A 144,179-nucleotide genomic window follows, 5' to 3' on the forward strand; every position below is an offset into this window, starting at 1 on the left:
AGGATTTGTCCAAGGTCACACAGTTAGAATATGTCAGATATCATACCATCAATGATCTTTTCAATGGGGACAGAAGGTGACCTTCCCATTTTTAGTGACATTTTGAAATTTAATCATTGTAAAATGAAGTTGCTTCCAGTGTGGATTTCTTCTACATATATTTGGTTAGATTTAGACAATTTTCCTCATTTTATTTTCAAAGAATCAAAAGCTGGAAAGGAAATTAGAGATTACCTAATATATTTCCCTCATTCTACTGATAAAACTGAGTCTCCAAGTGATGACACTGTTCACCTGAAGTCACAAAGATGTCAAGTAGGATTGGGACTCAAAATCAACTCTTTTAGCAGCAATTGCTTTCAGCTCCTATACCACTTCCTTATATAGTTTGACAGAGAATGAGTTGATAGTGTCAGAATTCAGTGGTTTTATTATCATTTCTGTTTAGGCTATATTGGCATAGGCATTTTGACAGTTCTGATCTTTTCCAGGAAAGATCATGTATAAAACTCTCAGGTCAAGCTGCCTTAGCCAGAACTCACACTAAGCTCTCTTCAGGATTATTTTCCCTTCACCTGATCATTATTTTTTGTTTAATATAATGTTGACTATGAGTTATTAATCACAAAGAAACTGATGAGACAAAAGTGTTGTTTGCGGGGCAGCTAGGTGGCCCAGTGAATAGATCACCAGCCTTGGAGTCAAGAGGACCTGAGTTCAAATCCGATCACAGACATTTAATAAGCGGTGTGGCCTTGGGTAAACCACTTAACCCCATTTCCTTGCAAAAAAAAAGAGTTGTCTTTGATTCCCTATTAATGGTTTTAAAATAAGTAACCATATACTTACTTCTGGTTGGAATTTTTAAGTATTGTGTATTTGAAAAATTATTCATGCTCTGAATATAGATTGAAAATCTTCAGCATTGGTGTATTCTATTTACCTGCTGCTCAGAGAAAGATTAAACTATTTTTCCCTTAATTTAAAAATGCTACTTAAAAAAATTATTTCTAATACACTTAAAAACTAAATTGCTTATCATCATCATTACTGTTGTTAGCAATGCGATAAATTTTTAGGAAAAACAGATTGAGTTTGCTTTTAAAAGGGTTTTTTCTTCCATATGCAAGGTAAATGACTTTTTTTTATTGAATCTATTCCTTGCATTCCAACCAAATCACTAGGATATTGACATACACTTGAGAGGATAGTTTTAAAATGGCATATTATAACATGAAGCCTTCATGATTCTATTTATAACATTCATTGGGCAGATCATTGAATTTTTTAAAAAGGAATTTCTTTTAACTAAGGAGGACTAACTAAAATCCACATACTGCCCATTTATGGGACTTTATTTTGTATTTAATCTTTTAAAATCCTGGTTGGGTTTTTTGTTTGTTTATTTGTTTGTTTGTTTTTTAAGCCATTCTTCCTTGTTCAACTTGGATTCAAGATTAGCAGCAAGGCCATGAGCATTTGAAGAAGCAGGCCTGGCTGCATAAACAAAATAGTTAAACAAGGACCCTGGTTTGCACAACAGTAGGTTTCTTTCAATGAAGTAAAGCTTAATGTTATTAAACAATAATTAAGCACTTGAAGTGCAGTCTTTTACGCTTGCTAATCTTGGTGACTGTTTACATGCTACTGTTTGTTAAATGGCAAAGTTTATTGATTTGGCAAATTCAGTACCACATTGTATATTTCCATTCAGACTGTGTTCCTACATGTGGTTCAGCATTTTTAAATGTCAACTGCAAAGTATTATTGATCTGTAATTAAAAGTGTAGAGAAAAATTAGCATAGAAGAAGTTTATGGTCATTAGTACAACTACTGTTAGGCAATTACTTAGCTTGTTTTAACATTTATTTTCTTTCCTGGTATTGACATACTGTATGGTGCTGGCCAGAACATTTTATTTTGCTAAAAAGGAAAGTTTAAGATCAACACATGCTGATAACCTTAAATTCAGGGCAGGTATTTGCTTGTCAGTTTGTCTGTTCCTTAAGGAAAGGTCTCTATGTGTGCTCTGCATACTATGCAGGGAATTGGAGAAAAGGAGCATTAACATTTTAATGAAACCAAGTGACATTAATATATTCTTTTCCTGAATCAAATGAAATGTGTTTTTCTGCTTTTCCAACCAGGATGAAGAAAATAAAAATAAGATCTGGAAGAGAGATTTGGGGAGGAAGCTCATTATGTTTTCATTGTGTTGGAACTTTCACACTTTGAAAAGGGAACAGTCAAGCCACAGACACCTGTGAGATGGCCATCACTGTTTATTCAACAGAAGAAGGGTCAAAAGCAGGATCCAAAGAACACTGTATTTGAAATCAGAAGCCTGAGGCTTGACTGCTGACTCTCCATTGTATTACCTGTGTGGCCCTGGGCAAGTCATTTCATTTCTCTGATTCTGGATTCCCTCTTCTCTAATAACAAGTGGGTTAGATAAGATGATAATGTCCCTTCTAGTTCTAAATATCTATGTAAACTACTAAAGAATCAGATATCATTTGTAAGCACACCTTTTATGCAAAGATAAAGACAAAGACTTCTGAGTTGGAGAGGCAGAAAATGGATGTCATAGGAAAAAAAGATTTAAAAAAGAGAGAAGAGGAAGGAGGAAGAAGGATGAAGAGAATGGCAAATGCCTTCCCTGATAAAGGATCAAAGGATCCATAAATCAAGTATTTATTGAAGGTTTATTATATGGCAGGCAAAATTGCTAGATTTGGGGTAGCTATGAATAGAAGTATAAAGAGTCAAATAATCTCTATTCAAGATAAGCTTACATTCTAGCAGGAGAGATAATACATATATTTAAACATGTGTGTAGCACAAATATAACTAAACACATTTATAGCATGTGTTATATTAAGGTACATGCATGCATCAACAATATATTGATAGTTTATTCATATTACCATATACACCTATATGTTGATATGCATGTATGCATCCACAAACATTGACTATATTGACATACATGTATGTATTAGCATGTGCTCCAATGTGTATCTACACATGTGGACATTTGATATATATACATATACATAATACAAAAAAGTTAAATGTTCAGTAGTTTGGGAGGGCATTAGTTGTTGAGAGGATTAGGAAACAAGGACTTCATTCTGAAGGTGTGTTTGTGGTGCATCTAGAAGACAGAGACTCCATGAGGCAAGATTAAGATGGGATTGCATTTCTGGGAATCAGTGAAAAAATATGGAGATGGAAAAACAGAGTATCATGAATTAAAGGTTCAGAAAAGTTCTGTTGACTGGGAAATTATGTAAAAATATGTTAGAAAAAATAGGTTTCAAAAGAACTATACCTCCCCTACCCCCAACTAATCCTTTTGCAAGTGAAAGTGTGTGTGTATGTGTGTGTGCATGCATGGGTATATATGTGTGTTTGTGTGCTGTGTGTGTTTATGTGTCTGCATTTAGGATAGAAAACTTGAAGAGGCAGAGGGTGAAGGGAATTCTGTCTTTTGAAATGGGAAGATTGTGGAAGTAATCATGGATGAAAAAAAGCATGAAAAATAATTTGATGTATCTAACATAAGTTCAGTAATAACAAGTAATGCCAAAGTGACTTCATTTCCCCTTTTAATAGGGTTAGTAGATGGATGGACCAGGGGATGCCATAGGAATAGTGCACTAATTTTAGGAAGGTACTTAATAAAATTTCTTAATGATGGTCTTGTGGGCAAGATGGAGAGATGTGCTCTCAATGATCAGAAATATTCTAAATAGATTTGTAACCAGTTTAAAAACTGGAAGATTGCTAATTTATGTAGTAGAGTCAGCTTGGGAGAAAAGATCTTGAATGATCTGATGAAAGGCTCAGTACTTTATCCTGTCCTTTTCAACATTTTTATAAAGGACTCAAAAATATCAAAACCATGCTTATTAAATATTCTGATAGGAAAAAATATTGAGAAAGAGCTGGTAGTCAGAATCAATATTTTAAAGAATCTTAAAGACCTGGAAACATAGAATAAAATTAATAAAATGAAGTTTAATTAAATGGAGGATTATTGTAAAGACTTCCTTAAAAATCTTAATATTAAGGTAAAAAAATAACAACTGTCTAAATACAGGATGGAAAAAGGACTATCAGTGGAATACAAACTTAATGTGAAAGGAAAAAAAAAATTGTGTCTTGGCTACCACAATATAATCTTGAGCAACATTAACAGAAATTTAATGTTCTGTATATTGGTGTGACTATTTCTGAAGTCTTTAGTTATAAGCATATTATTTTTACTATAATAATCATAATTAAAAATCAGTATGTCAGAGTGGATAGAAGAGTAGTGGAGTCAACAAAACCCGAGGTTAAGGCTTGACTCTAATAAAGAGTGTCTTGTGTGAATATGAACAAGTCACTCCCCAGGAATTAACTCAGATTGTATACTGCAGATAGATTATCTACCTACTTCAATAGATAGAGCTTTCTATAGTGGGAGTTTCCATGCTCTGATTAAATCATAAGTTCAAATTTCCTCCACTTTTCCTGCCCAACAATAGCATCATCAATAAGAAGAATCTCTGGAGTTAAATAACTGAAAGAAATAGAATGTTTAGTCTGGAAAAGATACTTGGGGACATTTCAGCTGAATTCCAATACCAAGAAGTTATCAAAAAGAGAGTAGAAATTTGATTTATAGCATGTAGTAAAGAAGATAAAATTAAGACCATAGGTGAAAGTCATTCAGAAAAAGAAATTGATAAGTATTGGATGGGATATGGGAAAAGTGGGACACTGATGCACTATTAGTGGAGTTGTGAACTGATCCAAGCATTCTGGAATGCAATTTGGAACTATGCCCAAAGGGCTATGAAATATATGTATACCTTTTGATTCAGCAATACCACTACTAAGTCTATATCCCAAAAAGATCATAAAAGAGGGAAAGGATTCACATGCACAAATACATACATATATATATATAAAACAGCTCTTTTGTGATGGTAAAGAAGTGGAAATTGAGGAGATGCCCATCAAATGGCAAATGACTAAGCAGTGGGATGTAATATTATTTATTCTGTAAGAAATCAGGAGCTGGCAAATTTCACAAAAAACTGGAAAGACTTAGGTATTTGAGTGAAATGAGCAGAACCAGGAGAACATTGTACACAGTAGTAGCAACATTGTGGAATGATCAGTTTTGATAGATCTGGCTCTTCTCAGTAATGCACTGATTAAAGATAATTACAAAATACTTATGATGAAAAATACCATCCACATCCAGAGAAAAAACTGTGGAGTCTGAGTGTAGAACAAAGCATATTATTTTCACTTTTGAAAAATTGTTTTTTTTCTCATTTTTTCCCTTTTGTTCTGATTCTTCTTTCATGACATGAGTAATATGGAAATATATTTAACATGAATAACCTCTATCAGATTACTTGCTGTTTGGGGGAATGGGGAGGGAGGGAAAAGAGGGAAAAAAACATGGAACCTGAAATTTTATTTAAAAAATGTTAAAAATTATCTTTACATGTAAATTGGAAAAAACAAAAACAAGAAAAAAGAAATCATAGTAAGATTTTTGCTTAATATAAAGAAGACATTTTTAACAATTGTTGCTGAAAAAGGAAATAAGCTGTCTCATAAAATCCTCTATCCCTCGAAATATTCAAAAGGTTGTATGACCAGTCTCAGGAATGGTGTAGAAGAGATTCTTACCTTAAGGTCTCAGTCTAGATGAACTCTAAGCTCTTTTTCAGATCTAAGAGATGATGAGTATTATGTATATCAGAAATAACAGATTGATAAATAGATCAAATGTTATTTCTTGAATCTGCAACATGTTGAAGAAAATACTTGAGAATCATTTTCTAATAATGAAGATCAAATACAACCTTTAGGAGCATAGGTAGGAGTTGAGGGAGAAATATTCAGGACAACTATGACACAGTCAGCTATTATAATTTATAGATGATTTGATAGAATGATTGTTACTGAACAGGTAAAGTAATCAGGCAGCTTGATCTACCTAGGTAATGTTGTCAAGGTAGGCAGGTCTCCAGAGATAGGCACTGAAGCATCAAGGAACTAGGACCTTGAAAAGAAAGACTTCAGTTGTTGCAAAGGAGGTTGTAAGGAGGACTAGATCCAATACCACCCTGATGCTAAGAACTATTAAATTTGCAAAATGTGGGTAGAACTAGGGGACCAAAAATAAGGATGGTTGAAGGGACAAGAGTAAATAGAAAAATCTGGGAATACTAAAGCTGTAGAAATAATTGAAAATGAGTCACAAAAAGGGAAATGGAGAGACACCATGGTGAGAGTGATCATGCTGCAACTTATATAATGAGAAATTGAAAAGAAGAAGAGGCATTAATAATGTCATCAAGAAAATGAGAAAGAGTTAATGAATGATTGGTCATATGGACATGAAAGATGATCAGCCTGAAAGTAGATTTTTTATGATTTCAGAAGAAAGTGGAGAAGGTTTTGAGGTCATTGGGCTAGCTTCTTGTGTCAAACATGGAAGGACATATGTGAGACAATCTGACTAGGCAAGCATGGATGAGTTTTAATCTACATCACTGGTGGGGAAGGCGATCAGCATTCAAATGGCTTCATTTGAAAATGGGTAACCATTTTATCTCTAACAGGTATGTAATTTGGAGAATGAGTACCTAGAGAAGATAAAGAAGGGTTAGGATTAAGAATATATTTTTTAAAAGGGTTAGTTTTTTAGAAAGGAAAGAAACATCTTTTGAAACAAGATGGGAAGAGGAAAGACAGGTGCAATAAAATTGGAATGTGCTTAAGAAATATGGGGGAAAAAGAAAATACTCAGGCTAGATGTAGTGAAAGTTACTTGACTTTTACAGTTTCCTTTTCTTCCTTTCTTATAATTTCTGGTATATATAGTTTCTGAAGGTGAAAATTGTACTTCCTTATACTGAGACGAAGTCATAGTACAGGATGGATGAGTATTAGAGACTGATATGTTAGTACTGGATTGTTATCAGTTTACAGATTCATGCACAGGTATTAGGTTAGGATTTTAGAGGCTCTATCAGTGCATTTCAAATATAAATCTATAATAAACTTTGGCAAGAAAATCTAGAGTTTCATCAAGGTTAAAATAAAGGATTAAGAAAGTTAAAGGAAAAGGCAGTAAATGAAATCATTGCTTCTCAGGAAAACAGGAGGTACAGCCTTGGTATTCACAAACAGGTCCAATGCTGAATGCAGTAATGTCATTTAAAGAAATAATATGATTGAAATTAAAAATTCCTAAAGAATAATTGAAAGTACACTAATATATAAGGGCACCTGAGTATGTTTAATATATTGTTAAGTTACTTATCACAGAAGTTGTTTTGAAAAACACTAATTTTCATTTGGTCAGCTGACTTTATTGTAGATTATTATTATTATTATTTTATTGTTATTATTTATAATAGAAAATATATGAAACCAATGTAAGCAACATTATAGTAAAACAAATCCTTGACACTGAGACCTTTTAGTTCTATCTTAATTTCTTTTCATCTAGATATTCTGTAACAGATTTCTTCCAAATATTTTCTCTATTTTTGGAATCTAATAATCTTTATGTTTTAATTATTATTAGCATATAATATATATATGTACTAAGTGATTTTCCAACATTATTCATCCTTCTTCTCTGATATAGTCTATGGAATAGCTTAGCATTATTTTTCCTTTGGTAATAATTGTTTTGAGGGAAGAAGTTAAATCATTTATTGAATTTCTGAATCTTAGAAATACTAAAACTTTTAATGCATAGCTGACTACAAAATGCAATGAAATTTGCTTTTACATGGTATACTTATCCAAGTAGAGAGATAGCATGGTGTCATACAGCAATGTCAAAGTATGATCTGAGGACTCCTAGGTTCTCAAGACCTTTCATAGGTTCCAAGAGCTCAAAACTATTTTCATAATAATACTAAGAAGATTTGAGTTATAATGAATATCAGTAGAGAGAACTCATATAAATAAAAGCTCTGAGGGTGAATTCTCAATAGTTTTTAAGAGTAAAAAAGGTGGGGCAGTTAGGCAATGCAGTGAATAGATCACCAATCCAAGAGTCAGGAGAATCCGAGTTCAAATTTGAACTCAGACACTTAATAATTGTGTAGCTGTGTGACCTTGGGCAAGTCACTTAACCCCATTGCCTTGCAAAAACCAAAAAATCAAACAAAGTATAAAGGGTCCTGAGACTAAAGATTTTCAGAATGATTGGTATAATTGAGGTCACACAGCTATTTTTTTAATATGATCTTATAAAATTTAGACGATGAGATAAAAAAAAGAGGCAACAGTCTTTATAATAGTAATATGACTGACCAAGAAATTCAGATCTGCTTTGAGTCCAGCGTATAAATTCAGTTCCACCACCCCCCCATCTTGACTGGCCAATAGTGGAACTAAATTATCCCCTTCAGACCCACGTGAGGCCTGGAATACTCACTCTGACTTTGACTTCATCTCATCTTCTCAGTCTAACTCCAGATCCAAATGCCCAGGTCTCAGAAGAAAAATTTGTCTTAGAATTATAGCATATTGAAGATCATTTCTGAAGTAACTCCAGGAAAGCTAATGAGAATGAAACTTTTGTATTTGGTATGGAAGTCAGATTCATAATAGTTGCATTTTTAAGGTACCATGTTTTCAATTTTGATATGATTAGCATACTAATGAAAGCACAGGTCCAATCTCTATCTCTACACTTGTACAAATATGACTTATGGCAACAGTGTATAATTACAGGATTGTAAAAAGAGCTCAATAGATAATGGTAAATACTTTTTTTTTAGCAAATCTGGAGTTTCATTTGGAATGCAAATAAGTGGTATGTGTAATTCAATTGTTTGTGCTTTAGAGAGTTCTGTCTGAATGAAGTAAGGCTTTGGGGCAGAGAACAGAGCACTTCACCTTCTTTTTCAGAAGATATTGCTATGATATTACCAAAGGGAGAAGTGGAGGCTGTGAGAATGAAATTCTCTTTACTTTTAGTTGGTCAAGTAAATCACTAAGTCACTGCTATAAAAAGTAGGGAGAATTAATAACTTAGCAGTAAAATCATTAAAATACTTTACCCCTAATATGACAATGATTTACTTTTCTTTTTGCTATGGAAAACCTTGTCCAGTTCCAATTAAAGAAAACTGTCATCTGATTTTTCATCCACTTTAATTATGTCATATAAATCCAAAGGGCACCATGTAGAAAGACACCTTTCAGAGGATGATGAAAATGAAGCATACGAATCCACATCAAGGTGTCTGGATGGGAATTTCCTGCTTTTTCTTTGTTAGGAAGTATTTGCTATTTATTTTTTAATCTGTGTGTTATCAGATCTGTGCTTGATATTAATTCAGGAGAGCCCTTAATCCTTTCAAGATTGGTAATTGAGTCTAATTGAGTCCCTGGAAACTTTGATTGAAGGAAGAGGGGTGTCTGTTGGATAACTCTTTAAAATAAGAGGTCTTTCTTGATTTGCCAAGGTATTATTTTAATAATAGGATGGCTTTTTATATGCATATATATATGTATAACTTCCTAGAACATTTAAAAGTTATAACTGATTCCCTTGGCTAATTAGTTATCCTATAATGGAATTTTCTATATACTCAGTCTACAAAGTCATGAGAGTTTCAAGACAGAAAAAGTCTGATAACAAAATATATTGAACCTTATAACTTAGATGGTTATAGTGTTGAGGAATTGAGTCCAAGATGTGTCTCTTTACATAGACCTTTGATGTAGTTTAAATCAATTCCTTTGATTGCTGCAGTTATCAGAAATCATCTTGTGTTAGGCACAAAAAAAGATCTTTAAAGTTCCCAAACTCCTCTGCAAATTTCACTATGTGGGTCATGATGAAATGAAACTTGTTGGAAATGCCTGCTTATGATTATCATTGTTAAAAAGATGCAGTTCTTTACATATTTTATCAGATAAACTTAGATTTAAAAAAAAGATTGCTTACCTCTATATGACTAAAATCTGAAGAATAATTATTTCTTTAGACTGTATATATATTTTTATATTATATTATATTATTTATATATATATATATATATATATATATATATATATATATATAGAGAGAGAGAGAGAGAGAGAGAGAGAGAGAGAGAGAGAGAGAGGATAGCTTATACTGGGGGGATGGAGCAAAACTGGCCCATGACCATCTTAATGTAATAAGGGATTGGGATGGGGGATGAAAATAGACATGCTGCCATAAAATACTGAAGCTTTGAGGTAGACAGGTAGAATAGAAACATCAGTTCATCCACATTCCCTGTATATTGATTTCCCCCTGGCTTGAACTCACTGCATCTGCACATGGTTATGTCTTTTAATATAGAGCCTTAGATCTCAAAATTCCAGAGAAAACCAGATTTCCAGCCTGGATCTAAATATGGTTCCTATCTCTCTTTTCTCAAGAGAGAATTAGGTTTTTCATTTGTTTCTCAAGTCCTTTATCTACAAAGGAGGCAGATCTCAGGATAGCTTAAGACAAAAAGGGGAGAAGTTGAACTTAAGAATAGAACCTTACCAATTGGCTAATGAATGTCTTTCAAGAAAGTTAGTACAAGGAAGAGTGAAATAAATTGTTCAAGAGTTTTTTCCCCTGACTTTTAGAGAATAGAAACCAAAGAAACATCCTTGAGAATGGGGAGAGTGGTACCTTCCAAGTCAATACAGAATGATGGTTAGTGATGGGTGGGGTAGGACAGGTAAGGGATGCATACAGATCACTAGAAAACAAAACAGGGAAATGCCCTTCTGATTCAGAGGACCATGAACCAGGAGGCAGAATTAAACCATTAAGAACAATGACAGAGTAGAAGTATGGCCTATAACAAAAAGGAGGAGGAAGGAGGAGAGTTTCGGAGATTGAGACATTAGGATTCATATCCTGAACAGTCTCTGTAAAGTATTAGCTTAAGAATGTACAGAGTATTTTTTAACAAGGTAGTCACCATTTACTTATTTTCTCCCATCCTGGGACTCAATTTTTAAGTTAAAGGGTAGTTCAAAGGGGGTGCTATGGAAGAAAAAGAGATCCCTGGATGCATGACCCATAAATGATATCACCTTGAAGCTAATTTTTGACTAAACCATAAAGTTTAGAAACTAGTCCTTTGCAAAGGTATTCATTTAAGTTTTTTTTGAGATTTTTCTTTTTCAATTTCTTCTTAAAGAAAAGATAAAACTGACTAAATTAAATGGAAAAAATGAATCCCTCCCTCACTTCTACCACACACATACTCTGATCAAGACTAGTGAGTCTTTAGTGAGTAAAGTGCATGATCAGCAGTGTGCCTCTAGCTTGGGAATCTCAAAAAAAAGCTAGCAGACAGAAGTATTGTCCTGTCATCTGTGAATGTTGATTCTTTTTTACCTGATTTATTTGTCATAGAAGTCTATTCTCAAAGGAAAGATTTTGGGAAAACATATATATGTGTGTGTGTGTGTGTGTGTGTGTGTGTGTGTGTGTGTGTACCAAGTGGCAAATGACTGATAAGTCTTAATGTAATACCATCACTCCAAGTAGGTGCAGTGTCTGATATAACATTGCATCCCATAGTTAGTTCTTTCCCCACAGGAAGTGCACAAACTTATTTTCTCAATGAAGACATAAATGAATTTAACTACTGGACATGAAAGAATGAAACTTTAATTTTTAAATTTGCTTTGTCAGTCAAGCTAGGGAGAGGGTATTTTGAAAGGCAGGACTATCTATCCTAGTAATGTAGACAGTTGTTACTAGTTCCTGGTATGATCAAAGATGTCATGTTATTTTTCAAATTCTTTGCTCACAGAATTCTCATTTTCATACTTCCCAATTATAGTTTTTAACTTATTAACCACTTTCAATGATCTATGTTGTCAATTGGGAAAGAAAGAAAGAACAATTGACATAAAGGAAATATCTTCATCGTTGTTTTGATCTTCCAATTTCTATAAGGTTAAAGGGAAAATAAAGTGATGCAAAGAAATTGGAAAACTCAGAAATGGTAAAAAAAGCAAGAATCAATAGCATATACTCTCCAAAAGTTACCCCTTTTCCCTAGGTAAATATCATGGTATAATATTATTTACTAAGTGTGTTTCTCATTAGTGTGCCCTCTTATCTTATTACCTATATTATTGAAAAGTAAGCTGTACGTGTGCGTGCATTTTGTGTGTGTGTGTGTGTGTGTGTGTGTGTGTGTGTGTGTGTAAATTTAGGGAGAGACTTGAGCAGATGTTAGAACAATTAGTTCCCAGGAATCTTCTGCAAATACTTTTCTTGGATGTGAAGTCTACATATGTATTTTCTCTAAGGTGCTTGGGAGAGGGAAATCCCCCTTAAAACCTTTCATCATCTCAGACAACTTAATTGTGTTATCTCACTGTTGTGAACAAAAATGGAGAATAGACATAAAGCCATTGAAGAAATGTCTCCTTTTAGGAATTAGAAATGAGCTTTTGTCCTAGTGAAATTTAGGAGCTGCTGAGACTTTTATTTACTATAGTTACCAAAGCTTTTGATAGTTTAAATATGTTTATTTGTTTTTGCTTGTTTATTTGCTTTGATTATCATATGGTATAATCCATTCACATGTTTACTAATGACTGTCATATATTTTGTATATATGATACTGTATGTGATTCTGAGGCAACTATATGAAAATACCTAATAGTAAAGTTTTTATACATATTACCAAATATTGCATTGACAAATACATTCATGTTCTAAGACTAGAATTCATAAATTCTGTATGCCTTGTAAATAAAGGATATGTCAAGATTTTTTTCACCATTAATATACTGAATGACTTTCCAAGATGACTCAGATTCTACATTTAAATGTATCTCATGCATTCAGAAGCTCCAGTCATTTTGATGTACTCCTTGCATATTTATAAATTGTTCATGCTAAGCACCCAAAATGTTAACAAAAACGATCAAATGATTATTTAATAAATATTAATATTATATTATATATTTATAGTATTATATTATACTACTATAATTAAATGCTAAACTAATTACTATACTTGTACTATAAAATAAACATTGGAATAACAATCTATTTTGATGCTATAAATGGCTCAAGAAAATAATAAAAAAATTAATAAAATAATTTTTGGATCCCCTCCTCACCTACAGGCTCAATAATAAATTCTGTCCCAAGTTCCTTTCTCTCTTAATGTTGGCATGATCTTAGGAAATCAATGACAAAAGCACAGTGCATTCCAAAAGTCTTGGTGTAGTTTCAACTTCTTTAACCTACTAAAGTTTAAAACTGAACTTGGGTTTTGGGACAGCCTGTATATTTGTCACAAACTATGGCTTTTGGTTATTGAGGGATGTTCTGTTATTATTTCCCCTGCAAATGAAATGACAATAAATCAACCTAGGTCTTAGCCTGTGCCAAGAACATTTCAGTTCAGAAGAGTGTGATTTTCAGGAAGTTAAAGGGTTGTGGAAAAAAATGAAACCAGGTGGACCAAATGGAAATGGTTCCACAGTTTTATTGGAAAAGCTGCTGTAACATTTGATGTCTGAGTGAAAACTTGAGGCTTAAATGAAATGAATTATAAGTTCTGACCTAAGCAGGGGTTGAGGGGGCTGCCCTATGGACTTTAGACACTCTTCAGAGGTAATCATCTGGCCTCCAATTGTTCTCTGCCTTTAAAATAGTTGCATAAAATTATTATCAGTGGATGATTTAGCACCTGTGACACCACCTGTAGACTTTCTATCATTTGTTTTGGACAGTTCTCAACAACCATAATTATTCAATTTGTGATCAGAATAAAATAGAAAAATATATATATACAAGGGGAATATGACAATAAATTTCAATTTAGCATTTTAAAAAATATATACAGACACCAGGATGACTGTTGAGAAACAGCTATGCTAAGTAAAGTTTCTAGGTCATGAGGTTTCCATCCCTTATGTCTCTAACAAGATAAAGCATATATCTAAACAGAATGAAAATGTGGCCTAGACAATTTTGTAGGTTCATTTTTATCAAGGTAGAGATGATTTGAAAATTAAATTTTGGATACTGAAATTTGAGGAAACTTTTCCTTATCCTTTCTACTGAGCCTTCAATCAATCCACAATTAGCCAGAACCACTAGGGAGCCTCAATGCAACTCAGGGAATCATTTATTCATTCATTTAGAATGCCTTGCTTCTAATTTAATTAGCAAGAACATGATTGCCAACAGTCCTGATACACTCCACCTTTTCTGATTTGTATACTCCCTTCCTGCTGATTTCATTTTTGTAGTGATATAGAAAATTACTGCTCAGTACATGTGTTAAACACTTTTGTAAATCTCTTTGAACTATATCCTGTCACTTTAGTAAAACTCTTTCTGTGTGTGTGTGTGTGTGTGTGTGTGTGTGTGTGTGTGTGTGTGTCTATACAAGGAAAATATCATCAGAAGTACTTCCACTGTAATAGTAACCTTTCCATAGACTTTCCAACTTGTCTGGGTTTCCTTGAAGGTCGATTGGGTTTTCAACTCTGTTATCTGCTAGGTGTTTGATGGAGTGGTCCAGATAACAGAGGAGAGAGCAAAGGAAAAAGAATTTTTTGAAGATCAAAAGTGGCTGTTCATTTTGTTATCTGACCCTATCTGTTGTCATAGTAACAGGTTTCTTTTAACCTCTGCCATCAGATGATTTGTCTTTATCTGTTATGAATTCTACTTTGACTGAGTAGCTGTTGGTACAGCATAAAGTAAAGACAGTTTTTTTTTTCAGTCTCCAACAGCAGTGCTTTATGGAGAGGGGAAAGGGAAACCTAATTCCCATGTTAGAAAGGATTTAAATTACTTTTTCAATTTAAAATGTTATCTTAATTTAGCAAAAAATAAAACTAAAACACCTACACACAATCAGGTACACAGACTTCCTTTTTGCAGTTTATGAAATATAAGGCAATACTGTTTAGGAATGGAATGAAATAGCATTCTGTTTTCCTCATCATAATGGCAGTTTTAATCTTGGTTTATGGTAAATGAAGGAGATTATTATAATGTTGAGTTTTGAAATAATTTAAACTACCATTTGGGGTGGAATTTTTATAAAAGGGATATAACTTATCCTTACTTCTTTCCTTATTTTTGAATCCTCCCATTTTTTTTTAGATGCAAGCTGACCTGGAGGGTCACTTTGCAGTCAATGAAATGTGCACTCTTAGATTTAATTAGAGATAAATGAGGAATAATGGGGAATGACTTTTTTGTTAATTCCTTTTTGTAAACAAATCTTCCAGTAAAGTGAATTTCAGATGTTTGTGAAATCATCACTATAAGTGAGAAGGTACCAGAATCAAGCTAAATGAATTTTAGTTACAAGAGAGAGATGGCCTCAGAAATGGAGAGATAACCTTTCTTTTTCCCCTGAGAAATAGTGCAATGTGGGAAACCTTTACTTGAAGAAATTGAGATTAATGACATAGATATTGCCTTTGGCATCATCTTATGTCAATTGTAAGTCCACTGGGAAAAAGTCACACCAACTTCTATTTATTGAGACAAGACTGGGACCCCATTTTAGGGGCTTTCTGCTGTGTCATCTGGAGTAATTATAGTCCTATCTTACTGACAAATTAAAACCCTAAAGGCAGTCCTGAAGTCTGCATCAGCACCCTAGAGGTATATAAGGCCCACAGCACCAAAGGTGTCTTCAAATAAACTCTTTATACAAATCCATTGGTTTTCAGATAGGAGGAGGAGTTACCAATAGGAGAGAAACTGAATCTCAATACTCAAGTTCTCATTGTAGGGAAAGACCCCATGAGGGTCAGGACTAGAAAGACAGACCTGGGATACTACCCTGTGGACCCTAATACTCAAGGTTGCATCAGGGAAGGCCATCACTAGAGGTAAGACTAAGGCTTCTCTGAAGGAGTCCTTCCCTGAAATATAGCATATGAGGAAAGGTAGAATGAGGTAGGAGAGAAGTGTCTCATCTGATAACTTTCTATATTAACTAATTATTCTGGCTAATTAGAGAGATATTGTAACAAAGTAGATAGAAGCACCACCTTAGAGTGAGAAAGATGTGGTACATATAAGCTTTATGAACATGGGAAAATCACTAAACCTCTCATTGTCCTAACTCTCTAAAATGAAAAGTTATCGGCAATTTGAAGACCTTGTATCTTTGGAAGAAGTTTCCAAACTGGGAGTCTCCTAAAATCAAAAAATCACAGGATCAGAAAAGAAAAATTATTTTTACTAAATTCAGTTGTTCTATCTACTCTCACTGTTGTTATTTGTTCTTCATTCTTGAAGAAGACCGTGCCATCGAGGAGGTGATGCCATGACGTAAACATGAATCGACTTTGACTGAGGAAGGTTGTGTTAAATCACCAGGCTCACTTTCTTCTCTGGAGTTGTGTCTGGGTCAACTGAAAAGTACAAATACTATGAATGCTCTCAAAATTTCAGTCCCATAAGATAAAGCCCTTGATTAACCAACCCTACTTATGATTACATATGTAGCCTTTTATCCCACCCCACTCTAAGAAAGAAAAGTAATCTGGTCTGCATAGTAAATATTAAATTGTAAAGGTTTTGACCTTTGATACTGGAATTTTCATAGTAAAAACTTACAGAAAGAAATTTCTCAAACTTGAAGTCTGTGTATCATTATAATTTCTTGTAAAAATTGAAAATTAGGGGCAGCTAGGTGGTGCAGTGGATAGAGCACCAGCCCTGGAGTCAGGAGTACCTGAGTTCAAATCTGGCCTCAGGCATTTAATAATTGCCTAGTCCTGTGGCCTTGGGCAAGTCACTTGACCCCATTGCCTTGCAAAAAATCTAAAAAAAGTTGAAAATTAATTTTCTCATTCCTTTCTAGGTTACAACTGGGATTTCTCCCATGTCCTCGAAACATCTTCATCCTGGATGCTCACTCCAGTCATGAAATTCATAAATTGGAAGACCCCTCTGGAATTGGAAGGAATCCCCAGGATGACATTTAAGGAGAGTATCATGACCAGCCATTTCTTATTCCTCCCTAAACAGCATTCTCTATTTTTGCTATAAGGTTCCCTAGGGTCAAGTACCCATTCTCTTCAGTTTGGCTTCCTTTAATGTGTTGTCTTCTCTGAAGAGATTGTAAATTCCTTGAGGGCAGGGACTCTCTTCTGGGATTGATATCCCCAACCTTTAGCTCAATATCTGGAAAGTAGCTTAATATTTTCTTAATCTGACTGAATGATTTAGTTATCACATTTGGGAGTTGAGGGTGGTTAATGATATAATAAAATTTCTGTAAATTAGCTATTTATACTATCATTTGAGAGGTCACTGTGTACAATCCCTTCATTTTACAGGTGAGGAAATTAAGATCCCAAAAGAAGTGACTTGCTCAAATTCAAGGAGAGGGTTAGTTTCAAAACTTATCCTTCATATTAATTACCCTCCAGACTTTTACCTTCACTCCAAAGTGAAGTTTAAGAGTTTAAAGCAATTAATTGGTCAATCTTATCCTTAATTACTTTTCACTCTTCCTACTCTATAGTCTTTTAAGATTCTTTCCTCCTTTCTAGTTTCATAAAATAACATTTTTCCCTTCAAGATACATTTCATGTACTAACTCTTAAATGAAGCTTTTCCTGGTCCCCCAACTGCTCCTGCCCTCCCTAACTGCCTTTTATATAACTTCATTATATTTACTTGTATTTATTTTGTATGCATTTATATATGTACTTGCTGCTTGTCCTATTAAATTGTAAGCTACTTGTGAGTAGAAATTGTTTTATTATTTGTTTTTGTTTCCCTGTTAAATAACTGGATTGATGTTTAATTGATCATTTTACATTCAATTATCATTGTCTCTAAACTTAGCTCAGAATTCAACTGGCCTGTAATGAGTTAAGTTTAGAAATCCATTCTCTTGTTAATCACTGTTCTATTCTTGTGTCAAAGAAATCTATTACCCTTAAAGGAGGCAGGCAGATATTAGGGAATCTGATCTTGTATCTTTACACCACTATCCTTGTTTGGTTTTCACTCCAGAGAAGTCTAGTCCACTATCTCTCAACTTTTAGGTGGACTTAAACAATAAACATTGGCTTTCATGTTGAAATAAATTCATCAAAATAAATTTTCTTTTCAAATAAATTCAGCAAAAAAGGGGAGTCAGAAATAACAAAATGATTTTTATGATATTCTAAAGAAATTGCTAGGCTAAGAAAATGAAATGAATTGTTGAGTAATTATAATAATAAATCTTGAACCTAGTAAATTGTTGAAAAGATTCATCAACTCTTTTCCTTTCCTGCAGAAATAGAAGACTAGGGAAGCAGCTAAGTGGCACAGTAGATAGAGTATTGACCTTGGAGTCAGGACAACCTGAGTTCAAATATGACCTCAGACACTTAATAATTACCTCACTGTGTGACCTTGGGCAAGTCCACTTAACTCCATTGCTTTACAAAACTCAAAACCAAAATAAAGGAACAAAAGATTATGGGCTTAGAAAAGCATGTATCATATAGATAAATATGACATACACAAACCTATTTATAAACATGAACATATACGAATGCACAAAAAAATCATCCTGATCCATATTTGGCCACTGAACCTAGTTGATTCCAGAGGAAAAAGTGAGGCTAATGACTTTGCACAGCTCTCCCCCGCCCCCCTTAGTTATATCCAATTCACTTAAATATCATGTTGTCACAATCTATGTCATGGTCCTTTTCAAGAATGAAGTTCAAACAACAATATACACATCTACATTTACCTATATATATGTGTACCAAGTATTCCAAAAGTCTTCATGTAATTTAAAACTTTTGTAGCTTAAAACTGCACTAAGACTTTTGGAATACTATCTGTCTATCATTCTATCACTATCATCTATCTACAAATAAACATATGTATGTATATTTACTGTACACAGTAAACATACAGATATATACATATATTGCCTGATGTCATCAGTACCTTCATTTTGCTGACCTATTTTCCTCACTTCTTTTTCCACTTTAAATCTTTATACAAAGAATGCTTAATTGTATTAGAGAGGGGAGAAAAATTTATTTGAAATGAATGTGATTTTTAAAAGACCAATAAAAATGAGTTCCTACCTAGTAAAACAATTACTGGTTTTTCATTTTCTACCCCTAAGCCTTAACATAAACTTTACAAATGAAGCTTCAATAAGTTGCCAGATTTTATGTAGAAAATGCATGTGATAATTGGAGTTCTTAAGACTTCTGAAGTTATATGTTTTTACAATATTATTAAGGTAAATTGTTCTTGTTCTACTCATTTCACTATGCATGCATTCATATAATATCCCAGGTTTCTCTGAAACCATTTCCTTTGTGATTTCTCATGGCAAATAACATTCCATTATATTTATATACCCATACTTGTTCAATAATTTACCAATTGTTGGCTATTTCCTTAATTTCTAGTTCCTTTCTAACATAAAAAAGAATAGTTACAAATATTTTTATACATTTAGGCTTTTCTTTTGAAAAAAGAAAGAAAATTCATGTGCTATTAAACAAATGCCTGATATTTAGGGGAATGGGCATATTCTTTTATTTATTTTTAAATTGCTACTTGAATACTACTTTATTAATTGAAAAGCATTTTGCATACATTATCCTTATAAACAACCCTTTGAAGTAAATTGTCTAGATGTTATCTCAATTTCATAGATGAGAAAATAGTCTCAGTTGACTTATCCTTCTATCACACAACTAGAAGATATCAGAGACACCATTCGAACTGGAATCCCTTTTCATTTGAAGCTCTGAATATTTTTCCCTATAGAGCATTGTCTTTCTTAGTTTTAAATAAATATTTTATTTCATTTTTCTGGAAGATTATTTTCAAATGATTATAATAGACATTCTCACTTTTGAGGTAGATTGGAATCTCCCATCCACAAACTAGCTTGTTGATTTTTTGAACTTGTATTCTTTCTTTTAAGATTTTTTTATTTTTAATTGAATTTTATAATTTTCCCCCTAATCTCACTTCCCTCCCCCACCCCCCACAGAAGGCTGTCTGATAATCTTTACATTGTTTCCATGCTATACATTGGTCAAAATTGATTAGGTTGAGAGAAAAACCATATCTTAAAGGAAAAAAATAAAATATAAGATTACATAATAACTTTTTTTTAAAATTAAAGGTCTTTGGTCTTTGTTTAAACTCCACAATTCTTTCTTTGGATACAGATGGTATTCTCCATTGCAGACAACCTAAAAATGTCCCTGATTGTTGCACTGATGGAATGAGCAAGTTCATTAAGACTGATCATCACCCCTATGTTGCTGTTATGGTGTACAGTGTTCTTCCATTTCTGCTCATCTTGCGCAGCATCAGTGCACGCAAATCCTTCCAGGCTTCTCTGAATTCCCATCCCTCCTGGTTTCTAATAGAACAATAGTGTTCCATAACATACGCATATCACATTTTGTTCAGCCATTCCCCAATTGATGGACATTCACTCAGTTTCCAATTCTTTACCACCACAAAGGTGCTATGAAAATTTTTGTACTAGTGTTGTTTTTGCCCTTTTTTCACGATCTCTTCAGGGTATAGACTCAGGGTATGCACATTTTTTATTGCCCTTTGTACATCATTCCAAATTACTCTCCAGAAAGGTTGAATGAATTCACAGCTCCACCAATAATGGATTAGTATCCCAGATTTCCTATATCCCTTCCAACGTTGATCATTGTCCTTTCTAGTCATATTGGTCAGTCTGAGAGGTGTGAGGTGGTACCTCAGAAATGCTTTAATTTGCATTTCTCTAATAAGTAATGATTTAGAGCAATTTTTCATGACTATGGTTCACTCTGACTTCCTCATCTGTAAATTGCCTCTGCATATCCTTTGACCATTTGTCAATTGGGGAATGGTTTGTTTTTTATAAATTAGACTCAGCTCTCTATATATTTTAGAAATGAGACTTTTGTCAGAAATACTAGTTGTAAATATTGCTTCTCAATTGGCTACATTTCTTTTGGTCTTGGTTACAGTGGTTTTGTTTGTGCAAAAGCTTTTTAATTTAATGTAATCAAAATTATCTAATTTGTTTTTAATGATGTTCTCATTTCTTTCTTGGTCATAAACTGCTTCCCTTTCCAAAGATCTGACAGGTAAACTATTCCTTGATCTCCTAGTTTGCTTATAATATTGTCTTTTATGTCTAAATCCTGTACCCATTTTGATCTTATCTTGGTATAGGGTGTGAGATGTTGGTCTAATCCAAGTTTTTTCCATACTAACTTCCAATTTTCCCAACAGCTTTTAGCAAAGAGAGAGATTTTATCCCATAAACTGGACTCTTTGGGTTTATCAAACAGCAGATTACTATAATCATTTCCTGCTATCTCTTTTAGCTCAATGATTTTTACTGACTGGACTAGGTGAGTCCTTATAAAAGTAAAACAAAACAAAACAGGAAAATTAAACCAACTTTGGGTTTGATGATTATTTTGAACTGAGGATCAGAGTCCATCAAAACCTAAATGGTTTTGTGGACACAACTTGACTTTGATTCTGGGGTCTTGGATTATCTTTATTCAAGCTTTCTGGGAAGGCTAGTTTCTCAGTGTAAAGAAAATGATATACATATGAAAATTTCTTTATTATTTGTGTATAACATTTATTGTTAAATATATATATATACATAATTTAAATGAACTTACTAAAGATCTAGCACATTAAATGCTTTTTCAATAATGCTATTTAAATATTCTATATTTAAGCAAACTAAAAAGCTAGAGTGTTTTCCTTTATTCTGTGAATCAGTTGCTCTTCTGGGGTTAAAAATGTAAAAAGTAGAAACATACAATAATATATTCTGGCTTACCTAGACTTAGATCCAAGGCAAGCAAAAAGGAAGTATGTGCCTATGAAAAAAATAGAAATGGAAAAGGATTTTTTTATGAATTTCCAATGGATGAGAAAATTGGAAACCTTTGTTGTGCAGGTTTCTGAAAGGCGAAAGAAAGTTACTTTCTCAGTTAAATTATAATCAAACATGTTGAAGTAAGGATCCTGTAATATGAAATTTTTTGAACCCCCCCCAAAATGATTATCACAATAGCCCCTTCTTGAATATAAGCTCCATGAGGTCAGGGACTGTGAAACTTTATTACTATTATTATTCCCAGCACCTAACACATGGTAGGAACATAATCAATGCTTGCAGATTGATTACTGTTTGACTTGTGGGGTTTATATTTTCCTACCATTTTTGAAGGAACAAAAGTTTGTAATCCTACATAATAACTGCCCTCTGAGCTAGGATCTCTGCAGTAGGATTTAGTAAGATTTTAATAGGATTCATACATATACATATACATATACATATACATATACATATGCATATACATATGCATATACATATACGTGTGTTTATATTAATGTGTGTATGTATATATGTATGTGTGTTATATATACATATATACATAAATATATATTATATTCTCCAATAGTATATAAATACCCACATATTTACACAGTAGAGTTCTACTTTTTTGATATGTCATCTAGCTTTACCAGAATAGTTAGATTAATTCTAGAAAGTTCTCCATGGAGGGATTTGGTTTTTAATATTTGTATTTATCGTGTTCCTTTTTTTAATTCAAGTACTTTTTTTCTTTTCTGGAGAGAATTTTGAAGTAGCTTTCAAAGGCTCTTCTTGCTCAGCTTTGCCTCTATGGAGCAGGCAGGAGAGGGCCTGGTACTTTCAGATCTACAGACTTGGGAATCTACAGGCAGGTCAGGTCTCAGGAGAGAAGTTTGTCATATGGAAATGTTTAACGGTCCAGCTTATATTCTGTAGAGTCTGCCTTTTATCTTCTCAGGGTTTGAACATGATCCTTTCAAAGCTCGATAACCCATAAAAATCCTCACAGTGACTACTGCACTGCTCACTCCCTGATTCTTATAATCGCCGTCCATGAGGAATAAGTTACTCTGACTATATTGCTATTATAATTTGGGAAAGAAGTTTTTACATTTCAAGTACATTGACTTCCTATTACCATAAAATGACACATTTTTCACCATCATTGCTCTACCAGAAAAAAAGCAATCAAGGCTAGAATTTTTTTTTCCTTTCGTTTCTTGTTTATTTAATATATATACATATTTATATTGAAATATTTTGTATCACCTCTATTTTCTAGTGTATCCCTCCCCATACTTACTATCAAAGACTCTTCCCTTTTAAAGAACTAAGAATTTTACAAAAAGAGGAAAACAGTTTAGCAAAATGAATCAATATTTCAAAATTCTGCTGTTATATATGGTATTTGAACCACATTTTGGTAAAGATGCAAGGGGAGTGCCTTCTAATTGTCTCTTTTTTGGAGTCAAACTCGGACTTTACTATTTTGCAACATAACTTATTTTATCTTGTCTTATCCATTTACATTGTTTACAATGTAATTACATTGCTATAACTATTCATGTATGTTGTTTTCCTGGTTTTGATTACTTTCCTTTAGAGTTTATAGTAGTCTTCCCATACATCTCTGTATTTGTCATATTCATTATTTCTAACAGAATAATAATAATAATCCATTACATTTATGTACTACAACTTATTTAGCTATTCCCCAATTTTTAGACATTCCCCAATTTCTATTAGAAAAAAATTATGTAGATGCTTGGTAGTTGTATGATTGTGAGGTATCACTAAAGCAATTTTCATTACTAGATTATGTTCCCCACAATGATCATATTTTACTCCATTCCTTTATGATTATTAACTTTTGTCTATAATTAATTTCATATTGATGACTAAAATCTTAGAATTGAGATTAATTTCATATGAAGTTCATGTTAAAAAAAACACCTTGGTAGACACTTATTTAATAATATGGTTTAATAGAAATTAATATTCACCAATAGAAGTAAATATATATTTACAATAATTAAAACTCATTCATATAGCAAGTTAAGTAACAGGCATTGTAACAATTGTACAATACTGTGGGGACTACCATTTTACATCTATTACCACCTGTAGGGTAAGTCACTTAATCTCACTGGACCTTAGTATCTTCATCTATAAATAGATTGACTGGCTGGACTCTGAGGTCCTTTCCTTCTCCAGATCTTTAACTGTAACCCAAGCTGAGAGGACTGAAGTGATGTAGAGAAATTATTCCCACCACTGTAACAGGGAGTGAAGCTTCCTGACTCCCAGTATGTTTCTTCCCAGGTTCAACAGATCATTCAGTAGTCAACAAAGAACTGTTCTAAGATACTTCCAAAGGGTATGAAGTATTTAAAACAAATTTATTCCCTAAAAGATCAGGATCCCAGAGTTTCTACACAACTCCATTGGTTTCTTGGTGAGAAACCAAATGAGTTTACTTGGGAGCAGATCTCACAGAGTACAAAGCAAAATTACAAATCACTGTTAACTCCTTTTGATTTCAACCTTCAAGCCTGGTATATCTACCATGGCAACAGTAGGCCCCATCATTTTGGAGGGCATTTTCTCCTGTCTCTTTTCCTTTTCTTCCCACCCCCACATATTTCGCAGCAGATATTTTAAAAAATAAATGACATGTACAGAAATAGTCATATAAAACAATATGTGACAGATGATAAAGGAAAGTTTCAAATTGCTGTGAGTTAGAAGAGACTGAGATCACTTCGAATTGAGTCATGGAACCAGGTAGCAATGTAAATGATGTATTGAAGATTTTAATTACAACATATGGAGATCGGAAATGTTGTTGCTGTCAGTCAGTGTCTGACTCTTTGTGACCCTATTTGGGATTTTCTTGGCAAAGATACTGGAGTGGTTTGCCATTTCCTTCTCCAGTCCAGGAAACTAAGGCAAAGAGTGTTAAGTGACTTGTCCAGGGTCATACAGCTAGTAAGGTCTGAAACCAGATTTGAATCTAGCAAGAAGAATCTTCCTGATGTCAGTAATTCACGTATAGGGAGTCGTGCATGACCCAAGTTCTGAGATGGAAAAGTTCTAGAGTTGATAAACTAATATGTTGCCCATTTTTGTTGGACCACAGGACATATAAAGGATCTGTGAGGCTTTGAGTGAATGAAAGATTAAGCATGCATTTAGTCGTTATTATGTGTCAGAAAACATGCTAAACACTGGGAATACAAGAACATAAGTAAAACACCCCCCTATCCTCAGGAAGTTTACATTTATATGAGAAATAATATGTGTATACATACAAATGCATTAATATATACATACTATACATATATGTATGCACAAACATTGTACCCACACAAACAAATGGCTATGATATGTGATTTCATTGATATATAGGAACTTCCACATGAAGAAACTCTCTCTACAGTTCAGGTCTTCATCTTTTCTGCAATTTATAATCTTAGAGGATGTTTAGGATCCTAAGAAGCTAATTGACTTATTTGTGGTTATACAATTAGTATGTGTTAGAGATGAAACTTGAACCAGGTCTTTCTGAGACTCTAAAGCCAGGTTTTATCCACTGTATCACACACACACAAACAAACACACACACACACACCCACACACACACACAGTAAGCATAGGTCATGAGGGGAGGGGAGACCCATAGAAATATGATAATAAGATACCTGGGGCAAGTCAAATAAGGTGGTGTCAACAATCAGGAGAATTCAGCCCCAGGATAGAAGATGACAGGGGAGAAGGTAGATGATGGACCATGGTCAGTTTCAATTTTATTCTGCATTCAGTGGGGAGCAAGAAGTCTCCAGTGCTGATAATAGGAATACAGTCCAAAAGATTGTTGATGATGACCCTGCTTTGTACATGAAGATTAATCATGATTTGTAGATGCTATTGAGGAACCTTTGACAAGAAGTTAGGCATGGCATTTCTAAACACAGTGAGATCTTACAGCAACATAGAATGTTGAACACTGACACTATTCCAGTGGTAATCCATAGGAAGCTTTTGTCAGGGTCCTAAACTATATCTGATGTCCTTGAGTGCCAAGAATACAACTTTATTTGTATTGTACAAGCATAATTACCCGGTCAACCCAAAGAAAAATCTCATCTGCCATGTGAGAGACTGCATTTCTCTTTGTCTTTTTTTTTTGAGTATCCTGAGGCTATGGTCTTCAAAAGCCCTTGGCTTATGGAGTGAACTATGGCTTCCAGCAGATCTGCTCTCTTGAGCTGTCCCCTTGATCTTCTTTCCCTGTGTGGTTGCCTCAGACACTATTGAAGCAATGGCTTCTCCTTGGGAAGCTGTCGAAAGGGAAGAAAGTCTGGTGAATGCTTTGTAAAGATAATATAATAAATTCTCACAGATATTTGTAACAGGTTGTAGGCAATGTTTTTGGCATTTTTTTTTAAAAATAGCCCTTCAGAAAGAAATGTTTTCTTTACTTCAGTTGACTATTATTTACAAACTGTTGACATGTTAAATAACCCAAGGCATTATTACAGCAGAAGACAACCAAATGCTCCAAATCATTATTGATTAGAGAAATGTAAATTAAAATAACAATGAGGTCTCACCTTACGCCTATCAGATTGGCCAAGATGAGAAAAAAGGGAAAAATAATCAATGTTAGAGAGGTTGTGGGAGTATTAGGACATTGATGCATTTCTGATGGAGTTGTGAATGGAGCCAACCATTCTGGAGAACAATATGGAACTTTGCCCAAAGATCTCTAAAAATATTCATCCCCTTTCCAGCAATTCCAATTCTAGACCTATATCCAGAAAAAAAAATCATAAAATAAGGGGGGAAAGGCCTACATGTTCCAAAATATTCATAGCAGCTCTTTTTTTGTAGTGGCAAAGAATTGGAAATTGAGGGAATTACCATCAACTGGGAAATGGCTAAACAAGTTATAGTACATGAATAGTATGGAATATTATTGTTTTATAAGAAACCATAAATGGTCGAACTCTAGAGAAGTATGGAATGATTTACACAATCTGACACTGAGTGAAGGGAGCAGAACCAAGAGAACAATGTACACATTAACAACAACATTATGAGATGATCAATCCTGATAGAAGCAGCTCCTCTCAGCAGTTCAGAGAGCTAGACCAGCCATAGAAAATATTATCCCCATCCAGAGGAAGAAAAACAAAACAAAACAAAAAACCACCCTTCAGAATCTGGTGAACACTTTATAAAAAGTATCTTTTATGTATCTCTTTCCTTTAATCCAATTCCTCATATCGAAAATGATCAATCTGTAAACATGTTTATCAAAAATAAATATGTACAATGCTAATCTGACTGTTTGCCAGTGTGGGGTGGGGGTGGGAAGGGACAGTGGAAGGAAATTTTGCAACTTAAAAATATACATGTGCATATGGATGAAAAAAATTTTTTTTAAAAAAAAGAAGACAACCAAAGAATTTGTCCATTCTGCTCAAACCCAAAGAAAACTTTTGGAAATATTGAACTACACTTCGGATTCCCTATTTATGGACATGGAGACATGTGATGGGACCACCTAACAAATGCTATTGATTTGAATCAGTTTCATTTCAATGACTTTGGAAGAGCATGGTATATAAAATGTATGGTAGGATTTGGAGACTTAGTTTCTGCCTGTATTCAATTCCTGCCTCTGTCCTTTGCTAGCTGTATGACCATAGATAAATTAATCTCTATGGATCTTCACATCTGGAAAATATGAAGGAAAAAAAGGAAGGAAACTCTTTATTAAAGGGTGGTGAGAGTAGATGATAGGATGAAGGACCTGGTCAAGAGTCATGAAAGATTAGACAGAGTCAAGAGGAGAATGAAAGTTGGACAACTTAAAGCCCTCCACAAAGTGGAGACCCCAGGAGAAATTCATCAGTCAGAGAAAAGTACAAATCAGGCATGACTGAGATTTTGGAATGAGTAGGCCACAGTCATGATTGGATATTCCAGGGCTCCAGGCTGTGAGGAAAATTTTAGAATAAAACAGTAGCTAAGATTTCAAAATCAGAATCAGAGCCAGGAAGGAGATGAAAGACATTGGCCTAGGTGGCCTCTGAGATATCTTCCAATGAGTCTTGGAACAAATTTTCATCTAAAGTTCAAGAATCTTTTGAGATCATTTTTATCGGAGAAGTCAATACACTTGAACTAATGGGAAATTAGTATGAAGTTAGCTATGAAATTAAATTCAACAATTAAGTAATCTGAAGGTTAAAGCTGTATGCCTCTCAGTTCTGTAGTTCTCTAAATCATTCCAAAATCATACTGAAGAGGCTTAGAGGAGTCAACCCCAGCATTAATTTGTTGGAAATTTGTTCATGTTTTAGTCTTAACCGAACTTGAAGTTTTAAGTAATAGAACAAAAATAATATCATGTTTCCTCACAGGAAAAAATCAAAACCTTTCCTATTCCTTCTCTCTGTTCCACTTCCTATCTCCACTGCCCCACTGCTTTGGAGTGTAGCTAATATACAATTTGTCAACAATAAAACTATTCAATATTAGATGTAAGGATACTCTTCTGGTACATACCTTGCATCTTGATATTGATTTAATTTGAAGCCTTTGGAACTCCAAGGGATTCTGGTGAGAACTGATGGGTTTCAACTATGGAAGCCTTGACCTAATTAGATAGTTTTTACAACCATGATATCAACTTATAAATCTAAACTGACCCTTAGTTCTCCAAAGGCTAAAGAATGACTCAAGGATTTAGGAATGCTAAGATTTCCTTAAACAAATTAACATGCAAACAAACAAAAATAAAACACTGCCTAGTTGGTTACAGGATTAGTGCTGTTAGCAAATTTATACAGGTCCTATAATGAGATGATTGTATAGCTACCCAGTGATTTGCCCATATAGATTCCTTTTAATGTGTCATTCCTAGATTTGCCAGGAAACTAGCTTTGTGCTTCTTTGTGCACTAAAAAGAGTTTCTTTGTATTAGCAGCATTTCTATGAACTCCTGAAAGCTTCCAGTACAGGTTATTTTTCTACTTTTTCCTTTCCTTCCTCTTTTCTCTCTTTTTTCTCATTCCTACTACCATTCGACAAAATTATGAAAGCCTCAAATAAAATGTTTTTTGAAGTCTTTGAGCAAAAATGTTTGAAATGTATATATCTATATGATACTGATATAATGCTTGATATTTCAATAGCTTTTGATAATACAACAGTTCCCTAGGAAGGTCGAATATGGCATAGACTCATAGACATTACGGGGCCTGTCAAGTAGATTTTACAGTATGGAATAGATATAGTTATAACACAGCTTTATGCAGTTCAGGCTTATTACCCCAGATGGAGTTCAAATGTTTTCTCGGTGTGTTTCCAAGGGTTCATTTCTCCATCACTGCAGAAGTGGAAAATCCTTCCAGTCACTGAGAGACTGGAAAAACCACAGAAAACCTTTGGTTCTAAATGTGAGTAGAATCAAAATTTTTGCAATTGTTTCTAACAAAATCCTTTTTAGGCCATTAGGGGAGATTTTTCAGTCTTATCAGATCTAGAATTATACAATCTCCTAAAGTCACTTCCTTGGTTCTGATTTCTAGAGCCCCAGGGAGCTATTAACAGTTGGACAAAACTCCTAGGTAATACCATCAGAGAATATTAAACTAATCTATATTTTTTGAAATTGCAGAGATCAGCATCAATTTCATTTCTTTGGTGGAAAACCATTGGTCTTTACTTGTTTTCTGATTAAATAGCATAATGGGCATGAGGAGAGAGGGGAGCAGCTGGTATAGTACAAAGAACATGCAGTTAGAGGTCTGCAGGTTTGGATTTTAATCTTAATTCTGACATTAGCTAGTTGTATAACCTTGGGCAAGTCATTGCACCTTTCTGGGCATAATGCTAGATTTTAATTTTATGAAAATACATTTCCTAAGCAATACAGGCACAATATAATTGAAAGCCACATGTATAGCAGAGACACGATGCCTTCCTAATGAAGATAATGTAAGATAAAAAAGAGAATGATTTGCAGCAAATATCTAGAGTAGAACAAAAGAGATTAAAATCATTCTCTCATTAAACACAATTATTTATATCACACATCAATGTAAACACAACCTTTGGGGGTGGGAGGCAAAAGCAAGGAAACAAATATGACTCTAAATTCAAATTGAAAAAAGGGGTCATTAAAGAAGGGACCCACAATTCATGATAGATAAACCCTTAAAATCACTTTATTCAATGCTGTCTCCTGGACAGGACAATAGGGGTTCTGCTACAGGCTGGGAAAATTAAGATTACAAAATGGTTTCTAGAGGCAATATGTGAATAGACAGCAGTTACAGGTACAGCATGTAAGGGTGTCATGAGGAGAGGGCTCCTTTATATACTTACTCCCAGCTTCTCTATCCAGTAGTCAATGGGATTTTTCATAGACCCTCTTTACTTCAGTAGGAGCCAGGTGGCACAGTGGATAGAGCACCAGCCCTGGAGTCAGGAGTACCTGAGTTCAAATCTGACCTCAGACACTTAATAATTACCTAGCTTTGTGGCCTTGGGCAAGCCACTTAATCACTTAATCCCCATTGCCTTGCAATTTGGATTGGATTCTAACAAAATGAATTTCTGCTTCTCTTAGGCCATCAGGAACTGCAAGGAGGGCATTTAAATAGGATTGAGTAGCTGACCTTCCATTTTATAATTTCTGTCCATAATCAAGTAAATTTCCTTCAATTGGGGAATGGCTTAGCAAACTGTGGTATATGTATGTCATGGAACACTATTGCTCTATTAGAAACCAGGAGGAAAATAAATAATTAAAAGAAAAAAAGAAACCAGGAGGGATGGGAATTCAGGGAAGCCTGGAAGGATTTGCATGAACCTGATGCTGAGTGAGATGAGCAGAACCAGAAAAACACTGTACACCCTAACAGCAACATGGGGGTGATGATGAACCTTGATGGACTCGCACATTACATCAGTGCAACCATCAGGGACAATTTGGGGCTGACTTCAATGGAGAATACCATCTGTATCTAGAGAAAGAACTATGGAGTTTGAACAAAGACCAAGGACTATTGCCTTTAATTTAGAAAAAAAGCTGATCTCTTACTGTCTGATCTTGCTATCTCTTATACTTTGTTTCTTCCTTAAGGATATGATTTCTCTCTCATCACATTCAATTTGGATCAATGTATTGCCTTTTGTGGGGAGTGAGGGGAGGGAAGTAAGATTATGGGGAAAATTGTAAAACTCAAATTAAAAAATTATTAAAAGTAAAAAAAGAATTAAAAACTAATAATTTCTGTCCATAATTTGATGATCTTGGTCATCAGTCACCCTGCATTAAATTGAAGTGATTTGCCTTGAGGATGAGGTAAGCTGGGAAACAGGACCAAAGAATCCTTTAACAAAGGAAAGTCAAACTTGATAGGGTAAAAAAGGAGATTTCTGGTTGGTCCCAAGCACCATAAGTTCACACTACTTTCTGTCTTTTGATTGTCCTGGGGCTTTTTCTCAAGATCCACAAGACTTCTTGAAATTCAAGGTTATGTGAACATCTGAGATTGTGTGAGAATTATGTAGTCCCTTCTACCAACCTCTCTTCCTTTTTTTCTCCCCACACTCTACACAGAGTGAAGCTGAGATCTCTATAGGCTGAGATGGGATGGAAGCATTCTACAAATCCCCTTGTTTTAATCTAGGTCTCAACCACCAGCTCAGAGGAGAAGAATGGAAGTTTCCTGATGGCAGGAATCATTTCACTTTGATTTTGTATCCCCGGCATTTAGCATATTGCCCAGTGTTATATTCAGTAAGCACATAAACTTGCATGTTCATTGGTTGCAGAAGGTCAGAAATGACCTGGTAAAGGGCAGAGGCTGATGGGTAGATGTATAATGTCAGCCCTTCCCTCCTCTCATATATGGTTTAAGTAATATCTAATAAGAATTATTAGTTTTAAAAGGAAATTATCTCCTATATCTCTCATACCTTTTATAGGCCAATTCTCATTTTTTTAAAAAAGCGAACTTTCTTGCTTCTCTCCACTTATTCCTTCTTCTGTTCTCAGTTGCATCTCTCATTGCAGTCTGATTTGTAATCTCATTAATATAATGAAACTGTTCTCTTATCTTACCCAGGATATTTTAATTACTAAATCAGGTTGTTTTGCTTTGTTCTGTTTTCAACTTTCATTCTTCCTAACTTCTCTCTAACTTTTGATACTGTCGATCATTCCATTGGTTTCCATGTCATTGCTCTCTGGTTCTATTCCTTCCTGTTTGACTTTTTTCATTCTCCTTTGCTGGATTATCATCAATACTAATTATATCATGAGGTTTTATCACAGTTCCTCTTTTCTTCTTCATTTTATTAATACCCTTGATTGAAAGAAATTACCATTTCTATGTAGATTATTTCCAGATTTAGATACCCAGCTCTTCTATTCTATTTCCTGAGTAACAGTCCTTATATCACCAATTGCCCCTTGACTATCTTCACTTTGATGGCTTCAGGTATCTCAATTTTAGCAAATTTAAAATTCAATTCATTCTCCCCCTACAAACTGATTCCTTCTTTAAACTTGTATATCAGCTTCTAGGATCAATCAATTCCCATTAATTCCTCAAGTTAATCTCTGGATTTTTTATTTTCTTCTCTAGTTGCCTTTCCAACCTTGAGAAACCTCTGCCCTAAAGACCCATTTTCCTAATTAGTGACTCTCTAGGCAAGACTACTCTTTCAGTAGGAGTCCTAGTGCTTTATTTCATTCATGTCTTCTAATTCTCTGATTTCTTTTTTGACTTTCTTTACTATCTTGTTCCTATATGGGAACCTTTCTCCCCTGTCCCTCATTCATAGCTTCATTCTATATGTGACCTTTCTCTATTAGGATTTAAGCTTCCTGATGGTAGGGATTATCTTTTTTAAAATATTTGTTTCTTTAGTGTTTAGCTGGCATATAGTAAGCAATTATTAAATACTATATCTCTGTCTATCTATTGAATGCATGCCATATTCCAGGAATTGAGAATAAATGGAAAAGGCAAAAACAGGCCCTTATATTCTAGTGTCATAAACAACATATAAAAAAATTGCTAATATAGTATGCATAGAAGAGTTGATAAGAGATAACCTTAGGAAAAAAGATACTACAGCTGGGAAGAAGAGACAAATGAGAAAGGCTACCTATAGCAGTCTTGAAGGAAAACTGGATTTCTAAGAGTTGGAGATAAGGAGGGAGAATTTTCCAGACTGAGGGATTGATTACCTTTGCAACGCATGAAAAGGAAAGATGTATCTTGTGTGACAAACAACAATTAGTAGCCCAATACTGTTGAACCAAGTAGAGAATTGAGGGGGATAAAGTATTTTAAAAAAATGGGAAAATAAGAAAGTTGCAAAATCCTTTAAATGAAAAAGAAAGTAATTTCTCCTTGATTAGAGATAATAGGGAGCCACTGGAGTTCATTGAATAGGGCGATGATAGGGTCTCAGTCTAGTTTGTCTTTTTCTATTTCTGTGTGTGTGTGTGTGTGTGTGTGTGTGTGTGTGTGTGTGTGTCTGCCTCTCTTTTCCTCTATTTTTATGTCTCTTTCAAGATAAACAAAAAAAGAGAAACAATAAATTATAAATCTGTGGTAATTTTGTGTTACAAAGTGAAGAAAGAATAATTACTTTTTTTCAACTACTGGGTACATGCCAATTCCAATCCAACCAATAGTATGGACAGCACCTCCTTTTATAAAAATAATTTTAAAAGATATTTTTATCATTTGCAAATATAGAACATGTACAATACTGTACAGAATATTGCTATGTGAAAAATAGGAGGTACAGTGAATAGAATGATGGATCTGGAGTCAGGAAGACTTGGGTCAATATGGACCTAAGACACTTACTAGTATGTAACCTTAAGCAAATCACTGTTTATCTCAGTTTCCTCAACTGTAAAATGAGGGTAATAATTGCACCCATCTCCCAGGATTGTTGTGAGGATAAAATGATATAATAATTGTAAAATGTTTCTCTCAAAGCATACAGAATTTTTTTTTATAAATGCTGTTGTAATAATCATTTCAAAAGATTTAAACTTCACTAAAATTTCTGGGAAGCCTGGTATTTTCCCCTTATCCTGATACATATACATGGCCAAAGAAATTAAATACGTGGCAGGTGAGGGTTTGGGGTTAGGTGTGTTTTTCTCACTTCCGGAGATTCTAATTTAGTGTACTCAGACAATAATACTGTAGGTGTTCTCCATTAAAGTTATCCTCCATCATTGCTTTATGATATGGAAGAAGCTTTAAAGTCCTGCCACACACCATTTGCCACTTTCTGCCGACTTGAAGAAATTTTGAGTTTGGGTCTAATTATAGATTACAGATCTGTCATCTATAAACCAATTACATAAGATAAGAGGAGTTCATCATAATAATGTGAAACAAGTGATGAATGTTGTCAGCCATGTCAGCTCCTCAAAGAACTTGCAATCTGATGGGAAAAGACAAGAAAACAAATATATATATAAATAAGCTATATTCAGGATAAATAGGAAAAAATAAGAAAGGGTTGGCACTAGAATTAAGAGGGACTGAGAACGTATTTCTGTGGAACATAGGACTTTAGTTGGGACTTAAAGAAAGTCAGGGAATCTGGAAGATAGAGATGATAAAGGAGAGCATTACAAGCTTAAGAAATAGCCAGAGTCAAGAGATGGAGTGTCTTTTTCCTGGAATAGCAAGGAAGTCAATATCATTGGATTAAAGAGTATGTGGCCTCTGCCGTAAGGAAGAAGACTGAAAAGGTGGGAGAGGACTAGGTTAATGAAAACAAATTACGGGGCAGCTAGGTGGCAGAGCAGTCAGGAAGATTGAGTGAAGTCAGGAATCATCTTCCTGATTTCAATCTGGCCTCAGACACTTTGTGACCATGAGCAAGTCACTTAACTCTGTTTTCCTCAGTTTCCTCAATGAGTTGGAGCTGGAGAAAAAAATGGCAAGCCACTTTAGTATCTCTATCAAGAAAGAAAACCCCAAATAGTCACAGAAAATACAGTCATAGAGAGACAAATATGACTGAAACAACTCAACAACAGCAAAGAATGTGAAGGGTTTTAAACACCATAGAGAAGATTTTGTATTCGATCTTGGAGGCCAAAGGGAGCCATTGGAATTTACTGAGTTGGGGTGAGGGCAATAACTGGACCTTTACTTTAGGGGTTTGAAGTCAGGAACTTCAGTTCTAAATGTGAGATAATGAGGAACTATACTAGAATGGTGGTGATGTTGGAGGAGGAAAGAGGGCATTTAAGAGAGAAAGAGTAAGGAGTTCCCTCTATCAATGCAGATTGGCATTTATTCTACAAATTATAGACTTAGAGAATTAGTTACCTATGTTCCTGAGAGATTAAGTGATATACCATAAGCAACACTTATACACAGTAACCCTGTCTATGAGTTTGAGTCATTTGTATCATGCTGCTAAATTCATAAAGGTTATTTTTATGACATGTTGGGTATGTTGGAAATAAAGTGAGGGACTGTGTTCAGGTAGAGAATACTCTCATTGACTAGCCAACAATAATTCTTAGGCCAACTCCATTTGATCCTTGTTTGGGTCCTGATTGGGTCAGAGTGAATGTAAATAGCAATTGTTTCTGTTTTGCCCCCAAACCCTGAGTGTTTTCCCTTCCCCAACTGATTTTTTTTTAACTAGGTCAAAGAGGCCATTTTTTTTTTGCCTCATTCATTCTTACCTGCTTTACTCATTGAATGGGTGTGGCCTCAATCAAACTAAGACCTGTTCAGGATCTTAGTTTAAAAGGCCAAAGTCTCCGACTGCATCCAGGACCATTTCCAGTTCTCCCTGATCCATATGTAGCCACAGAACCCTGATGACTCCCAAGAAATGAGACTGGTGATTTTTTACATTACCCCTTCATTTAAATCTAATTCAAATGCATTTCATTGCATCACATCCCTGATGCCATGGTCCTCTTCAAGAAGGAAGGACAAACAACAACATCAGCAACAACCTGCTTAGATAAAATCATGAATATTTGAAGTAAGTATCATATTAGAAGGTTAATGGGTTTCAGGGATTCATTCTTGTAATTTATTTGAGGGAAATAATGGTGATAATAAATGTTTAATAAATGACTGCCAGATTATGCTGCCTCTGCTAAACAAGCTAAAATGCACAACCATATTGGGATTGACATAATTAAAAGGATATTTGTACTTCATGTGCTAAAAATTAATTTCAAAAGAAGACCCCTAAAACAAAGCATAAACCAGAATATTGCTCACTTCCTTGAATGTCTTTCTTGATTTTGCTGATCAAATCATCTCAACCCTTCTAAATTATATTCCAAAATTAAAGACATTTAAATGACTAAGTATACAGTTCTGTGGTAGTTCACAGGAAGTTTAAATATAACAATGAATTGTTCTTTTAGAATTTATTATACATTTAGCTAAACAAATGACTTTTGTCATTTTACTGCTATGGATGAAAAATGACTTATTTTCTACTTCCTATTGCTTAAATCTCCAGTTCAAAGTATTTGGCAGAGTTCCTAAAAGGCTATCATGTATAGTTATAAGAAAGACAGATAAGATTTGGATTGGCAGTTGCTAATATAGAATGGACATTTCTGGGATGAAGATAAATATTTCTGAAATTTTCCAAGAGGTGTTTAAATAATTGATACTCCATGAAATAACATGCACATGGGATTATAAAAGTCTTGTATAATTATAAAAAATTCATTTTACCCAACTTGCAATATATAACTACAACACTGATTTTGACCTACTGGACATAGTATTTGGTTAACTGCTAGAAATCAAGTTGAGAAGATGCTAATTTTTAATAGTTTTTTAAAATTATTAGTACATTTTGTTTTTATATATTACAAATGCTTAGGATTTTTGTAACCAAGTAATACAATTTAGCAAAATTAAGAATACAATAACCTCACATGAAAGTGCATATAACATTTAACATGTGAATGATCTCTTCTAAAAGTTTAAATTTTTTTTAACTTTCATTAATTTTTTTTCTCTCCCTTCTACTATCTACCCTGTTGGGGATGAAAAGAGTAGAAAAGCAAATTATTTGTGACAAATGTAATCAAGCAACATAAATTGCCTCATTACTATCACAAAAAATGTCTTTCTAAATATTTTTGTGTGTATAAGATCTTTTCTTTATTTCTTTTATCTTTTTTGGGCAAAGACCTTATTGTGGTATATAATTGCATCAAAGGGGATCCAGAGTTTAGTAAATTTTTTGTGTATAATTTCAAGCTGTTTTCCAGAATATTTGTATCCATTCATAGGGCTACCAAAGACATATTCTATCAATATGCCATTTTTCCCACAGCCTAGCCAACATTTATCATTTTCCTTTATTGTCATCACTGCCAATCAAATGAGTGTGATTTGGAATCTCAGAAGTGGTATAATTTTTATTTCACTAATTTATAAGTAATTTGGAATATTTTTTCATTTGCTATAGGTCATCTGGATTTTGCTTATCATAAGACCTTTCATTAATTGGGGAATGGACCTTATTATTATAAATTTGAATCATTTTCTTATAGAGCTTGGAAATAAGATTTTAAACAGGGGGAAATTCTTCTCCCCCTCTTCCAGCAAAAAAAAAAAAACCTCATCTAGGTATGCTTCATCAGAGGAAACAACTTTCAATTTCATTCAATAGTAAATAAAAGTCTTTTCCCTCCTCTCTTCATCCTGCAAAGAATGGTAACTTCAACTAAGACTTCTCACAGGATTGGTTAACTTTTTTCCCCTGTGAAGAAGGAAAAGGAATGGATAGAACTAACGTCACCCAAGCTTTCTTCCCGGTTATCCACCATGGCGCAAGATCAAAGTGAAAAGGAAAACCCATGCGGGAATTAAGAATCCGAAAGCTCTGCCTTAACATCTGTGTTGGGGAGAGTGGGGACAGGCTGACCAGAGCAGCCAAAGTGTTGGAGCAGCTTACAGGCCAAACCCCAGTGTTCTCCATATACTGTCAGGTCTTTTGGAATCAGGAGAAACGAGAAGATCGCAGTTCACTGCACAGTCCGTGGGGCCAAAGCTGAAGAGATTCTGGAGAAGGGACTGAAGGTGCGAGAATATGAGTTAAGGAAAAATAACTTCTCAGCTACTGGCAACTTTGGCTTTGGGATCCAAGAGCACATCGATCTGGGGATTAAATACTACCCAAGCATCGGTATCTACGGCTTGGACTTCTATGTGGTGCTGGGCAGACCCGGGTTCAGCACTGCAGACAAGAAGCGTAGGACAGGCTGCATTGGGGCCACACAGAATTGGCAAAGAGGAAGCCATGCGCTGGTTCCAACAGAAGTACGATGGCATCATCCTTCCTGGCAAATAAAGTCCTGTTTTCTATTAAAAGGTCAATAAAATGAAAAAAAGAAAAAGAAACGTCACCCAAGGAATGTGAGAGTTTGACCTTAGGAAATATCCCGGGGCAATGGAAAGATGCTCAGTTTGATTTGTTCTCTAGAACAGGGATATGTGGCATTGTACTCCAGAATCCTCAAGAACAAAAGTGAGTAATCAAAGAGAACTTTTAATATCCCAACAACGACTAGGTCACAAACCTAAAGTTTCCAAATATGATGGACTTTTTGTTTTTAAGTTACAAATTTTCTCTAAATAATGGAGAAGGCAAAAAACAATACCCATTTCAAATAAGTATAGCAGTGTAAATCAAATTTTCACACTAACTTTTTTTAGAGAAAAGAAAAAGAAAAAATGTTTGTTTCTGTGCTCTGAGTTCAATAGTTCTATATCAGAAGGTAGATGGAATGTTTCATTCATAAGTTCTGTAGAAATGTACTAGATCATTGTATCCATCAGAATTAAGAAATTTTTCATATTTGATTATTTTAAAGAACTTCTATTATACTGAAGGTTCTTCTGGATCTGCTCATTTCACTTTCCATCAATTCATGTAAGTCATTCCGGGGTTTTCTGAAATCATCTCCTTCATTTTTCATAGTACAACAGTATTCCATTATGTTCATAAATCATAACTTGTTGAATCATTCCTCAAGTGATGAGCAATTGAATTCAATTCCTCCTTTGTGGTGGGTCACTCTTTTTTTTTTTACATTTTTCACCTTTTAAAAAAATAGAACACAGAATAATCTTTATTATACTATGTAGCACTACCTTAACTACTTAAAATGAAGGGTTATTGGGTTTTTGTAGTTTGGTGGCAGCATGGTACAATGGATCAATAGGAGACTTTTAAGTCAGTGATCCCTTTGTTCTATCTCTGCCTTGAAAACATATTAGCTATATTACCTTGGGAACATCACTAAACTTTTTGGTGCAACATCCAACTTTTTATGACTATAAATTACAAAAGGTGGATAGTGTTCCTACACTGGGATTTTCCTACAGTGAAGAACTCACAGGTTCAAGAGCTTTTCTGTACTGGGACTTCAATATTTTGTTGAAATCATAAGTCTGGAACAATTTTTTGAAAAATTAATAAATAAAAATTAAAGCTTATTTAGGAATTGCATTCTTTTATTTCTCGAACCAGATTCTAGGCACAAATGCAGAAATAAATACATCCTTGGGCTTAAAGTAGTAAATTTGTGAGGAATTGAACTTAAGGTAAAAGAATTTTTCAATTCATTTGTTACTATTTGAGCACAAATAGTTGACTGCTCTCTGATTTTTGAAGGGGCATTTTCTTCAAGACTGGGGAGGGAATGCATTTGTGGGCACACTAAAATTGTCAGTAATATCTAGTTTATGGCACCTAAGTCACACAAAATTCCTAATACTCAAGGTTTGTACACCCTTGAAAATATGGAAAATTTAGTATCTTAGCATGTGACATTGTGGAATGGATCCTATTTCCAAAGTAAAGTACTCATTAGGCATCTCTTAATACTTCCATTTGAGGAGGATTTCTATGAGAGAACAAGGAATAGATAGAGGTAATCGTAAGAGAAATTAGTTTAAAGGACCAATTAATGATACTTTTAAAATGAGGCCTGCCCAGGTTTAAGATGAGGACACTCAAATTATCATAAAAAAGTCACTTAATTTAATTAATGTTCAAACCATTGGTACCTGTGTTTCCAGTGAGCTACTAAATGAGACTTGTTCACAAAGGTTTTTGAACAAGGGTAGTTTTTTTAAAAATAAAATAAAATATTTTTTGATTTTATAGTATTTGATAAAGTCAGGGTAGTTTTTGATGTGTTTTCTTTCAAAGTAAACTAATGCTCTTTTGGCAACTTTGATATTTCATTTGAAGGGAATATAATAAAGTGTTTTCTTTGTATTGATTGAAGAAATATAGTGCTTATTTTTTGCTTGGTTTTCTAGTGGTTATTCAATAGGTTAAAGGGCAACACCATCTGTTTCCTAACAGGACATTTTGTGTAAGATTTGCAAGTCCTACAGGTACCTTTAAGCATGGATAAATATGCACTCATGGTTTCAGTTGGATAGTTTTTCACCACCAAAGGATGATTATGTTGTGTGCCTTGAGACATTGGCTATAATATATTTCCTGTCCCTTTATTGCATTTTGGAATCATAAACAATGACTGTTTGGCTCAAAGCCATTTATTCAGCCCAAAAAGACATTATTTGCACAACAAAAATCAATAAAAATGTTACTAGGTCTGGCTGGATACTTTGCTTAACTGTGATATTTGTCTGTCACTGATGGCATGCCATCTCTCGTAGGAGACTGAGGCCAAAACAGAGCTATTGATCCAGTCATCAGTGATGGATACTGGCATTTGGAAAGGACTGCTGCAGAGAATCTCGATTAAAAAAAATATTTCTATGTTTTGCCTGCAGCAGAGTCAAGATAACCTGAATGAGGAGATTTTCTCTGTTATATTGGGTTTCTCCCTCTTGTGGTTGTTAAGTGCTCTGGACCAAAGTTCATTATTGAAAGAATTAAGTCAATCTATGTTTAGCCAAAGGCTTTGACATCATATCAAACTCTGCTGATTTAGACACGATCTGGTTGTCCTTTTCATCACCTTAAAAGTGTAGAAGAAGCATTTTATATATACCAATGATAGAAATGATACGCTGCAGTGTCATCCTTATCTCCTTTTTTTCTTTTTTCTTTTTTTGTTTGTTTTGTTTTTCCTTAATCATATTTATTATGTATAAGAAATTCAAGGCACACTGATTCATTCATACAATTAAGTAGCTTCATAAAGTATAGGAGTAGCCTGTTAGAACCCAATGTTTTAACTAAAATAGTACTAACAAAATTGGTATGTGTATGTGTGTGTGTGTGTATGTATATATATATATATATATATATAATATTGATAATGTCAGTTTGTTTCTGTCTTTAATATAGTTATGCATGCATGCACAGCCACACCAGTCTTGCATAAGGCATAAATTTGATGGCCACAGTTGTGGTTCCTATAGACAGTATGGAATATCTTGCAAACTCTCTCACACACACAGAGTATTTATGGGAGTGACAGCACACTTTGCTGGGGCTCTGTCTATAAATGTCAACCCTATGCCTGAACTGTGGCCTGTTTATAGTAAAAATGAGCAACAGTGGCATCTGTGCCATATGTGTGTGCTGAGTTTGTAGTGGCAGCTGTTCACCAGATACTCAACTGATGTGACCAAAGTAGTTCACTTGATCATTTAAGCTCGTGGAAAGGATTTCTATTTCCTTGAATTATGTGTTCAATCATAAGGGTGAAAGGCCAGTGAGGAGGAGTTTCTAGAGCCATGCTTTCTTCATTTCATTTTATTTTTTATTTGTTTTTAAATGCAAGAGGTTGATCTACAAAGTCCATGGGTGATTTTTTTTTTATTTGTCTGGAATGCTTTCTTTTTTGGGGACTGAGAATGCAAAGAGACCATTATTAGCTCTCTCCTGCATGTCGGGATTGTATGCTGGTCAGGTGAGTTGTATACCTACGAATAATTGAGATCAAATTGACCCATGCGTGAGAACCCTTCTGGTGGTGGGTGTCAGTTGACAATTGTGCTGCTGAGAATATAAAATCATTACTGCTTCTGTCTAGTAGATAAAAATATACCACTGATGATGAGTTATGTTTTTGCATGATGTAAGCTTTTTAAAGCAGTGCATTATGTCTATGTTTGTAACTAGGTCATAGGACATAGTGCTAGATTCAAAAGTGTGTCCTAAATATATTAGAGACTAAGGGTTTCTTTACAATCTTTTTTTTTCTATTTTTGCTTTCAGATATCAAGAGAATATAAATAGTATTTTTTTTCTTTTTTCTGCCTAGAGGAGAATGTTACTTAATTTGTTATACTATTACATTTGAATGAGCTGCTCAAGAGCCTGGAATAATTTTGTTGATTGTACAAGAGCTACCACCAATAATCCTTTTAAAGTTAGGATGTTTGTGCTTTCAGAAGGATTATTTTCACATCTCCAAGGAAGGAACAGCCAAGAAAGTTGGGTTATCAGCTGGGGCAGTTGTTTTTCACTTGGCTGTGAAATCCTCCACTTCCATTTGCCATTCACATTTGCATTCCCTAAAATCATATGTTTACCAACAATTAAAAAGTGGTGCCGCCTTCCTCCCCCTTTTTTTGCACTAGAGAAAAGTCTACAAGCCTTCTAATTCTCAAAGAGATGCCCTTTAAACACTGTGAGACAAATGGGAGCTTGTGGCATGTTTCCCATACTGCAGTTGTTGCTCATGTAACAACTCATTTCCATTTAATAGAAGAATAAATAGAACGGAGTCCTCTGTAAATGACAATGAACAAATTAGGTTTGCCTGGAATAGATTTCAGCTTGATCCTTGCCTGGTCTCCTAAAATTTTAATGTTTATTAAAAATGTCTATTTTGTAAGTTGAAAAATAGATCAGCTGTTTTGGGTCTGTATGGCTTGAGTGCCCTGCTCATTTCAGATAAACAGATGTTCTGGTTTTGAAGTTTATTCAAATTTTCGTTTAGTTCATCTCTTGTAGAAACAGTCCCTGATCTCAATTAATGGCTTGGATGTCTGAGTTTCAATTGCACCTGTGATGAAAAATATGACAAAGTTATAATTAGGGTACAGATGAGTTGATTATATATCATCCACAATGGTGTACATATTTCAGAAATGACCAAATAGTTTGTTTCTTTCACCTGAAAAAAAAGTCTAAATGCAAATGTATTTTATGGATGTTTATTCAGTTATGAGTTAGTACAAAATTCAAGTAAAGGAATTAAAATCAAATTGGCTTTTAGATGACTAATTTGGCAATGTGTGGTAAGTGAATTGTATTTGTTTAAATGAAAATTTATCGGCTCCAGATTATTTTTCAAATTATAGTCACATCCTAAATGCTTGTTGAATTGGAAACTGAACTGTATTTGCAAATATATAGAAGGGAATATATTATGAATTTTACTTTTTAAACTTATTTAGATATAGATAGATGAATGGATAGATAGATGAATAGATGGATGGATGGATGGATGGATGGATGGATGGATGGATGAATGGATGGATGGATGGATGGATGGATAGGTAGATGATAGAGAAAGAGATGGAGAAATAGAGATATAAACTTGTGGGTATATATATATATATATATATATATATATATAAAGACATAAATACAGATTATAGATATAAACATACAGTATATGAAATCTAAGTCTTCATTGAGAAAATGTCCTCTCACTACTTTATGAAAAATAGAATAATATAAACTAAGTGGCTTTTTAAAAAAATATATCAAAATATACCATAGGGAAAATGTTCAGAAAATTTATTTAGCACTTCATTCATTGGCAAACTCAAGACATTAAAGAAATGCTACATGCTGATGATGCTCAAGGAATCTAAATAGAGATTGTAGCACATGGTAAAGATTTAGTAAATACTTTTCTACTCCAAAATCAATTCTATCGATTGTCATTAAAGCAGCAAGATAAAAACAATGAAGTGGTTTCTAATTTTCAGGCTCCTGGTGGAGTCTCTTCTATCTCTTCCTCTTTCCAGTTAAGAGCATCATTAAATGGTAAGAGCAAACAGCATATTGAGAGGCCAAGTGTTTTATTAATTCATCATCAGAATTATCTCAGTGCATTAATATTAATAGCTTCAAATTGGATTTCATTTAGGAGGTGAAATAAATATTCAGATAGTAAAAGACTACATAGCCAAGGAATCTCTGTAAATGGCACTGCTGTGGAGTAGAACTTTAGAGTGATAAGTCATGCTGACTTCTGTGAGCTGAGGGGCACCTCATTGGTAGACTTTTACGTTGGTGTCAACCTAACTTCTAAAATGAAGACTCTCTTCCTTCTTTGCTCCAGTGATGTAATAGAAATAGAGAAGCGTGAGTACTACTTCATTGTCTCCTAAACTCAATCTAGTTTTACATAATAAAGTCAGTTGAGGCAGATTGACTCTCATGCATTTCATTTCATTCATTCATTAATTCTTCAAAAATTTAAATACCTTGGTGAAGTGGAGGGCAACTAGGTGACTTAGTGAATAGAGTAGATAGAGTCAGAAAGACCTGAGTTCAAATGTGACTTCAGACACTTACTGGCTGTGTGACCCTAGGCTGTTCAATTAATTTCTATTCTCAATTTCATGATCATTATAATGAGGATAATAATAATAGCTGCCTTCCAAGACTGTGAGAAAAGGTAATAATAATTGCAAAGTGTTAACATAATGCCTAGCACATAATAAGCTCTATATAAATGTAGATAATAATACTAATAATCATCATCATTATTATTATTAAATATATAAAGAAAATAATACTGGTCATCAAGAAGCTTATATCCTAATAAAGTACACAAGAGGGGTAGGGACAACATGAACATACACTCATTTACATACATTACATAGATATAATTTATTATATATTTACATATTACATATATATGTTTTATATACATACAAATATGTGTATAGGTATACATATGGACATAACTATATGTGCATATTCAAAATGAATATAAAGTAATTTCAAAGTAATAGCAATGACAGCATGCTCAGAAAATGTCTCATTTATAGGTGGCATGGCATAGTGAATAAGGAATTGGTCTTAAAACTGAGAATGCTTGAGTTAAGTCCTCCATCTGGCATAAGCAGGCTGTGACCTTGAGCAAGTCTCTTATTCTCTCAGTACTTCAGGTAAATCTCTAAGACTCTAATTTGCAGAGAAGGTGGTGACTTGAATTGGTTGAAGGAATTTTCTAACTTGAAAGTTTCTTTACACCAATGAAACCACAGGACTAGGTCTTATCCCTACTCACATTTATTATTTAGAGCATTTAAAAAAAAGACTTTCTGCATGTTTGGTTATGTGTTGAACCGCTTCAAATATACATTTGCCTTTCAAGGCTAGCTTAAATGAAATAATGGGAAAGGCAATATATATTCAATCATGTCCTTAGAAGTTTTTAATTGAAAGGAAACTTAAAGATTATACCGATCCCTTGTTCTTCAGATGAGGAAATTTACAATAGTCCAATTTATATTAATTCACAAAGCATTTTAAAAGTGATTATTATGTGCCAGGTAATACAAAGGGGATACAAAGAAAAAAAAAATAACAAGTCTCTGGTCTGAAATAGCTTACATTCTACTTACAACACAACACAATTCTCTATATTTCCTAATACTTGGAGTAGGAGCCATAGAAAATACACCAAGTGGTCATTTATAACTATTAATGGCAATCATCACCAAACACAAAAATTCCAGATTAATGAGAATATCTTTCTCCTGCGGAAAAAAGAAGTCAAGAAAATGGTCCTATTGTGCAGATCTGAAAGGCCAAGGTAAAAAGAGTGAAACAGAAACATTCTGACTCTTCTCATAGTAGTCTGAGATGAAATTGAAAATCAGAGTTCTTCTCAGAGGTTTGTCTGCCAAACTAATATTGTTGTATTAAATTGATCCTATTTGTGAGAGTTTTTTTAAGTATGTTTTGCAATCAGTACACTTAATAAGTATATTGGCAGTCCTTAAAAAGTGACAGTAGGGATTTGGAGGAATTATAGTAGATATGAAAAAAATATTTTGAATGAAGATGAACAAATGCCACATTGGAGATATTGTTAGTATGCGTCTCTCATTTCAACTTTATTCTTTTTAAAAATTCATAGAAGAATTATTTCAAGGACTGATAGCAATGCATTTATAAATTAGTAGAGATGCTTATTAGAACTGTTTGAAATTCAGAGAATTGAGTACATTGCTTATGATCACACAGCTAGAATCAGAAGTGAGGTCTGAATTCAGATCTTTCTCACTCTAGATCCTGCATTGTTTGTTCTACTCTATAATGGCTCTCTTTTGATAGAATTGTCACCTTCGTGAAAGAGTAAGCATCTGCCTCTCAGAGGCTATAAGTAGAAGCAGTATTGTCCTATCCAAATCATCTTACCCTCTGGACATCTTACCTCACCCTTTGGAATAGAATATTTATTTTAAATATATCCTTGTTAGTATGATTTTTTTAAATGAGACCTAAAAAATAAGGTGCAAGTATTACAGGATGCTTTATTCTAGTAAAGGAAGAGAGTAGTCTAGAATAGATGTCATTTCTGTATAGTTAGGTTGTAGGAATGTCAGGATTTTAGTGGGGGATTGATGAAAGGGATAAAAAAAATTTCCAAAAGATGAAGCTGATGCATGGCTTCACAATTTTGCCAGCAATTTGTCCTACTCAGCTTTATGACTGAAATAACTTAAGGAACATCAACTTGATTCTTTCTACTTTTCCTCCTGGTAGATATGATCCTTGTTGACATTATGTGGAGTCTCTGAATAAAAGCTCAGTTGATTTTATGTAACTTTAAAATGTAAGTCCATTATGCAAGATGGAAAACATTAGAAAGCTGAAAGTTAATATGTTTGCAAATTATTCCAATAATTGCAATAGAAACAAACTATTTACAGGTCATAGATCATGGAATCACAGTGCTAAAGGGGACTTTAGAGATCCTTAATTCAAGCCTTTTTTTCCTTTGTATTATATGAAGGAACTGAAACCGAGAGAGATTTACTGAGTTCCTTAAACCACAATCGAGTTACTGGGGGCTAGCCCCAGTACAATCATAAATTAATTGTGTGACCCTAGCTCTTGGAGGTTCAGTTTCTACATATGCAAATTAAAGGACTTCAATAGGAAAGACTCAACTCTTATTCACTTCTGTAATTCCATGACTTATTTCTAATAAAATAGAGAACCTTACATTGAAAAAGGGACAGATTTGAACCAGAGATCTTATTCTATCCAATAAAGATGACAGCCACATCTCAGATAGGATGATAGGTTTTGTAGAACACTTAGGGAATTTTCAAAATAAATGAAAATAAGACAGGTATTAATAAGTACCAAAAATCTCTTTTGTATTTCCTAAGATAGGAATATCAAAGGACTGAAGTATAGGATTGTGATTGGGAAGGGACCCTAGGAGACATTTAGTCTACCCTTCATTTTATAAATACCACACATAGAGATGAAAATGTCATGGCCAAAATCACATGATCATTAACTGTCAAGGTCAGGTTTTGAATCCAAGTCTTCAGAATACAGAACCAGTGGTCTTTTCATTATATATTTCCTCTAACATATAATCTTCAAAATGCACCTGTGGTCTAAAGGAATCCCTATTATTAAATAATTCTTTATGGGGGGCACACTCATAAAAATGACCCCATTTTCCCCTCATCCTTCACAGTTCACCCAGACTCCATGTAGTTCCTAAAGGGTCTCAGCCAATGTAACCATTTTTTCTTCTTCCCTGTCCCATATTCCTTTCCAATCTGTTTGACAATGTTCCCTTCCCAGTTTGCTCTCCACTGACCCTTCCAGTTTCCTAACCCTATCTTTACTAGAAGAATTCACAATCACTTATCCACCCTGAAATTTAGACCCACTATCCCCTTCACTCTTAGTGGAGCAGATAATCCAATTCATCTAAGCTCTTCCTTGTTATCTGCCTTGCAATTGCATCCTTAGGACCTTTAGGACTTTCCATCCACCTTTCAACTGAACTCTCCTACATATGTTGTCTTTTTCAATTAGGATGTGGTCTACTTGAAAGGAGAGACTACTTTTTTGTTTCCCTAAGAATTGAGTAAATTTATTTTTTCTTTAATCATTAATCTATGAAATCATTAAGTAATATACCACTAATATTTTTATTAAAAATAATATTGCTGGGCATATATAGTTAGCAATCAGGAAACATTACATTTTCAATTTCTAAGTTTGCCTCTTCATATATGACCTCACATGAGTTTTTTTATCTGCATATTTTCCTTTTTTTTCCCTTTTGTAATATTAGAGTGGGAAGCTTCATCTTCTTACTTCAAAATAGTTTGGATAATAATAAGATTTGTGTTATAAGGTAGTATAATAGGACGGGGGAACAGATTCCTATATTATGACTGTCTTCTATTTCTTAATGTTTACTTTATATTGACATCTGATGACATTAATAAGAGATGATAAATATAGTTCAAATACATTAACTTTAATAATATATTCAACTAAAAAGTGAAAGTTCATCATTAGAATAAAGTCAAAGATTTGCAAACACTAAGGTTTTATGGTTACTCTTCAGGAAAATATCTAATAAACATTATCAACAATCAAAGTCTCTTATTAAGGTTAAAAAAAAGTTTCCAGGATGTCATGGCAGGTAGCACTGTGAAGTGAAGTGACCTCAGGTAGACCTAAAGTGGAGCTAGGTTCAATTCCTGTCTCTCACTCTGGGTTAGTCACTTAACCTTGCAGCATCCTAGAAAACTCTCTAAGAAACAATTTGTTACTGTATTGATGTTGATATACATGGGTAGAGTGAATTTCTTCACTCATTTCTGGTTCAAAATAAAAATAGACACAACTATAGAACTAACTTCCTAGGTCCTATTCAATTTACATGCTGGCACTGAGGGAAAACAGTGAATGTCATTGTTAGTCCTTTCATTGCTACTTATGGTCAGAGAAAATAATCCCATCATTAGCATTACATTTAAAAAGTGAGGACAACAATCATATTCCAAACATATATACCCAGGTCACATTAATCTATAAATGTATCAGTGGCAGTTGAGCCAGGTATGTGCGAACATAGCCATTCATTTTGGGTTTTTTTGTTTTTTTTCTAACAGAAACAGAACAAGGGCAAACTTTTGCCTTTTTTTAGAGGAGAGGAGGATGTTGAGCCTTCATTCTTTTTTGAGAGGGAAAATGAGTCAAGGAAGTATGTTCTTCAATAATTTATTCAACAGTTTCCAAATGTCCACTGTATTTACAGCATTGTACAAAGTTAATTAAGTACCCTCATGAAGCTTTCAGTCCAAAGGAAAAAGGCCTTGGGTTTGCTAGGACTGTTCCCCACTCTTCCTTTTCTTACTTTTTTTCTCTTAAATCCTGGAAACTGAAATTAGTATCATAATATCATATGTAACCCCATAGTAATAGTTAATAAATAAGTGTAGTAAAAAGTAAAAAGTTAGGGCTCTTAAGGGCACATAGAAACGATTGAAAATGGTTTCACTAAGGGCAACTACTGTGACTATCATAAAATATCCCTGGGTGTCATTGTCAGAGAGAGAGAGAATACTGGGTTGGATGGACCGTGGTTTTACTCAGTATGGTATTTCTTATGAATTTGTGAAATAAACCGCATAGCCTCTTATAAATAACACGCAAAAACAGCAGTAAGGCAGCCTGTCAAATTCTTGTTATAGCAAGACTGTATCTAGTTATTCCTCTGTGGACAGAGAGTCTGGCTACTGCCCGTGATTAGTTTGTTCCCAAGCTGCAGCACAGTTTTTCTGAGAGGCAGTTGGAACGGTTTGCTTTCTAAATAGCATCCAGCATTTTCTTACATCTATTTATCTAGGTCACTATGACCAAACCACAAAATTCAGACCTCAAGGTAACTGCAGCCTTCCAGGAAAAGAATAGAATCAGAGCAGACTGCCTTCTAGAGTCTAATCCATTCTCTCTCCACTTGGTTTTGTGAGATATTGAACTGTTTTGACTACAAATTTATATTAAAGAGACACTTAAAATGAAGAAGAAGAAAAAAGGAAACAAGGTAACTATTCTTATATCAGTTCACTGGGAGAATCACTTCCTATTAATGCAATATTATTAATCTCTTTTTTGGATGGCCCTTAACAAATATGACATTTCTTATTCTGTGACTCTTCTACTAGCTGAATCCTACCTTATAGAAGAGACTGAGAAGTCTGAGTAGAAAGAAAACTGACCCCAGAGTCAGTGGATTTAGGTTCAAGCCCTAATCCTGAAACTGACTAGTCAGGTGACCTCGGACAATCCATTTAAACTTTCTGAACTTTGGTTTCCACAACTTTAAAATAATGACATAATGACTGACTTACCTCAAGGCATTATTTCAAGGAAAACTTGTTTTGTAAACTTCATTGCATAATTATTTTATGGAAGGAACCTGCTATTCTGATTTCTTTTGGAGAAAAGGTACAAAATCACTTTCTACAGATATTTAATACAAGAGATATCAAAATAAAGTCAAATCTAAGCAAAATTCCTCTGCCTTCCTCTAATCAGATGATTTTCCTTTTCTGGATAAATCAAAAGGAACTATTTCAACTTTAAGTATGATTTTTTAATTCTTAAACCTGAATTTTAAAAATCTCCCCAACTCTGCTTGATGCACATAATTCACTTTTATTATTACTCATAGACTATTAGAGTTTGAATGAATTTTAAACATTATCTTGTCCAATTTATTATTTATAGATAAGGAAATTCAGATAAGATAAGTGAATGATTTGTCCAGAGTTATACAACAAAGTAGTGACTCACTTATATCCCCTAACCCTTGAATCCCTCTAGTGCTTTTTACCACTGTATTAGGTTTCCCTCTCAAAATTTGTCCATTTAATTATTTAACATATATGTGTGTATACTACAAATATCTTACATAGAAAGTAGGTATATTGACTTAAAAATCTAGGAATATTGACTTTTCTATCCTCCAAATGCCATTGTCCTGAGAAAATTGGGAACACTAAATCTAGATACCTTTGAGATGGGAAGAGATAGCATCTGGACACTCCTTTGGGATTGGTGTAAACCAGGTACTATACCCATTATATTTTTATTGACTGAGAAGAAGTTTGCCTGCTCTTTGAATGCATGCTAAAGGATCAAGCCCTAAGAGAGTCTTTTAATCTGGGAAATTTAATCAACTTTGGCAATATTTACAGCTGAGACAAATTCAGAAAAGAATAGAGGGCATGAAATGTAATCAAAAGCCTGAACAGCTCCCATTGTGAAAAGTCTGACAAACCAAAGGTAGCTCATCAGTATATAGTTTATGTTTGTATGGCTGATATGCTATATCAATTAATTTAATAGTTATTCTGAGTTTGAATAGTCAACTGAACATTAATGAGGGTTTTTTTTTTAAATAGTGTGCTAAGTACCAATGAGGAAGGTATAAAAACCTGCCACTGAAGAAAATGACAGATGCAGGAATTGTGAAAAGGGAAATGGGAATTTACTACATATGTTGTAGTGATATCCCATTAAACACTTCAGGGAAGAAAGAAGTAGAATAAATTTGATACATGCTTAGTGTTATCCCTGATGAACCAAAAGTGCTTGTACTGGTTAACACATAGTCCTCTGAATTTGAATGAGATAGATAGAATTTCTGTTAGAAAACAGAAAACAGAGGAATTTATGAAAATCTCCTGAACATTGCTCCAGATATCTTAATTTTTTTAAAGGGTTAAATGTTTAGGGACAACATAAAAGTAATAAAGAAACAGAGAGGGTTGCCCTGAATTCAAAAAAAAATTTCTTTTGAATTTAAAAAATTTGAAAAAAAGAATTGAAGTCAATGGATTATAAAGATATTAAGTAACTTTTTAAGCACAGGAAATACAATTAGAAATTTGTAATAAATTTATTGGATGCATGTTAAGGTTTGATTAACTTAAACACCAGATTCTGAAAAGATATTTCTAGTAGATGTGGCAAATATCTATAAGCTTTTTGGTGACCTATCTGATAGAATTCAAATAAAATCTGGTCATAGGAATTGTGGTTGTTCTTAGTGTGATGTGGTGAAAAGAACATTGGAATTGGAATCAAAAGGTTGTAATCTCAGTTTTGTTATTAGAACTATATAATCTTGGACAATGTTAGTAGAAAGAGTTTTAGGTAGCTAGTGGGCCAAAACCCTTGAACTTTCAACAGAAAATACTTGAAACTAATGATCAAAACATAAGGCTATTTTGTTTTCATATTTCAATTCAGTTGTCTTATTCACATGCTTAAGGGATTTCCCAATGTTTCTGCATGAACATTTATCTCCTGATGTATAAATAAGGAATTCTGAAACTTTCTCAATGAAAACATACCAGGTCACTTCTTTAAAACTCTAGATTACTCAGTTGTTATTTTGCTTGTAAATATTAAATGTTCTTCTTTCCCAGAAGCTTTATCCAGAGGTCTCAGTGTTAGAAGATAATCATTTAATCAATCCTTCAGTCATTCCTTTTGAAAGTAAGGGAAAAGTTTTATTGAACCTTTTGCAGGTGGCAAGACTGAATGAAAGTTAAAGAACATGCTCAAAGTCATAGTGATCATTCTTGTATTATCAGAATTAAGGGGTGAGTTGCCCAGTTCTATAATCTGTTCTTATGAAAAGGCTTTTTTTTGTTAGGAAAGAATGGGACTTTGGAGGCTACGGAATAAACAAGGGTCAATAGGCAATGGTAGTATTGCTGATGTCTTGATTCTATTCCATTCCATGAAACAAACAATTTTTAATGCCCTTGTCATTATCATCACAATCATCATCATAAGAGAAATGCTTATTAAATAACATTGTTAATATGGGGGAGACATAGGTTTTATTCCTTTCTGAAAATATCTGAAGGACATTGCTGATGATGAGATTGGATTGATATTCCCCTCAATTTTGTTCAGACCCTATGCAATATGTTCTACTCAGGTTTGTCTGGGGATTAGATTGCCCAAGACTAGGGGTGATTTGGAAGTAAATGACAGGATCAAATCCTCTCATTGGACTAGTCCACCCCTCATTATACTATCCATTCTTTCTCCTTACTTGTTAACCAATTAAAGTTGATTTCAGAAACCCTCAAGAATACCATTCTTACAAGGGCATCTAAATATTGAGTGTCTTAGGTATAAGAGAGATGACTGGCCAATTTTTTAATTAATAAATTAATAAATAGATATTTAGAAAAGAAAAGAATTGTGGTTTGAGGAAAATTCAATAGCACCATAGAATATAAAACCCAAATGATTGAAGTTTGAAATTTGGATATGTATAACTAAATACAAAAATAGCTAGATAGATAGCTAGATAGATACATAGATACATAGATAGATTTCAATGCTCAATGAATTTTTTAAAATTATGACACTACAAAATGTATATAGTCATTATCCACAGTAGGATTCATTTGATTTTCTTTAGTTTAGAGCTTATCTTAGTGACTTCAATCTAGATGGTAACAAATAACTCAGGAGAAAGGTAATATCTGCTGTTTTTAAAATACCATAATGAAAACTATCAATGTTGAGCATTATAGGTACATAAATTAATGTGTCATATTTCCTCATTTTGTGAGATTTCAATGATGGTTTTCAAAAAACCTTGGATATTTTAAAAGATCATGTTCTATGTACACTGCAAAAAGTACAAGCATATTCTATTCTGTTCTTGTTATTTAGTCTTTTTTCAGTTGTGTTTCACTTTTTTATTGATCTCATTTGGGATTTTCTTTGAAGAGATATTGGAGTAGCTTGACATTTCAATCTCTAGATCATTTTCATATGAAAAAACTGAGGCAAATATGGTTAAATGACTTGTCCATAGTCACAGCTAATAAGTGTCTGAGGTCAGATTTGAACTCAGGAAGGTGAGTCTTCCTGACTCCAGACCCTGCACCCTATCCACTGAACTAGGTTCTAAATTACATTTTTGTTCTTGTAATTTTTTGTGGTAGAAGTTTTCATACATCCTAAGAAACTATTAGATATTTTCATTTAAAAGCATTTCACACAGAACTAGGTTTTCTCAAGATACATATTTTGAATAAGCCACTAACTTTTTGTATACAGTCAATATCAGCTTTTATAGGAGGTTACATTTCTAGGAAATACCATGAAAGTTAACAACATGAATGTTTGAACATTAAACCTATAGGAAATAGAAGTTTAGGTAATCATCAAAAACCAAGCTGTAATGTTTTTTTTTCTAGAGATTGTACAAAAATATACTTTCCTGCATACAATTATTTATAACACTAATTTTGAAATATATACTTTTCCTAGCATATTAACTCTAAAATGACCCACAAAATACAGTATACAAAATAAAATAGAACATGAAAAACATTTTTTCTATAGTAATTCCCTGGAATTATTTGATTTTTTGTGCTAGCTTCTCAATTGAAAAAATGTTGATTTCAGATAACATTCACTTTTTATAACTCATGAAATCTATAGTACCATAAATACTTTCCTCTTTTTTGCAAATATAATGAATCAGCAACCCATGGTAGCTGAGAATATTCAATGAAGTTTATTTAACACCTCTTTTTTTTGTTGTTGAGTCACTGGGGTTATGATTTGCTCAAAGTCTCTCAGCTAGTAAATGTGTGAAGCTAGATTGAACTCATGTTCTCCTGACATCAAGACCTATACTCTACCTTTCTTGTCTAATTAAGCTGCCTCATTGACTTTGCATGCTTGGGCTTAGGGGAGGCATTTCAAGCTTCAGGGACTGAAGATAGTGGTCCTTAAAGAGTCTCAACATGAGGTAGGATCAGTTCAGCTCCCACTCAGTCCTAGGGAGGCTCTGCAAGAAACCTGAAGATAATACTCCCAGAAGACTTATAGATGGAAAATAGTGTCAGTACAGTTTCTAAGAGTGTCTGTTGGAGGCCTCTCAGGTGATTTGAGATCAGTCCCATTCTTCGGTATTCAGTTGGATCCTGTAAGGGTCCAGCTCTCAACAGGGAATGCAAGAAAGAGGAGAAAGAAGGTCATTGAGTCTTAAACCTGTATTAAAATACCAGGAGACAGAGGTAGAAGAATCTGTGGCAGATGATGGAGTCAATCACTCCATACAAAATTCCCTTCAAATCTCTGCCTCCCAGGATCCCTATCTTTCTTTAAAATTGGGTTCAGATTCTGCCTTCTGCAGGATACCTTTCCTACTTGTCCCAGCATACAAAACCTAAAGTTATTTTCCAACTACCCTGTACATGCAGTTAGCTATTCCATTACAGCAGAGGTGGGGAACCTTTTCTCTGCCTAGGACCATTTGGATATTTATAACATTATTTGCCAGCTATATTTGGTCAACTTTTTATTAATTCACTCCTAAAAAACCTCATAGATTTATTGCATTTCAAGTTCCTCCTATGGTTGCCATGGCAGCTCCAGACTAAATGATTTTAAAGGCCTTGGATGGTCTGTGAGCCAACATTTCCCACCTCTGCTTTACAGGAGTTGTCTCCCCTATTAGACTAGAAACTAGAGAGTTCAGGGAAGACTTGTATGAACTAAGAGAGAGAGTGAAGGGAGCAGAACCAAGACAAAATTGTATACTTTAAAATAAATTTTGTAATAATACCGAAAGATTTAAGAATTCTGAACAAGATTTTTTCTTTGTCTTTTTTTTTACTGGTTATATGAAACAAAAGTTCTATTATTTCTTTCTTTTTTGTGAGAAGATGGAGGGTTTAAAAAAGGCATATTAGAAGAAAAGATCCCTATTTTCCATTTTAAACACAAACTTTATGATATAGAGAATGACAGTTTAATATATGATTTTCTGTTCTTCTTTGAATGTGGAAATCTTCATATGTGTTAATGCTTGTCAAATATATAATTTTTTTAAGTGCTTCAGGGGATGATGACAGCCCCTATGTGCTAACTAATGTTAACCAAAAGTTTTAAAGCTCAGAGGCAGCCAGCCAACACAAAGGGGATCTTCTATGGTACATTTGCAGGAATATATAGAAGACAAGAATTACACATCTAAAAAACCAACTTCAATGAAAACATGCATTGTGCTGAACATAATAGTATTTAATTACATTCATATATCATCATTCCCTAAGTCATTTCCCCAATTGAGGGAGCTTCCTTAGTTTCCAATTCTTTGCCATTAAAAAAACTGTTATACATATTTTTGTACATATGCGACCTTTTTCTTGCTCTTGAACCTTTAGGGTATAGACAAAGTAGCAGGTTTTTGAACAGTACTAGTAGACTCCTGAGTAAGTTTGCTGCTGTGTGTTGTATACTTAATATGTTTCGGTGATTTCTTGCTCTGTCTTATGTTTTAATGTTATAATTGTTCTGATAAATTACTGCTTTTAAGTATAGTTTGAGATCTGGTACTTCCATATTTCCTTCCTCACCACTTTTTTTTCATTATTTCCCTTGAGATTCTTGAATTTTCATGCCTTCAGATGAATTGTATTGTTTTCAATAAATGACTTGCCCATCTCCTTTTCGACCCATACATTTCCTATATGATGTCTTTTCCTCTACTTCATATGTGCGACTGTATCAGTGGGGTTATTCTATAATTTATATATTACATACCATATATCTTTGCATTTTTCTTTGGATTTTCCACAAAATTAAATCCCTGGTAGAATATTAGTGGTAGATCTCATTGAGGAAAACCTGTGTTCATGATCTTCAAGATTAAAGGGAATATCCAGATTGATGAGATCCATGAATCTATTTGAATAGTGGTATTATTTGGTATTTAAGAATTTATATGGGGTGGCTAGGTGGTGTAGTGGATAGAGCACTGGTCCTGGAGTCAGGAGTACCTGAGTTCAAATCCAGCCTCAGACACTTAATAATTACCTAGCTGTGTGGTCTTGGGCAAGCCACTTGACCACATTGCCTTGTAAAAGCTAAAACAAAACTAAAAAGAAAAGAATTTTTATACGTACATACATATATATATATATATATGTATATATATATATATGGACAATAACTGAATTATACACGTGAGTCATAACAGATACAATTGTATAAGAGAGCTGATGTTTTACTTTCACAATGTGTGAATGAAGAGACAATCTAGATATAAAATGTGTCTCTTTAGCATAGTTCCTTTATGATATAGTAAATTCTTTTATGGAATTAAAAATGGAAACATCATTAAATAAAGAAAACTTAGATCTGACTGTAGCATAGAATATAGACTTAGGATTAATTTGAAAAGAAGAATCCTGAAGGAGGAAGACGTAATTTATATCTCCTCCTATCAGACATTACACCCACAACTTAACAAATCTGGTCAGTAGTTCAAGAATATGTTGGTCCAGGAAAATAACATACACATAATCAAAAGGAGGGAGAAGCTTTGTAGTGTAGGATTGTTGACAGCAGAGAAGAGAGGTAGGTATGAAGAAGAATTGAGACTGGAAGCCCAACTGAGCACTTTGCCCAGCATAGATCCAACCACAAAAAGGATCTGCAAGGGGATTCTATAAAGAGATAAATAACTTTAAATACCAGGAATCATGAACTGCCCTTGCCATATGAGTATTCTACAATGACTCTCTTTACTATGTTATTCTTAAGTATGAGCCCACCTTTCCTTGGGTATAACCTATCAATGGGATTTTTGGATAAAATGTTTAGATACTGTGCTTACTATGATATCTTAGTATATTCCTTTGCTTTAAATGAATTGTGTCTTTTTCATGACCAGTTGTGATTGACTCTTCATGACCCCATTTAGGGTTTTCTTAGCAAAATACTGGAGTTTAGATATTCCACCTCATTTTACAGATGAGAAAACTGAGGCAAACAGGATGAAGTGACTAGACCAGGGATTTAGGCAAATGTGAGGCCATATTTAAACTTGGAACCTCCTGACTCCAGGTCCAGCCCTATGCTACTAGTTGCCTTTAATTTGTCTACTGAATGATTTTAATGGGAAATTCATCAGTGAAGACTCATGATCTACACAATATTCTCAGCCCAACCTCATAGTATTAATCCTAGAATCTAAAGTGCCAGTTACCTTCTAGGGAGTCAACTTAAAAGTGTGAATGAAAATTGAAGTAATGTGTGTGTGTGTGTTACAAGAATAAATAGGTGGGGGTGCTAGGTAGTACAGTGGATAGAGCACTGGCTCTGGAGTCAGGAGTACCTGAGTTCAAATCCTGACTCAGACACTTAATAATTACCTAGCTGTATGGCCTTGGGCAAGCCACTTAACCCCATTGCCTTGTAAAAAAACATTTAAAAAAACCTAAAAAATAAAAAAAAACAGGTGGCTTCAGTGCATCTTACTTCAGATACAAAGTAAATGTGTGACTCTGGACCAATCATTTAACCTTTCTTCTTATTTCAGTAAAATTTCTATGTCCAAATACCCACTTCAAATGAGAACAAACTGCATCCTTCCCAATGTACTAAGCCTTATGAAATACTGAATTTTTAAAATTTTCATTTTCTTTACTCCAAAACTTCTCCTCTATTTTGTCTGATTACAGACTGACTTAAAGACTGGGGGGAGGGAAGAAATCCTGCTGACTTATATTTATATTCCTCTCCAACAAATGAGCAAGTTCTGTTTACTAGTGATGAAAAAATAAGTTCTGTCAACAGTAATGTGTAGTTCACTCCCTCACACATCTCCCTGCTCCTGTTTTATATGAATGCTAGAGGAGAATGATAATATGAGATTATTTGCTTTTCTAGTCAGGCTAATTAAAATTTCTAAGTCTGTGCCTATTCAAGCTAAATAATGTAATTAAAAAGACATTTAGTTATTCACCTGTTCATTACAGCATTGAGAGTAACAAATGTTTTGCCTGAAGTAACAAAATGGCTTCCATTTTTAAACTCTTGTTTTCAGAATTTCATACTCATAAGTTTTCTGATAATTTCCCTTTGGGTTGAAATTCGAATCAAACAAGGGATATTTGGCATTCGTAGTTATACTTTTTAGCATGAACCCTAGTACAAAATTAGTAGACGATGTGACTAGGAGGGTCACCAACTGAACCATGAGCTCGAACACATGAGTTTTAGCCTTAATCAGCAATGTGACCTTGTGAAAATACTTTACCCTTATCTGCCTTCATTTTTTACCTTTATTCCTAGGACAGAATGCAAAATAAATGGAGATAATGATTTGCCACCTATTTTTTTTTTTTTTGGTGAGGAATTTGTGAGATAATGGATTGTAAAGACCTTTTAGGTCCTTAAAAAAGATATTATGTAAAAAAGAAAGCGTAATGTAATATCCACTGTACTAGTGACTTAATATTATCATTTGGATCTTTGGATACCTAATCATTTTAAGTTTATAATCTCAACACTTCATGGAATATTTTATTTATTTTATTTGCATTTCATTTGACATCAGGTTTACAAACAAGTTCATTTAAAGTTCATAGGAAAAGTGAATTAGTCATTTTGAATGACAACCTTAACTAAAAAGACAATGGGGAAAAACATAAATAGCTGTAAGGTTACTGTAATGTTTTAAAGGGACAGCAATAAATTGCAAGGACATTTTTATGGAGTTTTTTAACCTCTGGCCTTTGTAGGGGAGAAATCAATAAGATATTAAGAAAATCATGAATTAATGTTTCATATAATGTAGACATCAGTAGGAGCCATGTGGCTTAGATAAATTTCTAAAACAGTAGCCGCCCATCTTGAAACAAAGATACAGCATCAATAACAGCTCTACATGGGGATCATTTTTAATCATTTTCAGTTCATATTAATGGATGACTTTGTAGTATTAAGCTAGCTATTAAAAACCAACGTTATCTGCAATGTTATGATAAAATCCACAAAGGAAATGAAATCAAAATGAACTCTTCTGCATTAAGTTAACATCAATTCTGTGAAAAGTTGGCATTTCCCTAGGTTTTTCTAAATGATTGCCAAGTCTCTTAAAGCAGTGTATAAGGTCATGAAACAACCCTGTGTTCAAGGCATCACTGGATTTTCATTTTAGTTCATAGAAAAGATGTGTATCCTAAATTCACATATTGAAGGCATATTTTTGAGAAGTAAAGGACTCCCCTCTTCCTACTAGAGGATGTGCAGCACTTGGAGTTTTCTTGGCAAAGATAGGGGAGTGACTTACCAATTTCTTCTCTGGCTCATTTTATATATGAGGAAGTTGGGGCAAACAATGTTAAGTGACTTGTAAAAGGTCTTGTAGATAATAAGTGCCTAAGACCAGATTTGAACTCAGGAAGATAAGTTTTCCTGTCTCTAGGCCTAGCACTCTATCCACTACATTTCTTAACAGCCCCTTGCTGAAAGTATCATGGCAGTATTTATTTTTTCCTTTTTTTTTCATATTTGCAAAGGGAATGGGGTAAAGTGACTTGTCCAAGGTCACACAGCTAAATATTAAGTGTCTGAGGTTGACTTTGAACTTGGTTCCTCCTGGCTGCAGAGCCAGTGCTCTATCCACTGTACCAACTGGCTGCCCTTCTGGTAGGATTTCTTCCAAGAACCCAAGGGACCTAGCTAGATCATTTTGCTCTTTCTCTCTATCTGATCTGTAGTTAAAGTTAAAGCTTAAGGATCATCTCTTCTTAGGTATAGCTTATGAATATATGTCTAGTGGATGACTCCTATCTCTCCATGGAAGTTCATAGGCTGATTCATAATGGGTCAGGCATAAAAATCCATGCTATGCCTCAAACCTTTTGGCTCGTCCTCCTAAATAGATTGACTGGGTTTCAACTTAAGCAGTGTGACTGCAGATTGTTAGGTAAAATACTTTTGCTTCTCAAGTTCCCTTTTTAAATCCACAATAGCCTATAAACCTGCTGAATTTTGGAAAATCAAATCATTTAGTTTGTCTATAGTGTGCCTCATGTTCACATCTATGAATAAGCCACTAACTCTAATTGGTAGCCAGCCATACCTGTATACTTTGCCCACTATGAAATACAGCAGCTCGATAGCCTTGATTGGCATACCTTCTGCCAGTGTCACTTCAAAGAGCTAAGGATTGCCACCCAGCTATCTTTTCTTAGGTTAAGTTTATCCTAAACTCATCAGGGCTTAGAAACTTAGAAATCTGTTTATTTTTTCCTTGACAGCCCAGGCAAGTAAATCTATTACTTAGACAGAAGTCAATAGGTCAGGTGGATGAAGAAGAGGAAATTCATTTCCAAGTATATGCAATAACTTTGCAGCACTTTATTAAAAAATCAAATACAATATGTCTTTTTGTATATAATTTGCTGGATATGTCTAGTCCAGACATAAGCCTTTGAATAATGCAGGAAGAGGATTCAAGGCCCTTCCTTTGAAAGGAGAGGGTAGAAAACAGGTAGGAATGATGAGAACCTGTTCTTCCATGCAACTGATTTCTTGACATGGGTACAACTTGCCAACAATTAAAACAATGCAAATATGGAGAATACAGTTTTCTTAGTAAAAATAAACAAAAAATATTTTAGATAGGGATTGAGCCAAATGAATTGCCTTTTTATTTTATTGAGAGAAAATGAGGTTTAAGAGTGGTGCTATGGAATTGTTCTATTTAAAAAATGTGTCCATTCCCCAGGAAGACAGACTTCTTTTCCTGCCTCCCCAAGAAAGAAAAAAGTTACTAAATCTTGTATCATAGCTGCCAAAGTAAGAGATGTAACAAGAAGCAAAATGACTTAGTCAAAAAGAAGTAACACCTGTAATCAGGAGCATTCAATCTAATTAGGTCCTACTACCAGGTGTGGTTCAAGGAAAATAATTGATCCTTGTATGTCCTCATTTACAAAATGAGAAGTATCAACATTAATTTTACCAGTAGGAATTTTGTAAGAAGCAGTTTTTCTACCTAATGTTAATAATTAATAGTTATAACTGGAGGAGCATAAAAATGTACACTTCTCCATTTGGCATTTAAAGACTTTCGTGATCTTACCAGGCTGTTACTATCTTAGTCTGCTAATAAACATTCCATTCTGTTCCATTCAAAATGACCTGCTTGCCAAAACCTTGTACATGGATAGCTATCCACATCCTGTTTCTATGCTTTTAGACAAAGATGCCCTCCCATTTTAGAGATGGTCTCTCTCCTCTTCCAGACCCTGTGGAACCCCTGTCTACCTTCTAGACCCAGTTCAAACACCACTCACTCCCTTCAAGATACCTTTCCTTAATTGCTATTGTCCTATTCCCAGTCTTAAAATCATTCTGTAATTATGTCATATGCATCCTATGTTGTCTTGTCTGAAAACATGTTAGCCCTAATAGAATTAAGGACAGGGGTTGTTTTGTTTTTGTTTTAGTTTCCCCAGTGCTTACCAGACAGTAGGTTCTTATTTAATGCCTTTGTATGGTTTGATTCATAAGTCATAAAGCCATCAGTAATTGTCAATAGGCAGTCATCGTTAAAAGTATTTGGAGCTCATTCAATTTTGGTGCTGTTTTGGGAATTAGATTTAAGTTTCTGCCTTTTAAATGCTTGTCAAAGAAGGTAATTTATGAAAGACCTTTCTCATTAATGTAAATGATCATCACACAAACCCTAAATAGTGAGTAATGTGAGTTTTTCCCGGATTTATATTCAAATATAACTTAACCACTATTTATGAGGCATTTTATAAAAATCACTGAATGTTATATGCTGAAGGAAACTTAGAGACTATAACAATCCCTTCCTTTTACAAGTGAGGACATTGATGATGGCTATGATTTGAAATAAAGTCATAGAACTATTGAATGACAGAGCTAGGTTTTCAAGCCTAGGTCTTCCAACTATATCCAGAGCTCTCTCCTCTATTCTAAAATGTCAAATCCCAGAAAGGTAGAGTGCCAAGTTCTTTGCCTCCCCAATCAAGAAAAAATCATCACTAACTGAAGAACAAAAAATATGTCTTCCCCAACAACATTGACTTCATTCACATTCCACATTCCAAGTTGCTTGGGGTCAGTATATTCATGGACCTTGGTGCAGGGCACAACCTACTTAACCCTTGCCTCAAGAAACAAGCCCAAGTTTTGTAGTTTATTTTTGCTAATTACTCAGGGAAAGAGTTGACAATTTTTTTTAGTTCATATACAAGGTGAATATTTGAAGTTTTATCCTATGTATCTCTATTAGTATTGCTCATATAATAATGAGGGAAAGATGTAACCATTGAGAGAGAGAGATAACATTAACAGTGTTGAAAGCCACTATCTGCAAATCTCAATATGCAGGCTGTTTTGAACCAGCATAGTGGGTATTGACAAGGCCTGTTTGAAGTAGATTCACCAATTACTTCACTTGAAGGTCTCAGGTTTTGTTTACCAGCTGTTGATTTTGAAAAAAACAGAGAGAATAGGGAGGCACTGTGGGTTGGCAACTTGAAGGGAGAGGCAAAGCAGAATGAATACTGACAGTGATTGAATTATGTTGATCCTATCAGCCAAACAGCCATCATCAGGCACAGGAGACTTGGGACCATCAGCTTGTCTCCTCGAAGTGATCACTGCTAGGGCCTGACATCAGGAAAGTAATGTTAACTCCATTGCTGAAAGGGGGCTATGAACTATGGTCAGAGATTCAGATCCATCAATAGACATCTATTTTCCTGCTTTGCCATAAATGTCAGTGTCCTTAGACCCCTCACTTTGTCAGTGTTCTGTTGAAGGTTAAAGGCCTAGAACTGATTTTTATAAGCCCCCTTTGACAAATGGTATTTCTCCCCCCCCACCCCTCACCCTCCCACCCTCACTCACACACATAAGTCTTTATTGGTAGTGGTGATGACACCACCACACCTGATAGTGTGACTCCATTTGTAATCATTAGACCAGTATGAGTCCAGGATAAGCCAAAGCCAGAGATTTTATCTTTTTTTTTTAACTTTTGGGAATTTATTATTTTAGTAATAACACTAAATTCTGTCTTTGGCATCTTGCATTACAGTTTTATATTGGAGAGTGAAAAAGTTTCCAAAATGTCAGCATCCAAAAAAAAAAGTGACCATGAATAATGTATCCTAACACAGCTTTGCCAAAGTATTGTATGGTCCCTACATTTGTAATTTCTTCACACTGAATTTGCAGGGAAGTGACACTAATGCGCTCATGTTGTTCATCCTTGTTTACAAATAGAAGTAGTTGGGCTTTGAGCTTCAAAATGTGAGTGTCCCTGATTCTGACGTGACTCGCCTGAAAGCCCTGGTGGGGGGAAAAAAGTGTGCTATGTTAAAAATTCATAAAGAACACTGCTTTTTTATTTCAAGAGTAACAGGAGCAAAAGGTTTTTGCAGTGCCCAGGGAAACAGAAAGTTCAAATATTGCGAAGTCACAGGAACAGATCAGAGCGTGCTATTCACAGTTATAGCCTACAAGGCAATTCTTTAGAGTGTCTTGGGTGAGACAATTCAAGGAGAACCGAACCTGAGGAGCCAATTTGCTGAGTTTTGTTCAGTCTGTAGAATGAATGAATCGTTTGTATTATAGAGTCATGAGCAGTGAGAATTGTGACTGGAACAGGGATTTAAAAAAAAAATAAAGATATTTGAACCTTTATGCTTCCAAAATATGCCTGAATAGAAACTTTCCCCAATCATCTAGAAACCTTCCCATTTAGGGATTCATGGATTTTATACCACCCCACCAATTCCAGTTGTGTTTTTCAATTCTGCCTTCTGACTAGGATTGCATGGAGGGCCTTTAACAATTACAATAAATGCAATTTATGTTGAATAGGTTTATCAAAGCAGACATTGTTTATTGCTGTCAGAAAGCCTCCATCTCCCTAGAAAGCCTCCATTTCCCCTACCCCACCCCCCAATATTTTAGCTGGTTGAAGAACAAAATTCTTTTTTCTCTAAGAAACTACATGGAAGTCTGTACCACCTAGGCTTTAAAGCACTCACCAGCAGGGAGCCAAAGTGCAGAGGCAGAAGAGAGCCAAGGGCGTGAAGACTGGCAAGCTGAAATTAGCCGGAATGTGGTACAAACTGTGGGGCCACTGAAACCCATGCATTTTATGACACTCAAATGCTGGTGGTTAACCCAAGCTGTCCCTGGAGAGGCAGGAGCTGCTTTGGGGATCAACCTCTTCTGTGCTCCTTTTCAGCTCAGGACATGCTACTTATTTTGTTTTCTTCCTCTGATTTGATTTAATTAACCCATAAAAGAGATAATCTTGTGGAGGCAACTAGAGCCGTGGAAGAAGCGACTCAGATTAGAGCCAGCAAAGGCTTGATGAAAGGCTACTGAGGAAAGGCTTGGATGCCTTTTTGGCCCATTAGGTCCTGCTAATCTATTTCATGAGAGGCTGTCTATCTGTTATAAACATGGACTTTGGGCAGGATGAGTGAGTTTGCTCCATTTGTTTGTTGCCCTTTTCCTGCCCAGAAGCAGATGGCTTTTGATTCTCAATAAGAATATACATAATCTTTAGAGGATGGAACAGACTAAGCACATTAAGAGCATGGTGTACGAGAAGCAATGTGCACAAGTGTATACACACACACACACAGAGCTGAGTCTCAGAATGTCTGTATTTAAGGGACTACAGGTAAAGGAAATGGACAAAGAAGAGATGAAGATATTTGGCTTTTGTTTATAGGATCTGTGATTTCTTTGGTATAAAAGAGAATTCTTCATGAGGAACTCTGCCTATAAAGGTAAATTATCAGTTATTTGACATACCTTAGAAAGTTGTCTACATTATTAAGCAACTTGTCTAGGGTCATTTATTGTTTAGTTATGTCTGATTTTGTGACCCCCATGGGCCAAAGTATATAAGTACTATCAAAGCATGACAATACTATGCCATGGGGTTTTCCTTGATAAAGATATCAGAATGGTTTGTTATTTTCTTTGCCAGCAGATTAAGGCAAACAGAAGTTAAGTGATTTGCCCAGCATCATATAGCTAGTGGGTATATGAGATCAGATTTGAACTCAGGTCTTCCTGACTCTGGGTTCAATGTTCAATCCACTGAACCAATTAATGACCCTCAACACAGCTAATATGTCAGAAACTATACCTGAGCCTGCGTCTGACTAATTCTGAGTTCTCTAAACTAAAAAACTTTCCAATTGGGCATCACTACATGGATATAGATTGATTCTTTCATGACAATGGGGTATTTCATAATATTATTCTGAAAATTAAAATCACCATATTTTATACCTGGAGTATATTCTGACTTAAATTGCATTGTTGATTTAGGGACAGCTAGGTGGTATAGTGGAATAGGAGTGCTGAGTCTGGAGTCAGGAAGACTCATCTTCCTGAATTCAAATCTGGCTTCAAACATTTACTAGCTATGGGATGATGTAGTCACTTAACCCTGTTTGCCTCAGCTTCCTTGTCTTAAAATGAGCTGGAGAAGAAAATGACAAATCTCTCATGTTTATCTTCCTAGAAAATCCTAAATGGGATCCCAGATGGGAAAAACTCAAATTGTTGAATTAATTGTAGAGACACTCAAGCATACATATGTCTTATGTGACTTGTAACACTTTGATACTGAGACCCACTCAGATTTCTTTCTTCTTTAAAAAGCAAACTTTAAAAATACATATATATATATATATATATGTATGTATGTATATATATATATATATATGCACATATGTGTGTGTTACAATGAAATTAACAGTCCAACCCTTATTCTCAGAAACTATAAGTCAAGGTAGTTTCAAAGGAAATCATAGATTGAGCTCAAGAAGAATTTAATATAATCAACCTCCTTCTTCCATTCCTCATTTATTGGTATTAAAGAGAGATACCACTGTGTTTTCAGCCATGTGATTAAGAAAACACTGAAAGGATATAACATAGAAACCCTGAAGCTTATTTAGATTCTGAGGTGTGTTGCATCCTACATTTTTTCTTTTCTTTTCTTTCTTTTTATATTCACTGAAACTAGGTTTCTTTTAAACTTCTTCAACTTAGCCTGTAGCATTTCAGTCCTTCTTATCCCCAATCCTCTCTGAAATCCAATTGAACCTGAGGTATTAAACAAACAAAATAATTTTAATGGGTTTCCTTTTGGAAATTTGGGTCCAAAATTATATCTGGCTTCAGTCTTGGGGATCACATTTAAAAAGATTTCCAAAAGAGGGTAATCAGAATGATAAGGAGTCTAGAAATTGTTATCACTTCAAGTATTAAAGAAAATGAGAATATTTAGACTAGAGAATCTCAAAAGAAGTATAGATAAAGGGTTTATATTTTTATGCTCTGTAATGTAAAACATGGAGTTGATTTATTTTATGTTACTCTTTCATTCAAAAGTTAATCGATGACTGAAATTAATAGGAAGACAGATTTCAGCTTAACATAAGAATTGTTCACCAAAGAAGTATGACTTATCAAGGGGTAGTGAATGCCCTGTCAATAGATATATTCAAATAAAGTCTAGATGGTCATTTGTCAGCGATAATGTAGAAGTGAGTCTTTTGTTAGATGGGGGATTTGACTAGGTGACCTCCAAGCCACCTTCCAACTCTAGGATTCTAGTGATCAATACATCATAGCCTTCTGGGTAATGCACGAAGACAAATGTTCCTAAATATTGCCATCTGGGATGATAGACTGTGAAAAAGAATTGTGATTAAGAAAAGCTGCAACTGGTTTACTATAAGATGCTACTCAAGTCATTCATTCTATTAAGTTGCTTTATTTGAGATATAATTCAGTCTTCCCTACCTTCAATTTTAGCCACATCTATAACTTAGAATTTACCTCATTTATGATTGTTTTGCCTGGAGTTGTCTGATCCTCACAGGGTTTTTGTGAGGATTGGATGAGATAAAATGTACAAAAGTGCTTTACAAATCTTAAAATGCTATATTAATTTTAGGTATTGTTAATATTAATAGTAGTGTCTTACTCTCAACTTTCTAAATATAGATCACATAGATTATTAATATCATTCACATGGAAATTACCTATTATAATTATCCTCCTTTGGGGATTGATTACTTCCAATGTCCTATGAATAAATGCATGGATGTATAAAATACCTACTTTTTATAGTTTAAATTATTAGGATATAAATTCATCCTCTCTATATTCAATGAGGGGTGGCTAGGTGGTGCAGTGGATAGAGCACCAGCCCTGGAGTCAGGAGTCCCTGAGTTCAAATATGACCTCAGACACTTAATAATTACCTAGATGTGTGGCCTTGGGCAAGTCACTTAACCCCATTGCCTTGCAAAAAAAGAAATGCTAACTATATTCAATGAAAGGATCTTTGTTACAACTCCAGTAGCACATTCCTGGGAAATCAACTACCTAGCTGATGTTTCCTTATGAACTTACTTTCTCCAGATGCATCATTAGGGCTTATGATACTCCCTACCCTTGATTCCATTCCTGAGAGTCCCACCTAAGCATAGGTACTCTCCTCAACCTACCCAGGGTCTTTAACTTGAAACTGGACATTTGACATTTGGCATATGGTCCTATACTGTCCATGAAGTTTCAATATCTTGTCCTTTATTGGTCTGATATCTCCTCTCACTTTGGTCCATTGCTTCTCCCCATTCTAGAATGCTCCATGACTCCATATTGAGGGTCTACAGACCTTCTAAGTCTCCCTGTGCTGATCTAGACTGGAAAAATGTCTTACAATGAATTTTCCTTAGATTTTTTTTTTCCATCAGGGTTTGATCTGGTATATTTTCTAATTCTTTTTTGTAGGAGTTTGGGTGAAGGAGGGAACTGTACTTCTTCCTGCTTCTTTGCCATTTGATTCCACATCTCAATATGAAATATGGGAGCAAATCATTATGGGTTTTACCCAGACCCAGTGTTTTCCAGGTTTGCAGAGAAACTAGAGCCTCACTTATTTTCTCTGATGTGATTGTTTTGTCATTCATTAAATTAATGGTGAACAGACTTTCTGTTTCTCATTTGATCCAAATTCTTGCATTCCTATAGATGATCATAAATTTCCCAGATCCTCCTTCCTGGGAGATTTTCTCCTATCTTTGACTTTTTCTTTAACTTCTCAAATCTTAGTAATGAATTCTTTGACTGATATTGAACCATTGATATATTTTCTTTGTGCTGCTTTGATTCCTTTTATGATCTTAACTTTTCAATTATTTTCAATTGCTGATTAAGTGAATATTGAATTTTTACATAATGGTGTTTTCTACATTTATTTCCAAATGTTACCTTTAAAGGGAAAATTTGACTATATTCTTCAGATGCTTTTCTGTAGATCTTCAATAGTTCTCTCAATTAATTTTTTACACAGTAGAGTTTGCTGTATGTCTTTAGGAGTATTCCTTGGTAGTTCTACCTTTGTATGACAACTCCTGTTATACTGTTTGTGCTTGTCCTTAAATGTACTTAGATTGTCTGTCAAATCCTGTAAGTGATAAATTTTCTCTCATGGTGGCTTTAGTGAATAATAGATTTCATAAACTATCATCTTTTGATATAACTGACTGTTAATTATATTCATGACATCAAGCTTAAAAATGCTGTTTTCAGAATTTCAATTCAAATATGCCTATCAATTTTTCAAAATCATTTGAGATATCTAGTACTATTTTGTCATCTATCACTTCATTTCTTGTAATTTTTGAAGTTTGTATTAAATGAAGATTTTTAGAGACCTTGCGGTATTTACTTTCTCTCTCCAGATTTGTGTAACTTTTTTATTTCATCTAATTCCCTTTCATCCAAGATTTGGTATAAAGCTTGTTTTATTATTTTCTTGTACTGCAGTAGCAATACGCTGCTGTATGATTTGGAATTGAGGTACCCTTGATATAAAGTTCTTGCCTAAAGCTATTGAGATCTATTTCTTATTTTTTTATAATATAGTACAGGCTCTGAATGAGAGTACTGATGTCTTTAGTCCTGTTGATGCACACTCATGGTCTGCCCACTTTAATGATCACCATCATCTTCACGAAGTGATCCATTGGTTGAAGTTTTAGCATTTCTGATTCCTTCTGATCTCCATTGTCTTCTTGTGATACTAGAACACAAAAGGAGGGTCACTTACCTCTGTTCCCTGTTTAAAGCTTAAAATAGAGACTATTTCAGAGTCAGCCTGTAAACCTACACTGTCTCTTCTATGGCTTTATCACATTGACTAATCTAATGGCTAATCTAATGAATGGTTACCCAATTTGTCAGCATCTCTGGCTTCCTTACTGAACTCCACAACTACCATAAGAGGCCCTAGCTCACTCAGAACCCCAGGTATAAATTCCCTTGATTGACATTCCCCATTTCTTCATGACATGGATAATGGACAAATGATTAATACTCTCGATGAATTCTCAAGTAATGGCTACACTGAAGGTAGTTTTTTTATTTAATATCTGTTCATAGAATGAATGTATCCCAATGAATATTACTTTTATTCATTGTGTTGTCATGGTCTCCCCCATGGTAAAATAGTGGAAGTATTTACAGAAGAGTATATTTTAGAGAAATAAATAAATGGATTGCTATCCAAGGACATTTTCTAGAATTTCCTAAACAATAGTCAAAAATCAAGACCACAAAAGGATATGGAATTAAGTGGTCATGAATCCCAGAGAAATTAAAAATTCTGATGCTAGGGGCCACTGGATTTCCAATGAGTAGTAAGTAGAATGATCATTTTCCTTCTCATTATTATATTTGACTGGAATTTGACTGGAAGTTTTCAAGCTTATGATAAATAACCATTTGTCATGGAGTTGCATAGGAAGCTGCTATTCAGCTTCATTTAGGTTAGACTCGATATCTTTCAATTTTTCTTTCAATTCCCAGTCTGAGTGGTTTTTATTATTACCATTTTAAATAAGAGTATCAGAACTATAGCCCCTGAGAGATTAGGTACAATTATCTCTGATTGGAGTGATACTTCAAAGAAAGAATCAAGTAAATATTCATACAAAAGATTTTATTTGCTTAAGGAGATGTCTAGATTGAGTCTGGGAAGTTTGAAATGGACCCCTCTTCCTTTCTGTGAAGGGAGTATTATTCTCATAGGGGATAAAAATATTCCTTGTTTAACCTACTGATATTGTCTAGCCTCTTTTTTTTAGGTTTTTCAAGGCAATGGGGTTAAATGGCTTGCCCAAGGCCACATGCCTAGGTCAGATTTGAACCCAGGTACTCCTGACTCCAAGGCCTTTGCTCTATTTACTGTGCCATCTAGCTGCCCCTTTGTCTAGCCTCTCTTAACTACTTTGAGGGTTACAGTTGGTGCTGACAGGTATCATTCTCTTGCCAGAATTGTACTCTGACTATATCTCTAAATGGTGTAACCAAAACAATTGGCTACAAGTTAATAGCTGAAGCATCTATAAAATTTCATATTTATAGTAGAATAAAATCAATGATATGGATTTACACAACAAGTATTAAATATCTAGATTTTCACAAGGGGCAATAAATAAAAAGAAGTTTTGACTAAACAGTGGAACTTGTAGAAAATAAAAGAATTTTATATATATATTCATGGATAATGGATGACAGAGGATTAGCAAAAGAAATTCTGACTTTTATGATTAATTCCCAACTATTAAAAATTAGAAATATACATTTTATCTTTCAAAAATCATCTAATAGACATTATGATAAAAAGATCAAGAATTTCTATAAATGTGGGGGAGGGGTTAGATTAGACTACCTCAATGAGCTTCATAGCCTAGAGGTAGGTAGCTAAATGGCATATTATATAGAATAACAGGCCTGGAGTAGGAAAGACATGAATTCAAATTTGGCCACAGATGTTTTTTTGGTTGTATAATCCTGGGAAAGTCACTTAACCTTCATCTGCCTCAATTTCTTCAAGTATGGAATGGAGATAATAACAATACATTTCTCTAAGGGTTGTTATGAGGATCAAGTGAAATAATATTTGTAGTAATTAAATGCCTGGCAAATAGTAGGCACTTAATAGATGCTTTATTTTCCTCTTTGTCTTTAAATACACACATATACTCCTATATTGAACTCCACACATGAGCTCAGGGCAGAAGGAGTCAGTGATTTGAGATGATGCAGCAATCCCTTGGTCCACAGGCTTGAAGAAGAGAAAGCTTTATCAAGGGGTTTAACCACTGTGTCAGGCTCAGTTGTCTTTCTGACAACTTGGTCTTCTCTCTTGTTCCTCTCTCTCTGAGAGGAGTGGTGTGGAGTATCATCTCTCCGGGAGGCCTAGTGGGGAGTATCATTTCTCTGGGAGGTGTGGTGTGGGGCATCATCATCTCTATAGGAGGCATGTGGAACATCATCTCTCTGGGACTTCTCATAGGGTGGGAGGATTGCCTTTCTCCACTAGTAGTTCTAGTGACTACTCATTCAAGGTAGCCAGAACATGGGCTTGTATTGCCTTAAGCTTTCTGCTGCCTGCCCTATGTGTTTCCTTCTCTGAAGACAAATGATTGAAAAACTACAACAATAGTTGGATGTTAATAGTTCATAAGTTTCTGGATTCCTTAGTCTGTGATAGCAAGCATAGGAGGCGAACTTCTGCTTCATTTCTTCTCAGAGAGAAACATGACTACCAAGAGGAAAATGAGCCAGTTTGGGGTATGGAAGAAGACAAAAGTTTTGAATTGGTTTGGACAGTATAGAGAAAGAAGTGGCAAACCTCTCTGGTATTTTTGCCAAGAAACCACATATAGGTTCAAGAGTCAGTCATGATTGAACACGGAACAACAACAAAGATTAAATGCCAGTCCAGATTTTAAGACCTCCATGTTTTTAATGTCTTAAGTAGCAATCTACTAGGAGGGTGAAATTGTAGCTTTATATAAGTATATCATGTTTTATGTCACTGTCATTTTCATTTATTTGTTATAATCCTTCAGTGCAATTAAGGACCTTTTATATTATAAAATTTCTTGTGTATAGAGGAAATAATTTACCACCCTAAACTTGATCTAAGTTGTATATTGTAGCTGCTCTGGCAGCAGCAGAATTTTCTAAGAGCAAATATTATTTTATTTTTTTTTGCTAGGCAACAGGGTTAAGTGGCTTGCCCAAGGCCACACAGCTAGGTAATTATTAAGTGTCTGAGGCTGCATTTGAACTCAGGTACTCCTAACTCCAGGGTTGGTGTGCTATCCACTGTGCCACCTAGCTGCCCCAAGGGCAGATATTCTAATATTAGAATGGGTACAATGTTAGAGGGCAAGTAAATAGCCCTACCTGTTCCTTGAATATAATGGGATTTAAAGGTAGAAAAGAAAATGAGGGTCTCTGACTCTAGCACCTTTATTTTACAATGAATAAAACTGAGGCCCATATGCAGGAAATGACCTGGCCAAGGCCAGGCAGCCTTGCCTGAGCTGGGATCTGAATTCAGACTCTCTGACTCCAAATATAGCCTTTTCTACCACTTATTAGAGGATGGTATTCATAAATGAATTTTTTTAATTCAATTCCCTGACTGGCAACATTCAACCTAAAAAAGTGACTGTGAAAAAGATTAGCTCTGTCTATACCTATAATTTGGCCTGAACTAGCCTTCTGTAATGCTATGTATTCAGTAAACCACTATATTCTTATTATGAGATCATAAAGAAAGAAGATGACTTTCAATGACTGGGCAACTTCTGTCTATGGTAGCTCTAAGTTCCCACACTTATTTCTAAGAATGGATCTTTTCTATAATTTACTAGAATTATAATTGACAGAAATTCAATTATTCCTTGAACACACAAACTAGAAGGTGCTGAAATGATGGTTTAAAAATATGTATGTGGGTATATGTATGTTAATTGTCACAGAGAAAAAATCATTAGAAATGGACAATTGAATAACAATTAACTTTTATTTTAAAGATGTAATTAAACATAAGCTTTCTGCGCTCAATTTGAAGTTTCTTTTACATAAGCACATCAACTACAGCAATAAAAGCTAGCAAGCTGGCAGCTGTCTAAGGCTATTCTTGATGCATTTTTTTCCAAAATTTAAGCACTCCCAGACACTAGGGAGAATGCCCTGAGATTCATTCATAACTTTATCCATATCTTTAGAGAAATGATTCAAATTCAGAGAGTCATAAAATAAAGAATTCCACTCTCAGAGAAAGGCAGAGGAATAGGGATTGAAGATATGGGAGGAAAGAGATTCAGCATGTTGTAGTGAAGAAGAGCTACACTTGAAGTCAGGAAGCCTGGGTTCAAATCTCTCTTCTGATACTAGCTATGTGAATGTGGACAAATCATTTAATCTGTCTTGATTTCCTAATCTGTAAAATGTAAGGATTAGCTCAGCAGCCTCTAAAGTCTCTTATATCTTGAAATCTAAATCTTATGATCCTATGACCTGGGTTCATGAGACAGATGAGAAAATTCAGCAAACATTAGAATTTCAGAATTTCAAAATTGTATAGGTCCTTAGCAGTACTTCAATGCAATCAATACTGCAAAAGAAATTCCCTTCTGGATAGAGCCTCTCCCTATATGATAATCCAACCTCTACTTAAAGACTACAATAAAGAGAAGAAGAATATATCTGAAGTGTCTCATTTCACTTAATTAGAAATAGGTTTATTTTTTTCAGACAAAATCTTAAATTGGTTCTTTATAACTTACACTCTTTTTTAAAATTCTGCTCTCTAGATCTAAAAATGATTTTAAAAAAAAGAAAGGAATGATGACTCCAGAGTCAGAACACATAAGTTCAAAACCCACCTGATGCGCATTAATAGTGCAACCTTGAAAAAAAATCATTTAGGGGTGGCTAGGTGGCACAGTGGATAGAGTACTGGCCCTGGAGTCAGGAAGGAGTACCTGAGTTCAAATTTGGCCTCAGACACTTAATAATTACCTAGCCATGTGGCCTTGGGCAAGCCACTTAACCCTAATGCCTTACAAAAAAAAAAATCACTTAACCTACTTCAGTCTTCATTTTCTATCTGAAAATAAGATTGCCCCACCCTAGATGACTTCTCTAACTGAGAATATTTTATAATACTTAAAATGGTATTAAACTGCTGCTGAAGTTTATGTTATTCCCATAATCTCTCTTCCACATGACAGCCCACTAATATCCAAAGGATTGGGATAGTCCTAATGTCCATTAGAGAAATGAGAAGAGGCTTCTTTGGATGTGTCCTTTGGGGATGGGCAAATAGCATAGTGTGAACTTTTCTGTAAAAGTCAACAGTTCACTCAAATCTACTGTCCATCATGCATTTTGGCTAATCAACCCAGAGCATCGCAATCATTGAACTGTGAGGAATTATTCATTTGTACCCTACTCTATTCTAGTCAGTATGAATCAGCTCAATATTATTCCTTTGGGGTAGTGATTATAAGTTCTGCATATTTGACCCTAGATCTGTGAAATCCTGGTTATAAATCACTTCCTTAGTCATAAAAAAACTTACCAGAGACCCTTTACCCTTGTTCTTTCTTGCTAAGGTGACCAAGTCTAGTGTGGTAGAGGTGTCAAATATATGAAAAGTTCCTTAATGATTTTTGTACCTCCAGACTACTTTCTCATCTATCATGAGCAGGTGATCAACTTATGATCACTTAGTCAGTCCCATGCTAAACACAACCTGAGATCAATCCCCTTGCTGATATACCATTTTGGGGGCTGATTATTTTTTTGGTCCTCAAAACAGAGTCCATAAACCAATGTGATTTTGTATTTTTGCAGCCCCTCAAGAGTGTTCAAGTATCAAACTTTATCAAAATAAAGCCCTGGAGGAAGGGGGCATCTCAGATAATGAAGATCAGGCATTCATTTCATTAGAGGGAACCATGGACCTTTTAATTGGCTCAGAGCTCTGCCTCAGTCTTTTATTGTAAGTCGGATAATTTTCAAGACCTGAATCTGTTTTGCAAATATACCTGGCCTTCATTATATAGCTAACCAATCAATAATAAAATGTCATGTTTTCTTTTATTATTTATATAATTTATTGACTAGTATATGCTTATCAAGCAAGTGTGAGCTGTGGAGAGAGTTTTCACATCATCCTATCCTAATGGGCAAATAGCGTGGTTGGAGAAATGAGTGCCTCTTGTGAAAAATAGCAAATAGAAGGAAGATTGCAAGGTGTTATCATAACTTCTAAAGTATGATCTACAAGAGGTCTTCCCCACAACCATAGCACAATACTTTTTATGCAGCAGGAATTTTTTTAATGTGAGTAGAAGCAACTAAATTGATTTTAATATAATTCAATTTATTGACATCCCTTCAAAATCTTACTCTTTTCTTAACATTAAAAAAAATCTTTCTATATACATAGTATTCTTTTGTGCTGTAATCACTTCTTTAACACAATTTTATATTGCGTTAATGGGATTTTCATGCATATTCTTTAATTCATCATCATGAATCCACATATTATCAGGGAAAGAAAAAAGGAAATTAACATTTATATGGAGCCTACTATGTGTACCAGGCATTCTACTAAGCACTTCACAAATGTTAGAAAATTTAAAAAAAAGCAAGTTGTACATAATAGAGACCTGAAGTTTTATCTATACTAATCTTTCTTTTTTCCTATTCTGTATTTTTCTAATGTGCAGAATAAAATTTAATCCAAAAATGAAAGAAAATATTATATATGTTTGTCATGAGCAAGACAATACAAAGACTAGAATATAAAAGTGGAAAATGATAATTTGATCCTCAGAACCCTTGGAGGTAGGCACTGCTATTTTAATATCTCCATTTCATAGTTGAGGAAACTGAGAGAAATGCAAGTTGCATGATTTGCCCAGGATCACACAGCTAGTAAATATCTGAGGCCAAATTTTCATTCAGTCTTCCTAATTACCAGGCCAAGCATTCTATCCACAGTAACATCTATCATCTCCATAAATATACCTTTGTCATTAAATGTACCTTTGTTGAATCAACCATTTTTTCCCCAAGGGTAGACTTGCTTTTAATCCATAGGGTTTCAATGTGGTTTAATTGATGTGAGTTCTCAGAACACTGACATCTGTTTATCTCCATCTCTTGGATAAATTCCTTACCCGTTTATCATATGTGGCACAGTACAAGACCACACTGCAGTGTTCCATGTTCATTTGGGGAATTCTATAATTCTAGAAGCATTATAACTCACAGTAAATCATCATATTTATTGGAATTTATCATTCTCTCAATGAGAACAAGATTTCTGGTCCAGTGTAAGTAAAAAGAAATCCACAATGCTTTCTTATGGCAGGGGGTGCAAAGGCAGGGGGGCAAAAGATGGATGTTTCACAGTTTGATAAAGATGTGCAGCTCTTATAGTTTCACTTGAACTTCTGGTAAGTTTTGGAATAACCTTAAGTGAATAAAAAAATGAGTTCCATCAATAAAAATTACTGTTTTCCTATCTTCCTTACTCTAGTTTTTATATAGTCCTACTGAGGAAGAAACTTATAAAAATATTTTCTTTCTTTTTTGAATTAAATTTTATTCTGAACTTCAGAAAAATAGAATAAAGAGGTCATTTCTATATACAGAGTAAAAAAGAAAAGCTATTGTAGATAAAACTTCATATCTCTATTACGCACAAATTGCTTTTCTTTTTAAGTTAATAAATCCATACCATGTCTTTCAGTGCTATTCTATTTGTGCTTCCTTGTGGACTTGTCTACCTCTTGAACTATCTCTTCTCTGTTTAAAAAAAGCCTCAATGACTCTCTTTTCTTTCCTTGCAGTTTCTTCCCTTTCTTCCATTTCCCTCCCTAGCCCTATCCCCTCTCTCTGTCCTCCCCATCTCCAAAGTAGGGGAGTGTCAGGGACCCAGCTCTGGACCTTGGCCACCTATGGGCTAGGAGACACCTGGGGATGTGAACCCACCCACATGGGCACTGGGAACGCCCCGTTAACAGGAACCACTCCACCCATGAGGGCCAAGGTCCAGAGCTGGGTCCCTGACAGGGGAGGGAAAGAAAAGTAAAACAAATCTAATATATACCTTGACTATGAAATGACTAAACAAATTCTGGGACATAAATGCAATGGAATAATATTACTTCACTATGAAAAACAATGTGTATGAAGGATCAAAATTAAAAATATTTATGTGAATTGATGCAGTTAAGTAATTATGTAATCCAAAGGTCAACAAAAAATTCTTTAATGAAATATTAGTTATCAGAATGAATCTTTATTTTTAAGGACTGATAAGAAAATTAATTCCCTCTCTTTACAGAGGTGGGTATGATACTACAGGTATGGTCCCTCTTTTTAAAAAGTGTTATAAGAGCTGACTCGATGGATAGAGAATATATTCAGAAATGAAGGAAATTAAAAATAAAAGATATGTTTAATTGTAAAGATAAAAATGTAAGTGTAATGAATTCTAAGTCCGGAATTTCAATCAAAATTCTAACATTATTTTGGACAGAAATATTAGTGTTAGGAACAGCAATTAACATCTGAAGGTAATATATATATATATATGTATATATATATGCAACACCTTGGGAGAGGGGCAGAGAGGTAAAAGATGACTGTTTCACAGTCCCCACCTCAGCAACCTTACATTTATCTTGAGGGATACAATGTATACCCAAAGAAGTAAATTTGAAGTATACACCTCCACAAATAGAAAGCAATTTACTTGATTGGGGTGGGAGAGAGTGGAAAACAAATAATTAAAACAATTAGAAAAGGACATTTGTAGGAAGAAAAATGTGAAGTGAATTTTTAAAGGAGCTATATACATTTCAAGAAGCAAAGGAAAGTTTATATTCTATAGAATATTTACATAGTCTTTAAATTGGAATTTATATTCTAATTCTAAAATTGTATTCTAAGTTATAGTTCTATATATTCAGTAATAAGAGATAGCTTGTGTAAATATGTGAAGACCAGAGAGAGAGAAAAATTATATATATATATATATATGAAATTGTAAATATTTATTGTTGTTTAGTCATGTCTGACTGAAACACCATTTGGGGTTTTCTTAGCAAAAATATTGAAGTGATTCTCCCTTTCCATCTCCAATTCATTTTACAGATTAGGAAACTGATACAAAATGTCTTACCTAGGGTCACAAAACTAATAAGTGTCTGAGACCAGATTTGAATGCAAAAAAAAAAAAAGAATCTTTTTGGTTCTAGATCTGGCACTCTGTTCACCATGATGCCACCTAGCTACCCAGTTGTAGTTATAATAGTAGATTCGTGTAGCATTCACTTATGTAGGCATTGTGCTAAGTGTTTTACACTTTTTTTTTAACCTCAACCAATCCTTGCACTAACCTTAGGAGCCAGGTATTATTATCTCTATTTTACAGATAAAGAAACAATGGTCAAGTGACTTGCCCAAGGTCACATAGTGTCTGAGGTCAAATTTGAACTCATGTCTTCCTGACTTTGGGCTGGTGTTATATGCTTATAGTCCAATTTAGCTGGAACATAGTGTATGTGAGGTAGAACAATTTTAATTGTCTGAAAGATATTTTAGACCCAGACTGTGAAGGGTTTTGCTGGAGTTTCATTTTCTCCTAGGAATAATAGGGAATCATTGAACCTTCTTGAATAAGAAAAGAGTATCATAATTCTGCTTTAGGAATATCAATTTGCCAAATTTGGGGAGGATATATTGTAGCGAAGAGAGACTGGACATAAGGAGACTAATTATGATGTTATTGTAATAATCTAAATGAAGATAATCAGATATTCAAATAGATCTGTGATATTATAGATTTAGATTATATCTCCAACTATATAGATCACAGTCCATGCATACCTACCCATTATTGTTGTGCTTTTATCTAATTCCTGCCAGACTTTTGTCCCAAAGGGTCTATTCAATGTGCTGGGGTCATGTTTGTTTTCTCTTGATATTTAGGGCCATCAGTTGAGCTGCATCAGACCATCAACCAGGCACCTTTCTCTTCAAATATTTTTCTGAAGTTTCTCCCCTGGTTCTAGAAATGAGAACTCCTCTTCTTAATCTGTATCACCATTAATAAAAAGTGAGGGTTTTTTGGTTGTTATTACTAGAGTATTTCTAGAAAGTAAAATCTTAATATTTTAATATATTTCTAATGAATGGGATTTATTTGACACTTTTTAGATTCACTGTCATCTATTTTGCCATTACACATTAAAACTAAAGTTGTAAATGTGCTAATTGCCTGAAGTGTAATCTTCTTTTTAAAGTTTTACTTCAGGATTACAGTTAGTCTCTTAACATATGCAATTTTGTTTTTAATAACCTTATCCTCATGTCTTGTCTGGGGGGGGGAGACCAAGGTGAGCCCTGACTTCATTCATCAATTCAATTTGATTTCTGGGTTCAAAACCAAAGTCTTCAGTCTATTTTTCATCAATCCAACAGATTTCATCAATCAGTTCAACAGACATTTACTTACCATGTCCATACCTGCTATGGGACAGGCACAGGATAGAAATAGAAACAATTCCCGTTATCAAGGAGCTTATGTTCTGTCAGGAGAAACTCTATGTTTGTATATTGTGAATATTATAGAGATACATATATGGACAGATACATATATTTATGCATATGAATTGACTGATAGATGTTAGACATTCTTGTGTGTGTGTATATATATATATATTAGAGAGAGAGAGAGATTATATAGATGCACACATATGCAGAATACATATATAATAAATATAAAATTGTTTTGGAAAGACTATACAAACAGTTGAAGGAATCTATACTCCTTCTTTGATATGTAGAAGGAATACCTGAGCTGAGTCTTGAAGGAAGAAAAAGATTCCATGGAGCAGGAGTAGGAGGGAGACAGCATAGTTGATAATCAGTGCAAAGACAAAGATACCGGAGATAGAAGACAATGGTGAAGGAAGGCAGGGGAGGGAGGGGTCCGGTGGGAGGGTAATAGTTGATTAAACTGGAAAGTATGGGATAAGGGATAAGAGAAAATAAGACTGAAAAAGCAGTTTGGAGCAAGTTTATAAAGAGGTTGAAAAGTCAAAAAAGAGAGACTTATGTTTTGCCTCAGAAGTAATAAAGACCCATGGAGTTTATGGAGCAGGGGATTATTATAGTCAGACTTCCACCTTTGACAGTTGCATGGAGGATGAATTGAAAAGTAAAGAGAAGTTAGTTGAAAAGATCTAAAGAGGCTCTTATAATAATCCTAGATAATAGATGATGAGGAATGCAGGCATGAAACTCTGGAGTAGTGAAGAGTGAAAGGAGGTGAGAAATTTTGTGGAGGTAGAATTGAGCAACTGGTAACATATTGAGGATGAAGTAAACAGTAGAATGAAGGACAATAATGAGTTTGCAAATCTGAGAGGCTGGAAGGATGGTGCTGCCCTTAACAGAAATCCAGAAATTCAGAAGTTTGGCTCTTGGAGTAAAGATAGTAAATACTATTTTGAACATGTTGAGTTTGAAATATCAAATGGTACTAAATGATAGTGTGATTAAAACTCAGGAGAGGGGCAGGGGTGAATATATAGACCTGGGAGTCAACTGCATAGGGAAAATAATTAAATCCTTGAGAACTGATCTCATCAAATGAGAGAATATTAAAAGAGAAAGGATCTCAGGACAGAGCCTTTGGAGTATACTCACAGTTATGAGGTATTATATGTACTCTTTTAAGCCCCCTTAAGCAATTTCCCCCAACATAAGACATTCTACATTCCCCTATTTTCTTTTCCCCAAGACATGCCATCATTCTCCTGAATGCCTTTACATAGATTGTTCCCCATTATTGGAATAAAAAATCTTCTTCATCTCTGCATCTTAGAACTTCTGGATTCCTTCAAGATATAGTCCTTCTGTGTCCAACAAGAAGTCTTTGCAGAATATTGTTGATTAATGGTTCTCCCATCCCAGGAAAACCATCCCTTGACAAAAAAAAAAGGAAAGTTAAGAAAAACAAACAGTATTGTGATAGCAAATTACCAAAAAGAAGTTCCAAAAATAACTTGAAGAATAAAAGTAATACTTTCCCCCCAAAAAAGTTTCATGTTTTGAAAACAAATATTGGGTTTATTTATTGGTTTACATGTAATTTATCCCTCTCTTTTCCTCTCCCTCCCCCCCATAGGATATTTTTGATTTTGTGTTTATAGCACTTTGAAACCAGAAGAGGTGATGTCTTATTCTTGAAATGATAGGGAGCCACAGAAAGTTTGTGAGCAGGAGAATGAGAGAGTTAGACTTATGTTTTCAAGATCTCAGTTTGGTAGCTATGTGGAGAATAGGTTCAAGAGTGGAGAAAATAGAATCAGATTCCAATGAGGAGACAGGGAGAGTATTCTTGATGAAAGGATGAGGAACTAAATTAGGGTATAGGTGGTTTGAGTAGGTAGAGGAAGTATTATTATTGTTATTATTATTATTATTATTCCCTTTTTTATAAATGAGGAATTAGACAGAAAGAAGCCATAAAGCTTATAGGTTTCATAGCTGGGAATTAAAGCCCGAGTCTTTTGACTCCAAGACCAGTACTTTTGTACTAAACTATGCTGTTTTTATATGATGGGAGAGATTTGAGTCATGGAAATTCATATGTTCTCTGAAAGAGAGAATGAAATAAACTTCTCTTTTGAACTTTTGATTTGCAGTTCTAATACATTTCTACATCATCAATTGTGTTTGCTATGCACATAGTTCTTTCATATATATATATATATATATATATATATATACATATGTATATATATATATATATATATATATATATATATATATATATATATATATATATATATACAGCTCTCATGTCTCACCAATCTGGTAAGCTCCATTTCCTATTAGTTATCTCCACCTCAGTGTTCTATAGTAATCTCAAGTCCTTCATGTCCAAAACAGGACTCATCTCCTCCTCCTCCTCCCCTAAATCCAACCCTCCTCCAATCTATATGGTTGTTGAGTACTCCACAGTTTTCCAGTTGACAAGGATTACAATCTAGGAGTCATCTTCAACTCACTTCCCACATTCAATCAGTTTCCCAACTTTGGGAATCAGATCTATTATTACATCCTTTCTGGGGTATTATTATGTATTAATTCTCCCATTCCAAAAATTAATCATTTTTTAATTTTATTTATCTGTAGACATGTAATTTCACCTCTGTAGAATATAAGATCCTTAAGGGCAGAGGCTGACAGTCCTAGTATCCTTAGTATTTACATAGGCACTCAATAAACGATTACCAAATTGAAGTGAGACTAAAAATGTGTATATTAGGAAATCCATTTATGTGACATATTTCCTACTTATGCAAGCTCCTTGAGGGTAGGACCCATGACAACACAAAATTTTCCCAACTGAGAGGTGTCTCCCCCATTGGGATATGTTTGGCCTGAGACCCTCTTTGAATGAATATGAAGCAATGACCAAAAAAATGGAAATTTCAAAGACAAGTGATTTTTTTCAATGAAAAAAGGTCAAATAAAAATCAACAAAAGTGAGACTAATGTAGTGAATTTGCTCTGACAGCTAATACAGCACACTGCTTATTTAAAATGGTATGTGCAAATGGGGTCAAATTTGAGTTGGTGCATATCGAATCTCAATGTAGGTGCCATCTGCCATCATCACTGTCAATCAGAGAAGACTCATGACAAAGCTGAGTTGTATCATACTGATGCTTGCTGCATTTGACTGTGAAGGGTGTAAATTCCAAGTAAAAAGTTAAAAAGAGGAAGTTAAAAGTACCATAATGTTTGTTATATTTCCCAACTTCATACAGTTTGGTAAGTATGAAAGACTAAACTGAAACTTCAAAAAATTTAAATAATTTGGTAATAGTTGCAGATAATTGAATGGAATTTTTAGCAATTAAATTTGTCTTAAATTTTGTATTAACTCTATTTTAAAAATAGAATATTCCTTTGTGATGGCTATATGATTTAACTAATTTGAAGAGAAAAATCCATTGCAGCAGCTGAATCTAATATTAAATAAAGATACTACAGTTAATTTAAGTGGGAGAAATTAAGAAAAGCAAAGATAAAATCCAAAATCTAGAAAATATAATTGAATATATTTATCACCAGGATTCACAAGTTCATGGAAAGGAAAAAAATGCTATTTGAAATTTTTATGAGTACTTTAGCTGCACTTAAAAAATGAAGTTCAGTAAATTAAACAACATATTGAGAGTACACATGAAAGATATTATCCAGAGAGAATTTTTTCTCAGATAAAATTGATTATTTTAATGAGCAAAATCAAACTTAAAATAAATGTCTGTGACATCAAAAAGGATATTGTTTGAAGATGTTAATAATATAACTAAATGTAAAAACCTCATTTAAGAAATGTAGCTAGCTGTACTTAACTAATATAATTCTAAATGACGCTTAGTTAATTACATGCAAACCTATTTTGCTTGGTTCCCCTTGCAAATAATATGGTGGGAAAAAGAATTGTCCATATGTCTGAAAACCTCTGTAATACATTAATTGAGAAACTAAAAGTTTCCCATTTTACCCAATCACAGTAAAATGATTTTTCCTCATCCTTGTATCAAAATAACTCTGGAAGGAAATAGAACATTTTAAAGTTGATAAGAAGTATAAGATTTCTCAGAAAAATGCTGAATATCTAGCCATTTTTTAGGACAGTTTCATAAAGCTTCCTCTTCTGTATTCACTATGTATAACTAAAGTCAATTATTATTAAATAATTGTAGTCCAAGATATGTAAATAGATTTTAGTCTAAATTGAAGTTTCAGGGTTAATTGAAATCATGTTTGCTTTTAAATCAACAATTAGAAGAAACAAAACACAAATAAATAAAATATAAAAAGTCAGTCTGACACACTGTACCTTGACCCCAACATAGTTATGCCATTTTGGTCCTCTTTGAGAATGAAGGATAACAAAGAGAATAAAATATACTGTGAATTGTTCTTCTCTCTTTCCACTTTCATAGCTTTTTTAGCTTATACAGCTCAGAGATTTGCTAACTTGTTCTCTGTGACTTTTTTTTAATACTCTAGGAAAAACAAGTAACAGGGAACTGTTCTGAAAATTAGGTTTCAGCTACTATTATTGCATATACATACAGTGCACATTTGTGTGTACACATGTAAAATGCATGATTGTGTATGCACACATCAGGTGTCCATATATGTGTATATACACAAAATTACAAAAACAATTAGGTTTTATGAAAAAGCACTGAATTTAGAGCCAGAAGACTGATATTCAAATTAGATTCTACCACTTACTACCTATGTGACACTGGGCAAGCTATATGAACTTGCCGAGCTTCAATTTCCTCATCTGAGACTCATCTAGAATGATCCCTGTGGTCCTTTCTAGCTTACATCTCTAAATTTATCAGAACTTTACATGTGTGGTCTGTGTGTATGAATATATTATTATATCATACACACACACATACACACATACTTCATTTATACTAGTTTGATTTGTTTAACACAAAGATGCCCTCCTTATTTAATCTCTTTATGGCTATATTAGAGAAAATAATGCTGATGTAAAAATGACTTATTTGAATATTAATACTTCCCTTCAATGATTTCTATAACTCTAATACCAGAAAATCTTCCTTCCTTCCTTCCTTCCTTCCTTCTTTTCCTTCTTATTTTAATTCTCTAGATCAGGGATGGAGAACCTTTTTTTTCCTGTCAAGGGATATTTATCTACTTATAATATCTTTTGAGGGACAAACAAAATTATCAGCTTAAAAATTAGCCTACTACATTTGATCAAACAATCCAGTTTACCCCTAAAAAGTTCCTAGATTTATTGATTTTTAAGTTCCACCTGTGGGCATCACCAGACCAAATGATTTTGTAGGACTAGACATCCCCCATCCCAGCTCTAGGTAGTGGTACTAGTCATACTCATTTGTAAATTATTTCTGAATCTCTACAGTTAGTTTATTGAACTATTCTGGATTTGCCTTCATGAGTAAATGAGGAGAGTTGGGACAACACAAGAAAATCTTGCCAAAGAAGCAGGTTACAAGTATTAAGTTAAGTAACAACATTTGATTTTCACTTCTACCATGTTTCCTCACTTCTCTGACCTTCAGATGACCAGTGCCTGAGATTGTTGAGCAGTTGCTGAATCCTCTGGCCTACTAATGACCAATATCCCCCTTATAACATTCAATGTGAAGTGTGGCTAGAAATGGATCATCTCTAGACATAGGACACCCTGTACCTGCAAATGCCTACAATTTGGTCTTCACATTAGAATAATTTAATTACAGACCAAACAGGCTGATTATGCATGGAGTAATCTGACCTGTCCACCATGAATGAACTGAGTAGAAATATCTTCAAGAGATTGTGATTTTTAGGTAAGTGAAGTATGGTCTTTACTTTGGGCTTTAGCTTCCATAATCCCTCTGTTGTCCCTGAAGGTCTTGAACACTTTTTTTGCAGGGTGGGGGAGGCGAGAAGGAATGAATTAGAAGTAAGTCATATCAGTATATACTGATATCAGTATATCCGAAAGAAACTCCAAACTATGATTTTGTGATTCAGCCAGAAGATGGGGTGGGGGTCAGGGATGGAAAAAAAAGGCTCGAAGTCAGTATGTAAGAAACCACTGATGTGGAAATGGGAGAATTAGTATTATTCTTAAACCATAGCACATTCACCAAGATGGCAAGAAATAGAATGCAACCAAAATTATCCAGGTTTTATCAAGTTCCTGTTGTCTACCAAGCACTCTGCAGAAGTAGAAAAGGAAGAGGAAATATTGATAGAAACCAGTTCCCTTTCTCTGAAATGCCTTTGAAACCTTTTGTTCAACACCTCTGTAGGCTTTGACTGAACTCCCTGAAGTAACAACTATTTTCCCTTTTTAGTCCTGGCACTTATAATAAATTATTATTGATTCAGTATGGGGGAAGCAAATTAGTTCTACAATGTTGCTTGCCAAACTATATATTTAGATTAAATGTATCCTGTAGATATTAAAAATTATAGACAAAAATGAATTTTTAAAACAACAAAACAGATCATCTTCTGACAAAATGAAATAACTATAATTTGTGACCAGAAGAGTACAGATATTATATATAGAGATATATTCTTTCTAATGAATCCATAATACATATTTTGTAATTTTTCCCTGTATCTATGATGAGGAAGGAGATTTTACAGGATTGTAATACAGAGATTGTATCTTCAACTCTAGCTAAATTGGATCAAGATAAAAAAATCCAGGGGTCGCAGATTCTGAGGACCATATATATGATACTTAATACTGAATGTCAGCCTCAAGATTCTAAGAAGAAAATGAGCAATAAAGGTTAGTGTCCAAGAAGTAAAACCAGAAAAATTCATTATAAACCTTAGTTTGCTTAGAGAATCATAGCTGAAAGATCATGAAACATAAACTCCCCATTATGCTTAGTGTATATCTAAGGACCTATTCTAGGCATTGAACAGACTTATTACAAAGAATAAATCTCTGAAATACAATTATCCAATCAAACTCTTGAAAAATGGCTCCTTGAGGTCCATTATTACCTGGCTGTCCTTTAGCAGTATTTCCTGGTGAATCTTAAAACATGGGTCTTCTATTGGTTAAAAAAAAAAAGAGGAAAACACCCCAAATGTCTTTGGTTTTTCATAAAGAGCTTTGCTTTCATTCTTTCCATTTAAATAGAAAATGTGTCTTGAAGCATGAAAAGAGGTGCCCATCCTGAGATTGGCCTATCTTTCCATGTCCTACTGTTAGTGGGTAAACAGCTGTAAACTCTAATTATATAGGACATTTATAAGGATCAGTGCTTATATCTGCACGGAGTTCACCTGAGCCCTTTTTATGTCTTACTCTCTGCTTGAAGAACTTGTTTGTCTGTGTTTTACATAAACTACTTGATAAAATCAATGTGTGGGGGAGGCAGGGACAGATGTCATCGCAATTTCATTTTTAATTATCCCTGAAATGCCTATACTGTGCCTTGGCTCCCACCTGGTGTTCAGACTTCGGAGTACACTTGACCAAATAGCTAGAGGCTTACTGTATGCATACAAAGACCATCCCAGGTGGTATCTGGTCCCATTCCTTAACATTTTGAAGTCCAATCCAACAAGCACTGCAATTATAGAAAAAAAAGATGGAGATGGGGTGCTAGGTGGCGTAGTGGATAAAGTACCTGGATTCAGGAGTACCTGGGTTCAAATCCAGTCTCAGACACTTAATGATAACCTAGCTGTGTGGCCTTGGGCAAGCCACTTAACCCCGTTTGCCTTGAAAAACCCTAAAAAAAAGAAAGAAAAAAAGATGGGGGAGACAATGTAGATGAAGGAGGGGGGGAAATCACCCTTGTTTTCAAGGGGCTTAGATATTTTGGGGAATTGGGATGGTCAAAACAGATGAACAAGCAAACAAATAATGATGTACATAAGTATGTGAGGTACTACTGAACACTAGCAACTAGTGAGATCTAGGAAGATTTCATGAAGGAGGTAGCCTGAGCTGAACCTTACCATAATCAGCAGTTGATCTCTTCTATTTTGTCCTACCCCTTTTTCTTCAGCAAATCAGTGTTGTGGATAGTAATGAACCTAGAACCAGGAAGACCTGAGCAAAAATTTGGTCTCAGACACCACTTGTGCAAGCCTGGGCAAGCCACTTACTCTTTGCCTCAGTTTTCTCAAATATAAAAATGGGGATAATAATAGTACCTACCTACAAGAATTGTTGAGAGCATTAAATTCCTTAATATTTATAAAGTACTTAGCATAGTGCTTGCCAAATAGTAGGCATTTGAGAAATGCTTATTTCCTTTTTGCTTTTTTTCTACCTCCCTATCTTCTTCCTACCTTCTTTCATTCCTCCCTCCCATCTTTTCTTCCTTCTGTCCTTTCTCCCACCTTCATTTCTTTCCTCCCTCCCATCCATCCTCCTTCCCTTCCCTTTCCTCCTTTTCTTCCTCTCTATTGTTCTCCCTTCCAATTGTAAAGAATGCTCTTGCCAAAGTGCTGTGAGTGATCATGGAAACATTAAGGGTTGCACTGGAAGAAAGAAAGATATTGACCCCAAATTGGGATAACCCTGAACTCTTTCTTGATGCCAGCAGTATCTCCTTATGGTAAAAAACAAGGGGTTGATATTGGAAAGGGGATACTAACCTTCTCCCTAGCTCCCTACATTTTTTGTTTTGGGTTAAAAGCATAGCTTGTGGCCATTTACTCTAGTTTGCTTTAGGGAGATTTAATTATTCCAATTCGCCTGGACTCCAAACCCTCTGAAGTTAGCTATTTACTCCAGGGTTCTAATCCTTATCACCAAGATAGTGAAGGTGAGGGCATAGATACTTGCCCTGGGGAAACAATGTTAAAAAAAAAAAACCCAACAGTCTTTAAAGAATGTCAAACCTGTGTAAACAATGCAGTTTGTCGCCTTGTTAAGCTTCCAGGTAGCAAAGCTATCACACCGGGTAATTTAATGAGGTGATAATGGGCAAGGAGCAACCCCTGTTAGAGTGATTCTCACTGTTTACAGAGATTTAAAGAGGCTTAGCTAATCAAAGCTTGTTCTTTTCCTCTTGCAGACTGGATTTTAATCTATCAATACTGAAGACCAAACAGCAGAAATGTGTATCTCTTCAAAGATCACATGAATGTTCCCACTATTTTCCCACAGGTGTAGCAGTGCCTCCTAATTCCAAAAGAGGATGGTGGTCTTCTGGCTGCAAATAAACACTTTGAGGGCTAGAAATATTGCATTTTTTAACCTTTTTGTCCCTAGAATCAGCATTAAATCGGGTACAGAGTAGGTGTGGAATAACTATATATGTGAATGAATGAATGAATGAATGGATGGATGGATGGATGGATGGATGGATGGATGGATGGATGGATGAAGACTCAAGGAAGATGAATTGGTAAAAGACTGCCAAGTTTTGTTAATGGCCTTAAACTTATTTGACAAAATGTTACTCTTACATGCAAGTTCTCATTCTTCCTTCAGTCACTCTGGGATAGGGATCAGTAAGAAGGAACAAATTTGCATTCAGCCATGGGGACAAATTAAGGTAAATTCCATGATAGACTAACCCCAGTCCTAAGGATACAAATAGTGGTGGACATCCCTAATAGTCCTATTCCTGATTCGACCTTTCTATTTTCTTCCCCTTTGACTTACTTGGGGGAAAAAAATGTCATTACTAAAGCTATTGGGTTGTTTTTAGATATTTTTAATTAATAGAATAAAAATGGTTTGATTTTTAAAAAATGAAACAAAATATTCAAAAATCTAATTATTGTTTAATATTAGTTTCAAAACTGTATTTGAGTTTATAACTATTAAATTATATCTACAATACAAAATCAGTTTATTGGTGGCATTTATAATACTCAGATTTATACATGGTCTTTATTGCAGCAAATAGAAACTGAAAGATTAACGGTTAAATAAGATGTTTCTTTACTAAAAAAATAAAACAATTCAGTAGTCTTATAGTACTAAATGCAGTTCATGGATCCATTTTCACAAATTCAATAGGTACCAAGTCGAAACTCTGACAGTACTTTTTACTCTATATAAAATCAAGGATGCAACATTGTAATGATTGACTTATTGGCTTTGAAGTCAGTCTCTTTTTGCTCATTTCAATACAGAAAATACATAAAGATAAAATGTCTTTTTTTCCTTCCCAGCATTCATGTTCTGCTGTGGTTGGGATTTGAAGTATTTGTGACTTTAAGATGAAAATCAAAAAATCATTAAATGATGTTCGAGACAGCAGGAAGTATGTAAGAATCATAGGACATCTTGCTGCATTTTACATTATTTCATTATCTAAATCAGTGGGTAATGGTTTCTTGTATATCAAAGCTAGTAATTATTTTTCAGGGAGACACAAGCATGGGATAGGAGTAGGAGTCTTGGGAGGGTGTCAATAAAAGGGGCAGGGTTTTGCAGAAAAATGGAGAAATTTGCCCAAAGAGCAATTATGTAAATAAAACATGCCCCTGGCTAGAATAATTTGAATGTCACCCACTGACAGAGATAGCCCCAGGCACAAGTAATATAAGCATTCACTTAGGGAGGTGAAACTGAAGGGGGCAAATAGCAAAAAAAAAAAAAAAATTAAAAATGGTGATTTATTTTGCTGACTATAAAATGTTTCAAGGCTTTTCTTTTCATTTTTTTTGTGAGGGACTTATTAAGTGGTATTAAAGTCTAATTTCTATTAGGTCTGGGGTTCAATACACTTGTGCCCTTTCCCTTATTTTTCTAACACTTTCCCCTACCACTTTAAAAAGAAGCAGGTTTAAGCCCTGCAGACCTTTCCCCAATTCCCTTATTTATCCATCACCTCACACCTGGATGAGAGTAATAGCCTCCTAGCTAGTATCTAGTCATTGCCCATTCCCTTCCATTAATCCATCCAATACATTTCCAGATTAATCTTTCTCTTTTCATCATTGTGTTATCTCTGTCCTAAAACCCCATTGCCTACAGAATAAGAGCTACATTCTTCATTTGGGAATTCTAAGATTTTTCCCATTCTACCTCTTCAAATTTTTCCTTCTCTATTATAATGCCTAGACTCTTAGCCATTCTTTCAGACCAAATTCAAATTCTGCCAATTTCAGGACACAGTGATCTATATTTTTTTCTTCTTTCTGAACTTCTATAAGACTAGAACAGACTTTACAGATCAACCTTCTCATTTTCCATAGGAAGAAATGAAAGCCTAAGGAAGTTAAGTGATTTGAACCCAAATCCTCTGTCAAGTAGAGAGAATTTTTTGTTTGCTTTACTTTTTCTCCCACTATACCATGCGGTCTGACATTATTAAATTTCAACTAGACTTTCATTTTACGTATCTGTCATTTTATCTCTATGACATCACGCTAAAGTGCACGATAAATATATGAAAAGAATGAACCAATTACCCAGGTCTTTCACATTTCTGTTATAGCCAGTAGAGGAATCTTAAAGGTGATGCATTTTTTAAAATAAAATGAAATCTATTAAGGTTAACTGCAAGATCCTATAACCAAGTTTTGAGAACCACTCCAACTAAAGATGGTGAATTAACACTGGTATGTCCAATATGAGGAAAATAGACATGGAAACAAACTTAAAGGACAGTTACATTTGTATACACTGATTCTCATTAGAAAAGGTTCACTGAACCCTTCTATTTTGTTCAGCTGGTTTATCTTTCAGTAGAGGCAGTTCATCTCCTCCAGCTAATTTAATCAGATGATTCAGACAGCCTAGATCCTGTCCATTTTTGAAAAGAGGCAAAACAAAAGAGTGTGCCATTTTTTTTGTTCGTGTGTGTGTGTGTGTGTGTGTGTGTGTGTGTCTGTGTCTGTGTATGTGTTTGCATCTCTGTAGGCCTTTTAGTTTTATATAGTTGTTATTGTTCAGTCAAATCCTCCGCTTTATGATGCTATTTGGAGTTTTATTGGCAAAGATACCGTTTTCCATTTCTTTCTCCAGTTCATTTTCAAATGAGGAAACTGAGTCAAAAAGGGTTAATTGATGGATCCCAGGTCACAAAGTAAGTATCTGAGGCTGAATTTGAATTCAAGACTTCCAGATTCCAGGTCCAGTGTTCTATTCATTGCACTATCTAGTTGTCCTTTTATTTAGTAGAGAAGTAGAAAACTAAGGTGATGTTCCAAGTTGGAAAGCTAAAAAAGTCACTGATTGAAACGTGACAAGAAATGAAATTTTGAGGTTCTACTAGTGATTTACACTTTTTTCTCCCTTTTTCTTGTTCAATTTTATTCAAATGAAAACACTAACCCCCTTTCTCCTTACTCCTCACAAGTTTGGGAAAAAAGTAAAAACCTCAACCATTCCCCCTACCTCCCTGCATAGTAAGTAGACTAGCTCAGTTTTACCCTACTTCTAAAGTTCATAATAAATGCTTATTAGTCAGTGAAATGTTCCAGTCATGGGATTTTTTTTTTCCAAAAGAAAAATAGTTTTATAGCTTGCAAGTACTTTTAGCAATTTGAACTCTTGGGCTTTCAAAGTACTTCAGAGCAGAGCTTCTGCAGAGTGTATTTAATGTAGAGATAAGACTCATTTGTAATGAGGAGCCTCAATTTGCAAACAAATAATTAGTGTTAAAAGCCAATAAACACAATTTGTCCCTTTATGCAGATTAAATGCCTGCCCCTTGGCCTTAAGAAGAATTATTAAATTGCTTGGAAAACCCATTCTTCATATTGTATAAGGATAAACTTGCACAATTCTCATTAGCATGGATTAATAGGATTTTACTGTATTTTGAATTGCAGTGACCTTAGGCTGCTCTGGCATCCAACCTCTATTAATGCTTGGAACTTAATACAGACCTCTAAGCACTGCAGAAATACTTACCTTTCCAGGTTCTAGTTCAGTTCCGGAAATGACAGGAGAATGAAAAATGGTAGAATCCCTGTTAATATCAAAAGTATTCCCCTTCCTAGTTTTGAAATTAAGCATGATGGGGCAGCTAGGTGGTACAGTGGATAGAGCACTGGCCCTGGAGTCAGGAGTACCTGAGTTCAAATCCCACCTCAACCATTTAATAATTGACTAGCTATGTGGTCTTGGATAAGTCACTTAACCCCATTGCTTTAAATAAATAAAAATAAAAGAAAGAAATTAAGCATGGCAAGCATACTTGATGCTGAGAATGAACATGGAAACAATAATATGGAAAAGGAATTAGACTATCATTATTTAGACTTAGCATCTAAAAAAATTAATCAAAAAAGTGATACAGAGCTATATAGTTAGCTCTGCATCTTCCCTATCCTCCCCCATCTTTTAAACTAATTTTTACCCACCTGCACGGTTCCCTCCTATTATTATTCTTTATGCTGCACCTAAGGACAATGAGCAATGTTTTGAAATGCCACTTGGTAAGATTTTTTTAAAAATCATACTTTCTTCATTCCTTCCTGTCTCCCTCTCTCCTTCCCTCTTTCTTTTTCCTTCTTTCTTTTTCTTTCTTTCCATCTTTCTTCTCTGTTTCTCTCTTCTTTCTTTTTCCTTCTCTCTTTCCTTTCCTCTTTCTCCTGTTCTTCTCTCCTTTCTTTCTTTCCTTTTCTTTCTTTCCTGTTCTTTCTCTCCCCACCTTAGATCCAAGTTGTTAAGTGACTTGGACAAGGTCAAAAGATCACACACACACACACACACACACACACACACACACACACACAGACAAATATATAAGCATCAGAATTAAGGCTCTTACTTTTCTTAAGCATTAGGGATTTGATTTCTAGTTAACTTATTGTCTGAACTTACTGTTTTCTTCTAGATCCCAAGAGATCTAAATTTGGGTAGAAATCATACATTTCATTTATCTTTTAGCTTTCATTAAAGGATCTTAGAGTATTTTACTAATATACATTGTGTGCCAGACCTCCTTGCAAGATAATAAAGAAATAAAAAAATATTTATGTTCTGGAAAACAAAAGAAAACAAAAATCTTTTCTTGGTTCTTTACGATTATCAATCACTATATGGTTTCCCATGATAACTATAATTTGGGATAGCTGAAATGTTTAAATACTCTTCTTTTTGTAAGAAAACTTTCATAGTACCTTTAATGACCACATAAGGTCAAGACCTTAGCTTTATATCTCATCCAAAAGGGAGTGATCTCTACTAGCCTCTTGGCACCTTAGCTAAGATTTAAAAAAGACAAAGGGATTCTGCTTGCTATATCACAAACACAAGTTAATTGCTCTTTGGAGGTGTCCCATACAAGGACTGCTGCATAGTAATCCTATTCTGTGAGGAAGAACTAATAAAGTTACTCAGAAAAGGTGGTTTTGAGTAAATGAAGAAATGATTGAACCTTTCAGAACATCAATGTCTTTTGCAGTGCTCCCATCCTGTCAGCACATGATGTGTTATATTTATTTTATAGACGTGCAAATAAATCTATAGCTGGCTATAGATTGACACTATAAATTAGATGGAAGCAAAATGAAAATATCACAGGAAATAATTTATAGCTAATATACATAATATAACTAGCAATATGTTACAGTACATGAAATTCAGAATGTCTTTCTAGGACCCAGCTTGTTGAAGCTTCCTTGATATTAAAATTTTATTACCAAATAGAAATTTAAAAAAAAAAACTTTATTTCTACCCTCTTCCAACTTGTACCATATGTTGTCAGGCCATGAGGAAAAGGACCAAATTGAGTCATTACTTAGGATAGCACTTTATGATTTTCACTCCATCTTTTCTAGACACTGAGTGATTTTGATCTCTCAATGATTGTTCAGTCTTCATCTATCTACTCACCTATATAAGAACATAGAAAGTCCCTGCTGAAACATTTGCTCCTGTGATTTATTTCTTGCTTTAACCTATACAATCCTTTTCCTGTTCTTATCACTATTAGAGTGTCTTCGTTTGCCAGCTCCCTCCTATCCAGTAACTTATTTGCTTAGGGAGAGATTCAGTTTTTTCCCTCTTTTTATTTCTTAGCTACTAATATCCTAAAAGTTATAGCTCTGAAAGAAGAAAACCCAGAAAAAGTCTGATCCCATGACTCAGAACAGATTATATTAGTCTTCCTTATTACTTTGAAGCGCCCCAAACTTAAGATGTTCATACTTCCAAAGGATTTGAAAACTCTAAGTCTGATTACTTCACATACTACTCCTTTGTCATACTTATAAATTATTGTAAGACTTACAAAGTATACTATTCAAAAGAATCCTGTAAGATAAGTAGTGCAAATATTAGTCATTGAGTAATTGTTGTTGCTCAGTAATGTCCATCTCTTCTTGACCCTAGGTGGGATTTTCTTGACAAAGATACTGGAATGGTTTGCTATTTCCTTCTCCACTGAATTAGGGTGAACAGAAATTAAAGTGACTTGCCCAGGGTCACTAGTAAATGTCCAATGCCAGATTTGAACTCTAGATTCTTCCTGACTCCAAGCTTAGTATTCTATCCATTGAGCTACCTAACTAACTTTAAAGGATAAATAAGGCAGTGCTCATCTATCTTTCAGAGATGTTGACAAGTCAGGGACTTTCGGAATGGCAAAGGACTTTATACCAATGCTGCTGAATTGAATGGAATTCAAATGGAAATTTCTCTTCCTAACTTCCTCTCTTAATCACTGGCCTCCCACTTTATTCTCTCCCCCCCCCCCCAGAAACAGCTAAGGAAATGATCTTTGTTGTTGATTTCCATTCCTACATGATGATTGATGAGGCTTATAGATGATATACTTAAAGCCTTTATTTTATTAGGCAGCTTCTAGCCTTTTTCTACTCAAGAAATGACACTCGGCCCCTCTCTCCTGCAAGATTTTTGTGAATTTTCAATTCTAGGGAGAAAGTGTATTGTTCATCATTCAAGTTGAGGTAGAAGAAATTCTTAAACAAATGAGATATTAATTGCAGTGATTTGTAATAATGTGACTGACTCTTGGAATTTTCCATTAAGTACCTTGGTTAAGTTACCTAACCCTGATTGCCTCACATCCAAGGTCATCTTCAGTTGTCCAGATCCTAATCTGGCCACTGGAACCCAGGTGGCTCTGGAGGAGAAAGTGAGACCAATGACTTAACACAGCACTACCTCTCAAATACAATTCACATGCTTGTCATAGTCTCACCTCCCTGATGTCATGGTCTTCTTGGACAAATATTAATCAATTAAGGATTTCAATGGATTACATGCTTGGTAAATTTCAACAATAAGATTTAATAGTCAAAAAAGTTAATGTAATCTTAGTCTGCAGAATATCCAGATGTTGGGTTGTGATATCAAGGTCTTTGGCATGCATAATATTTGTGAAGTTGAATTAAATTTGGAGGATTGTTTCTAATTCTTCATAGTCCATGTTAGTACCCCCTCTGTCCCTACTTGGGGGATACACTGCCAGCGTTCCAGGCAAGCAGTATGCAAAAATCTCAGATGAGTTTGCTTTCAGGCATGTGGATTGGAAGGATCCTTCCCTAACCCCCTTTCCTTCCATCTTAGAGAATGTTCAATAGTTCCTGCCTGGCTAAAACCCAACTTGTGAAGGTTTGGTGACCCTTCTTTCTTTCATGAATGACTTATTGAGTGACTAGTGTTAAGGAATAATGGAAAGTTTTCTAGTTTGACTGAGGAACTGGGAGGATTGATGATATATAAAAGACTGAGCTAGGGCTTAAAGAATATACAAGAAATTTGAATGATTGATCTTACTTTTTTTTTCCTGGTAGAACTTTTGTATGAAGAACATAGTTGTAAGCTGCCAGGTTTGGGGAAGGACAGCCTGCCTTATTTCTTACTTGACTGCCTTGTGACATGGACCATGTGGTACATCTGTTTCTGCTATCTTTCTTCCTTCCTGGTTTTTGCTTCCTAATATTCAAAGTCTCATTCTAAGATGAAAGTACCCAAGTTATTATTAAGAATGCATTAAATTGCATAGTGGATAGAGCACTGGCCCTGGAGTCAAGAGGACCTGAGTTCAAATTTGACCTCAGATGCTTAATAATTACCTAGCTGTGTGACCTTGGTCAAGTCAATTAACCCCATTGCCTTGCAAAACAAAAAACAAACAAAAAAGAATGCATTAGATATATCCAAAGTATCATTGACAACTGAAGTCCTAGATCTAGGAGCAAAAGGAGCCAGTATGGTTAGGGGGTCATTGCAGTAGCCAAGGAACCTGTTTGACCCATCAATAGAGGTAGATGCCTATGAGAACTCAGTCCAGCTGAGTACTCTCCAAAGTTAATTCTCAAAAAAGAAAAAAAAGACTCCCAATGCTAAGGGTTGTAAGCTATCTTTTGACTCTGTGCTCACTACATATGTGAGTACTAAAATGATGCCTTAAACTTGGGCTCACTCCACCAAGATGTTGAAATGCCTTGAATTCATGCCATAATGAGGATCAGTTGAGAAAACTGGGGATTTTTAACGTGGAGAATAGAAGACTTGGGGAATGGGGTTAGTTGTTTCCATATTTTAAAGATCTATATAATGTTAAACAAGAATTGAATTTGTCCTCCTTGATCCAGAAGACTGAATCATAAATAATGGATAGAAACTGCATATGGACATTTTTATAAGGTAAATTTTCCTAACAGAATTATCCAAAAATGGGACAGGTTGTCTTGAGAGGGCTCCTCTCCCTAGTCCTACCACCTACTTCCATTTAATATTTAATGTTCTTTAAGTTAAGTCACTTGTTGAGTACATTGCAGAAAGGATTTTTGTTCTGGTATAGGTTGGACTAGTTGACCTTTGAGGTTCTTTTCAAGTCTGAGATTCTGTGGTTTCAGCTACTATAATTCATTGACATTGATGACCTTTTTTCAATTCCAAAGTGAGGAAGTGGTATAGTGTCTATCTCTTAACTATGTTATTACCACTACTTTTGCATTGGGACTAATATGTGGTCATGCTGAAAATGGCAGGTTATATTACTTCCTGGTGTCCCAAACCTTCAATTGTAGTACAAAACAGTAGGAAGTTTGATTGCAGTGAGTCTGGCAGCACATGCAGCATCCAGGGGGAATAGGACCTGCGATCTCCCATTCCCCCAATTCTAGATACTAGACAAGTTGCACCTACATTGAATGTATAATTGAATTACAAGTTTATTTTAAAAGAATGGGTGCGAGAAATAATGACCAAATTTCCTATACAAAAGAAAACAAGATCCCCCCCCACACTTTAAACCATTTTCTATTTTTTATGTGCATCTGGCATAAGTAATGCTTTTGGGGGGCAGTATTTCTTAATTAATGAGCATCAGAGAACTTTACAAGTTAAAGTATCCAACTATGTTTTGTGGATCTAAGAACATGGATTAATTTGATCATTATAATTGTCAACATCAACTAACATTTATTGAACACCCTCTGTTGCTCAAGACCTATGAGAATAATCACCAGTACATTTGAAAGTTTAAACAAACGTAGTCCCAGATTGGTGCTTTAAATACCATGAAGTCATCATCACCAAATGTCAAACTATATTGATAACTAGAACCAGAAATTGGAAAGAGGGAAAAATGGAAACTCATTCTTTTATTTGTTTAAGGACCAGTATGAAGGGGTAATGAAACAAATACAATGTCCTAGGTTGAGGAACATACAAAAATGTACATCCATGAGTGTGATTTGGGACCTGGTAAAATGATGTCATATATTGGGATTCAGAAGGCCTGACTTCTAGTTCCAATCCTGCCTCTACCTTGGAGTGTGATCTTGAGTAAGATACAACCTCTCTGGGTATCAGCTTCCCACCCCCAACACCCCCAAAAATGAATTTCTTAAGGGCCTACTAAGTTTAAGCCTTTATATATCATATCCCAGGATAAAATGCAAACTCTTTGTAGTCACTATTATTTCATTTTTGTCTTTTTATCTTTAGTGTTTAATAGTTGTACATGCTTATTCTATGTTTTGGATTAATTGATCACTGACATTTGAACTATATTCTGAGCAACAGTTTCTACCCTAGAAGGAATCATTATGGTTTAAAGTAAAGAACAATAGAAGGGAAATTTGGTATTATGGGTTTTAATTCTGACCCAATCATTAATCAGAAGTATGATAGTTTATGAATCCTTTGACATTTCTGTGTTTATAAATCCTTTGACATTTCTGTGTTTCAGTTTTCTCTTCTTCAAAATGAAATTGGACCGAATGATTTCTGAGATCTTTAAGATCATGTCAGACTGCCAGATCTTAAAATTCTGTGGATGACTAATATTTAAGATGTAAGGAAAACTTCTTAATTTGTGCTTTTTCTTAATCTCAATTTTATAAAAAGAAAAGCTTGTTATTATTCTAGGGTCTTATATTTGCCTCATCATTTATTTTCCTGTCATTATATATCCTATCTTCCTGAATTATTTTATTTTGTTTTTATTTTCCTTTTTCTCCCCTCCCCTTCTTTCCTTTCCTCCTTTTTCTCTACCTTTCCTTTTTTTACTATCCTCTCTTCTCTCCTTTCCTTTTTCCCTCTTTTATTCTCCTTTCATTTCCCTTCCCCTTCCTTACTCTCTTTTCATTTCCTTTTTCCTCCCTGCTCTTCTTTCCTTGTCTTCCCTTCCTTTTCCTCCTTTTCTTCTCTTCTCTCTTTTTCTTTCCTTCCCTTCCTTCCTTTCTTATTAATCTCTCCTCCCCCCTTTTTGTGTTCTCTCCTCTCCTCTTCTCATCTGCTCTCCTCTCTTCCTTTCTCATTTTCTTTCCCTTCCCTTTTAATTTGCCATCCTTTCTCTTCCTTTAAAAAAAATTAGTCTGAAGAATAAGACTTTTGACTATTAAAGGTGAGGACTTTTTTGGTTGGCTTCCAGTCTTTTGAACCAGTGCCTCCTTGGTCACTTTACCTTGTTAAGCAAATATTTTCCATATTTCTAATCAAGAGGACTATCATAGAGGGGCTCTTGCAAACAAATTTTCTCTTGACTGCTTATGTTAACTTAGCTGACTATTTTCTGCTTAGTTTTAAACGCAGTGGTACTAACTCATAAAATTAATTCCCATTTTGTGGGATTGTCAGAAATGAGGATTGTTCTGACCCCTGTTTGAACTCATCAGCTGAAATGAAGTTGTTCAGTGAGCTGGAGAAGACAAAGCTTAGTTCCAAGAAATTAATCAACTCCATCAGCCTTCGAAATAGGCCTGAAAATGGCACACATCATACTGACCCTGAACAGCTCTGGATTCCCTGCGTAAATGAAAGTCATCATTCCTGGCAAGGAAGATACTAAATTATAGGCTTTTAAATTTAATTTTCAGTTTACTTGTGTTTTCGATTAGTATGCCATGTTTCATAAAGATAGTAGTACCTTTAAGTAGTAAATGCCTTCATCTAGTAGCCTGAGTCCTTGCCATAATCAAAAAAGGTAAATTTGAACTAAAATCTGTTAGCAAATGAAACATGTGGCAGATTTTTTTTTCCCTGTGACACCTTAAGCAACAATACCAAATTATTTTCTTCATACCAAAATCAATAACAGGCTTGAAAATAAAAAGTAGCCCCAGAGCCTGGGGCCACAGATTTTCATGACAGGCTACTAAAACTATCTTTTAGTAGCCTGAAGGTCTGCCAGCTAATCATTCACTTTCCTTTCACTATTTAGTTGTTGGATATCTCTCCGGGCTACTAAAACTTAAAGGCTAGGTGACAAATTGTCTGCTAAAGAAGCATTGTCCACTTCTATCTTCATAGAACTTCAGTCTCCCACACATGGATTGAAAAGTTTCCTCTGTGCTGATGAGCAAAATTCATAATAGCAATTTCTCTAAGAATTTGCTCAAAGTCAATGACAAGTCTCTTTGTTCCACAAAGGAGCCTTCAGGAGTCTCTTTACCATATCCACCATGATATGATTCTGTTTTTCTTCCCCTTTTGTTAAAGGTGAAACCACTCCTAGATCCAGGACAAGAATGATGTATCAAATTACATATGGGAAACACAAAAAGACTACAACCCATATCTCGTCATATATTTTAAAGAACCTATCATTCATTCAGTAAATATTTATTGAATGTTTCATGTGTGTGACTCTCACAACAGAACTGGAGAGATGAAAGATATTTACAAATAATGACAATACAAAGCAAATACCAAATGGTAGATAAATGAGACATAATTACTAGATATTATAGGATATCAAAGAAGGAGGTTACTTCTTTGAGAAAACAAGGGAGGACCTTGGTGCATATACTGCCTCCCTACATGGACTTGCTGTGTAATCATGAGAAATTTACTTAACCGTCCCTGAACCTCTATTCTCTCTACTGTAAAATAGTTTTGTTGTTGTTGTTGTTGCTTAGTCTTTTTCAGTGTTTGAATCTTCATGACCCTTTTTTTTCAATTTTTTTTTTTTGGCAAAGATAATGGAGCGGTTTGCCATTTCCTTCTCCAACTCATTTTAAAGATGAGGAAACTGAGGTAAATAGGGTTATGACTTGCCCAGGGTCACACAGCTAATAAATATCCAAGGCATGATCTGAACTTAGGAAGGTGATTCCTCCAGACTCCAGATCTTGTACTCTATCCACTACAACACCCAGTTGCTCTACTATGAAACAGAAGATAACAATAATGCTTACTTCACTAGGCTATTGTAAAAAATCAAATGAGATCATATTAAGTAAAGTGACTTGAACAATTCAGAGCATCATGTAAAGGTCAGTCACTGATGCTGCTCTTGTATTGTTGTTTTTATTTTGTCTAGGGGTAATCCTAGAGGACTTCTTGAAATAAATAGCATTTGAGATGAGTCTTCTTAATAGTGAAGCATGGAGGGATAAGATCTCCAGGAAAGGAAATCTGCATAAATAAAAGTTTAAGTTGGAAGTTGTTTAGTTAAGGCCTTACAAGTAAGCACAAAATTTATAGAAACCTAGGAGAACTAAAATACTATTGGGTCTTGCCAATGATAGTTCTTTTTTTTTTTTGCAAGGCAAATGGGGTTAAGTGGCTTGCCCAAGGCCACACAGCTAGGTAATTATTAAGTGTCTGAGACCAGATTTGAACCCGGGTACTCCTGACTCCAAGGCCAGTACTTTATCCACTACACCACCTAGCCACCCCGCCAATGATAGTTCTAAAACAAAGATCAGAAAGTTCTGTTGTTGCACTCATTTAAGGCAAAATCCAGGCAAGGGAAACATCTGAGTCTTTATTAGATCAGGGTCCCTATTAGGGGAGCAGAGCAGAAAGAAATATCACTAGATCCTAATCATCAAAACCTTTAGGTGAAGTTCAGTTTTTAAGTACATAGAACATATCAAACTGACCACAAACCAGGTTTGTTACTCTTACTCACTTTGCCTTGCATTCACAATTTGAAAGCAAAATCTCAACCAATAAACCTGAATTGAATAAGCAATGCCTGTGAATGAATGAGGTGTTTTGTTTTTGAGGGGAAGGAAAAGAATATATGAGAATATTTTATGTGTTTTGTAAATAATTTATTAAAATTAAATCCCATGGAAATAATAGCTCCAATGAGATAACATATGCAAAATGCTTTGTAAATTTTAAAGTTATGAATGTTAGTTATTATTAGCTATTATTTATTTACTTTTTCTTAAGAATATAATCTGCTTTTGTAAAATGATAGTATTTTTTTTAAATGTTAATAAGCTTAATGGTTTATTCCATTTTCCTTTAGTGAGATAAACCACAAGAGAGACACAGAAGGGTTTCTGTAATGAAAGATTTGTCAGTGCAAGGCTCTGGTTCATCTGTGTTGTTCACTTTTGGCCTGTATCTAGTCATCTAAATAATGAAACCTCAAGTTGAGAGAAGTCCTCTATGCTGGGACAATAGGTCCTGTAATTTGGTATGCTGGCTGGTGTAATCAGTGAAGCAGTGTCTACACAATGACAACACTACAACTCATTGAAATGTATAAACTTCATCAAAAGAACCTATACTGTACTTTGTATGATTCATAATAACCACTTTATAATAATCTTTCAAAATTCATCTCCTGAGTCTATATTGCCACTGCCTCAATTTAGTGTAATCTGTTGGAGTTCTGAGAAAAGGAGATTGTTTTCTTGAGGGCAAAATAAATAAATGTATCAATCTCAGTTTCTAGGTGATTTAATAAACTAAATTATAATTATATTGTTAAATATAACAAAATCAAAATTCTCATTTTCCATTTTTTCATTCTTTCATTCATTCTTTTTACTGTATCCATGATTTCATATCAGACTCCCAAGGGAGTTAAAAAGTCTTGCTTGCATTGATTGGTAGAAGTTTTGAAGTTTCCTTATCTGATAGTTTCTTAATCCCATAAAATCATAGGTCTCTTCCCTATCCCATGGGACTTCTGGTGAGGAAACTTCTGCCACCAATGCAAATCAGTAACTTCTCTTGCAATCCACTCTAAGGATTAGAGAATTTCTTGAATTTGCTCAGGCTAACATTGCCAGAAGGTTTCAGATGGGAGACTTGAACCTAGGCATTCCTGATCATACCAAGCTGCCTAAATACAGATTTATGATTGAGCAAGGATTCTGGTTACCTAAATCTTAGTCAGTATCTTCCTAATGCATCCCAGAGGAAATGATCCAATTTAGCTCAGCTTTAGGATTTAATCTGAAGTGAAATAGAGGTTGGGGTACAGAAGGTGAAGAAAGAAAGGATTCCATTAGATGCAGTTAGAATGTACCAGGAAGTCAAGACTGGAAGACACCATAGAGGTTGTGATTCTCAAAGTGGATCAGGAACCCCTGGGAGTTCCTGAGACCCTTCCATGGATTTTTCAAGGTCAAAACTAATAATACTTAGATGTTTTAGGGTCTTTTTTCAAGGTTAAGTGACTTACCCAAGGTCACACAGCTAGTAAGTATCCAGTCTGAGACTGGATTTGAACTCATGTCTCCCTCACTCTGGGGTTGGTGCTCTATCCACTGTACCATCTAACTACCCTACTGATAGGCTTTAATTTCCAAGATAGTGAACATTGATAGGCAGTGAATAGAGTGCTGGGCCTGGAATCAGGAAGACTCATCTTCCTGAGTTCAAATCTGACCTCAGACACTTAGCAACTATTTGACCCCTGAGCAGTCACTTAATTGTGTTGGCCTTAGTTTCTTCATCTGTAAAATGAGCTGGAGAAGGAAACAGCAAACCATTCTAGTTCTTTGCCAAGATAACCACAAATGACATCAAGTAAAATCAGACATTGCTGAAAACACAAGTAAACAACAAACATGCATTGATAGATATTGCTTACATAAACAAAGCTGTTGGGGGAGGAGGTCCTCAAGAATTTTGAAGAGTGTAAAGGTTTCCAAAGACCAAAAAATTTAAGAACAGCTGGTATCATGAAAAAGACACTGCCTCTTTAGTCAGAGGATCAGGGTTCACATCCTGCCTAGCCCATGTGGACTTGATTTTTATTACAAAGGTGTTAGAATTTGGCTGATTCTAGTCTTTAACATTATTTAGGAAAAGAACAAAAAAGGAAATCTCAGTATCAGGGCAATGTGCAGCAATTTTGTATTTATAAAGCCCCAGGAATAGTTTTTGGGGAAAATAAAAAATGTAAGCAATAACTATTTGTGGCTTCCTTTTGCATTTCAAGCATCTTCAAATGGATTACTTCCAGAAACAACAGAAAAGCTGCTCTATATGCAGCTGATTGTAATATCATTCCACAGATTTTTAAGAGGTGAAAGGACATTAGAGAGATACTAGTCCAATATCTTCATCTTGTAAAGATCACAGAGACCATCAGTAGCAGAGCTAGGAGTCTCCTGACTGACTTCTAGTCCAAAGACTTTTCCATTCAACAGTGGTATCTTTCACCCTTCAGTTCAAGAACCAGAGTTAGAACTGGAAGGAATTTAGAGCTTATCTATTCCAATGGCTTCATTTTATGTAAAAAGGAGGAAATTGAGGGCAAGAGAGACACATTGCTCTTTTCCTTCTAAACTTTTCCTTCTTAACATGCATTATCATGCATTATTAAGTAGGAAATGTATTTTTCCTACATAACCATTTTCCTATATAAACCATCAGGAAGTTGTCTTTTTAGAATCATGTAATATTAGCCCTGGAGGAAGATTGGGAGATTATCTAATCCTCTTCTCTCATTTTAAAAAATAAAGAAATAAAGGCCCTATAAGATGAAGGAATTAACTTATTGTATAAAACTAGGAACAAGTCAAGTTGATACTTCAATTTAAGCAGGCGTCTGTTGATATATATTTAACAGCCAGATCCCTGGGAGGTTGGGGGGGGGGGGATTTATGTATGAATTATTTTTGACATTTTCCCATCACTTTCATAAGTCTAGAAAATCAAAAAATAATGAATTAAACTCATATTTGCTGAATTCTGACATGGAAATGCTCACAATGCAGAGGTAAAAATAGGTTAGGTTGAACCACCTCTAACATATTGACTATGATCTCTAGACTCAAAATTAGGATCAGAGTTTTAAACTCAATGTATGGTTAGGCTATAAGGACCTTCTTTTAGATCTAATGATTTCATTTTAATGATTATCCAGGTAAGAGCAATGTATTTTTTTGGTTTGGGTTTTTTTTTTTTTTGCCAAAAATCCTAGTCAAAATAAAATGTATAGATTAGAAAGCATAAAGATAATGGTAAGTTATCACTTAAAAAAATTTTTTTTCTTGTCAGTAAACAGAAACTTTACTAGAGAAACTTAACTAGAATTAGAAGTTAACTCTCTGGGAGGTATCACAAAGATGAGGATAATTTCGTGATGCTAATGAAGTTCTATATCTGATTCCTTGACCTCAGAAATTTTCCCAAGAACTCAAAACACTGACACCCAATGGTTGGGAGTACAAAATTATGTTTGAATTAAGATGTTTTTTTATTGATTAAAAATGATGTCTCTCTTTTGGAGCACTGCCAATTGATGTCCAAGAATTCTCAAATCCTCTCCATACTAAAATAAATAAGTGAATAAAGTAATTTAGCTGATCTTAAGCAAACTTGAAATAAACATCAATTATACAATTAAAAATTATAGAATTATCAATTATATCAATTACATCAATTATAGAATTAAAAATAACTAGAGCTCCTAAAATATTTGTGTTATTTATTAATTTTTACTGCTTAACAGTTTTTCTCAATACATTCAGTCTCAGAATGAACCTCTCTGATCCTTTGTGTGTGACTCTTTTTTTTCAGTGTCCTTAAAGTTAAGTGACTTATGCAGGATCACGCAGTTACTAAGTATATGAGACTGGATTTGAACTCAGGTTCTCCTTACTCCAAGTTTAGTGCTCTTTGCATGGTGCCAACTGTCCCTGTGCTTAACTCTTTAGATTATAGATTTAAGAACTAACTCAAGGATTCATTTTTTAATGTTATTTTACTTTTTTTCCCCAATTATATGCAGATAGTTTCCAGAATTCATTTTTATAAGCTTTTGAGTTTTACATTTTTCTACCTCCCTCCTTTTCCTCCCCCACAATGGCAGCAAGTACTCTGTTTTTGTTTTTGTTTTTTGTTTTGCTTTTGTTCTTAGGTTTCCGCAAGGCAAATGGGGTTAAGTGGCTTGCCCAAGGCCATACAGCTAGGTAATTATTAAGTGTCTGAGACTGGATTTGAACCCAGGTACTCCTGACTCCAGGGCTGGTGCTTTATCCACTGCACCACCTAGCCACCTGGCAGCAAGTATTCTGAAAAAGATTCTACATGTGCAATAATGTTTAATATTTCCATATTAGTTAGAAACATGTAAATTCTTAATAGAATCATAGAATATTATACCTGGAAGGGAACTTACTAGTCTTTGTTCTTCATCGTTTTATGGATAAGAAAACAGACCTATTAAAAACATTAATGAGAGAGCTTGAGCTAAATTCTTTAACTTTATTTTAGTATTGTTTCTACTAGATAACACTAGTAAGACTCTACTTTTCTTCTTTTTTTGTGGAAGAGAGGTCAAAGTTAAATTTAATCACCATTTGATCCTGGGGTGGATAGAAGGGATGTTCTGCTGGTTAAGTGCCTTACTAGGATAGGAGAATGCTGTTGAGACCAAAAAAAGAGAAACATATCAATAATTCTGATATTAAAATATTTGGACTTCTAGTTATGCTGCTTTTGTCTAAAGGGAATTTTATTTTATATTTTGTTTTCAATTGTCTTCATTTCCAAATATATCTTTCTTTTTGCCACTACACAGCAAGCCCTTTCTTGTAACAAAGAAAGAGATAGACAGAAAAGGAGAATGAGAGAAACAGAACAAAAAAGTAGCCTTACTATAAAACTAATTAACATATCCATTGAGTATTACATAATGCAATGTCCCATAACTAGTCTCCTAATTCTGAAAAAACTAAAAGGATGTGTGTGTGTGTGTGTGTGTGTGTGTGTGTGTGTGTGTGTGTGTGTGTGGAGAGAGACATAACTTATAAATTTGTCTATATGTATTTGTGTATACATATATTATTCTCATAACTTCTCTAGGACCAAGTTTGGTCTTTCTAATCATGTTTCAATTATTGTTTATCCATTTGCCCTGTTGTAGCCATTTTGTATAATTTTTTCATGATTCTGGTAATTTTATTGTACATCACTGCTATCCTTTGAATTCTTCACATTTATAATGTAACGATATTGATGACTCATCTATAAAGTATTAATTTACTCCAATTTCTTTAGTCACTCTACTCTTTGGGCAGGATTTTAAATGAAACAAGAAAATCTAAAGCAGAGAAAGCAGACAAGAAGATGTTCCAAGGATACAGGATAGCCAGTGTAATTTAGAGATAGAATACTGTGTATGGGCAACAATTCAAGGCTAGTTTGACTGGATTATGGAATGCAAGAGAAGCAGTAGAATATGACAAGATTGGAAAGGGTGTGAAAAATTTTTTAAATGAAAGAGTTCTTTCGATTTGATTGATGTAGAGTCAGAAGGAAAAATATATTTGGAAATTAAGGCAACTGATTTTTTTAGAAACATTGAGAATCTTTGGAGTTTATTGAGGAGGAGAAAGACATGATTAGGTCTGTGCTTTTAAAAAAATCAATTTGGCAGCTGTGTAGAACAAGGATTAGGTTGGAAAGCAAAGGATACCAGTTAGAAGGCTATCACAGTAATCTTCAAAATGGTGATGAAGATCAGAATTACAGTGAACATATGTACGTAGAGAGAAGATGGTGGATAATTTTTTACATTTTACATATATAGTGTATGTATACACACATATGAAGAGAGACAGAGACAGAGACAGAGAGACAGAAGCAAAGAGACAGAAACAGAGTCAGAGAAAAAGACAGAGAGAGAGAGAGAAAGAGAGAGAGAGATGAAAAGAGAGTAATTGATTAACTATTTAGATTTTAGAATGTGAGAATCAAGGTTTTTTTCATGTTGGCTTATCAGAAAGATAGCTCTTGACAGAAATAGACTTTGCAAAAGAAATGTGGATCTTGAGTGAAATATTATCAATTATCAATTCAGTAGGGAGTATGTTGAGTATGAGATCTTTTGGTCATCCCGTTTGAGATACTGGATGAACAGTTGGAAATGCAAAACTGTTTCTCATGAGACAAACTATAGCTTCATATAGAGATGATCATAAAATCCATGGAAATTAATGAATATCTCTATGTTTCTAATTCTTTGCTATAACATAAGTCCCATTATTAATATTTTGGAAGAATTAGATTTTTTTCTGTCTTTTGAACTATTTTGCAGCATATGTCTAGCATTGAGATCTTTTGTCAAAGGCTATGAACTTTTTAGTCATATAAATAAAATTTAGAAAAATTTCAAATTGTATTCCAGAATAGTTGGGCTGATTCATAGCACTGCCAAAAAAGCATTAGTTTGCCTTCCTTTCCATTGCATTGAGGACTATTTTAAATATCAATGAGTTGGGCACTTCACCCTCCTCCTTTCAACACCCAATTATTTCAAACTGGCATTTCAGTTGCCCACAGACCCCAAGGGTAGTGGCCAATGTCCATGGACCCTTCATCAATCATTTCAGAATCTGAATAATGATTTGGTTATGGTCTCTAATTCATTCTTGAGCATTTAGTTAGCTCAGTTTCCCAGTTTCTAATACTTTGATATCCCCATAAGGGAAATTAAAAACAAGATAGACACAGTCCATTTGTAAAGTCCCACCTTATTCCTTATGACTCTCCATTTTCTTTCCCCTCTGAAAAGAAGTCATGCTCCTCCCATCTGGTGTTTGACTTCCAAACTCTCTAAAGTTACAACCATAAATATTGTTCAAGAGACAGAACTAACATTTAGAAAAGGATAGAAATTGAATACGGTTTTTAGCTGGTATAATTACATGAAGTATTTTCTTAGGAGGGTCTTCATCTCTGGAGATTTTCCCCTTTTCTTTTTCAAAGAAAGGTTTCATTTATGGTCATTTGATTCATTCTACAATGTATCGCCCAATCTATTGGAAAAAACTGTAAGGATTTCCTACAGGCACAAGGGCCATATAGAGGTACAGTTGTAAAGAATCATCAATGGATAAACTGGTACAGTTTAAACTTTGAGTCATTAAAAGAGGGATAGTCAAAACTGGGTTCAGGGTAAGAAACTTTCCAGGTAGGCAAGAAAAGTCTCTGCAGTCTGGTGATAACATAAAGAAAACTCCAGTAGAAGAGTTGCTTTGATGAAAAAGCTCAAATTTTAAGGCCTTTTTCCTTCTTTGAGCAGGTCAGGGATGACTTAGATGCTTCTACCCTTGAAAATGTAGCTTCACAGAAGGGTAGAATTTCATAGCTGAAAGGCATCTCAGAGGCAGACTATTCCAAGATGTTTGTTAAGAAAAAATTCTCTGAACCAGAGAAACATTGTACACCCTGATGGTGGCATGGGGGTGATGATCAACCTTGATGGACATGCTCATTCCATCAGAGCCACAATCAGGGACAATTTTGGACTGTCTGTGATGGAGAATACCATCTGTATCCAGAGAAAGAATTGTGGAGTTTTTAAAAAGACCAAAGACTATTACCTTTAATTTAGAAAAAAAGTTATCGTATTATGTAATTTTGCTATCACTTATACTTTATTTTTCTTCCTTAAGGATATGATTTCTTTCTCATCACATTCAACTTAGATCAATGTATACCATGAAAACAATGAAAAGACTTACAGACTGCCTTCTGTGGAAATGTGGAGTAGAGGGAGGGAATCAAGATTAGAGGAAAAATTATAAAACTCAATATAAATAAAATCTTTTTAAAAAGAAAAGAAAAAAATCCTCTGCAGCATAACTGAAAAAATTATCATATAGTTTTTTCTTGAAGAACACCAGGGAGAGAGTAATGCTAATATCCTTGGAATCAATGAAAAACTATGTGTGATAAAAAGCACACTCAAAGAAATCACAAAGCAGAGACAGCTAGATAGCACAGTGGATAGAGCACTGTCCAGCAGTCAGGAGGAGCCTTAGACACATAATAATTGCCTGGCTGTGTGACCTTGGGCAAGTCACTTAACCCATTACCATAAATAAATAAACAGATAGATAGAAGAGATCACAAACCCTCATTCCCTCCTCTGAAAGATCAGAAGGCTCTTGAAGATCTGAGATACCAAAGATAATTTTCTTTTCAAAAACTGTAAACAGATAAAATAAAACACCTTTTGTTTCAGTTGTGACTCTTGCAAGTTTCTAGATGTGTTTGCTCCTTGTTTAGAGTAGTGCAGAGTATAGTATCTTATTTTGGGAATATGTCAGCTTAGTTCTCTAATGAACATTTCCTCTTTTACAGTTGTTTGGTTATCATCTTATTCCATATCTGGCTTTTCAACTTCTTCTAGATCTTCCAGATCATTCATTATCCTTTGATCCATCAAGTCTACCATTCTCTGGGAACATTTCAAAATCTTCTAGTGTCCTCTCTTCTTTTGGGGAAACTTGGTGATGTAGGAGATAAAGCTTGAAACCAGAAATATTCATCTTCATGAGTTCAAATACAGTCTCAGATGTATATCAACTGTGTGACTCTAGGCAAATTGTTTAAACCTATTTGCCTCAGTTCCCCATTGGAAAATGAACTGGAGAAAGAAATGTAACACTTCTGTCAAGAAAACACTCAATGAGGACCCAGAGAGATGGACATGACTGAAAAATGATTTAACAACAAAAAATATTCTCTTTCCATTGTAATCAATTACTGGCAATTGGAGAAACTGTGGAACTTCATCAACTATCAAAAAATGTAACAACAATGATAATAATCACTAGCATTTTTAGAGTTTTAAGGTTAGCAAGGCACTTTATTAACACTACCCTATTTAATCTTCACATTTTCCCATTTTCCAAATGATTAAACTAAGGCCAACAGAGGTTAAGTGTCTTGCCCAGGGTCATACAGCTAGTAAGTATCTAAGACAAAATTTAAACTTATATCTTCCTAGCTCCAAGCTACCAAGTTACTTAATATCTCTGACAGTTTCCTTATCTGTAAAATGGGAGTAAAGATATTTGTAGAACCTATTTCAAGAAAAGGTAGCCATCCAAGTGTGAGCTATGACCTTTTTTTGAAAGATCTACTAATTACTTAAGCCTCTTCCATCTTGTGTTATGATGATTTTTTTCTTACTTCATTATCTTATTATACCAAATACCTATCATGATAATCTTCCAAAGGTAGTGAGTGAACTGAGGTGGTAGAAATTGACCCACATTGGCTCAATTCCTTTTCTATTCAGTCATGAGTCTAGTTCAATTTCTGTTTTGTGAGAAAATTATTCAGTTATGGCAATCATAAGAAAACTATTCAGGGCGGCTAGGTGGCTCAGTGGATAAAGCACCGGCCCTGGAGTCAGGAGTACCTGGGTTCAAATCCAGTCTCAGACACTTAATAATTACCTAGCTGTGTGGCCTTTGGCAAGTCACTTAACCCCATTACCTAGAAAAACAAAACAAAACAAAACAACTATTGGACTTCCCTTTGTGGCTGGGAAGTTGCTGCTTAGAGACCCTTAAATAAAGAAATATATTCTGACCATAACATCCAAAGATTGATGCAAAGAGTTTTCTCACAATTGTACATCTCGAGGACCCCTTATATCTTATCTGAAAACTAGCCCCATTCTGAGATACCTCTTTTTTCTGATTTCAGGGAATTGTACTTGTTCATTCTCCCTCCCTTCCAGTTTGGGAAAAATCCCTAATCTTTCCTCCAATTAGATGTCAGATTACCTAATGTTGTATTCTGGTTAATTGTTTCCTTTTAACTGATTGATCTTATTCAATTCATTGCATCTTTGTATTTGGGGTCCAATGCCAAAGCTGAGGAAGGGTACTGGTTCCAATTTGTTGTGAAATTGCTATGCTTTGCTTAAAAAATTGATATGCTCAGAAGCTTGTATCTTGATTTCCCCAGTCATTTCATTTCATCCGCCACAGTGGGTGCTCAAAAACTTATTTTCTTTTGGAAAAAGTTGATTGATATTTTCATAGTTACTTCTGGCTATAACTTTCTCTACTCCACCAGCCACCCTTGATGATCCTTCATTTATCAGAGAAAAAGGAGGCAAGCAAAAGAAGTCAACTTCATTATAAAATACTTGCAACATTTTACATCCATCACTGTTCACTTCTCTAATGAAAAGGATGTATATCTCCTCATCTTGTTGATGATTTCTTGAACCCAAATAAAAGATATTAGATTTATTGTTAATAAATTATTTTTATCAGATTCAACACAAAGCTGTGGTCAACAAGATCTTTAGAGCCTTGACTTTATCATCCAGTGTATTAATTGTATCTCAAAGCTTTGTCATATGCAAATTTTATAAGCATGTCATATATCTCTTTATCCTTTTAATTATTATTAATAATACAAATAGTATACTATTTATATTGATATAAATAATACATGTGTTAATATATACATATAAAAGGTATTTATATTAAAATAAATAATGCCAATAGATCACTAAGAAAGGTAAACATTTAAAAATTAAATAAAACTAATAATTCATATTAGGACTCATAGAAACTTTTAAGATTAAAAATATCTTACATGTATATATACTTCTACCTCTCAACTACCATATATGGTACATACTGTGGATTTTCTTATTCCCTGTTTTTGGGACAATATTATTAAACTGTACAGATGCCTGAGTCTCATTAATGAGGATCCTTTGAACTTGACATTAAACCTCTGGTGACTATTCTTCAGGTTCAGCCATTCATTGGGTTACAAATATACCTTGTTCTTTTGTCCAAAATCTTATTAACTATAGCTACAGTATCCCTATACAGGTCAATAATAACCTGTTCTTAATAAAGACAGGCTTAGTCTTTGTATTCACTGCTTCCTTTTGTAAGCATTTTTCTTTAATAATTTCTTTACAAAGTTGTAGAATTTTATAGAGTAGCAAAGTCAAGGCACTGAGCTATGACTTACAGAATTCTTTCTTGAAAATTAGAACACCATTTCCTCTTCTCTTGTCATGAAGGAATTCTCTGATTTTTATGGTCTTTTGAAGATCATTGGCAGTGACAATAATCAAATAATGCAGTGTCTGAGAATGGTGTTCATTTGGACTTGCTGTATTGCGCTTCTCAAAGATGCTTAGTCATTTCCTTATTATCTCTCCTGCCTGGACATTAACTCTCTATTCATCTTTTCATTCTCTTCTTTCTAGGTCAAAGATAGTTTTTCTTGATAGAGGAAAATAGAAGCAAAATTATAACCAAGAAACTTGGTCTTTCCCTTAGTTATTCAATATATCTTTGCTTCCATTCCAAAACACTCTAATTGCCCTTAGTTTTCTTCACCAGTCTGATTTTAAGTTTTGGGACTTCTGGCATTGTTCTTTTAGGACCCTGTCATATATTTGTACTTATCCTCCATTAGAGGACCTTGTCTCCTGCACATTTAAACTATGTGCACACACACACACACACACACATACACACACACACACACACACACACACACACACACACACACATATGTGTGTGTGTGTGTGATTAGTTCCCTGTGATTATATAATGATCTCTTATATAGTGATCTCTTAAGAACCTTCTCACTTGCTCTGAATTTTTCTTTTGAAAGACTCCCCGCATCCTTCCTGACTAACTTCCCTTGTAGAATTTTTATGATTGGGGATGCTGAACTTCCTTTCTTCGACAATTTTTACAAAGCTGTCTAAGACTTATGAGACATGTATTGTCACACAAGGTCCAGATTTCTTCCTATTCACTATCACAAACTCTAAGATGAAGTGGTTTCTTAACCTAAAGATTCCTATCATTGTCATGTCAGCTAGCAGGCTTTCTATAAAGGATTAAGGTCAGTTAGAGGATGTCTAGTCTCCCAAAGATGAAGGTGTTACATATATTTTTTGCAGTCAGAAATCTTTAGTGTCATTATCTGAAGGTATATTCAGTGCCTTGATCCAGAATGAGGTGAGTGGGTTTGGGGGGTGCTGATTGAGTTAGCTTTTGGGGGGGGGATCCAGATTCATAATAGGGTAGTGCTGTTCTCTTCATCATCTGAAAATTTATCCTCCATCACTTTGGAATCTTCAAAAATAGGTAGGGAATCATGAAAATTCTGAGGTTTCTTTCCCTTTATTTTAAATTCAGGACTATCACTAAATCAATTAATTCAACTCTTGAGCCTGACCCCTTGTTACTTCTATCTTTTGGTAGAGAGTCCTGTGAAATTTCTGATGAATTTATGGAATTAAATGTTTTTCTAAATAGCAAATTTTATGAACTGAAAATGTGCTCACTAAATAAAAGTTGATTTTAAGTAAAATAATGTAAACCTGACAGTTAATTATTTAAAAAAAAATAAATGTTTGTGCTTTATTTTTGACAAAGATTTTCTTCCATATTTTAAAAGAGCTATGATTTCATCAATGTGCAAATATTATCCTATCTCTGCTTTCTCATCCTTTTGAGATTCTTGTCTATATCCTTCTCAAAAACTTTCAATAGGAACTCCACTAACTAGAATCAGGGTGGCTCTCTTGATATTGCATGTGCACTACTACAGGCCTATCAGTGGTCATTCATTATTTCCTTGGGACTGAACTACCTCTATTTCTATTCATACATTTCTTTGATAATATCTTTTGTATTGCTTCTCCTATAAAATGGATTATTGAAAATGTGTTACAGCCTCCTTATGCTCATCATACATTGTTCTTTAGGTGACCAATAACTTTCATTTGTTGGTGACTGGTGTATCACAACCATAAATAGATGCAAATTATTTAAGTCAAGCAGTAATTTCAGTATGGCTTTCAATTGTTATTGCAATCATCTTGGTTCTCCTGATCTTAAATGGTGACTAAAAATATCTGATCTTAACTGAATGAGACCAGATTGAACTAGTTGCACATGTTCTACATCACTTCTGTTGCATTTTTCATTCAGAGAATTTTAAAAATGGACAATATGGCAAGGAAACATGCAAACTTTGGAAAAGCATCCTTTGAAAAAAAAAAGCACAGAAACTAAAACCAATACCCACAAGAATGGAGTAGATGTTTCCAAAAAAGAGTTTATCAAAAAAAAAAATCAAGCTAAAATACCTTCAAAGAAACCTGGAGTCTAAGACAGTACTCTTGATTCTAGACATGTGGTATAGACTTTTTGAAGTTGGAAAAACAATAAGAAAATCAATGTGTTTGGGGAAAAACATCTGTTAATCATTGCTGGGGAAAATGTTTCTGACAATACAATACAAAGACTAGAGTACTGGAATTTTGGGGAAAAAAGTAATTTCTACTAATAACATTCACTTTTTAATTCAAGACTATATCAAAAGTACCATCTGAGAATATGGAGATAAATCTCTAATATCTTCACATCTTAATTAAGGTTTTTTTTTATTCTAATGGACCTGGAATACCTGTTCCTACTAAAAAAAGATTTCTAACAAATATAATGATAAACTGAAAAATATAATTATTCTAGAATTTCAAAAATTCACGCATAAAAGATGTAATATGCAATCATAAATTCATTCTATGCCAAACATTATGAAAGGTTAAGAAAGTTATCTAAAAGAAAGAGATAAATAATCCTTGAGTGGCCTGGGACCTTATCTGATTTAATGTCCATTGAAAATCTATAGACTTGGAAAAATGACTTCTCAAAGTTATGATTCACATTCAGTGAAGTATGGTTTTATGAGAAAGAATTTAAAAATATATTGTAATATCTTTTGAACTCAATGACAAATCACGCAATATAATTTTACAGCAAAAGGACATAGTACTTATTAAAAGTTTTTTAAAATCATAAGTTGAAAAGTATATTAAATAAGTCAAGAAATTTTATAATTTTACTTTGTCCCAGTAAATTTGCACACCATTGTAGCATCATTGAGAGAATATTGTTAAAATGATGGATCTTTGTTTCCAGGAGGAGCTTGGGGCCATTAAATCTACTGTGCAATTTCCCAAATGTAATCTTAACCTTAATCAATCATCCAGAATTTAAACTTGTTTTCACTCATAGCTTAGTTTTACATGCTAGGTCCTTTCTTCCCCTTAGAGACTTTTCAGAACAGGAAAAAAAATATTCTAAATATCCTGAGTTAGTTGAAAGAGCAGAGGCTTCCTTTTCAAGACAGCAAGATTCCACTTATTTCTAGCCTTTCTCTGCTCTCTTTCTTAACTATATTTCCTAGCATTTATTCAGCTCAGTTTTCATATCCCTAATTCTCTAAAGCCCCTTGAAGAAGCAAAAAGAAAGGTCCAGTCCAACACAGTGGATCCACTCAATTCAGTTTCTTTACTTCCTGTAATTTTAAACCCAAAGTCTGATTTCCCCAAACATAGAAAGTTTCTTCTTAGTACCTTTTTTTCAATCCCTCCCTTTGGGAAGAAGCCACCACTGACCTTTCCCATCTGATGTTTCATTTATATACAATGCTCGTTTGTTAATTAATAGCTCTGTTCAGCTTCAAACTGGCCTCAGGTTACCTTAATCAACCAGAATTTTAAAAGAGAAACAAATAAATTCATTTAAAAAGAAAGAGAAGAGAAAACTAGAGACAAGCATCATCGCCCTACCCTACAAAACCATGCTCTCTATTATAGACCATTCATCAGTCAATAAATATTTATTAAGTGCCTATTATGTAAAGGACTTGTAAGTCTTGGAGATACAAATACAAATTAAAACAAAGACTGTCTGACCCTCAAATAGCTTACTATTTAATAGGGGACTCACAACACACAAAAAGAAGTTGTAAAGAGAGTAAGGGGGTAATAGCATAATGAAATTTCCCAGTGATGAGGAAGGTATGATGGAGAGTTCTAAAATGGACAGTGGTAACTATATCCTCCAAAAGCTACAATAGTAGCTGGTGGGAAATGGGGAGGGGAAAACTGTATTGAATACTCTCAGTGGATGTGCTGGTGCCCTTAACCCTGACCTCCAATCCATACACTCTTTTGTTAATCATTTTACTATCATAAGGCATAGAACTGAAGAGTCCTTAAAGAGCACCTGTGCTTAGGAAGATTAAACTTACGTCATAGATCTGGAATTGGAAGGGAATTCAGAAATCATATAATTTGACTTTCTTGTTTTTCAAATAAGGAATCTGAGGTGAATTGAGAAGTTCTATGTTGCTATTCAGTTTTGTCTAGTTCTTCAAGACCCCCTTTGGAGTTTTCATGGCAAAGACACAGAAGTGGTTTACCACTTTCTTCTCCAACTCATTTTACAGGTGAGGAAACTGAGGCAAACAGAGTTAAGGGACTTGTCTTGCCCAGGCTCATACAACTAGAAAAAGTCTCAGTCCATATTTGAACTCAGGTCAATCACCATTTAAACCATTTACACCATTTACACCATTGTGAGCTAATTCCTACATACCCCCTCTCTGTACCCATGCTGATGTAAAAGCATTATTGGAAAAAGGATTTAGAGCTAGAAGGGACCTTAGAAATTATCCATTTCAATCCCCATATTGTTCAATCCCCAATTGTTATTCAATTATGTTCAACTCTTCATGACCCCAAATGGGGTTTTTTTGAAAAGGATACTGAAGTAGGTTGTCATTTTCTTCTCCAGTGAATTAGGCAAATAGAAGTTAAGTGACTTGTCCAGGATCACATAGCTAATAAGTGTCCTGACTCCAGGCCAGGCCTCCATTCATTGAGCCATCTATCTGCCAGCAAAGTAAATAGAACTAGTGAGTACCTGAGATTGGATTTGAACTCCAACCCCCTTAATAATAATGTTTGTCAGGGACGGCTAGGTGGCACAGTGGATAAAGCACTGGCCCTGGAGTCAGGAGTACTTTTGTTCAAATCCTGTCTCAGATACTTAATAATTACCTAGCTGTATGGCCTCGGGCAAGCCACTTAACCCCATTTGCCTTGCAAAAACTAAAAAATATATATAATAATAATGTCTGTCCTTCATTTTTGAAGACCACAACATTAGGATGTCATGACAAGGAAACTAATGTCAGGGCCATAATACCTTTCCTATACACATAGGGTAAAAGGCTCTATTACCCTCTTTCCCCAAGGCTCACCAGTGGGACTTCTCTATCATTAGTGGTTCCCTTCTCTAGGTCAAAGATTTACTGCAAAAGATCTCAGGCCTTTTCCCATTGAGGCAATTAAAGTTTTTGAGGTGAAAGAGCAGGTTATCTAATTGATACAGAAAGCTTAAATGTCCTCTTTTAAGGGAAATTGATGCCACTAAATAATATGATTTTTATTTGTTCCACAAATCTGTAAAAGAACATCCCTATTATTTAGTAGGTCAATGAGTAAATAATTTGGATAGCTCACATTTCTATGGCATTTTAAGGTTTACAAAGAGCTTTCCTCAAAAAAGTAGTGTGAGGCAGGCCATGCAACTATGATTTTTTTACTGATAAGGGAACTGACACTCAGAAAGAAGGGTCTCACCCAAGCTCACAAAGCAGATATTCAGACTCATGTTTTCTTACTCCAAAAACCAACATTGAGTTGCCCCATTTTCTAGAATCTCTGTGCCAGATGAGAGAGGAAATGATAATAAAAGAAAAGGAAAGAAAGAGAAATAGTATTTAATCTCTCAGAGAAATAAACCTTTCCTAGCAGTTATTCAGTATTTCAACATTGAGGACAAGAAGAGAATAAAGACAATTAATGTTTTTGTTAGATCCTTTTTGCTTCTTGGTTTGCTGATATATAGGTTTGGGAAATGGATAAAATTGCATTATTTAAGGAATTTTACTTCCATGAAGGAGGTAACTTGACTGTCTGGGTATATTTTGGCTTGGGGCCTGCGTTCCCTCCCATTAAGCACTCAAGTTTCTGGTTTGCCTTGAATTGCTTTAAATCCTAGAGATCAAAGACATCCAAAGACAAGTGTTAGACCATGCATGGTAAGAAAACTGAGGCAAGCAGAGCCTTTCCCTGCTCTTCTCATCAGCTGTATCACAGTTGGCAGCTGATCGGGTGGCATGCATTTGGTTAATGATGCATGGTTGATTTGCCCTTGCAGGCTGCCTCTCCCTGAAGAGCATCAACTTTCTTGAGAAAATTGAGTCACGTCACAGCAGCATGCTAATTATTTCTGAGGCCATAACTCTTAACTCCATAGTACCAGAAGCAGGTGTTTGTTACTTCCCAATAACTTCACATAGATGTGCAGTCATTCACTTCCTTCATTGTAATGGGACAAAGTAAATGTGTGTATTGTGTAAATACATATATTCATATGTACACATGCATGCACAGTTCTTATTAAAATTTTTGATCGAAGAAAACTAGAATTAGAAACAGAAACGTCTTACTGGCAAAAAGCATGTGATTACTTTTGCCCATATATTCCCTTACACTAGTCAGACGAAACACTTGCACATTAGCTTTTTAATGTAATTCATTTTCTCTCACCTTTGACATATGGTAATTTGCATCAGATATAACTGTAACTTAAAAAAATCTAATTATAAGCAGTTTCCTGTAGCAGAAATATTATTGGACACTGGGGTCAGGCAATCCCCAGGATTCATGATTTGGAACTGAAAGAGAATTCAATTTGTCTTATACTCTAATCCCTTTTATAGATGAGGAAACTGAGGCCATGGAAGTCAAATGTTACACCTAAGGTCTGGGTTCAAATGTGACTCTGCCACTAAATATTTTGTGATTTGGGGCAATCATTTTACAGTTTGGGTCTTACTTTCTTTACTTGTCAAGTGAAAGAGAGTAGAAAGAAATGATCTATAAGTTCCTTCCCACTTCTACTTTTCTGTAATCTAATCAATTCCATTGAAATGCCCTATAACTCTGCCTGATTAGTCTTTATCCCTTTCCATGTCTCCAATGTGAAAACAAATTCTCTGGTTATGTTACATTCTTGGAGCAAGGAAGGATGAATCAGAACCAGGGTTGTGCTGGAACCAGCTCAATCTGGCTTGAAAGGGCTGATTGTTCAATTTTGAGTCTAAGTACTTGCACCTGAACTGAGTCATAAAGGTAGCCTAGGAGACAAAGGGGTGAAGTGAGAGCATTCCTTGTATGGTCTACTCCATGGACCCTACAGAAGGAGAAGAAATCTAAGAGGAATAGCAAGTACTAAACAGTAGTAATACGAAATTAATTTGGAAATATATTTGGCACAAGATTGTGAAGGATTTTGATTGTCAAAAAAGATGAGGCAACAGGGAGGTACTGAAACTTGTTGAGTAGGATGGATTAACTTGATTACCTGTGTGAAGGATGGATTAGAAGGGGAGATACTAGAAACTGGAAAATTAATTAGATGCTTTTTACAATAGTCTCTAAAAGAAATAATGAGAACTTAAAGTGGTGGTCACTGGAAGGGAAAGAAGGAAATAAATATAAAAGACATTGAGGACGAAGATTCAACAAGACAGAGCCAGATGTTGCTGCCAGTCCACTGGGGTTCTTTGGTCCTGGCACTTACAGGGACTAAAGTTTTATATAAGAACCAAGCTAATCTAGGAACTAATCTTCCTCTTTTCCTCAGAGACTAATAGAGGAGAGGATTAGCCCCAACCCCCCCCAACTCCGCCCCTGCACAGGTGTTGCTGGGGTGGGGGTGGGAGGTGATATGTTTATTTTTATACCTTAGAAATAAATATTCCTTTATTAAAAAAAACTCATCTTTCTGGGAAGTGGTACTGGAGATCCCCTAAAATTGAGGGAATACAATTGGTGGGAATTGAGCCAATGGCAGAGACTAAATACTCCCCAATCTCCTTTAAAGGTATTGGAAAATGCTGGGGAGGGATGAAATGTAACATTTCTGGAACATTTCAAGCAGTGGGGACTAAAATACTCACTTTCACACATAAATAATTCTTAAAAATCAAACTATATAAAAGAAATTCACAGTTTCTATAGCACCCTATTTCCCATTTTCTTTGATTTAACATTTTTCAATGCATTAATGATTAATAGAGAAGAGATCATTTGCTTATTTTTAAAAGAAAAGATATAATAATAGCTAACATTTATATAGCACCTTAAGATTTACTTTACACATTAACTCCTTTTAGCTCTGGACAATACTATGTGGTTGTTGTCCCCCCCCCACTCCCCACTTTGTCTATGAGGAAAGTGTGGATAAGAGAGTTTTAGAGACTAATGGAGCCTTTAGCAATCAAATATTAATGTAAACTCTAGAGAATACTGATTAAATATCACGCTGCAGTGATAGATATGTAAACTTTTTTTATAATGGAAATACTTGTACTTTTCATTTTGTAGCTGCTTCCATTCATTTTAGAGATGTTTTATGTCATTGATAAAGTCAATCTTATTTTTTAATAAAATTTATTTTTTTATGCAACGAACAATGAAAAATCATTTCAGTTGAATTGTCCCTGTTCTTTACTATTCTCCAATCTACTCTCCTTGAATTTATAATTGATATAGTCCTGACCACAGAGTATTTGTTTACCAAATACTCACTATTAATGTAACTATCCTGCAAAAGAAGGAAGAACTTTATTGAAATTAATGATTTTTACAAAGGTAAATAATTCCCTTGTCTCAGAAGTTAGAAGTGTTGAGATAACTTTACATGATGATAGACTAATTTTGTTTCAGGTTAATGAAAGAGAGTTTCTTGTCGGGATTAATCAAATTAATTCTGTGCAGAGAGATCTGATGTGTTGCGTGTGATTTGTGGTAGATGATGTGGTTAACTGTGCTGTAAATACATCTATGGCCTTTGTTTGTGGTTAGTGGCACTAGGCTGAGGTATGGGGTTGAGTCACAGTGTGGAAATCTTACTCACATTAATGAGGTATAAAAAAGTCATGGCATTCTGACAGCAGGGGTCCACTCTGAACATCAAAATCAATAATGAAGCATTTTAATTAACTGGAATGTGCACTTAGAAGCACACTTAATTGACTACATAAATGGTTTACCTCAACCTCATTTTGGGGGGGGGGTGTAGGTTTTCCTTTCTATTTCTCTTTTTCACTTTCGGTTGCCAACAGGCTACTCCTGTAGCTTTCTTTTGTTCTCTCTAGTTGGGCATGCTTCCAAAGTTTTATTTGTCTCTTCTGAAAGAGAAATACAAGTGCTTTTTTTCCATGTTACTTTTGTACTTTCTGGCAAGTAACAAGTCTGATAGAATATTAGCACAAAACAGAAATGACTCTGAATATGATCTGATGTCTGGGAAATCCCAGTACTGGAAATGAAATATAGTTTGAACTCAAAACATATTTTTTTTCTTGCCTCATCTCCAAAAACAGTAGCTTGACATAAAGATTACAAAACATAAAAATGCATGCAAATGACTCACTAATTTTTATGGAGCTTGTGTTTTATATGTTTTCTAATCAGGCTTAAACAAAGATCTCTGGGATATAGTAATTGTACTACTCCCGACTGATGAAAGCTCAATGTTACCAAAACTTCAAAGGAGGGATTCAATATGACTTTGTCTGACTCAAACGTTGGTGATAATCTTTGTGTCTAAAGCACCAGATTGAAACACTTGTGTTATTAAAACTGCAGTGGTTGACCTTTCCCAGGATTGTTTGCGGTCAAATATTTCAACATACCATACCTGCAACTGTATTGACTGGAGTATTTTGCCTGTCAGGATTAAGTTAATGTTGTTATCTTTGGCTGTAATGGGTTTTGAGCCTGCTGTTGCCTGCCTGCAAATGCAACCGTAAATTACTTTACAGTAAGACACGATGATTTGCTAAGTCTCTTGATAGGTCCTTTAGTCAGATTCGGTGTAAAATGAAAGGTGAAAAATTTTAGAACATGTATGTTCTGAATCATGGATAATTTTTCTAGAACCTTCAATGCCTATGTCAGTATATGCTACTTCACTGGGAGAATGCAACACATCTGAGACGTGGTAAAATATAACCAAAGAAGGAAGATTTTCCTCCCTGAATCAAGAGAGATGTTTCTCACATTAAAACGAGAAAGAATAATATAGCCATGAAAATAATATTTATGTAGCACATTTCCCTTCATGAATGCCAAAACAGTTTCCATTGTACTATCTCACTAGCCCTTGCAAAAATCCCGTATGGCTAGGCTGGCCATGTCGGTAGACCAAAGGATGTTTTGTCATATGAGGCATTTTTAGAGATACTATATTTAATGAGTGAAACAGATGTTCTTATATAAAAATGGGGAGGGTAGAGAGAAAAAAGGAAATCTATTTTAAGTGAAGCATATTCAATGACTTTTAGAAGGCCAACATCTCAGGACTAAAGGCTGAGAACTAACAATTATGGATTGAATGGATTGATGGATGCCTGAAACCTCTGGAAAAGATAACATATAAAATGGTGTAAGCATATTTAACAAAACACAAAATGTGTAGGTGTATAGTTCTGAGAAATTCAAGAGGGTGGATAATGAATGAGTATATATATCCAAATCCCCAGAGGGTTTGGTTATACTCTTTGTAAGTATTTCATGACATATATTAGAATGAAATGCCTCAACCAGCTCTTACAATCAAATTGATTATGTAACTCTGATAATCTAGTTTCTATTGTATTCTCTCAAATATATGGCAATAGACCTATGGTACACTTAAAATATGCTTTTAAGTTATAGAGAATGAAATAGGAGTGGACATTTAAAAAATACATTTGTACCCACCAACAATAAAAAGTTCCCTACAGAGGAAAATAGATAATAGTATCTCAAATTGAAAAATAAATGGGCCTTCCATATCTGAAGATGACATTACCAACTTATGGCTGATAGAGCAAATATTTTGAGTTACCTTGCTAGGAGTGATGATAGATTTAGAAGGATTAATACATTTCTTAATGTTGCCTAATACAGAAAATAGTTTTAGTGAATCAATGGATGAAAGAATTTAATTGGACCTGAGAGAGAGTAAACCTGGAAATTAGAAACAAAACATAGTATTCTTTCTCTGCTCAACATGATAAAAATGAGTTACCTTCAAATAGTTCCTTTTTTCAAAACTCCACAAAAACCAAATCATTGTAATGGACTAATTCTGGGATTTCAGTCATTCTGGAACAAATGAAGCCTTTACTCCTTTTCTTCTCTGGAAATAGCTCTTCATTAACCTAATCAAGAAGAAGAAGGTGTTCTGAAGTGTGTCTTCATCTTTGACCTTGGTTTTGTAATTCAGATCCCCATTTCTGTGTAGGTGAAGTGGCAGCCAGAAACTCAGTTGAGACTCTTGTTAGAGCAAGAAAGTGAAGTGCCTTTGGCTAAGTTCTGGAAGTAGATCAAGTTTTTTGTTGTTGCTGTTTTTGGTTTGTTTGTTTGTTTTTCCCAAATGGCTATGGAAATAAGCACTGGTCCTTGAGAAAGGAACTTAAGAGAAAAAGGAATATGTGTAAAATGAATTCCTTTGACTCAAACTATTCAGATTAATGTGCTTCAGACAAAGGATTAAGTTAATGGAGAGAAAGAAGTAATAAAAGAATGAATGAATAAAAAGAGACATTTATTTATCAGGGTGTTGAGTGGTTGGCACACAAAAGTGAGACTATCCATTCTTATTCTCACCACACCTCGAATCTTATATTCAAAGATAGAACAGGTATATGTAAGGTAGCAGTGACCAAGAAAGGGTGTTTTTGCTAGAGAAATTCCTAGAAATGATAAATGAAATAATTTAGTTAATTGACATTCCCTTTCTAGAAGTATTTGGAACATTGATTTGTTTGTTCCCAGAGCAAGAGGTAGAAAGTGAAAGATAAGTTTGGTGAAGAAGTTTTGGAGTTTGGATTGGATTAGCTCTTCCTGAGATGCTTTATTTATATTTCATTTCAAAGGTGAAGAAGCAGCCATGATGAGGAAATGATGACTAGGATGATGAAGAAATTCAGAAAAGAAACTATCTCAGAGGAGAGGGTGGTCAACAGTGTCAGACTTGCACTACTCCTTGTGAAGTTATCTGAGGTGAGATGCTGATATCCCAGGCAGCTTTTATAGAGTACAAGTTCACACTCACTGCATAGCTTTCAGGATCAATACACATTCATATTTAGGCATCCTGCACTTGTATACCAGAGTCTCTGAGGACTGGTCATACTGGATGATACCCAGTGGTGGTAATATAGATGTACTGAGAAGGGAAGGGGGTCGGAATATATTGACTATAAATAAAAAAGCTCCCAAATATCAAAGATGGATTATAATACAGATTTTGAAGACCCAATAGACTAAATGATGCATCTTATCTTCTTGAAAATAAATTTTTGAATTTTATTATTACTAACTTGTATTCTGGTCAGTTGAAAATAGTTATAATGGAATTTTATCATGTATATGTTTGATAAATACAAGTTTAACTGTATACCCCCTTGCCTGAGAGAAATAACAATCTTAGTAGAAGTGTTGATTCAGTCACCATTCTTCTCAAAGACTGTTTATATTGGAGTAAACTTGAGGGTGAGATGGAGACAAAGTTTGTTAATCCCCCATTGATCTCAGTAACACGGTCCTTCTTATAAGGTGAGTATCTCCATGCTAAGCGTGATTCTGGAACCTTTTATTCATCATATCAATAGACAACCCATTCTTTATATTTAGTATGATAGAACTTATGGTGATGGTGACAGGTGACACTCATCTTGTTAGCATTCTTTTTCAGCTAAGTGGTCCTTTCTTGATATTCCTCTTTCTCTCCTATGTCCTCTTTTTTCTCTTGCTGAAGGAGAATAAAGAAACAATTCTGAGGCAGCATGATGTAAAAATCTGGGTTGTAATCCCCCTCCAGATATTAACCATCCAGGAAGTACATGATGTCAGGAAAGACATTTAATCTTTCTAGATGGAAGTTACCTTCTTTGTAAAATGAATAGTTTGGATTTATGACCTTTAAGTTCCCTTCTAGTGTAAGATCCAACATCGTAAAGCCATCAAACAGTATAACCATGCTGGGCCCTTTTATGAATTTCACTTTGTCTCTAAGCAATAGGTTGCTAGTCAGATCTTTACCTAAGAAACAGCTAAGTCATTCAATGGATAGAGTTTCAGACTCAGAATCAGGAAGACTGAGTTTGACTACAGCCTCAGATACTTCCAAGCTGTGTGACCCTGGGTAAGTCACTTACCCTTTGTCTGCTTCAGTGTCCTCAACAGTAAAATGGGAATATTAACAGCACCTAATTCCCAGGGATATTGGGAGGATTAAATGAGACAATAGTTGTGAAGTGTTTAATATAGTGCCTGCAAAATAGTAAGTGCTACATAAATGTTTATTTATTGTCATTATCATTTTGTTTTCTTCTACTTAAGTAGAAATCTAATTCCTTTTAACTTACTATTGTAAAAATTTTATAAAATTTACCTTCAGTTGTTTCCAAGGTAATCATCTCATCTATCTGCTTTCTGATGACTTTTTTTGTTGATCCTACCCCTTTTCAGATATAATTAAAGACACTATTTTCCATGGGCAATTTAAGGGATTTTTCATAATAATTATAGTCATATTTTACTGGTTTTTCAGAAACTAACCCTTTGGGAAGGTGAGATGCTATTGTAATCCCAACAGCCAATATTTATATGGTATTTTTATAATATCTTACATACATTTTTATTTGATTTTGAAAATCCTGTGAAGTATCCTTATTTCCATTTTGCAGATGAGTAAAGTGAATTTCGGAGATAATAATTATCTCATGGATAGAATTTGAACCCAGGTCTCTACTAAGTCCTGGTTTAATGGTATTTTCACTTTATCATGTTAGGGCTATCAATCTGTAACCATGGTAATAACTTTGTGTAAAAAAAAAAACAAGCAAGCAAACATTATAACAACTGCTTCCTATCTCCAGTCATTTATCTCCTTCTTTGCCCAAGTTACCTAGGAAAAACTCTTCATCTAGAGCCTGACAAGAGTAGAGAAACAAAATATCTTGATAGGTACTAGTCTGATTGATCATGGAAAGAATAGAAAGAGAAACTATAGTCAGAGAAGATGTACAATAGGGAATAGAGTAACTATGTCCCATTAAAGTATATGATTTATTTCTACCTTTAGCCAGGCTATTGAAGTCTAAAGGTCTATCAGATTATTTGACAGCAGGTGATTAAACTTTTTTTTCTGTAGCTCATGAAGTAATATAATAAAACTTAGAGAGCTTAAGAATTATACCAATAGAAAGTTTCCATACTACTGAAATCATGAATACTTCTAATTTTCAAATAAATAGCTTTACTAAGACTATCATCAATCAAATCATTTCTATCTTCACAGCATAACAGGATTATAATAATGCCATTTAACCATGCAACTATATGTATGGTTTAATGTTTACTTTCCTTTCAATATCCCCTGTGAAATATAGGCAGCACAACTACTATTACTAGATTTAGTTTTATTACACTTCTAAATGAGGAATGAACACTTGTTAGTTTAAAATATATATATATATATATATATAGTGCTATAAGTATTACACAAGAAAATATCTGTTGTTTAGATTGCTTTACCAACATTCAAAGAAACTTGTACAATTCTGGCATAATTTAGTGTATGAATGAAAGAATTAAGCAAAACTTTTTCTTTAACTCAAGTGCTTAACCTTTACAATAGGTATACAAGAAGGACCTTAATAAATTAATGAGATCATTGTTCTTTCCTTCTGTAGATATTAGTATTTAGGTACTAGCTAAAACTGAAACACATCATGCATGCCTCTAACTTAATTGACCTTTCTTCATGCCCACCTATGTTCTTTTCTCCTACCTCAGTATCCTATTCATTGAACTCAGTGTCTTTTTCCTGCCAACCTGATCATTACTCTATATATGCTATTAGTCTATTTTAATTCACTCTATCAGTCATAATTTAATTAAAACTTTCCCTGCATTACCTGCAAAAAGAATGTTTTGACATTCACTTTCAAAACCTTGAGTTCCAATTCTCTCCCTTCCTCTCACCTCACTCCCCCTCATTGAGAAAGCAAGTTACTTGGTATATGCTAAAAAAATGTGTAGTCATGAAAAAATTACCATAATAGACAAGTTGTAAAAATAAACATAATCACCCCTCCCCCAAAGAGAAACCTCAAGAAAAATAAAGTAAAAAAAGAAAGCATGCTTCAGTCTGTATTCGGATACCATGAGTTCTGTCTTTGGGATTGATAGCATTCTTTATCATAAGTCCTTCAGAGTTCTCTTGGGTCATAGTATTGCTGAGAAAAGATAGGTCATTCTTAGCTGATCATCCTGAAATATTGCTGTTATATTTTTTGTATAAAGTATATTTCTCATTGCTCTTCTCATATAAGTTTTTTACTGAGAGCATCTTGTTCATCCTTTCCCATAACAGAACCTCATTTTATCTTAATCACATACCACAATTTGTTCAGCTATTCTCCAACCTCTGCTCTTCTCCTCAATCTCCAACTCCACAACCAGATAGGAATGGCCTTAAATATCCCTATACATACAGATTTTATCCTTCCCATATTTCATCTCTTCTGCCACTACTGTGGCACTACCAGGTCAAATGGTAGACATGGTTTTACAGCCCTTTCGACAATCTCTGCTAAGTCCTGGTTTAATTGCTCTACAGAATTGTTGAAATTATTTCACAACTCCTCCAACTGTGCATCAAGGTCTCAATTTCCCTACATCCCTTCCAACATTTGTAATTTTCTCCTTCTGTCCTATTAGCTAACCCAGTAAGTATAAGGATTGTTCTAACCCACATTTCTCTTATCAATAGCAAGTTAGGACTTTTTAAAAAATGATCTAAATAGATTGTATTCATATCCTCAATCGAAAATTGTTTGTATTGCTTAATCATTTATCAATTGGGGGATGGCTCTATTTTTTTTATAAATTTGATTCAGTTCTCTATGTTTGAGAAATGAGGCCTTTATCAGAGAAACTTGTTTCAATAATTTTTTCCTATAGTTGTATAGTAGTCATATTCTGAAACTTCAATTAAAACTAATGATCTGTAATGATATTTACAAAACATCAATGTACTTTCTAGAATATATTCAGTTTAAGTTAGTAAAACTAACTTAAAATGTAATTTAACAGCCTTCCAATATCAAGCAACCTAAGTGAAGGTATGCTATAAAGGCTACATAAATTAAACATCTTCTATATATCAGAGACTGAGCTAGGTACTAGTGATCTAAAGACAAAAATGGATAAAATTCCTGCTTTTATGGAACATATATTCTGCAACTTTAGAGAAATACTGAGACACCATTCACTATTGTCTCTTTAATTTCTAGCCTAATTGGGATACTACATTAATACTTCTGTTTATACCTGTTAAACTGCATAATTATAGTAATTTTGAGAAATTATTTCTAAATTTCTGCATAGCATGATATCAAGAATATCATGCCCCTTTCCCATATTTATTTATGTTTTGCTCTGCCAAACTGAAGATCTAGTAGACACTGAGGTCCTTTCTTGAGCTAAACTGCCAAGCATTCCAACATTACTTCAGAAAGCACAATTACAATGGGCTGGGCACATTGTTCGAATGCCAGATGTTCGCTTGCCAAAAAAAAGACTATTTTATTGAGAACTCACAAAGGGCAAATGCTCACAAGGGAGTCAGAAGAAACAATACTGGGACACCCTGAAGGTCTCTCTTGAGAACTTTAGAAATTGATTGTGCAGCATGGGAGACACTGACACAAGATCACCCAGGATGGAATGCCCTTATCAGTGAGGGTGCTGAGTTCTATGAGGAAGGCAGAACTGAAGCAGCTCAAAGGAAACACGAGATGTGTAAGTTTAGAGTAAGCATCGCAGGTGTTCACATGGACTATTTGTGCCCAACCTGTAATAGAGCATTCCATTCTTGTATTGGTCTGATCAAACACAATTGAACACATTGTAATTTGTCTCTAACACACTGATGTCATTTTCGTCATCTTCAATAATGAAGGACAAGAACCAATAAACACTATTAAATACATTCAAGTGGTTGAAAATGTGTGAAATAGGATAGGGAAAAGAAAGGATATTTATGCAATCAACAATGTAGAAGAAGAAAAAAGAGACTGGTAATTAGGAAGGCAATGTGAAAGATCATTCCCCAGAAATTTAGTCAACATCTATATGGCACATTGGGCTGAAAGATCAGTTTTGCTTTGATATACAAGACTTTGAAAAATGACTCATAAATGGTCAAATAAAATAAAATAAAAGGAGAGAGTATGGGAATCAAAGGGGGCAGGAAATGGTCCAATTATTGGATGATATTTGAATCAATCATGAAAAAATTCATGTTATATCTAAAGAACAAGTACTAATTAATACTATATGGTAAGATCAATATTGGCTATGTAGGCTATTTTTTCCTTCTTTAAATGAGGGAAACTCCCCTTGAGACTTAATTGGGACAAAGGCTTAAATTAATGATCTAGTTTTCTGATGGTCTATAGTTTCTTCCTGGGGACCAGTAAAACTGACAGGAAAGCTACCCTAATCTGAATCAGTCAGCCATTCAACTAGCATTTATTAAGTATTGACCATGTGGCAGGCAGTGTACCAATAGGCAAACAATACAAAAGAAAAAGGCAAAATGTAGCCCAAGCCCTCAATAAGTTTCCCTTCTAATGGATAAGATATCAGAAAAAAACAATGAATAAGATAACTATGTACATGTAAGAAATGTATGGAATAGATTAAATAAATTCTGCATCATTGTAGATTATTATTTTCTTAAAAATAAATACATCTTTGATAATTGTTATGGCCTCACTTTGTTCTAATCTAAATTTGAAGGCAATAGATAGATCTGTATCAGGCCCAGCATATAGCAATCCATTACAGGGCATGAGAATTAATAACTTCCATTTTTATTCTTTGTTCACACTTCAATTCCCAAAATAATGTATCTATATCTTGATAACATGTGATTCTAGGAAATTAATAACAGAATTCAATTCCCTCTTACAAACTAAGAAAAGTAAATTTTAATCTTATAATTTCCATTGATATTTTGTCAAAAAGGTATAATGTTAGTTTAATATGCTTTTTTGTTTGAGGTCTGAACAGAAAGATAATACATGAAATGGTTAATTTCTTCTGCTTTTGGCATTCACCAACATTTGCTCTTTAGAGATGAATTTACTTCCTTAAATATAGTATATACAAGTTATTCTCTTCCTCTGGCATTCACAATAGAGTGACATGTTCTGGAGGCAGCATTCCTTGCCAGAGGCAGGAAGGGTTATCACAACATAATGCCTAAGGATGGTGGATTTGGGGAAAAGAATAAATAATTATAGATACTGCTAGTAAAGGTAGACAGGCAAAAAATAGTATTCAAGACTGTTACACTGATTTTTTTTAAGATTAATATGAAAGATTTTAGATTTTATAAGATTAATTTGAAAATAATTTTATATTTACTGAACTAACAAATTTGAGGGGAGTGATAGCTCAGTTTTAAATGACTGAGTTATGACAATTTACTCTCCTTAATAGATCATTCTATCAGCATTGTATAAATTACATTTTCTTAGCATCTATAGCCATGGGGTGGCTAGGTGGCACTGTGGATAGAGCACCAGCCCTGGAGTCAGGAGTACCTGAGTTCAAATCTGGCCTCAGACACTTAATAATTACCTAGCTGTGTGGCCTTGGGCAAGCCACTTAACCCCATTGCCTTGCAAAAACTAAAAGAAAAACAAAGAATATTTAGCAAGACTATGAGTTTGCAATTGAAAGTGGAGCATGAAAGACAGGCAACATGTTATGGAGCTGTCTAGGAACTTTGGAGGACAGGCCCCATATGTGTCTATGAAATAATAGAGAACATCAAAAGATGCATAACATTCTAGTTCTTGTTTGAGTAGTGTTTATGAAGGAGCACAGAAGAAATGATGTCCACAAGCACTGTCAGGATAAGAGGAGGGAGAAATAGTACTCAGCTTCTTGTCTTCATCTATTGATCATAAAAAGAACCTGTGAATTCAAGAAAAATCAAATTTTCATCACCCTAACTGTCCCTGAACAGCAGTGTTAGCAATGCTGGAGGCAAGGATTTGACTGGATTCAGTGAGGAAAGACAAACTCAAGTTTCTACAAGAGGCCTATCATAAAAGCTCCCAAAACAACTAAGAGAAAATTTCCAAATTATCATATTCCCCCCGCAAAGGTTATAATTTCAGCAATCTTGTATGCAATGTTTGTTACTCATAACTATTTGCTGGAGCAATGAAACCAAAAAATGGATTTAGATGAATCCAGATCTGCAGTCAATTAACTTCCTGGACTTTTGTTTTCTCATCTATAAAATGAGGGAGCTGGATCAGATTCTCTGAATGTATTTGTTATTGCTAACTGAGAAGCCATGACAAAGGAACAGCCAAACATGAATAACAGGTAATTCTATGTAGGGAATCCCTAAATTCTTCCTAATAGAACTCCTTTTTAAGTTGACATTCATCTATGAATCACTCACTATATTGTTCATCTGCAACTAATTCATTACCTGTAAATTTACCTTGCTCCTTCTGTTTATCTTATCTGAAGGAATTTCATGAGAAATTTTGTTATATTCCTTGTTTTATTTATTTATTTATTCGCCTGTTTATTTATTTGATTATTTATTTATTTATTTATGGTGAGGCAATTGTAGTATATGTTGTGGGTTCACTCTTCCAACTCCCACTTGCAGTGGTTGCCCGGTGCCCCAGATCTCAGATATCTACTTCTCCCACAAGGTCCTAGCGTTAGAACCTGAAAGATTGGAGGTTGTATGTACTACACTACTTCCCTGACTGGGTTGATATCTATCCTATCCCTATTCCCAAGCAATTTCCTCTCAGCAGCTAGACTGGACCTTCCCAACCCTATGTTTCTGGTTTTATCCAAGCCCTACTGGGAATTACTAAGATCCTCAATCACTATGAACAAATTTCCTGAGCACAGCCTTGGATATTTAGACCTTGTTCACATGTAGTTCATATCTCCAAATGATTTAATCAATTGAAATGAAGTCTCAGTACATTTGAGGGGGGGGGGTGATTTAAATTGGTTGACTTAACTCAATCAAACCCTACCCTTACATTAGTGTGCTGTGATTCACTCTTACTGAGCATATTCTGGATTCTAGTGACTATCTTCTCTGTTTCAAAGTCCTCACAAATCACCCACTTAATAACATGGTCTAGAGTTTCAGTGGGAGTCAATGTCAAACTCACTGACCTATGTATTCTGATAGCCATCATTTTTTTTTTCTTTTTTGAGACACTGACTTATCAAAGAATTATGGATCTGGAACCAAAAGAGACCAATCTACAGAGAGATTAAATGATATTCCCAGTTACTTGGGTTATAAGAGAGTAAGCATAAAGGACAAGTTTTGAATCCAGATTCCAGTTTTTTCCTTTTTCTGGATACCAAAGTCTCCCCCTCTATGATTTCTTAAAGATGACCAACGGTAGTTGCCTGTTCAAATCTGTAAATTCTTTTATTACCCTTGGGTATAGTAGCCAAAGGCCCAAAGATCGCTCATTTATAATGGCTACATGTTCTCCTTTTATGTCTCTCTTTATGTGGACCTTCAAGTCTTTCTTAAACAAGTTTGATCTATCCTTTCCAGTCTGAAGATCACTCTTTTTAATGGAGAAAATGAAAGAAAAATTGAATTTGCTCTCTCCTTGTCATCTGTTTACATTAAACCATCTGTGTCAAGCAATGGACCCATCTCATCCTTGTTTCCTCCATTTCTGACAGACTTTAACAATATTTTATGTTTTCCTTGGTACATTTTGTAAACTCTAGTTCATTATGGGCTTTAATATTTCTAATATATTCATGCCTCTCTTTTATATTCATCTTTGATTACATTTTCCCTTCTCTGTATTGTAGAACTCCTTTTAAAATCGGAGATCATCAGAATGTTCTGTGTGTAGACATCAATTCCCCCAGTGTTTATATCCTCAGAATGAAATATCTCCCCCCCACAGTGTTTTGTTGTAGATGTTGTTGTTTTAATCTCCTTAAGTCCATTTGTAGTTGCTTTACCGAGAGGCAGCATGATATAGTGAAAAGAATACTGGACTCAGAAACTAGGTTCAAACCTTCCCTTTACCGCTTCCTAGTTCTATCTTTTTTTTATTTAAATCACTTTGAGATTCTGTTTCCTATCTGTAAAATAGAGAGAATGATGAAATTAGATGGACAATGGAGTCAATAGAATGCTGGATATGGAGATAGTAAATTCCTCAGTTAAAATACTTCCTTAGACACTTCCTAGCTGTGTGGGCCTAGGCAAGTCTTTTAACTTCTGACTGTGCTTCCTCATAGATAAAATGGGGAATAATAATAATAGCACCTACCAATCAGATCTGTTGTGAGGAACAAATGAAATAATAGGTAAAATAATTTGTAAATATTGAAGTGGTATATGAATTAGATAGTATAATATATATATTATATAGAATACCTATATTATATCATACCTAAAATATTCTCTCACAATAAGAAATTATATAAATGTATGATATTGTGGGGTTTAGGATTTCCTATCCCTCTTGAGTTGGGAAAACTCATCTCTCAGTTCAAATTTGGCCTTGGACACTTACTAACTGGATGATCCTGGATAAATAACTCCACCTGTTTGCCTCAGTGACCTCAGCCAAAAAATGTTCTGGAAAAGGAAATGGCAAACCACTCCATTATCTTTGTCAAGAAAATCCCAATTGGGGTCACAAAGAGGCAAATATGACTGAATAACAATATTAACAAAAATCCTTCTTGAACCATATTCCTTTTCAGAGGCTCATACTTATCCTTTGACTAAACTTTTGAAATCTGATTTCCAACTTATTCGGGTAATTTATCTGATTATGTATTCCTTTCCTTGACTATTTTGAACTCTAACATTGTATGGAAGCTTTCAAGAATTCAATCATGTCTAAATCATCAGACCTTCTCTGTGGGTTAAAATTAAGCCCAAAGTAGTATTTCTCCTCATTGCTTTCTTTACCTTTTGAGAGATTAAACTTTTGGCAAAGCAGGTCAAGAATTTATCAGTTGCTCTATGTGAAGCACAATCAGGAGGTTTGCCTTGGGCTTAGGAAAGGTATTTATACTTAACTTTCTCTAACTTTAAACTGGAGGCTGTAATCTCTTTTACCTAACTGGCATATTGAGCTGGCTGTCTTAAGGCTCTTGGAATTCCTGAAAGATGTTGGTATACATAGAAATAGATGCTCTTTCAAAAACTTAGGCTAATAGGATAATAGATCTAAAGGTAGAAAGGATTTTAGAAGCCATCTACTCTGACCTCTCATTTTACAGATGAGGAGACTGAGTCCTCAAGAGAGAAAGTTTCTTACCCAGAGTCACACAGGTAGCTAAATCTATATTCTGACTCAAAATCCAGGCCTCTTTTCATTGGTGGGGGGTTTTGAATTATATTACATTTCTTCTTTCCCATAATATATTTCTTTTCCCTGCCACCTCTGTGTTTTCATTCACTCCCTTAGTCATGAATTAAGAATTTCTAATGCTCTTCAGTTTTTTTTTCATTTGGATTTGTGTTTCTAATTGGATGGGAAATTGCAGGTGAGAAAATTCCCTCTACTAATCTTGTCTGGAAAGAGTGATGTGTTCTGGGTCACTCAGGCAGAAATATGACTCTGGCAGGACTTGAAACTGCTCCCTCCATTGTTCTATACTCCTAATTAGATGTCAATTCATTGCACCGGGATCCATCTCTTCTCTTGCACTGCTAAACTTGCTCTTCTCTTAACATCAGTATCGAAGAGGATTCATGATTCTTGGACTGTTCATCTTCTAGGTCATCTAAAGTCTTAGTTCTTGCCTCATTCCATGTATACTTGCAATAAAATTGCACCTCCCAGTCATCTCTATTCCTGGGATAGTTGTTAACAGGATGGGCTGTGTTAAAGATAGAAACTTATTATCAAGCAACATGATTTGTTAGAAAACTTTTTCTTCTCAAGCTCACAACCCAGTGGATTATGATAGGAGACAGAACAAACCTCTATTTGCAATAGTGAAGTTATGAGTGCTTGATTTTTTTCTTAAAAACTTTTTACTTAAAAAAGAATCTTTTTATCTATCTTTCTGTCCATCTATCTATCTATCTAATTATCTATCTACCTATCTATCCTGTATTGTGACTCAGAATTCTGAGTCATTCTTGGGTTAATGTAATAAAATTCTGGTCTTGAGATAATATTAACTCATATTTTACAAAGCAAAAGTAACAAACTTTAATATTAGCAAAACACTTTCCTAATAGGGTTGATTTAGCAAAGTGGACTTCTAGGTTTGGAATCAGGAAGAAGTGAGTTCAAATTTGAACTCAGACACTGAACTATCTATGTGAACCCAGACAACTCATTTAATCTTTGTTTACTTCAGTTTCTTCAACTGTAAAATGGAGGTAATAAAGGCACCTCCCTCCTAGATTTGTTGTGATAATTAAATGAGATAACATTTGCAAAGCACTTAAGCACATAGTTTTGTTGTTATTCAGTCATTTTTCTTTTTTCTTAAAGATTTTATTTATTTTGAGTTTTAAAATTTCCCCCCCCATTCTTGCTTCCCTCCCTCCACCCTACCCCCACAGAAGGCATTCTGTTAGTGTTAGTGGTTCCATGTTATACATTGATCTCAGTTGCATGTGATGAAAGAGAAATCATATCCTTAAGAAAAAAAAAGCAAAGTATATTGTCATTTTTCAATAGTGTCTGATTTTGTGGCCTCTTTTTTTGAGGGGGCGGTAAAGATACTTAGTTATTTGCCATTTCCTTTTCCAATTCATTTTACAGAAGAAAAACTGAGACAAACAGGGTTAAGTGACTTGCCTACTTGTCACACAACTAGTAAATATCTGAGGCCAGATTTGAACTCAGAAACAAGACTTCCTGATTCCAAACCCAGGACTCTCAGCATTATGGCAATACCTAGCAGCTCCTGCACATGATAGGCCCTGTATAAATACTTCTTCATTTTCCCTTTCCCTTTATTTTTCTATTAAAAACTTACTATGTACAAGTTAAGAATGTGGTACTAAATTAGTCTGGAAGTCCAGGAAGACCTGGGTTTCCTTCTCAGTTCTATCTCATAAAGATTGGGTAATCCTGGACAAATTCAATGATTCAGGACCTCAAACAACAGCTATCTACTGCTGTAAGTTGGAGCACCATTATAGATCTACCTTGGTAAGGGGAGGCTCTTCCCTAGGGAGTCCTTTTCTAATGAAATAATAGATTCCGTTAAAAAAAATGCACAAGATGACCTGTTAGATGCTGAGAATAGTGAGACAAAAATAAAACAGTCCCTTCCCTCAATTAGTTTATACTTTACTGAAGGATTCTAAATATTATGCTGTTGCACCTGATATTATAGGCAATGACAAAACACAACAATAACAACACGGCACAACTCTTGGACCTGCTTGCATTTTTATTGGTCTACCAAAAATTCACTAGACTCTTCCAAACCTTTTGGTTTGACTTTAGAAAAATACTAAATTTTGACAATGCTTATTAAAATATCCAATTCTCCACACTTCAATTTCTTTTAGTCTTGGCCTAGTATAGTACACTTTAGGATTAGTGATAGGTGAGTGGCTCAGTAGATGGAATCACAGGTTTGGAATCCAGTCTCAGACATTTACTAGCTAGGTGACCCTAGAGAAGTCATTTAATCGCTGTTTGCCTCAGTTTCCTCATATGGAACATGAGAATGATCATAGCAACTAACTCCCAGGTATCTCAAATGAGATAGTAATCACTATTCTTTTTTATTATTATTGTAATAACTTATTTTACTATGCTAGCAATTATATCTATATGGTAGTATTAGGTCTAGCTATATGTTTATTCAGTATTATTTTTCTAATAATTGTTTTCTCTAGGTAAAAATATTAACTGTTATACCTGTATGTTTTCCATTAATATTTAGAAATGGCTATAATTTTGCTCTCCACACATTGCAAATACTTTACACTTTACATTCACTTGAAGGTTTAGTAATTGGTCTTTTCTTGAGGAAAAAGACTTTTTTTTCCCCCCTCATTTTTTTGCCTTTGTAGTCCCTATAACCTAGCGCATCTATGTTTGTTGAATTGGATTAAATTGAACTTCCTGTCAATTTAAAATGTTAATATATTTCTCAATTTAATCTAATTTGTATTTATTATTATTTGCATGTTGGTTTCCCCGTTAGATTGTGAGCTCCTTGAGGGTGGGCTCTGAGTTTTGCCCTGCTTTGTATACCAAGCATGTAACAAACGGCCCATTGTAAGTGCTTGTAATGCTTGTTGGCTGTGGGCTGTGATTCTTTAAATATGGGAGTTGTTACAAAGGTCATGAAAATATTCATTCTTTGCATAATCTTGATGCCTAGAAAATGTGGCGGGGTGGTCTAGTCTAAGGTTTCAGAAGGTGAATGAATTCACTTAAAAGACTGACTCTTGACCCACAAGGAAAATTAATCAGTAATGAGGGCTAGATTTCTTAGGGAAATTTAGCAAAGTTAAGAGAGAAAGAGTAGTAGCAAGGTTATTGAAATTAAGTTGATTAGCAGCAGCAGCAGCAGCAGGGAAATAGGCCAGGGTTTATATAGGGGAGCTGGTCATGAGGAATGCTAGGAAAAGGGGGACAGAAAGAGTTAGGGCATTACTAGGGAGAGACTATGGAGAAACTAACACACAGATCAAGGCTAAATTTACTGTGCATGCCCTAAAGGTCAACTTAGTATGCTCAGGGTCTGGTTAGTGTCCAATAGATTTTTGGATAATTTTTGAGCTTATAGAAATACAGGATGGGAGCCCTTCCTCCATCCCACCCCAGACCCCCTTTTTGGTAAGGTAGCTTAGATGTACTGGTTCTGGGTGGCTTCTATAATGATGGGAGTTATTTATCTAGATAACAATGGGATAGGAGTCACAGAAAGAAATGTCAACTATTCTTTTAGGTCAACCTATCACAAGTCTAACTTCTATGCTCAATTGTATTGATGTCAAATTTAAATAAGAAGCATGTCTTATTTTTTTCTTACTTGTGCATACTTTCAATTTGGTTGGAGTATGACAAGATTGTTTTGTTTTGTGTAAAACAGTCACAGTTTTCGACTATCTAGAGAGCTGGTACTCAGTCTCCATCTACTGCTGAACCTGTTTCACTGTTGCTGATCTGTGCCTGTGTATCCAGAGATTAGGGATCATTTCTGTTCTCCTCCTACATTGTTTTAGAATAGTTAATGTTTTATTTATAAAGAAAATAGTCAGGTTTTTTTAAACAGTACTTTTTTGTTCTGGACAATAATGCTTTTATCACAAAAATAATGTATTAGCCTTGCTTCTAAATGAACTGTGTACTAACCTTTCCAGGTATGCTGAATATTGCTGAATAATTTTCCTTTTTTTGGAGAAATGTATTTAGTTTAGCTATTAATATACTGCCATAACCTTTATTATGTCAGAACTAAATTTAATATACTATATTTTAGATATGCCATGGGTTTACTTAGGAATTGCTATGAAAGTTGGAGAATGAACAGATTTGTTTAATGTCATTGTGAAACCTTATTTTCAGTTTACAATCTTCACTTAAAAATAAAAACTTTCTATCAAGGCAGGGCCACTCAAGAGTCACTTGGCATCACCTTCACTCAGAAAAGAATTTTTAATTATTCCCCTGAGTTGAGAGAGGACAGTATCTGTGAAATGGGTATAGATTCGAAAGAAAGAAAGGAATGAGTAACAGATGACCTTAAAAAGTCAGTTATTTTGCTTTGCTCCTTTTGGAGAGGACAAGCTAAGGGAAAAATCAGAGGCTTCTGAGAAAGATAAGGTCACTTTTCCTGAACCTTCTCATTGGTGATTGTTTCTTATTTATCCTGTATACAGCTTGTTTTTTATATTTATCTGTATGTTGTCTCCCCCATTAGATTGTAGATTCCTTGAAGGCAGGGAGTTTAATTTGCTTAACACAGTGCATAGCTTGGAATAGGAACTTAATAAATCTTTATTGGTTTGATTTTTATTTGGTTTGGAATGATAAACTGAATTTTCTAATTTAGCAGGTAGAAAGTCTACATGTTGCCAATGATCTTTTCAAGAAACAAATTACAGTTCTAATTCTAAGTGAACTTTTCTTTTTGTCATTGAGTCATAATATAGGTTATGAGTTAAATGGATATAAGTATAAAGGAAAGCCACTACTTAAATATAAACTAATAAGGGGTATGTATATGAGTAAATGACAATTTAATAATAAAATATTGCATATATAGAGATCTTTTTACAAACTATTACAATAATACATTTTCTCTGACATTTCCATAACTCATATTGCAGACAATTTTTTGAATTATAATTGTCAGCTTAGGAAGTCTGATTTGCATTGCAAATACAAAATATTAATTAATTAGAAAATGTATATTTGAGAATAGATTCTATCTTGCTTTTAAGGGTCAAATGAGAACCATCAAAATTCTTAAGTATTTGAACCCATACTGAACTTTAAAGATTTTCTATGTTAAACCTCCAAGAGACTATAGAAATGGACTCTCTGAGTGACATATTCCCCTGTATAGGTTACATACTGTTCCTTTTGCTCAGAAAATGATGAAACAATCTGTTTTTAATTAGTATTTTATTTTAATTAGTTTTCACAGCTTAGATTATTAACTAAAATGAAGGAATCCTATTAAGAATTGGTAATATGAAATCTAATGTGCAATTCTTACATAAAAATAGGGATTACAGGTGGATAATAATAATGATAATGATAAAAAAATCAAAATTTGTAGAGCAGTATTTATGTTAGAACAATTCATTCTCATTAGTTATTTGTCCAGCATTATGTGAGGGTTTTTATTTGGCATAATTTAGTTAAAATAACATTATACTTCTGGACATTTTTCATAATATCATTTTTAGAACATAACAAGCAAAATAATTCACCCATTTGGGTTTAATTATTTCCTGACAAGTTTTCCCTGTTTAGAAATTACTACCTTATCCATGAGAGTCAGAAAGTCAAAGTATAATAAAAATAATGTAGAAGTTGCCTTCTTTTCATTTTTTTTAGACAAATTGCATAATTGAGAAATTTAGTACAATAGTAGGTAAAGTGTAGAAAGATTGTTTGGCAAGTTTCCTAGTCAGATATCCTATTTCTTTAATAAATGGAAATTGAGCAACAAAGTATCAGCAGCAGTTTAGGATTGGCTAGACATGGCCCCAAGCCAACAACTATGAGATGATATAGTCTTTGCTGCTGTTATAGGGGCTGTCTGTTTGTACTCTGGCAATTTAGCTAGAATGAGATCCAAGGGCAAACTAGGGAGTGTTATTCAGTTGGTGGCTTCTGATGCTTTTAGGAACTATTTGGCTGGTCTCTTAGGACAGCCCAAGTGAATACCTGGCAACCTCTTAAAATAAGGAACATATCCACATGGTTAAGCTTACAGGTTCAAGAAATTCTTGTAATCTATATATATTTGATTTGACACCTTAACTCATTTGCTATACACTGCTGGAAAAGATCCTAGAGATCATATTTCCTGCCTCCAAAGAACTTATTATATAAAGGCCTTGCTTTATGGGAATTCATATAATTAATTTAGCTATGCATATATTTATATATTAAAATTAGCTTCATGATAGTTTTATATATATATATATATATATTTATATAAACCTATATATATAACTTTATATATTAGTATAAATGTGTGTATGTCTATTTATAAACTATTTCAATGCCTTAAAAATCATTAGCCAAAGCATTCCTTTCAATCAAGAAGCAAGCTTTATTAAACATCTACTATAGTCACTTTGCAAGACACTAAAGTACAAAAATAAAAGTGAAATAATAATAATAATTTAGTAGTTTTCAAGAGTTGCTGTGGCAGACCTTTGTAACTAAATTGGTGTTAAGATTTTCCAAATTTAGCTATGTAAAATACATAGATCATCACTGAGCTCATATTTGAAGACTTTGTAGTTTGATAGGATCTGTAGGGCCAGCATTCTATTGGTATAGCCTTCACTTCTAGGTAACTATTAGGCAGCAAAAATAGAACTTTACTGGAAGATATAATGATAATAATAAGTAATATAGTAATATGTGAAGATATAAAATATATAGTATATTAGATACGTAACTATATCAGGTTTAATTATGTTTATTCTGTAAAAATTCAACAAAATTTCACATCTATTTCAATCTTCTTAATACAATTGTGAGGAAAGGTAAAAGTTATTTATACTTCTTATTTTGTTATTGTTCATCCTTTGTTCTAAAGGAGGCCCAAGGAGCCAAGATGGTGTCATGAAGGAAGGATTTCCCTGAAACTACTTCCCCAAAAAACTCCAAAAGCTGTCAAATTATGACTCTAACCAAAATTTAGAGGGGCAGAACCCACAGAAAGACTGAGTAGTACAATTTCCCAGTCCAAGACAAGTTAGAAGTTCCGTGGGAAAGGTGTGTTTCACCGGGACCAGGGATTGGAAAAAAAGCCACAACTGCAGCATATCCCAGGGATCACAGGGAACAACTTGAAGGGGCACCAGAGTGCAGGACCTCTGGCCTCAGAACCTGCCATGAGAACCTGCATCGGGAATCAGGGAAGCCAGCCTGTAGCCCACAGACATAAAGGGAGTAAGGGAAGATTGCAGAAATCTCTTTGCTCTCCCTGGGCAGGACTCCGCTGTTTGCCCACCCTCAGATCCAGGTTGCAATTTTGGCTTCCATAGAGCATAAGACCTTGGAGGAATAAAAGTCCCAGTGGGGTATCCCCAAAACACCCCAAATCTTGTCAGTGTGGTAAATTAGTCTTAGGCTGAGGAAATGAGCAAACAAGAGAAAAAGAAGAATCTTTTAACCATAGAAAATTACTTTGGTCCCATGGCAGATTCAGAAGACAACAAACTTGAAGCTTCTGTATCCAAAGCCTCTAAGAGAAATAGAAAATGGACTTGGGCTATGGATGAGCTCCAAAAAGACTTTTAAAAGCAATTAAGGGAGGTGGAAGAAAAATTGGGAGGAGGAATGAGAGTGTTTCAGATAAATTATGAAAACCAAATCAGCAGTTTGGTGAAAGAAATACAAAACAAAAAATGAAGAAAATGTTAAAAACCAGTTTAGGCCAAATGGAAAAAGCAAAACAAAAAGGCAAATGAAGAGAAGAATGCCTTAAAAAGCTGGCTTGGCCAGCTGGAAAAGGAGATTAAAAAAGCTCTCTGAAGAAAATAACTCCTTCAAATGCAGAATGGAATTAAAGGAAGCTGATGACTTTGCAAGAAATCAGGAAGATATAAAACTCTTCCAAACCCCCCCCCCCCAAAATTAGAAGAAAAGTGAAATAACTCATTGGAAAAACAACAGACCTCAAAAATAGATCCAGAAGAAATAATTTAAAAATTATTGGGCTACATGAAAGTCATG

General features: G+C 34.6%; 1 pseudogene; it reads left to right on the top strand.

The window, feature by feature from the left end:
- Positions 1–37,811: 37,811 nt before the first annotated feature.
- Positions 37,812–38,371, top strand: LOC141499721 (large ribosomal subunit protein uL5-like; annotated as a pseudogene).
- The last annotated feature ends 105,808 nt before the right edge of the window (positions 38,372–144,179 follow it).

Source organism: Macrotis lagotis, chromosome X (genome assembly GCF_037893015.1).
Source record: "Macrotis lagotis isolate mMagLag1 chromosome X, bilby.v1.9.chrom.fasta, whole genome shotgun sequence".
Lineage (NCBI taxonomy): Eukaryota > Metazoa > Chordata > Mammalia > Peramelemorphia > Peramelidae > Macrotis > Macrotis lagotis.